The 144179-nt window shown below is 36.8% G+C and overlaps 5 protein-coding genes and 2 pseudogenes across 5 annotated transcripts; all 7 read left to right on the top strand.

Moving 5' to 3' along the window:
* Nucleotides 1-21041: 21041 nt before the first annotated feature.
* LOC149247504 (uncharacterized) lies at nucleotides 21042-26178 on the top strand. Its single transcript, XM_089444386.1, has 3 exons — nucleotides 21042-21839; nucleotides 22048-23567; nucleotides 23715-26178. The coding sequence occupies exons 1-3, from the start codon at nucleotides 21042-21044 to the stop codon at nucleotides 26176-26178; spliced, it is 4782 nt and encodes a 1593-aa protein (XP_089300512.1).
* A 43510-nt stretch (nucleotides 26179-69688) lies between these two features.
* LOC149247503 (protein NRT1/ PTR FAMILY 5.7 pseudogene) lies at nucleotides 69689-71600 on the top strand (annotated as a pseudogene).
* Nucleotides 71601-101514: 29914 nt separating this feature from the next.
* Nucleotides 101515-107243, top strand: LOC149247501 (uncharacterized). Its single transcript, XM_089458245.1, has 2 exons — nucleotides 101515-101861; nucleotides 106929-107243. The coding sequence occupies exons 1-2, from the start codon at nucleotides 101686-101688 to the stop codon at nucleotides 107191-107193; spliced, it is 441 nt and encodes a 146-aa protein (XP_089314371.1). The 5' UTR covers nucleotides 101515-101685; the 3' UTR covers nucleotides 107194-107243.
* LOC149247502 (ran-binding protein 1 homolog c-like) lies at nucleotides 102122-104065 on the top strand. Its single transcript, XM_089457543.1, has 6 exons — nucleotides 102122-102154; nucleotides 102281-102343; nucleotides 102673-102703; nucleotides 102835-102841; nucleotides 102985-103136; nucleotides 103294-104065. The coding sequence occupies exons 1-6, from the start codon at nucleotides 102122-102124 to the stop codon at nucleotides 103434-103436; spliced, it is 429 nt and encodes a 142-aa protein (XP_089313669.1). The 3' UTR covers nucleotides 103437-104065.
* Nucleotides 107244-111257: 4014 nt separating the features above from the next.
* On the top strand, nucleotides 111258-112437 carry LOC149247500 (uncharacterized). Its single transcript, XM_089458246.1, has 3 exons — nucleotides 111258-111766; nucleotides 111860-111952; nucleotides 112125-112437. The coding sequence occupies exons 1-3, from the start codon at nucleotides 111638-111640 to the stop codon at nucleotides 112320-112322; spliced, it is 420 nt and encodes a 139-aa protein (XP_089314372.1). The 5' UTR covers nucleotides 111258-111637; the 3' UTR covers nucleotides 112323-112437.
* Nucleotides 112438-129523: 17086 nt separating this feature from the next.
* Nucleotides 129524-138725, top strand: LOC149247499 (protein NRT1/ PTR FAMILY 5.6-like). The gene is made up of 4 exons (XM_089455888.1): nucleotides 129524-129720; nucleotides 129809-130026; nucleotides 130146-130702; nucleotides 137614-138725. Exons 1-4 carry the CDS (start codon nucleotides 129549-129551, stop codon nucleotides 138491-138493), a joined length of 1827 nt encoding a protein of 608 aa, XP_089312014.1. The 5' UTR covers nucleotides 129524-129548; the 3' UTR covers nucleotides 138494-138725.
* Nucleotides 138726-142580: 3855 nt separating this feature from the next.
* LOC149247498 (protein NRT1/ PTR FAMILY 5.7 pseudogene) lies at nucleotides 142581-144148 on the top strand (annotated as a pseudogene).
* Nucleotides 144149-144179: the final 31 nt, after the last annotated feature.

The following is a 144179-nucleotide window of genomic DNA, read 5'->3' as shown; positions in this document are numbered from 1 at the left end:
AATAATATTGCAAAATATGAGGTCTTGATCCAAGGTATGTACAAAACAATTATCCTTGACGTTAAATACCTTCAAGTTTTTGGAGATTCATAAATTGTAATTACATAAGTAAGAAACATGATGCATTGTATCTCTACGCACTTGAAGCATTATCCGTATTTGGTTCAGTATCTCACTTCACATTTCTTAGCATTTAACGTTTTTGCTATTCCTAGGATTCAGAATGTCATCGCTGACCTTCTTGCTAACGTTGCATCAAAACTAATCCCATCCGAAGATTGTAGTCCCAATATATTCTTTGTAGGGTTAATCTTTAGACCATCCATTCCTGATAATATCACCAATTGGCAAGTATTTAATGATGATGAATACATTTTAATTTTCTTAACTTCTAAAAAATCATACGATGACCAAATAATTGATGAAGATGAACATGACAATCAATTAAAACAGATAATCGAGGATAATCTCATACCCAAATTTGTAGTAAAACTTGAGGATCTCTATGATTTAAAAGAGTTACTAATTCAAAACGACAGATTTCAAATTTGAGATTTGAATTAATAAACATTGGGGCAGATATTAAACCTTGAAACATCAATTTATGACTTGGTCTCTCATCTGAAGAAAGATTATCCTTCATTCATTTGTTAAAAAAATATAATGATATATTTGCTTGGAGTTACAAAGATCTCAAAACATTTGACACTTCCATCATTCAACATACAATTCCGATGACATCTAATGATAAACCTGTCCAACAAAAATTAAGGAAAATTCATCCGAACTTAGAAAATCAAATCAAAACAAAATTGAATAAATTCAAGGTGGGTTTCCAACTTGGTAACTGTTAAGAAGAAAAACGGTGATATCCACATTTGTATAGATTTTAGGAACCTTAATAAGGTCAGTCAAAAGGATAATTTCCCATTACCCACTATGGAACAGATTTTACGATCAGTTGTTGGTTCCGAACTTATGTCTTTCCTTGATGGTTTCTCAGGATATAATCAAACCATCATCCACCTAGATGATAGGCTAAATACTACTTTCAGAACTAAATGGGGAACTTATGCCTACCAAAAAATGTCATTCGGTTTAGTAAACGGAGGTGCCACTTTCCAACGAGCCATGGATATATATTTCAAAGGCATGTTAAACAAAATAATTGTTTTTTATCTTGATTATAGTATTGTTTATTCAAAAAACATAGATAATCATTTTCAAAACTTAGAATAAATTTTTGAACGCTCTAGAAAATATGGGATTTCATTAAATCCGAAAAAAAAAAAAAAAAACGAAGAAGTCTTTTTTCACTCTTAGTGAAGGGAAAATTTTAGGATTCATTGTGTAAAAAAAATGGAATTTACATTGACCATGATAGAATAAAAGAAATTTCAGAAATTTCTCCACCATATAAAAAAAAGCATGCAATCTTTTTTTTGACAGATCAATTTTGTCAAAAGGTTTGTCCCTGGTTTCTCACAAATTATTTTTCCGTTACAACAAATGATTAAAAAAGATGTAGTTTCTAAATTGGGTCATCATGAAAAGAAAGCATTCAATTTAATCAAACAGGCAATTATCAATTCTCCTTCTTTAAATACTCTGAATTTCTCTGATCATTGCATCTTATATACCTTTTCTTCTTCAACATGTTATGCCACTATTTTGACACAAATTAATAATCAGAAAATTGAAGCACCCATATCTTTTTTCAGTTCAAATTTTTAGGTTGTTGAATTGAATTATTAAGAAGTAGAAAAACAAGCATTTGTTGTATATAGATCTGTAAAGCATTTAAGACCTTTTCTTTAACAACACACAAAAAAGTAATAGTCCCATTCTTAGCAGTGAGGCAATTACTAATTCAGAAAGAATTAGGAGAAAAGAGAGAAACTTGGGTAACAGCTCTGCAAGAGTACGGTATTGAAATAAAACTAGCCAAAATTGTGAGAGGGCAAGATTTTTTCAAGCTGCTTATAGGAGAATCCAACATACCAGCTGAAGGGGACATTGGTAACAATGAACACATTTCTGAGGTAAGTGTAATTGATGTTGATTCCCAATATGTTGATTTAACTTTTTATTTGAGAAATGGGTATGCTCCTCCTGAACTCAATTATAAAAGAAAAAGAGATTTATGATTAAAATCAAGTCATTATGAGATTGTTGATAATGTTATGAAACAAGCTCACAAAAAGATATAAAAGATAGATCAACGCCTTATAATTTAGCCTCTTCGAGGGGGAAACCTCCTTTACATTACACAAATGAACAATTCTTCGATGATACAAATGACAAGACCTCCTTTCTATATATAGGAGTCTAAGGGGTCATAATATAATCAGAGCCGACACAACAATAATAATGTAAGGGCACAATAATAACAATAGTGAGCTTCTATGGGGCATAATAATAACAATATGGGGACTACATGGGTACAACAATATAATAGGGGGGTTGTACTAATAACAATAAGGGGTTACACTAGTAGTATAGGGGCCTAACATGACCCTCTCCTTCAAAAAGTGTTATGCTCAATGCTTGAGTAGTTCTTGATGCTTCTGTATAGAATTCTTGTCCTCCCATGTAGAATCTTCAGTGGGTAAGTTCTTCCACTTGATGAGATACTTTGAAATTGTTCGATTTCATAGCTTTCGGGTTCTTGTTTCTATGACTGCTCCAGGTTCCAATATGATTTTTCCTTCCTCTTCAAGTTCTAGCAATATTGTTTGAATTGCTATATTCTGCAACTTTTGAATGAGTGGCGAAACTTGTTTTTTGTTCTTCCATTCATCCCTTGATTTGTTTATCCAATCTAGTTGGATAATAGAAATAACACAAAACAATGCCTCCAAATCCTCATCCTTTCTTGAGAGTGCATCTACAACAAACATTTTCTTCCCTTTTCTATAGATGATGTAAAAGTCATAACCCAACATATTTGTGACCCATTTTTTTTGTTCTTCTAAACATAATATTTTTTCTAAAACGTATTTAAGACTATCATGATCCATTTTTACCTTGAAATGTCTTCCCATTGGGTAAGGTCGCCATTTCTTAAGTGCATGTAGTATTGCCAACATTTCCTTCTCATAAATAGCTTGCTTGAGATGTAGCCGTAAAAATACCCAATCACCTACATCAAAACATTTTTCACTGCGATGTTGATCTACATGTTGTTTCATTAGATTCTACACCAAAGTGGCATTATCCTTTAAAAGTCAGAGAACTTGTTATTGATGCTCGATGTGATCTTTCACTACTTGAACCTTTTTCTTCTTGATATTTCCTTCTATCTTTAGAGTTTGAGGAGTGGTAATTTCTTCCAATGCTTTACAAGATATGATCGGATTCATTTCTTGATGCTCGATGTGATATTTCATTTCTTGAACATTTTTCTTCTTGATATGTCCTTCTATCTTGATAGTTTGAGGAGTGGTAATTCTAGCCAATGCATTACAAGATATGGTTGGATTCATTTCTTCTTTCTCGATGTGATCTTTCACTTCTTGAACCTTTTTCTTCTTGATATGTCCTTCTATCTTGAGATTTTGACGAGTGGTAATTCCTGCCAATGCTTTACATGATATGGTCAAATTCATTTCTTCTTTCTCTAGAGTTGGTCCCTAGTGTATATCCTCTTCTTTTGATGTTTCTTGATCATTTTCTTCCTCTTCTTCATAATCTATTTAAAATAATTTCTTCTCAGCACACTTATGACCTTTAGTGCATTTGCTATCACAATTGTAACAAAGCCCTTTTTCTCTTTTTTCTTCCAATTGTCGTGGTGTCACCCTTGTAGGTTTTGGAAGGCTAGGAGAAACAACACTTCCATGTTTATAGTTTTGAGGGGTAGATTTCATTGTCTCCATAATTTTTCTTTCCACTTTTCTTGCCAACCTGAATGCCTTCTCCAATTAATTAGGTTACCAAGGACGAACCTCATGTTCATTGTTATCCTTTAAAGTCCCTATGGAGACATCAATCCTCTACTTCTCTGGAATATCATTTTCCCTTATATTCAATTTTTGAAATTCCTCAATGTGATTTTCCATTGAACAATTTTGTTTGAGATTTATCAGTTGGCTAAAGAAGGTGTTTCTGTTTGTATCCTCATAATGTGCCATCATTTCCTCCGTGAAAATTGACCACGTGATAAGTGGATTACGAGAACAAAGCCCTTTATACCATAAAAATTGATTCGGTTCTAAATAATTAGATGCGATACGTACCTTTTGTAACAGTGGTACACCATGTAGATCAAAATATTTCTCCATCTGTAGTATCCAATTTACCGGATCCTTGCCATCAAACTTCCTCATCTCGCTTTTTCTTGATTTTAGGAGCTCGATATTGAAACAATTTTATCTATGTAATTTCGGATCTTCCAAAACTTAAATAACAACCTAGGGTAGCACTATGTGTCCTCTTTCCAATGCCACCAGTCTAATCCAAATTGGATTCTCCAAGGAAGTTTTATGCCAAATCTCCCACGGTGACCTGATTATAGACTAGTTCCGTAGAGTGAACTTGAATGACGTGCAATGTGTCACTTTTTCGACCTTTGGATCAGAAAAATATATACAGGAAACCACAGTCTATCCTCATTCTGTAACTTCTTACAAAATTTAAATATGATGCTCAAAACAAAAGCTATGACTATTTTCCCCAAGTCACTTGTTTGGAATGTAATTTGGGAGTCCGAAAAAAGGCCAACTTTGTTGACCTAGGTTGTCAATGATGTCAATATGGCAATATTCTGGATACTAGAGGATGGCATGAAGCCAAGGGGATGCAGAGCAGATTCATGAAGAGACAGGAGCAAAGGCCATCAAGATAGCCGAGCCATATATATATATATATATATATATATATATATATATATATATATATATATATATATATATATATATATATATATATATATATATATATATATATATGCAGAAACAGACATATATACAAGGAGGTGGTCTTTGAAAGACACTGCCAAGCCAGAGGAGCGGATGGAGATGAGAGGAGCAGACAGAGCCACCAAGCTATCGGAGAGCCATGACAAAGCAAGAGGAACGCTGCCTGTAATATATATGCCAAAACAGGCATATCGGAGCCAAAGAAGAGGAGCAAATGGAGCAAATTGACCAAGAGGAGCAGATGGAGCAAGAGGAGCCAAGATGAGCAATATATATGGAGAAAATGGAGAAAATGGACCAAGAGGAGCAGATGGAGAAAGAGGAGCCAAGAGGAGCAATATATATAGAGCCATCGGTATATGCCAAAGAGGAGGTGCACACAGAGCCATCGGAGGAGCTACAGGAGCAAGAGGAGCCATATCGGAGGAGCCACTTATATCTGAGCAAGAGGAGCCATATCGGAGGAGCCAGAGATTGTGGCGGAACTGTGTTTAAACACAGAAATCCCTTCAAGGTGGATAAACCATTAAAGGAAACATTGAGCGGACGTGAATTCTTATTTAGATTGGTCCAGACCCATTTCGGGTCCGAACCCAATATCGCGTCGGAGAGGGCCGTTTAAGCTCTTAACTGTGTGCTCCGAAATTCCGGAGCCGAAGTATTATAAAGTGCAGCGGATAAGGATTTCGGGTCTGAAACCGATATCACATCGGAGGAGTGGAGCATTTCGCAACCACCGAAATGTATGCCCCGACAGACCGGAGCCGAACCATTATAAAGGGGAGCATAAAGTAATGTCGGGTCTGTAAAGGCTTGCGATGAACGCGATATGCGATTTAGAACTGACCGTCCGATCTGAAGGAATAATGGACAGCGGAGATCTAATCGACAATCGGCATATCGGAGCGATCGCGTCGGAAGGATCGGGGGAAGCGATATGTGACATTGCCGATAATTGGAGCCGAAATATTATAAACCAGAGCCTAAAGGTGCATCGGGTCCGCAAAACCTTTGTATTACAAAACTGTCGATGCAAACCCACCGAAAAGCCGGACCCGAAATCATTAAGAAGCAGAGTATAGAGGGCCGTCGGCTCCGCAAAACTATCATATCACAAGAGGCCGTGATAACCCTGACATCCCGAACCCGAAGTCATTTTATGAAGGGATGTAATCGACATATCGGGTCCGCAAGGGCGTCGGAGGTTGGAGTTAAGCGTTTATGGAGATCGCCGAAATCCGGACCCGCCGATAATTATAAAGGCGGGCGAATAAGATTTGAAATCCGCGAATGTTCATATTGAGCGGAATTACATGGGTTCCCGTGTATTAAAATATATGTGACCGCGGGGTTTTATAGTGTTAGCCATATATTTGTATATGTGCATTTCCGCGGGGCTTTAAAGCTTAGCCCGATAGTTAACACGCGGTTGGGCGGTGGCTTCTGATGGGTGATTAAAAGCGCCGATAAAAAGGTGGCTCTGATTCTAAGTAATTCCAAGGTTTATAGAAGGCACATAGCCTAAGGAAAGCTTTCGATAGACATAAAAGCGGCGATAAAAGGGTGGCTCCGATTCTAAAATGTGGAGGCGAAAATACTGTGAGGAACAGTCCCAATAGTGCGGGAGACCAAATCATGGTGATTATGATTATGATAAGGACGTGGCTATCCGTTAAATAATGCCATCCCTGTGTATGCCCACAATCATTGGCAAAGCATCGCTGTTACAAGTTTTTGAACTTGTGTTCTCTACTAATGACTCGATCTTTGCCCATTGATTCAACGTGTCCTGTGAAAACGAATGGACAGAGGAAGCTACAGCGACAAACAAGCCAACAGTGAGGAAGCTAAAGCAGGCGAGAAGGAAGCCGAAGAGCCAGCGAGAAAGAGGAAACGAATGGACAAGACAGGAATGCATAAAACAGTAAACACAGGACTGCATGTGCGGTTGTTGCAAACAAACTAGAATATGAGGTAGCAGAAGCAGCAGAGGTGGTGGAGCATTGTTTGAATTTGCTAGTGAACACTGCTGCAGCTGTTGAACACTGTTGGAGCTGTTGTGGGAGTGAAGAACCAGAGTGTGAGGTAGTAAAAGCAGTGGAGGTTGTAGAGGCCGCAGAAGCAGTTGAGGTTATAGAGGCAACAGCAGCAGAAAAGGCTATTGGATACTATGCGTGGGCAGTGTGCAGAGCTGTGAAGACTCATCCATAAGAAGACATGGTTGTCATTGATACTGTAGTTTGGAGACTACAGTGAAGATGTAAATAGACAGAACTTAGCAGAGAAGAGTTCTGAAAGCAGAAGGATTGGAGTCCTTGGGGTTGGAGCCTTAAAAGTGAGAAGGATAGGAGTCCTTGAGGCTAGTGTCTTAGAAGCAAGAAAGATTGGGGCTGGTGCCTCAGAAGTATGGAAGGATTGAAGTCCTACGGAGTTGGTGCTCCTAAGTCCAAGATTGGTGTCTTGGCAAAATAGAGTTGGTGCTCTGGAGGTTGGAGCCTCACCAAAGTCCAAGTTGGAGCTTGGCAACTGATTGTAACCATCTATATATTGTATCTATTTTATTGCACAGTTTATATTAATAAAAGCATTTATTCCTGCTGTTCATCTTGTGTTATGAATATATATGTTTTAATTGGTAAAACAATAATGGGAAAAAGAATTACTGATTCACCCCCCCTCTCAGTATTTCCAACAATTGGTATCAGAGCTGGTTCCTTCATTCAAAGCTTAACAGCTTGAAGGTTGACTCTTAGAACACAAATGGCGAGATCAAGGAAGAAAGTCTCCAATCCTCCTAAGGATGTGTCTCCCTCTACTACTAAAATAGAAGACAATGAATTTGAGGAGGCTCCAAGGCTCAATGGGAACTTTAATATATGGGAATTAAGAATGAGGAATTTCTTACAGACTCAAGGCTTTGAAATCTGGAAATCTGTGATTGATGATAGTAGTATGGATGAAAAATCCAAGGAGTACAATGCAAAAGCAGTAAAGGCAATCTTGAATGGTCTACCTGATTCTGTAAAGAACAATCTAGGAAAATGTTCATTAGCAAAGGGTATATGGGACAAACTTCATGACCTTCCCTCAAAAGGAGCATTGACCTTGAACATCAATCAAGAAGATAATGGAAATCTAGAAGGAAATCCAGAACCCATCATAGAAGCTGAAAATAAGAATGATGACATCAAGACTGTAGCAGACCAAAAGGATGAAGAGAATGAAAAAGACTTCGTAGAAGAACTCCTTGCTCAACTTATGACTGTCATGGAAGAGAATAATAATTTGAAGAAAGAAAATGAGGCACTTAAGAAGATAGCTCCAGTTGGTGACCAAGATCAAACAAGGAAGAAAGTTGATCTCATCAAGCTTCAAGTACAAGAAAGGGATGAAGAGCTTGCCAAGCTTAAGAAGGAATATCATAAAGCAAAGAAGCAGGAATATATCTTGTCAAGTCAACTTGAACAAAGGCACAAGAGTGTGAACAAACTTGAAGAAGAGATTGGTCAGTACAAGGTAGAGGTCTCCTCCCTTAAGTCTCAATTACAAGAAGCCAGGAAACAGGCAGAAGGAGCTGAGAAGAGAATGGAGAGCAGTCAAGCAAAGAATGAAGAAATCTTCAAAATGAAGTCAGATATCATCTCCCTTAAAAAAGTAGCAGCTGAAGCTACTCGTAGCAAGGAAGAAACTGAGGAAAAACTTGGAAAGAAGAATAATGAGTGTGAAAGATTGGAAGAAGAGATTGTCCTCCTTAGGAAAAAGGTTGAAGGGATGAACAAAATCATGAAGAGCTCTCAGGCCTTGGATGACATGCTCAGCTATCATAAATGTCCATCTGATAAATCAGGTTTCGGATATTTAGGTGAATCCTCAAACAAGAATAAACATGCTTTAAACAAAAGAGATGTGAAGAAGCCAGAAAGAAATGGTGATGCTCCCAGCTCCAGCAAAGGCAAGGAGAAAAATCAAGGCTACAATAGAACAAATCCTACTCCAAGAAGAAATCCTGCTCCAACTAGAAAACCCCCTCCAAGAAGAAATATAGATGATGACAAAGATGCGAGAGGCAATGGTTATCATCAAAGGATCTCAAGGCAGCAAGGCTTCAGAAGTACATCGAAGAAACCTTCATCTCCCAGGTACAAAAGTTCATTTTTTTGTTATTGTTATTCCTGTTCAAACTTTGGTCATATGGCAAAAGACTGTAAAGTATATCATAAAGAGGAGATGATGCATACAGTTAGGGGGAGCCTATCATGTCTCAGAAGCACTCCATTGAAGCATATGATCCTGTAACCATTCTTTGGACTGTTTTTAAAGAAATAGGGCAAACAAACATGGTGCTGTTATCACAGAGGTTTATGTCTTAACTCAGGAATTTAATGTGAGAACAGATAAATTCTGGACACTAATAGAGGCAGTCTCCAAACAAACAGATACATCTGGAATGGAGTTTGAAGTAAGAGCAGCTAGCAGCATATAACAAACTGAAGCATTGTAAAAGGATGCAGATCAGCAATTGGATTTAAAAGGCAGTCACATATTGGATATTTGAATCTGCAGAGATATGTACAAGAACGCAAGGAAAAGATGGCTCATAGGAAGGAGAATGTTGTGCAGTCAAGCATAACTGAAGCTGATACAGATCACTTAAGGAATATAGCAACAACAAGGCACAACCCCTCACATTTTTTGTCCAAATGCAATGATGATTGAATACTAGATGGCAGTAACTTAAGGGGAAGCACAAAGACACAAATAAACTCAGATCTGAAGAAAGACAATCTCAGGAGCAGTTTCTATCTTGATTCGAACTCTGAAGGTCTCTCAATTCTGCCTATGGAGACATCAATATGGATTGAGCATCAAAGCCTGGACTTGGACACCTGTGTATGGCCATTTGCAATCTGAATGAAAGCATTAAAGTAGAGCATCCTGAAGCATTGTTGAAGCCATGATAAAGCAGTTATGAGACATGAAGATGATAAAGCATCAATCCTTCTATCTTGAAGAAGAAGAGCACTATGACAGGGGGAGTCAGAGACCCATGAAGATCTACCATTCATGAAGAACAGAAGCAGTTTGATAGGGGGAGTCCTAGAGCACTCCTTTGCCATTGATGTCAAAGGGGGAGAGAAGAAGAATATTGCCATCAATAACAAAGGGGGATATTGTTGACCTAGGTTGTCATTGATGTCAATATGGCAATATTCTGGATACTAGAGGATGACATGAAGCCAAGGGGATGCAGAGCAGATTCATGAAGAGACAGGAGCAAAGGCCATCAAGATAGTCGAGCCATATATATATATATATATATATATATATATATATATATATATATATATATATATATATATATATATATATATATATATATATATCATATATATATGCAGAAACAGACATATATACAAGGAGGTAGTCTTTGAAAGACACTGCCAAGCCAGAGGAGAGAATGGAGACGAGAGGAGCAGACAAAGCCACCAAGCTATTGGAGAGCCATGACAAAGCAAGAGGAACGCTGCCTGTAATATATATGCCAAAACAGGCATATCGGAGCCAAAGAAGAGGAGCAAATGGAGCAAATGGACCGAGAGGAGCAGATGGAGCAAGAGGAGCCAAGAGGAGCAATATATATGGAGCAAATGGAGAAAATGGACCGAGAGGAGCAGATGGAGCAAGAGGAGCCAAGAGGAGCAATATATATAGAGCCATCGGTATATGCCAAAGAGGAGGTGCACACAGAGCCATCGGAGGAGCTACAGGAGCAAGAGGAGCCATATCGGAGGAGTGCCAGAGCAAGAGGAGCCATATCGGAGGAGCCACTTATATCAGAGCAAGAGGAGCCATATTGGAGGAGCCACTCATATCTGAGCAAGAGGAGCCATATCGGAGGAGCCAGAGATTGTGGCGGAACTGTGTTTAGACACAGAAATCCATCCAAGGCGGATAAACCATTAAAAGAAACATTGGTCGGACGTGAATTCTTATTTAGATTGGTCCAGACCCATTTCGAGTCCGAACCCAATATCGCGTCGGAGAGGGCCGTTTAAGCTCTTAACTGTGCGCTCCGAAATTCTGGAGCCGAAGTATTATAAAGTGCAGCGGATAAGGATTTCGGGTCCGAAACCGATATCGCATCGGAGGAGTGGATCATTTCGCAACCACCGAAATGTATGCCCCGACAGACCGGAGCCGAACCATTATAAAGGGGAGCATAAAGTAATTTCGGGTCCGTAAAGGCTTGCGATGAACGCGATATGCGATTTAGTGCTGACCGTCCGATCTGAAGGAATAATGGATGACAGAGATCTAATCGGAAATCGGCATATCGGAGCGATCGTGTCGGAAGGATCGGGGGAAGCGATATGTGACATCACCGATAATTGGAGCCGAAATATTATAAACTAGAGCCTAAAGGTGCGTCGGGTCCGCATACCCTTTGTATTACAAAACTGCCGATGCGAACCTGCTGAAAAGCCGGATCCGAAATCATTAAGAAGTAGAGTATAGAGGGCCGTCGGGTCCGTAGAACTATCGTATCGCAAGAGGCCGCGATAACCCCGACATCCCGGACCCGAAGTCATTTTAGGAAGGGATGTAATCAGCATATCGGGTCCGCAAGGGCGTCAGAGGTTGGAGTTAAGCGTTTATGGAGATCGTCGAAATCCGGACCCGCCGATAATTATAAAGGCGGGCGAATAAGATTTGAAATCCACGAATGTTCATATTGAGCGGAATTACATGGGTTCTCGTGCATTAAAATATATGTGACCGCGGGGTTTTATAGTGTTAGCCATATATTTGTATATGTGCATTTCCGCGGGGCTTTAAAGCTTAGCCCGATAGTTAACACGCGGTTGGGCAGTGGCTTCCGATGGGTGATTAAAAGCGCCGATAAAAAGGTGGCTCTGATTCTAAGTAAGTCCAAGGTTTATAGAAGGCACATAGCCTAAGGAAAGCTTTCGATAGACATAAAAGCGACGATAAAAGGGTGGCTCCGATTCTAAAATGTGGAGGCGAAAATACTGTGAGGAACAGTCCCGATAGTGTGGGATACCAAATCATGGTGATTATGATTATGATAAGGACGTGGCTGTCCGTTAAATAGTTCCATCCATGTGTATGCCCAAAATCATTGGCAAAGCAGCGCTGTTACAAGTTTTTGAACTTGTGTTCTCTACTGATGACTCGATCCTTGCCCATTGATTCAACGTGTCCTGTGAAAACGAATGGACAGAGGAAGCTACAACGACAAACAAGCCAACAGTGAGGAAGCTGAAGCAGGCGAGAAGGAAGCCAAAGAGCCATCGAGAAAGAGGAAACGAATGGACAAGACAGGAATGCATAAAACAGTAAACACAGGACTGCATGTGGGGTTGTTGCAAACAAACTAGAATATGAGGTAGCAGAAGCAGCAGAGGTGGTGGAGCATTGTTTGAATTTGCTAGTGAACACTGCAGCGGCTGTTGAACACTATTGCAGCTGTTGTGGGAGTGAAGAACCAGAGTGTGAGGTAGTAAAAGCAGCGGAGGTTGTAGAGGCTGCAGAAGTAGCTGAGGTTATAGAGGCAGTAGCAGCAGAAAGGCTATTGGAGACTATGTGTGGGCAGTGTGCAGAGCTGTGAAGACTCATCCATAAGAAGACATGGTTGTCATTGATACTGTAGTTTGGAGACTACAGTGAAGCTGTAAATAGACAGAACTTAGCAGAGAAGAGTTCTGAGAGCAGAAGGATTGGAGTCCTTGGGGTTGGAGCCTTAAAAGTGAGAAGGATAGGAGTCCTTGAGGCTGGTGTCTCAGAAGCAAGAAAGATTGGGGCTGGTGCCTCAGAAGTATGGAAGGATTGAAGTCCTAGGGAGTTGGTGCTCCTAAGTCCAAGATTGGTGTCTTGGAAAAATAGAGTTGGTGCTCTGGAGGTTGGAGCCTCACCAAAGTCCAAGTTGGAGCTTGGCAACTGATTGTAACCATCTATATATTGTATCTATTTTATTGCACAGTTTATATTAATAAAAGCATTTATTCCTGCTGTTCATCTTGTGTTCTGAATATATATGTTTTAATTGGTAAAACAATAATGGGAAAAAGAAATACTGATTCACCCCCCCTCTCAGTATTTCCAACATCCTCAGAGCATATCTCCAAAAATATAGCACAAAAAGCTCTGAAATTTAGACCCGAGGTTGATAACGGTTTCGGCCCAAATGGGTTTTTTTTCGCATCTGAAACATCGCAGAAAAAAGTTATAGTGCAAATTCCACGATGACCTATTTGGAGCAGTGAAACCCTAGAATCCAAAGCTCTGATACCAAATGTTATGAAACCAGCTCACAAAAAGATAGAAAATATAGATCAACGCCTTATAAGTTAGCTTCTTCGAGGGGGAAACCTCCTTTACATTACACAAATGAACAATTCTTCGATGATACAAATGACAAGACCTTCTTTCTATATATAGGAGTGTATGGGGTCATAATATAATCAGAGCCAACATAACAATAATAATGTAAGGGCACAATAATAGCAATAGTGAGCTTCTATGGGGCATAATAATAACAATATGGGGACTACATGGGTACAACAATATAATAAGAGGGTTGTACTACTAACAATAAGCGGTTACACTAGTGGTATAGGGGCCTAACATTAAGATGCCCTGAAAAGTCTGAAACATAAACAATTTTGCAGGAACTTCACGATGGACAAGCAGGTGGAAATTTTGGAGGAGATACTACTGCACACAAAATCTTACATGTCGAATACTACTGGCCCACTCTCTTCAATGATACCCACGCATATTTAAGGAAATGCAAAACATGAAAAACTTCTTTTGGAAGACAATGGAAACCAGCCTTGCCTCTACATCTAGTTAAATTGAACAACCTTTCGAACAATGGAGATTGGATATCATAGGTGAGATCATTCCTCACTCTTCTAAACAACATAGATATACTCTGGCTGGTACCTATCACTTCACTAAGTGGGTGGAAACAATTCTGCTAAAGGTTGTCAATTATGAATATGTTATTAAATTTATTAATCAAATTATCATTACAAGATTTGGTTTGCCTTCTGCACTTATATTTGATAATGCATCTTATTTTTCGACTACTAGTATGATTGAATTTGCAATAAGGAGATATTTTAAACTCAAATATTCTACTAATTATTATCCCTAGGGAAACAGTTTGGCCGAATCCACTAATAAAAATCTCCTTAGAATAATCAAAAGAATTGTATATCAAAATCAAAGAAACTGGCACAAAGCTTTAATATTTTCTCTATGGGCTGATAGGATAACTCAGAAAGCCTCTATAGTCACTTCTCCATTCAACTTAGTATATGGGAAGGAAGCCATCATTCCATCACATTTAGCTCTTCCTTGATTATCCCTAGTTCAATTTATTGAAGAAACACCTTCTTCTTCCTTGCAATTAAGAAATTCGCAAATCCTAAAAATAGAAGAAAGGGAAAAGGCCAAACTCACACACACCAAACATCAACAGATGGTGAAATCTTCTTTTGATGCAAGTTTAGTCCCACAAATATCCTTCCAACTTGGTGATCTAGTTGTCAAGTGGGACAAAGCACAGGAAGAAAAGGGGAAACATACCAAATTTGAAAAATTATGGCTTGGTCCATTTTAGATTGTTGAACAGATAATCCCATCTACATTTGTACTTCAAGATTTATTAGGAAATAGAGATTCTCTTGATGTAAATGGGCTTATCTTAAAGAAATTCTTTTCATAGGAATTAAAAAAAAAATAACTAAAAAATAAACAATAAAATCTGTAAAAATTAACTTCCATTGTATATCCCACTACATTTTATTTTTCTCCTTTATATATTTTGTTAATAAAATTGTTAATAAAATAGTACTATATTGACTTTTCAAAGATCTCTTAAAGTTCTTTTAATTTTTTCAATTTTAAGGTAGGAAGTTTTTAAGTGGTTACCAAAATTGAAAACTAGATAAAAATTATATAACTCTGAAATTTTTTCTATTAAGTTGTAAAATCTTTAAAAACCCTCAAAAAATTATATCATTTTACTCTAGTTTCAGTAAAAAAGGTTATCCTTAAAAAATAAAGATTGTCTTATGACTAAAGCACTTTCAACTCGGATTTGTCATCCAAAACCCTTAATGAGTCAATGACCCTCCCCATCCATTAAAAGGAGATTATTTAGAGTGTAATTCTAAAATATAATAAATCTAAAAAGATAAGAGGTCTCATCACGAGCCTGCTTACCATGTTCATAGGGAACCAATTAAACTGACATTACCACATTAAACGCCAAATCAAGGTAATGGCTTATGATTTTTAATTATAAGAAAAGGGGTCTCATCACAAGCCAGCTTTTTGAGTTTTAATTATTATTGGTGAATGGAATTGTCGTTATCTAGCCATCAAACCATGACAATGGCTTTTTAGCATTAAAAAAAAAAAGTTAAAAAAAAAAAAAAAAAAAAAAAAAAAAAAACTTACCTCTAATTATTGCACTATTAAATGGATGGGATACTGGATTTTTGTTGGTTAAAATGTGACCCTGTCAAGGCTATGAATGCTTGCTCACAGTAGTGGCTCTACTTGTTACAAATGATTACTTTACAAACTAAGCCATAAATGGCCCCCTACTTTATTTTTATAAATTGATTAATGATTGATACAAGTAAATATGTGTTTTTCATTCACGAAAGGTTTTTAAAAGAAATTGCAATTTAATGAGTTTTATAGTCAGAGAGTTTTATTTATCTAAATGTTTTGAAAAGTAATTTCCACTTCCTAAAAATTATTTTTAATAAATCATTGAAGAAATTCGTCATTTATCAGAGATAACCAGTTCTTCCAATTAATCGCCAATTGTTGTACTATTCAACAAACCCCATTTTAATATATTATAGGTTTCCTATGAAATTTATTATATTAAAATTGGGACCCTTTAGTTTTAAAAATCATTTGATTTTATTTCTTTTAAAAAACCCAAAAAAAAAATAGAAAATCAACATAAAAACTGTTAATAACATCCTAATAAACAAATTTTAACTTATGCCTTTTAATTAAAAGCCAATTATTAAACCTCGATTATCGAAAAACCAAATTTTAAATAGCCCCAAGTCCAAGACTATACATAGGCTTTATAAAAACCTCAAGTATTAAAAATATGGGTTATTTAATTAAAAACAAAATAAAAACCTCAAGTATTAAAAATATGGGTTATTTAATTAAAAACAAAATAATCAGAGTTTTAAATTCTCTCTGACTCACAGCTTCCCCGCATCGCAAATAAACAAAGTTCCTATGGAAAACACCCCTCCACATCCCTAATTGTGATTGTGATTTAAGGCCAAACCCGACAGCAAAGTTAATACAATTTTATTATTCCCCGCATCTACGGTTATCGCAATAAACTGCAGAACTTAAGTATTAGCCTTAACTAATTTCAATATGCGATAAAGCCCGGACTTTACGGGATTATAAAATCCATTCCATAAATCTCCCGCATCCGCGACTATCGCAGCTACCAAAGGGTCCTACCTCATGACTTAACCAATTGTGATATGCAATATAGTTGGACCCGCCATGATTATACACTACAGTTAAATTAATATCGTGTCTGTGCAATCGAAATGTTTCAAGAGTCATGCCTCATGCTGATTGAGATTATGATATTATTTCTAATACCGATTGCGATATGACATCATCTGCGATGTCATATGCCATGTCATCTGCCACTTCACCATTCCACATGGATACGCCACGTCATAGTGACGTCACATAGCATCATCTCATCCCACATATCGCAAATCACATGTCTTTCAGCCACCTCTTATAGTTTTCCACTTCAAAATTGCGATTGCGATATTCTCGAGTATTGCAATCTACAATCAAGCCTTGGACCCAATAGAAATTACATGTCAATTCATAAATAGCCCCCCCCCCCCGCCCACGTCTACACTATCGCAAATACAAAATGGTCATATGTTTTGTTTCTCCTTTGCCCATTCCATTTCAATTACAACTTAGTCTTAATGGATATGATTTGAATTTTGACAGGGGTTCTTCCTGCTCGAAATATGACAATAACTCATCTCCTCCCGATCTCCAACCGATTACGATTATTCTCAGTTCGACCTCTGGTCTAAAAGCAATTGCAATTTACTATAAGGCTGTAAAGTCCACCTGTATTTTCACAGACCTCACTCTAAATTCCTCTTCATGATGGTTGTGCTAGAGATTTATTACACTCTACATTTTTATCCTCATCTCCTACAATATGTGATTTAATTAAAATGAAACTCCCTTATTAGTCTCACTTATTTTTAGCTTAGTGATTCATGTTTTCGTGTTTAGGTCCATGATAGAAGAGGACAGTTGTCCTGATAAGCAGTAGTTTAGTTCAACAGATGGACAAACATCTAGATAATCTGATGGAACAAACAAAGTTGATGTAGACAACAAATCACATTTAGAAAATTGCTACCAAAAAAATTGTTTTCCGTTAAGCGTTATTGAGGGGATCTATTTAAATTCCCTCAACGCTTTGTACAATAGAATCAGTTGTTTTTCTGCTATTTAAGATTACTTGTTGTATGAAATTAAGGTCCTTAATTTTATGAATAAAAGCTTACGAAAGCTCGCACTATTATGCTTTCATACTTTTTTCAATAGAACGACTCGAACATTGTTTTAAGAATTCTCATAAAGAATTTTGAGAAGTTTCATTTATGTACTCACGAGATCATCTTTATGAGAAGGACTAAATTGTTGCTATTTCTTTTATGAGATGAGAAATGTACATCTAATATTTTTTATCTTTGTCCATCCGCTTTTTTTCATAAATAAATAGTGAGCTTATCTTTTCAATTTGCTCATTACATGGTATTCAAAGAACAATGTTACATGTATTCATTTCTGATCATGCTTCCATTGATATTTTTAAATAAATGTTAAGAAATTTTCTTTGATATCTAAATGTGATATGAGTTATAGACGTTATTTTGATTAACTATTTAATAAAAATAATCATCTTGAAATATTTTCATTTCCATTGGTGTTTAAGAAATCTATATTGTCATTTACTAAGGAAAATTATTATGGATCACATCTAGATAAATGCTAAACAATCTCAGGTTATAGAGTAGATTAATGCATATTTTTTCCATTTGATTCGTTACTCCAGATCCATCTATTTCACTCCACTATAAGCATTACACATTCATTCCATCACCGTTCATTTGGAAATTGGTCGAATTATCCCTAGTTAGAGCCATTACCAAAATGGAAAAGGAGTTCTCTTAAGGTCTGGACTGGGTGGTTTTCCCTCATGTTGAAGCAACGATTTTTGAGGCCTCAACAGGTACTCAGCCTCCGATATGCTAACTCTCGATATGGCATCATGATTTTGTCACTTCACTATGTGGCGCATCCTAATTGGTGACATATATCACCTTGATTTTCCCCCATTGCGCCATCAAAAATGCCAAAACAAATTGCCACATGTCCACCATACTACCATGTCATGTTGACATCAGTTTCCTCTATAGCTTCTATGAGCCAATCACAAGCCTCCATATGTCCTACCAGAGGAGAGAGAAGTGATTCCAACAAGCCTTGGTTTTGTAACAAAAACCCTTGTTACTCCTGCTACACATCCCTCTGTGCTTCCAATAATTAACAATCTGTAAGGACTTACGAGCTTTCGATATTTCGATCCCCTCATCCTCCGATATTCAGATGGACTCTAGCTTCTGATATCCTGATGTCCGATGTGGCCCACTCTGAGGTTCCGTTATTCCTCAACCTCTGATACAGCTTGCTCTAATGCTCAGATCTGCTCTGACCTCTGACATTTCGACCTGCTTAGACCTAGACTTTGATGGACCAGAACTTTTGATCCAGGAGGACATTCTCATACTTCCACACACCATTGGAAATCTCTTTCAAATAAATTTCCAATGGAGAGGGTCCAATGTAGGATTTGAGCCCATATTCTACCTAAAAAATGGCTACAATTTTTTTGTCATTATTTACTCCTTGAATCTTCTTCTTGTGCCTGGAATCATGAACTTCCAACCTTCATAGTCATTATTATATGGCTTCTCCAGTAAGCCTGCTACTATGATGATTCTCTATAGAGCACCGCAGCAACCATGGGATTCCTCCTAGACTCCCATCCACCATAGTCATCATTTTATGGATTTTCCAATAAGTCTGCTACTGTGATGATTCTCTACCAGAAGCCTATAGCTACCATAGGGTTACTCTTGATTCTCGACTACCAATCACGATAGTCATCATTTTATGGCTTTTCAATAAGGTTACTACTATGATGATTATCTACTGTAAACCTGCAACCACCGTAGGATTCCTCCTGGATTCCTAATCACCATGCTTATCTAGATGACATCAATACCAACACACGCACAACCACTAGCCATCCAGATAATGCCAACTATCCAACAATCTCCCCCTTTGGCATTGATGGGAACACCATAAGCTCCCCCTAAAGTGAGGCATGGTCTTCTCTGATTCCCCAGTAATCTTCTCCCCTCTTGGCATCAATGGAAAAGAATAATTCTTAGATAATCACCCTAAGCCATTGAATCCAAGTCTTCCATTGATCCCATGTGCAGAGTAGATGCTAACACCTACCAAAATCAAGTCATTTGGAAGGAGGAGTCACAACTCCTATTCTTGCCTGAAATATTCAAAGGGTTCTCTTTCTAGTGGATTAGTAAAGATATTTGCAAGCTGGTATTTAGTGCCCAAATTTCCAAGTTTGATAACATTGGCTGCAACTTATTCCCTTAAGAAATGGAACTTGATAGGAATATGCTTGGTCTTTGAATGCATGACTAGATTTTTAGAGATACTTATGACACTTATATTATAACACATAATTGAAATAGGGTCAGTCAAATCTACCTAAATGTGTCTTAAAGTCTACTTCATCCATAGAATGTTCATGCAACAGGTAGCAACAAAAATATAGTTTGCTTTAGCAGTCGATAAAGAAAAGGAGGTTTGTTTCTGGCTGACCCATGACACCAATAATTTCCCCGAGCAGAAGACTGCACCTGAGGTGCTCTTCCTGTGATCAAGACTACTAGCCCAATCAACTTTAGTGTACGCCTTCAACTTAATTTTTTTTCTCTTAGCATACAACAATCCATATTCTATTGTTCCTTGAATATATTTGAAAATCATTTTGACAATAACTATAGGTTTTAACCATGAAGACTAATAAGGTAAAACGGGAGAAGCCGAGGGAGCTAGGGTTTCGGAGCGGATGTGAGATGAAGGTTTCGCAGGCGAGGGTTCAGCCAAAGGAAGAAAGAATGGTGGTTAAGGGAGGTTCCAGCGCATCAGGACAAACCTTGGGTGCGAACCTCAAAACACAGAAATCTGCAGAAGAGAAAGACGAAAAACTAAGAAGAGCGGGATAACTAAAGGGTAAGTTCTGACTGAAAAGAAATGGGAACGGAGCAGGGGAGGGGAGAGATCCCCTCCTACAAGGCAGTGATAACAGGGGAAGCGAGAAAGGAGCGGCAGAAGGAAGGAGATAGAACAAATGAAGGAGAAACTTCAGCAGCGGGAGCGCAAAGGAGAACGGGAGTAACAAGTAAATGTCTGCCGAGGGCGACGAACAAACCCAGGTTTGTAATTCCGCCTAATAGATTAGAGAAATATAGAAGCTACATGCGAGATTATGCTTTGATCTGTAAGTTCGTAGGATATTGGCCAGCAGAGAAAGATCTACTTAGATGGATCCAGCAGAGGTGGAAACCAAAAGGACATGTGGAAGTAAAGTTGGGAGCGAAAGGATTTTTTACAGTAATATTCTCCAATCTAGAAGATAGGGAAAGGATCTTTGAGGAAGGACCCTACTTCATGAACAATGCTGGACTATTTATGAGGGAGTGGGTAGACTGCTACAACCCAGAGAAGGAAAGAATGTTAGCTGCCCCAATATGGATCTGACTCTTCGGCCTACCAACAGAATTTTGGGACCCAGAGATCCTAAAGGGAATTGGAAATGCAATAGGATCGTTTGTGAAAGTGGCAGAGTCGACAAAGAGGGGAAGATATACAACATATGCTAGAATATGTGCGTATATGAACATCACAGAGCCACTTCCAGACACAATAGAACTGGAATATCATGACGAGATCTGGAACCAACCAATTGACTACGAACATATCCCATTTCGGTGCATAAGATGCCATGAATATGACCATTTATATCGAGAATGTCCCATTACGCTAGCAGAAAAGGAGAGGGAAGCGGAAAATGAGAGGAGAAATGCAACAAGGAAAACAGGAGAAGAGGAAGAGGATTTCAGAGAAGTGCAAAGGAAGAAAAAGAGAGGAAATAGCAAGACACAGACGGGCAAACAAAAACGAACCCAGAGTACAGAATCCCAAAATAAGTTTCAAATCCTGCAGGAGGAAGCAGAAACAGAGGCAAACGAGGAGGAGGAATCAGAAGGAATGGAAGTAATAAAAGAAAATGCAGACAAAGAGATAGATCAAATGAATAAAAATCAAGAAAGGGTAGAAAGCCCAAGAGAAAACCAAGAGGATCAGAGAGAAATGGAAATAGACCCACAAAAAACAAAAGGAGAAGAAGAAGAACAGGCAAATCTTCTGCAGGAATGGAAGAGGCTCGATGAAAGATTTATCCCAGAGGATCAAAAACAGATGTACAAAGAAGCTTTCCAAAGATATAAAGAGAAGAAAGGAATAATGGAAGATAATGAAGACGGGAAAATGACGAAGCAGGAAACACAAAATCTAGGAATGAGCAGCATTGGCAAGGGAGGTAAAAAAAGAGGTAGAAGAACAATGAGTGAAACAATTCAAGAAGTTGGAGAGATGCTAGTTAACTCAGGAAGAGTGATACCTCTCTCAGAGGTATTCCAATCCCCTCCAAAACTGTTACGATGATCATTACAAGCTGGAACATAAGAGGCCTCAACAACAGAGGCAAACAGAGGTATTTGAATGACAGACTGAAAAAAGAAAAACCTAGCATAATGATAGTACAAGAAACAAAAATAAGTACTGAGAAAATGAGAGAGATCCTGAATAGAAACAAGACAGATATGAAATGATGGGACAGGATGCGATCGGGAGCGCAGGAGGTCTGGTAGTAATTTGGAACCCTGAAGAAGTTCAAATGAGTAATTGGATAAGCTTCCCAAGAATACTAACAGGGACAGCAAGGATAATAGGAACTATGGAGGAGGTTATTATAACAGGGGTGTACGGGCCACATATCCAAGGAGAAAAGGAAAACTTTCTGCAAAATTTAAAAGCATTGAGAAGTCTAATCCCTGGAAAACAATGGATCGTAGGAGGGGACTTCAATCTGATTAAAACCTCAGAGGAAAAAAGAGGAGGGCTAAGGAGAATGGATAAAGCAATGGAACAGTTCGGAGACTTGATAAGGGAGCAGAGACTGATAGATATTCAAACCATAAATGGAAACCACACTTGGAATAACCGCAGAGGGGGAGCTAACCAAATTGCATCCCGACTTGACAGATTCTTAATCTCCGAACAAATAATGATGAAGGATGTATTCATAGAAGCCGCAATTCTCCCGGTAATAGAATCGGACCATTGGCCGATTAAAATGGAAATAGATCTAAAGCAAAGACCACCCAACAAACCCTTTAGATTCGAAGCCTTTTGGCTAAGAAATGAAGGACTGGTAGAGAAACTTGAAGAATGGTGGAGGATGAGTGAACAAAGAGGCAGAATTAAGATGCACACCTTTCATCTCAAACTGAAGGAGATGAAGGATAAACTAAAAAAATGGAATAAAGAAGAATTTGGTAATATTCTAGAAGAAAAAAAGCGCGTGGAGCAGAGAATGGAAGAGTTGCAGCAGATAGATATCCTAGAAGGCATACAGGAAGAAAGAACAAAGGAAGAAGGAATTATACTAAACCAGCTAGAAGAAAGAAGGAAACAAGAAGAGATTTTATGGAAACAGAAGTCAAAGGTTCAATGGCTTAGAGAAGGGGAAAAAAACACTAAGTTCTTCCATAAAGCGATGGTACAGCATAGACAAAGAAATCGAATCTTCTCAATAAAAGATCAAGAAGGTCAGAGAGTCCTCCAGCATGAAGAAATCGAAAAAGTGTTGGTCAATCATTTCAAAAACTTATTAAAGGAAACTCAGGATAATAGATCAGAAGCCATGACAAAGATAATCAGGGAGAGCCCAAAACTGGTAACCAGAGATCAGAATCTGGCCTTAATGAGGAAAGTTGCGATGGAAGAAGTGGAGGATATAGTCAAGAACATGAAAAAGAACAAAGCTCCCGGGCCGGACGGGTATACGGTAGAATTCTTCCAAGCAGGGTGGCATTTTCTTGCTGAAGAAGTTTTAGAAGTGGTGGAGGAAGCTAGAATCAATCAAAGAATATGGCCAGGAATAAACTCAACCCTGCTGACCCTTATTCCTAAAACTAATCAAGCGGATCAAGCTGAAGGCTTTCGCCCTATAGCTTTATGTAACGTTATCTATAAGATAGTGGCATCAGTGGTGGCACAAAGGCTGAAATCGATTCTACCAAGCATAATTTCCCCAGAGCAAACTGGGTTTGTAGAAGGAAGACAGATCTTGGATGGGTTAGTGGTGGCCCAGGAAGTAATCCACACTCTGAAAACGAAGAAAGAAAAAGGAATGCTGATAAAATTAGACCTGTCAAAAGCCTATGATAGGTTAAGCTGGAAGTATCTAGAAACCATCCTTAAAGCCTTTGGATTCTGTGACAGATGGGTGAAATGGGTCTTAAGCATGATCTCCACTCCGAATTTCTCTATTTTTCTAAATGGGGCGCCATCAGCGACATTCAACGCTACAAGAGGACTTCGACAAGGGGATCCCTTATCCCCCTTTCTCTTTATAATAGTAGCAGAAGGATTAGGTAGATACTTCAAAAAAGAATTAAGAGAAAGGAAAATCCAGGGCCTGAGACTTTGGGGCAATCAAACTATAGTCACCCACCAACAGTTCGTGGATGACATCATGATATATTGCAAAGCCTCCATGAAGGAGGTGAGAAGGATAAAGAAAATTTTAGAGGTATTCATGGAAGGCTCAGGTATGGAGGTTAACAATGAGAAATCAAGAACATTTTTCTTTAACACAGTGGAGCCCATTAAAAACCATTTAACCAGGATCCTGGGTTATAGGAAAGGGGATCTCCCAACTAAGTATTTAGGAACCATGCTAGATTCCTCATCTCTCAAAATAGGAAACTGGAAGAACATCCTGGAAAAGATCATGAAAAGACTGGAAAATTGGACGTTTCGCACTCTGAACTTGGCAGCACGGGTTGTCTTGCTTAAATCCACCATTCAGGCGATCCCGATATATCCCTTATCAGTGATGGCAGCACCAAAAGGAATATGCAATAAGCTGGTAGAGATTTACAGAAAATTTCTTTGGGGAGGACCCAAGCAACAAAAGAAATGGGCCCTCTGTTCATGGGACAGCCTAACCAAACCAAAAAAAAAAGGAGGTCTTGGCCTAAGAGACCCATGGACCCTAAATCAAGTGCTAGCAGCCAAGTTAAGATGGAGATGGATGCAAGGGGGGAAGGACCTGTGGAAAGAAATCTGGACAACAAAATATAATATGCCATCCACCCCGGAAGAAATACTAAGGAAACAAGAGGCTCCCCGGGGATCAGACATATGGAACCTAACCATTCAAAGCAGGGAATTAATCGATGGGCATATTTTTTGGGAAATCAGAGGAGGCCAGAATGCGAGATTTTGGGAGGAAGCTTGGCAACAAAGGGAGAAAATGTTGGACCTACAAGGAATGCAAGAAATCTACAGAACAGGTATGGACAGAGACCTTATTAGGGTTAAAGATTATTGGATAGAAGAAAGAGGAAATGAAGAATGGAGGGAATGGAAATCTATGGATGAATGGAATAGGAATGCAATAGAGGATCAAAAAACTATATTTGACAAGGAATTAGATTCCAGGAAAATAAAAAAGAGAGGAGGCAGGGACATCCGTCGATGGGGCAAAGGAACGAAAGGAGCGTTCACCATAAAGGATGCCTATAAAGTAAAGATACAACAAGAGCAGGGGGAGGAAGAGCAGAAGTGGAAGAAGATATGGAGAAATAAATGGTGGCCGAAGATCAAAATGTTCGTATGGCTGGTAGGAAGGAAACACATTTTAACTTGGGATCGAATACAAAAAAGAGGTTTCTCAGGTCCATCAAGATGTTGCCTTTGTTATCTAGACGAGGAAGACCAGGAACACCTTCTCAATGGATGCAGCACGGCCCAATTCCAATGGGAAAAGACTAGAAACTTATTTTCGACCATTGAACGAAACACACAGGATATAATTCAAACCCTATGTGATTGGGGAGAAGGAAAGTTTAAAAGCAAGGTAGTAAGAAGAGCTTGGAGCATGACAGCAGGCTTCAACGTATGGAATCTTTGGAAAGAGAGAAATGGTCGAATCTTTAAGGGGAAATCGTCAGATCCGGAAGAAGTCTGGAAAAGAACCCTAGGACAAATCAGAGAATCAATCCTAGCGGAAAATTGGGCAGAAGAAGATTGGAAGACCTCTGAGGCAGAAACAGAAATCCTAAAAAGGCTGAATTTGGAACAAGGGATGATCTACCATCAAAAAGCAAAGCAGCACCAACCTATAGCAGGCCAAAGTCATGCAATTTATCGTAAGCCACCGGAAGGGTTTATCAAGCTCAACTTCGACGGGGCAGCAAAGGGGAACCCAGGCCCAGCAGGATTTGGAGGAGTCTTCAGAAATAGACAAGGAGAGGTAGAATGGATCTATGCAGAACACGGAGGAACAATGAGTAATAACGAAGCAGAATTTATGGCAGTGTATCAGGGTCTCAAAATTGCCATAAGAAATGGATATAGGAAGATAGAAATCGAAGGAGATTCAGCCCTGGTCATTAGTACCATAAGGAAATTAATCCAAGGGAAACAGTGGGAGAAGGTAGTTAAAAGCTGGAGAACAGCGAGTATAGTCCAAGAAATCGAGGAAACCTTGAAAGGGATCGAATACAAGATCACCTCCCATGTCAGAAGAGAAGGAAATAAACCCGCGGACTGCTTAGCTAATTGGGGAAGTAAAGAATCATTGGCGAAAGTGGATGACAGCTGGACTAATCAAGCAGCGATGACAAGATGGGACGGCTTAAAGCAGCTCATAGACAACGATAACCATGAAACAGCATAATGGTAATCAAAAATTCGCGTGGAGCGGGAGAAGGAGAATAAGGCAGGTTCATGCGGCAGCGAAGACAGGACAGAAGGACGGCGGCCTTAAATCCCTGACATCAGCATTTAATGATAATTCAGAGCAGTAGGGACGCGGCCCAAAACAAAAACCAGAAATCACTGAAAGAACCATCATTCAAGGCGTAAGGGAGCTAAGAAGTGGAGAGCAAACCCATCATAAGCGAAAAGGTGGCGAGAATTCTATAAGGCGGAACAGGAGAAGAATGACAGGCAACAAGAATTTGAAGAAGGTGGCGAGAGAAGGGGAGACCTAGCAGAGGAACCATAATCGACGCCTCAATCGCACCAAAATGGTTGAGATAAGGGACAAGACAGTTCAGGCAGAGAGGGAGGCAGTAGGCGATAGGCATTTCGAATGGGGACGTGTAAAAATCGAAATAGAAAGCTCAGATGAAATGGAGCATAGCCAGGGGGAAGGTTTCAGGAGCAAACACTTCGAAATAGGGCAGAGCAGCAAAGGAACTAAGCGAGGCAGAAAGGGCGGAAGATGGAAGACACATGAACAGAGAGGTAGAGGTAGACCCCGACAACCAACCATCAATGAGGAGGGTAATCAGGCGCAGAGAAGACAGAAAAGGGGGAAGAAATCGATCAGCATGGCGGTGCATGAAGCTGAATATGATTACAATTTGGAGACAAATCCAGACATAAGGAAAATTATTGATGTCATGGAGGACAGAGTATTAGAGGAACCGTCTGACCCGGAGATGGATGAATGGACCTCGCAGCTGCCGGACCCAGGCAACACGAGAGGCAGACTAACCCTCTACTGCCGCGCTCTTCACACTTACTGGGTGCTGAAGCACCTCTTGGAAAAGGCCATGGAGCAAGTCGCGACTGAGATGGTGGAAATGGCATAGGAAACGGCGGCAGCGAAAAAGGAGGTGGAGAACGTGGAAGGGATACTTCGTTAACAGAACGAGCAACTCAAGGAAATCCAAGAGATGCTGAAGGATCTGGGGAAGACCAACAACAGAAATAAACCCGGAAGAGGAAATGCGACGAATTGTGAGGCCTGTTAACTGTCTTCTTTTTGAATTTAGAATGATACAGCTCTGGTTTTTGAAAATTAGTCTGTATGCCATAGCTGTAGTAGTAAAATTGGGTCTGTTAGTAGTACATGGAATGAACAGTTTTTTGGAAAAACCTGGCGAGATAGGGCTTAATGTCCTGAAAAGTTTTTTGACATTTAACAGCAAGGAAAACTTTATTGACTGTCTGATGAATAGGAGCCAACAGATCCGGTTTCCCAGTTGGGCGGATTGAGGTTCCTATGTTTGTACTTTTAAATTTGATGTAGATAATAGAAATGTCGTAGCTTACAAAAAAAAAACTATAGGTTTTAACCATGTACAAAAATTACTTGCATACGAATTCTAAAACATAGAAAATAAACAATGTGAGACCATAACACATAAAACACATATACACAGAGATTTTCCCCTAGATCCCAAAACTAGGACTACCAGCTTGATTTTTCATTATGTTCCTTTCAATGTTATAATACATATATATACATGCCGAAGCATCTAATACCATGGACATAAAACCATCGCACCCAAAACCATGTGTGAAAACCATTTACAAAACTATAAGTAGGTCTGCCCACCAAACATAGGGTCCAAAAAAAATTCCTCGGGGCACTACTCCACACCCCGTAGAGGGGGGCCAACCACCCTCCTCAAACCCCTTGTGACCCCCCCCCACCATGCAATCGGTGCAGCGAAGGGAGGACTCCGCCCCCCCACCCCCCCCCCCCCCTCTAACCCCTAATTCACTAGGCTGGCTATTTGTGGAAAGAATATAACACAACCCAACATTCTCCCACTTGCTGTTTTCTTTCCACTGGGGGCCACAGGAGAGCTTAGTCATTTATACAGCCCTGCAATGCCCATTGTTTTTCTACACCAAGAGAACTTCTCAAAGCTCACAGATTTTGTCAATGCATCTACAGTGTTCTTTAAAGTGTCCACCTTTACCAGCAAAACCTTTTTGTATTCTATCATAATCCATCACAAAGTGATACTAAACATCAATGTGCTTTGTCTTTGAATTATAAGCAGGGTTCCTTCCCAAGAAAATTGCACTTTGGCTATCACACTCTATCCTTGCATCTCCTTGTACTAACCCCATACTTGAACACAATATCTACAACCAAACTGCTTCCTTGCTTGCATGAGTGGCTGCCATGTATTCTGCCTCTATAGTTGATAGTGCCACTACAAATTGTTTCTTACTCATCCAACTGACTGCACCTCCAAATAGGTTAAACAAATACCCACTTGTAGATCTTCTCTGATCCAGATCTCCAACCCAGTTTGCATCAACAAAGCCATGGATATCCAACACTCTATCCAATCCTGGTCTTCCTTTGTAGCACAAACCATAATCACTAGTGCCACGTAAATACCTAAAAACCCACTTCATTGTTTTCCAGTGCCCCTTCCCTATTTTTGACATAAACCTACTCAATACTCCCACTGCATGTGCAATGTATGGTCTAGTACAAACCATCGCATACATTAGTCTATCTACTGCACTTGCATATGGAACACGGGACATGTCTTCTTCCTCTTCTTGTGTCTTGGGACACTGTTCAGCAGATAACTTCACACCTACAGGAATAGGAACCTTCACTACTTTACTATCCTACATATTAAACCTCTGCAGTATTGTATCGACATAATTCCTCTTATCTATCCAAGGCTTCCTCTTTGCCCGATCTCTTTTAATTTCCATGCCCAAAATATATTTTGCGGCACCAAGATCTTTCATGTCGAATTCGGAGGACAATTGGGTCTTCAAATCTTGGATAATTTCTTTGTCATTTCCAACCAGCAACATATCATCCACATACAATACTAGATAAATAACAAAGTCACCAACTAATTTAAAATACACACAGTGATCTTTTTTGCTTCTGGTGAAGCCAAGTTGCCATATAAATGTATCAAATTTTTGATACCACATCCTTGGTGACTATTTTAACCCATACATAGACCTTTTTAACTTGCATAACAGTTCTTTCTTACCCTTCACCGCAAAGCCTTCAAGTTGCTTCATGTAGGTCTCCTCTTCCATATCCCTGTGAAGAAATGTTGTCTTCACATCCATCTCTTCTACCTCAAAATCAAAAGAAACAGCAACAGATAAAAGGAATCTAATAGAAGCTACCTTGGCAACAGGAGAAAAAATATCACCAAAATAAATTCCCGGCACCTGGGAATAACCTTTTTCTACCAACAAAGATTTGTATTTCTCCACCTTTCCTTCTACATTTTTCTTCTTCTTGAACACCCATTTGCTACCAATGGGTTTCCTTCTAGCCGATAACTCCACCAAATCCCAAGCCTCATTTTTATGTAAATATGCCATTTCATCAACCATGGCCTCTTTCGAGAGTTTTCCATCCTCTGAATCTACTTCTTCCTTTACAGTTCTAGGATCATTATCAGTAATAGATAAAGAAAATTTTGAAGAGAAAGAAGATGGACTATACCTTTCGGGATACCTTCTTTCTCGAACTGATCTTCTCACAACCGGAGTTTGTGGATGTTCATCTTGTGATTCCTCTTTTGTTGTACAGTCTGATTCTTCCTCCTTTAGCTCAAACTCTATCTTCTCAGGTTCCTTTGGTTGGAATTCATGTTTAATAACATATTTCACCTCTCTAAACACCACATTTCCACTGTACAGAACCTTCCTTGTTACATGGGTCCCAAAGTTTATAACCCTTTAAACCATCCTTATACCCAATAAATATGCACTTTTTAGATTTACTATCCAGCTTTGTTCTTTTCTCCTTTGGAATATGGACATATGCATCACATCCAAATACCCTAAGTTGTGAAAGACAAGGTTTCTTACCAATCCATACCTCTTATGGAGTCTTATCCTCCAACGTTGATGAAGGTGATTTGTTGACCAGGTAACATGCAGTCTCCACCGCCTCTGCCCAGAATTCTGTCCTAACTAGGCACCACTAAGCATGCTTCTTGCCCTTTCAATCAACGTCTTCTTCATTATTTTTGGAACTCCATTTTTCTCAGGTGTGTATGGAGTAGTTTTCTACCGTGCTATACCAGACTTCTTACCGAATTATTCAAATTCCTTATTGTAAAACTCTCCACCATTATCTATCCTCGACACCTTTATCTTCTTCTCTATCTGGTTTTCCACTAGAGCCTTAAATTCTTTAAACCTGTCAAAGACTTCAGATTTAGTCTTAAGGAAATCTATCCATGTATTCCTTGAGAGGTCATCTATAAATGATACATAGTACATAGACTTACCCAGTGCTGGAACCTTCATAGGTCCAAACCCATCACTGTGCACAAGCTCTAATATTTGTTTCGCCCTCTTACCACCAGAGGGGAAACTCACTCGATTCTACTTCCCATACACACAATTTTCATAGAAATCAAAATCCAGGGAGCTATTAGTCATACCTTCTACCATACATTTACCATGAAGTATTCGAAGGCCCTTCTCTCCAATATGTCCAAGCCTTTGATGCCATAACATGGTCTTTTCACCAAAGACCACTATATTTTCTGCTCCACTTTCAGGAACCACAAAAATGTTGCATGCATAAACAACAGTGCTACCTTGCATCTTGTACAGAGTTCAAATCCAAACTCCCCGCATCAATACCAGTGTTCCCTGAACCATCTTGCAGGTATCCTTCTTGAACACTTTTTTTACACATGCATCATCCAGCTTGCTTACAGAAATTATATTTCTGGCCAATGCAAGAATATGAAAAACACTTGGAAGTGTTCTAATCCTTCCACCTTGCAAATTCAACTTAATTTTTCTGCGACCAATGATTTTAGCCTTCTTGTCATCCCCCAAGAAGACATCACCACCATCATATTTCTCATTCTCACAGAACCACTCTATATGGGGAGTTAAGTGAAAGGATGCACCTCAGTCATTCAACCATGCCTCATGATCTACATGTGTACTTCAAGAAGGCAAGTACACATCCCCACCTTCATTTGAGGTGGTTTTTGCCTTTGCAGAAGGAGCATCATCAGATCCCTTTCCTTTTTTAGGAGCTTTAGATTTACAATCCCTTTTGCATTGCCCTTCCTTTCCACATTTCCAGCACACCTCAACAAGTTTTCTTCAAGATTTAGATCTCCCACTCGATGACTTATTTTTGTTTCTGTTCTGAGACCTTCCTCATACAGAAAATTAATCACCATTCTGGCTCTCCGTATTTCTCTATCTCATCTCCTCTGTAAGTAATGATGTAGGAGCATTCAACCCAAGAGAAAATCATTGCATTTTAGTAGACATGGGGGGTCATCTGTTTTAAGGAAGTTAGATTCCTAGGTGTTGAACTAATGTAATATTTAGGATTTTGAGTGAGTAGGATAGGAATTAATTAGATAATGTGAGGAGATTTCTAAATGAAATAGAACATGAGTGGTTAATTAAAAGAGTGTTAGAAGTCAATTATAACTCTTAAGGCAGTTTCATGATTTGAGGAACTAGAGAGGACATTTAGGAGTCAGTTCAGTATATTCAGGGTTTGAACCAGAATTAGTTCAATAGAATCTTTCTAGTATAAATGCAAGCCAAAAAAGCATGATTAGATAGGTTAGGCAGTATAAAGTTAACTAGTTCGATAGTACTAGCTAGGGTATTGTAAGCCTACGGGCAGTTTGTAAACGAGAGGCCATTGATATTGAAGATTAGGCCTGTGAGAGACAGAAAGTCTCAATATGTAATCATTTGTTTATACTTATATATAAAAAGGTTTATTTCCTAACTGTGTAAGTGTGTGAAACGAGTATTTAATGAATGAAATACATGTAAGTTATGAATTCGTAGGTTCTGTAACAGAAGGCTGCAGGCAAAGTTCTGTAGATACACATAGGAGAGAATGATTAGGAGGAATCATAAGGGATATTTGAATCCATCTGAAGGATCAGAGGAAGCTCTGGAGAGGTAGCAAAGTGAGAATTTTCAAAGTTAAGTTCAGAGGAAGCAGAAGAGCAGAAAACAGAAACCCTAAAGAAAAACCCAAAACAACAAGGAAAAACACTGAAGGACGAAGTAAAGTCAAAGGAAAGGAATAAGCAGATAAGTGAAAGAGGTGATGCATATGAACCATTATATCTCATAGATCAACAGTCATTTCACGAGAGAAGAGCATGGGAGATAACTAACGAAAGGGTGGGTTTATAAGCAGAAGTGGTATTTTGGGCGAGGTTTAAATGGTAAGTGGTATGGAAGGGTGAGTGCCTAATTCCACTCACCATTCGACACGTAGCACAAAGGTGGTGAGTGGAAACCGCTTTATCGGGCAGTTAATCTTCGTGCTCATTGTCTATTTGAAACCAACATCAACCGTCAGATATGAAGAAGGAAGATTGATGCCGGAGAGTCGTCATTCTTTTCTGTTGATCGGGTGCAAGTCCTACCGTCAGATCGAGTCTAGATCGACGGTCATAATTTAATCGCTGATCAGAATTTGAATGGAGAGCGCAATGGAAAGGCGATGGCTAAGTGTGGACCCAATGATAATTATGAACGCGGGTTTATAATGTTTGATGTCCGGCCTATGTGTTTGGGTTGGGTTCTTCCTTTGTATTATGATATAATTGAAGTTCCGCGTTTAAAGGTAAGTTTATGTGATAAATGCTATGTAACTAATGTTTAAAGAGGGAAGGTTATATATATGTTGTTAAAGGGTTAGCAAAAGCTTAAACTAAGGTTTATGGGAGTGAATGAGTCCCAATAGAAGGGTTTAATGAAAGGCTTTAATAAAGTCACAAATGAAGGCTTGAGGATTAATTAAAACCCGATAAGTGGATATTGCCTAAGGGTTAGGCTATCTTGGGTTTTAACAAATTATTCCACAGAGACTAAGAAAGGGGTCCTTAACCATTTATGGTTGAGGTTTTGACTCATTAGAGAGTTAAAATTCCTGGGACAAGTGTACTTATGCATTTACAGATGCATATTGTGGGTGTAAGCAGGGGTAACCCTGCATCATTTGGTATTAGAGAATAATTGTAGTTGACACAATTGGTGTTAAAAGAGAACTAATAAATTCTATGTGAAAGAATTGAGACAAAGTTATGTGTCAAAGATGTTTATGCAGGCAAGGAAGGATCAAATTCTAATCTGATAGAAAGTAGACACACAGAGGTGATGTGTAACAGAACTTGCATATGCAAGAAACAGAGGACAATCCATTCAAGGTACAGGAGGAATGGTTGAACAAGATCATGCTAAGATCTTGAAGGTGAGGTGATATGTTCTGTTTTGATTTGAGAATGTGTGTTTATACATTGATATGCAGGTGACAGCATAAGAAGGTGTGAAGGTTGCAGCAATCTAGAGCAAGGAGTGCTCAATTGATTCCAAAGGAAAGAACTAGAGAGATGCTAAAAGACTGAGCTCAAAGGAGAGAAGCTTAGTGAGGCATATGTAGCAAGAAGGAGACTTGTTACTGCAGAGGGATTGTTGCAGATCATAAAGGAAATTCCATAGAGGATGTGGGTAGAATTGCTAAGGGATGAAGGAAGCTGGTAAGACTTTCTAAGTGAAAGAAGAGGTGGTCAGAACCAAGTATTTCATTGTGATTGAAATACAAGAGGATAGTTGTGTTCTTGAGAAGTGCAGATGAGTTGAAGCCTAGAAGGAGCAAAGAGAAGTGCTCAAAGGAGGTTCCAGAGATAGAGAACCAAGGGCTTGCCAAAAGACCAAGTACAAAGGAAAGCTTGGTGAGGTAAGTTGCAAAAAGGAGGACTTGTTGTTGTAGGGGCTTTAATGCAGCTCATAGTGAGTGAGTGAGGAACTCACGAAGATAGAGAAGAAGAAAATGGCTATTGATAGTCATGGTAGAGGTTCTGAGGAAGATCACAGCAGAAGAAAGATGAAGAAAGAGGATGCGAAGGCAAATGGCAAGAGGATGAGTCAAGAGGAAATTGACAAAGAGATTGCAGAGTTAAAAGAACAACTCGATGCATTAAGGAGAATACTTTAGGAAATCTAGAGATAAGGTTAGGACTTGAGGAAGAAGCTAGTGAAGTGGCATAAGTTGCAGAGAAGGCTACAACAGAGGAAAGTAAGGTGGCTGATGGAAAAATTCAGAGAAACTAAGTAGGAAGTGGAAGTGTCCATTTGTGAAGTAGAACAAGGTGAAGTTCTAAGTGAAGATGAAGGCTTGAAGACTAAAACTTCAAGTGAGGCCAAAGGGTCATATGGTTTTAAATCTGACAATTTGTGTATGTTTGCAGGTGAAACATGTAAAGGACAACAATTTGCTGATACTGACATGAAAAAGAAGGAAGAAGACAAGCAAAATCTAAATTCTATTCTGGAAGAAGATGAGATAGATAGGTCTCATATACAGTTGGGGAAAGATATCAAGCAACCAAGTGAAGGGCTTGAGGAGATTGAAGAGGAGATCATTGAAGAATTTCTGAATCATATGAAGGATTTAGAACAACAAGGAGATATAATGGATGAAACATCAAGTGGGACCATATGGTCTTATGTTTTTAAGACTGATAGTTTGTCTGTGGATGCAGAACAAATGAAGGAGAATATTAATGCAGATGGTGAGACAAGGATAGCTCTTGGAGAAGGTAAACAACAAGAGATTAAAGGCAAACTTGAAGAAGAGACTATGTTAGCTGAAAACATAGTAAAGGATCATCAGTTCACTATGATGATAGGCACAATGGAAATAGCCATGGAAATTGTTGAGACAGTCAGTAAGAAATAAGGAAATCTATTGAAAGATGTTAAGAAGGAAGAACCCTATGCAAAGGATTTAACCTTGGGAGAAGGAACACTAACAAAGGAGTGTTTTGCAGAGGATGAGCAATCTTTTGAAACTGTCAGAAGTATGGAAGAGTATCTTTCAGAAGATAAAAACTCTGAAGTAAAGGAGGATGGAGAATGTCTCTTAAATGAGAGAAGTAGTGATTTATTGTAGCAGAAAGAACTTAATAATGCATTGATATTTGAAACTGTGACAACACAGGAAGAATTTCTTGTGAAAGAAGGAGATGAAATGCAGTCTTAAGAGTTGATATGTGAAGCAACAGTTGAGACTGTTGATGCTTGTGATTTTCAAATTGATAATTTTTTTATAAATGCAATAATTATAAGTGATGATGAAGTACTTATGAAGTATCACAGAGAAATTGCATTGCTGGAATATTTGCTGGAAAATTTAGAGTATGATACTGTGATTACAGAAGGAGTTCAGTACAATGGACAAGAGCAGGAAGACATCATTAGAACAGATGATATGGGGGAGAGACTAGTTGACAGTCTCATGAATTCTTTTGAGAATTCAAAACAACATACTGATGTGCTAATAGAGGAGAAAGAAACAGAGCAACAAACTGAATTGTTGTCAAAGGAAGATAAGGCACAGAAGCCTTATGTTTTTAATTTTAACAAGTGTTTTGTGAGTGCAGGTTTAGCTGCAGATGCTGGAGAAAATTTGGCAAAGATGAGCAGCCAAATAAAGATGAAAGAAGAACATTCTGTGGAAGAATTTAATCCATGGAACGTAGATGCTCAATTACCGGAGAGAATGTTGGAGAGTCATGATTCAATGCATACATAAATAATCATGAAAGAGGGTAAGGATGAAAGGGAGGCCATTGTAATCAGGATAAACGAAGAACAAGTACGAGTAAGTGATAGCATTCGACAACTTCAAGGAGAAGAACAACAGTTTGAAGAGTTGGTGGACAACAGCAACAACCTGAAGCAAAGAGAAAAAGGAAGAAGTAAGAGGCAGAATATGGACCAGTCCAAGGATGAACTGGAATTGGAGATCAAATAATTATGGCAATTAATGATGAAACAGTCCATATGGAGGAGAATCATAGCAGCAGGAAGCATGATCAATCATAATTTAAACCTGATTGACAAGGAGAGGAAGATGAAATAGAAAATAGAAGACATACAGTAGCAATAAAGGTGTAGAGCTTTCAGACAGTTACAAACTAAATTTTGGGACCCTGGAGGTTTTCTATCAACTTATGAAGACACATGATCAGGAGATCATGAATATTTTCTACTTTGGGAGCCTGATGCGGGAGCATTCAACCCAAGAGAAAATCATTTTATTTTAGTAAACTTAGGGGGGTCATGTGTTTTAAGGAAGTTGGATTCCTAAGTGTTGAATTAATGTAATATTTAGGCTTTTGAGTGAGTAGGATAGGAATTAATTAGATAATATGAGGAGGTTTGTAAATGAAAGAGAACATGAGTGGCTAATAATGACAAGAGAGTTAGAAGTCAATTATAACTCTTAAGGTAGTTTCATGATTCAAGGAACTAGAGATGACATTTAGGAGTCAATTTAGTAGATTAAGGGTTTGAACCAGAATTAGTTCAACAAAACCTTTCTGGTATAAATGTAAGACAAAAAGGCATTATTAGATAGGTTAGGCAGTAGAAAGTTAACTAGTTCGATAGTACTAGCTAGGGTGACTGTAAGCCTACGGGCAGTCTGTAAACAAGAGGCCACTGATATTGAAGATCAGGCCTGTGAGAGACAGAAAGTCTCAATATGTAATCATTTGTTTATACTTATATATACAAAGGTTTATTTCCTAACTGTGTAAGTGTGTGAAATGAGTATTTAATGAATGAAATACATGTAAGTTATGAATTCATAGGTTCTGTAACAGAAGGCTGCAGGCAGAGTTCTGTAGATACGCAGAGGAGAGAATGATTCAGAGGAATCATAAGGGATATTTGAATCCAGCTAAAGGATCAGAGTAAGCTATGGAGAGGTAGCGAAAGGAGAATTCACGGAGTTAAGTTTAGAGGAAGCGAAAGAGTAGAAAACTGAAACCCTGAAGAAATACCCAAAACCACAAGGAAAAACATTGAAGGACAAAGTAAAGTCAAAGGAAAGGAGCAAGTGGAGAAGTGAAGAGGTGATGCATCAGAACCGTTAGATCTCATAGATCAACAATCATCGGATGAGAGAAGAGCGTGGGAGATAACTGACGAAAAGGTGGGTTTATAAGCAAAAGTGGTATTTCGGCCGAGGTTTAAATGGTAAGTGGTATGGAAGGGTGAGCACCCGATTCCACTCACCATTCGACAGGTAGCATAAAGGTGGTGGGGAGAAACCACTTTATCAGGCGGTTAATCCCCATGCTCGTTGTCTATCCGAAACCAACATCAACCATCAGATATGAAGAAGGAATATTAATGGCGAAGGGTCATCATTCTATTCTGTTGATCGGGTGAAAGTCCTACTGTCGGATCGAGTCTAGATCGATGGTCATAATTTGATCACTGATCGGAGTTTGAAAGGAGAGCGCAATGGAAAGGCGATGGATGAGTGCAAACCCGACGACAATTATGAACGCGGGTTTATAATGTTTGAAGTGCGGCCTATGTGTTTGGGTCAGGTTATTCCTTTGCATTTCGATATAATTGAATTTCCACATTTAAAGGTAATTTTATGCGATAAATGCTATGTAACCAATGTTTAAAGAGGGAAGGTTATATATATCTGGTTAAAGGGTTAGCGAAAGCTTAAACTAAGGTTTATGGGAGTGAATGAGTCCAAATAAAAGGGTTTAATGAATGGCTTTAATAAATTCACAAATGAAGGCTTGAGGATTGATTAAAATCCTGATAAGTGGATATTGCCTAAGGGTTAGGCTATGTTGGGTTTTAACAAATTATTCCACAGAGACTATGAAAGGGGTCCTTAACCATTGATGGTTGAGGTTTTGACTCATTAGAGAGTTAAAATTCCTAGGAAAAATGTACTTACGCATTACAGATGCATATTGTGGGTGTAAGCAGGGTAACCTTGCATCAAGTAAGGATGAGACTATTTCGTCAAACTGCAAGGTAGTTGCATTACTACCTGTTGCGATAACCAGACTATCCCACGAATCTGGTAGAGAACACAACAAACTGATGCACTTATCTTCATTTAAAATTTTAATATCAACAGATAATAACTCACTTACCACAGTATTAAATGTGTTCAGATTCTCTGTCACCAAGTCTCCATCTTTCATCCTCAGTTTATACAACTTTTTCTGTAGGAACAATTTATTCACCAGAGACTTAGATTGTTACAAAGTCCCTAACTTTTCCCACAAAGCCTTCATCGTAGCTCCCCCTGATACATTCAACAATACTGAATGTGAGACACACAATCGTATTGTGCTCTTTGCCTTCTGATCCAACTTCTTCCATTCTTCATCAAACACTCTTGTTGGTTTAGTACCCAGATCTACTACGATCCACTGATCTTTATCTACCAATAGATACTCCATCTTGAGTTTTCGTAACTCAAAAATATGACCATTAAATTTATCAATCTCTATCCTTCCACTGCTCGCCATCTTCTTTCACCACTAGAATCAATCCCGCAGATCTCCCACTAAACACGGTCTACCATAGGCCTGAGCAAAAGCCCTCAGCAACAAAGGTTACCCCTTGAAGCCAAAACAACTTTGATACAAAATTTAGGTTTTAACCCTGTATAGAAATTACCTACATACGAATTCTAAAACATAGAAAATAAACAATGCGATAGCATAACACATAAAACACATATACACAGAGGTTTTCCCCAAGATCCCAAAACCAGGACTACAACTTGATTTTTCATTATGTTCCTTTCAATGTTCCAATACATATATATACATTCCGAATCATTCAATACCATGGATCAAAAATAATCACTCCCAAAACCATGTGCGAAAAGCATGCACAAAACCATAGGTAGGTCCGCCCACCTAATATAGGTTCCAAAAAAAATTTCCGGGGATGCTGCCCCAGACCTCGTAGAAGGGGGCTAACCGCGCCCCCCCCCCCCCCCCCCCCCCCAAACCCCCTGTGACTACCCCGCTACGCAATCGATGCAACAAAGCGGGCTCCCCACCCCCCCTCTAACCCCCCGGATCACTAGGATGGGTAGTCATGGAAAGAATATAACAAAACCCAACAATAACAAAATGCATTTCACGAGGGAAGGCCGAAAATATGGCCAAAAGACCCACAAATTGCATGATGTTTGGCCTCAAAGCTGTCATATACAACAAGCTTCCTATCATGGATCTGTATTAAGTCTGATTTACCAGTGGTGTCTCATCTTCTTTGCACAATTTGTAGCCTATAATCATGGGTGTGCTCACTGGCTTGCAATCTTCTAGCCCAAAATTCTTTATAGTTTCTTTTAGATATTTGGATTGGGAGATAAATACTCCTTATGGAGACTAAGATATTTACAATCCCAAGAAGAAGGACAACTCACTGATCATGGAAATTTCAAATTCTAACTGCATACATTTTTCGAATTGATGCCCCAATTGTTCCATGTCACTGCCAAAGATTATGTCATCCACATATACTACTATAATTAGTAGATTGTCTCCTTCTAATTTTGTGTATAAATTGTTGTCAACAATACCTTTCTTAAATCCTTGTTGTGTAAGGTCTCTATCAAGCATTTTTTACAAAGTTCTGGGAGACTGTTTGAGTCCATATAGAGCATTTTTCAGCTTGCATACAAATCCTTCATATCTGGTGAGAATAAATCCTTTTGGCTACTTAATGCAAACTTCACATCCATCTAATATACCTTCATTTTTTTATGACTAGAAAGAGAAAGAAAAAATTTGATAGTTTCCAATCTTACTACTGGTGCAAAGGTTTTCTCGAAATCAACCACTTCTATTTGGGCATAACCTTTGCAGACCAATCGAGCCTTGTTTCTAATTACTTGACCCTACTCAATAAAATTGTTTTTGAAAACCCATTTGGTTCAACGATATTTTTCTCTCTAGGTCTCGGAACAAGCTCCAAAGTGTCATTCTTTTCAATCTAGTTAAGTTATTCATTCATAGCTTTTACCTAGAACTTGTCCTCACTTGCTTGGTCGTAATTCTTGGGCTCAATATGTGACAACAAAGCCAGATTTTCACAACTCGAATTGCCAACAAGTTTTCTGCTAGTTTGAACACCATGTGTTTGATCTCTAAGTATCTAACTCTCAGGATGCTATTTCTTTACATACCTAGAAGGTGTCTTTGGCCTTGGAGTTGTGTATGCTTCCTCGTCTTCACTATCTGAATCTGTTTCTTCTAGATCTAATGACCTCATATCTTGATTTAAAACAAGAAACTCTTGTTTTAATTTCTTGTTCTCTTCTTCTAGTTTCTCACATGTTCCTTGTTTTGCTTCTAGTAGAAGGACTAAACTATGTTTTCTCTTAATAACTTCTTAAAGTTTTTCTTTTTGATTAAAAAACTCCTCATTATCAGAGTTATACATACCTTCTTCAACATGTTGTGGCTATTCCTTCAGTTTCTTATTGTTTTTCCTTTGTTTCTTTAACTCACCAAGATCACTGATGAGTTCCCCTTCATGTTACACAACTCCTTCTTCTTCTTCTTCCTCTTCAAAGTCAATAATACTTTGTTTCTTAGAGTATGTTCCAAAATTCATAAGTAGATACTTATCTGAATATTCCTCTAAAGAGTTTTCATTATCTGACTTTGGTTCTGGGCTATCCTCTTTGGAGTAGAACCCCATTTTTCTTATAAAACTTTTTCTTCTGATGTTTTTGACACTTATTTCCAAATTTCTAATCATCTTCCTTTTCAACCATTTCTTTATAAGGTCATTTGCACAAAACATGTCCAACTCTTCAACGGTTAAAACATTTAAATGGAAAATTCGCTTTATATTTTCCTGAGCCACACTTCAGTTTCCTAGCTAATTGAGCCAACTCTTGATCAAATTCACAATTTGAACAGTCTTGATGATCTTTGTGCTCCTTGGGATTTTTTTATACTTTGAATGTTGCTTCCTTAGTTTCAAAATTCTCTCTTCCTACTCTTGTCTCATAGGTTGTGAGAGTACCATGCATTGAGACTTTGGCATTGAATCTCATGGATAGAAATCTTAATATTTTCTTAACAATAATCTCCTCCTTGACCTACTCACCAAGTCCTCTAATCATATTGGTTTCTTCATCAACTCTAACTAAGTATATGCTTTCATCTTCGCTCATTCTCAAAATCTCAAACCTCATTCTGAATGTTTAAAATTTCACCTTCTTGAATTTTTCATCTCCTTCATGGCTATGATTAAACTTTACCCACACTTCCTTAGTAGACTTAAATTGCATATCCTTTACAAGTTCTGATTGACTAAGACCAAAGAGAATGGAATTCTTGTCTTTAGCATTATTTCCATATAATTTTTTACCATCTACATTAGTGGGAGGAATATCAGGGACATTGTAGTCTACCAACACTGAAGTCCAAACATCTACTCCCAGGGACATAAGATATGCTTCCATCCTTACTTTCCAAAAGGAATAGTTTTTCCCAAAAAGGACTGGTACTTTACTTGAGTAAGCCTCTTGATTCTCTTTCCTAGACATAATTCCTTAGAAATCTACCTCCAATGGTTAGATTGTACCTGAAGGAACATGGCTCTAATAACAATTTTTGGGATAAGGAATTGCTGAGGGGGGGGACGAATTAGTAATAGTGAGATTATTACAATATTTTTCCTGATTATGATTTTAGTCATTTTTATTTTCTGTTACTTATGAGAGAATTCATTCGTAAATAAAGTGAGCAGCAAGTTTAAGCATTCATATGTTCATAGAACCAATCACATGAGTAGCACAAATATTTTGACACCCGTATTTTCACATGGAAACCCAGAGGGAAAAAACACCAATTTGTTGTTTGTTTTTGTTGCAAAGTAAGCACCTACTTAATTACGTTAGTTTGTTTGTGAGCAAATACTCACAGGAGGCAATGACCACCTTAGGTTAGCAAGCACTCACTTTCCAAGGCACCAACCTATTCTAAATGCAAGCTATGACCTACTCTTTCCAATGTTCTACTATTTCATAAAATTATCAAACTAAAAACAAGGGATATACAATTATGGAAAAATACCAATCTGGTTGGTTGCAGAAACAACTTCTTCTCTCAGTCCTCATCAAACTGAAAACAAGGGCACATACAATTATGGAAAAATACCAATCTGGTTGGTTGCAGAAACAACTTCTTCTCTCAGTCCTCTACTGTTCCACAAAATCCCTTGGTCTCATATAGAAACACTCTATCCTCTATGCAGAACAACATATACTCATCCCTCTGCCTTCTCCCACACAGGCCCTTTCTTACGCACCCTTCAACTCTGCTCTCTTTGATTGTTTCATAACGCTCTCTCTATTCACGATGCTCAGTGCATGAACAATACACTCTACACCCCCACATTTCTCGATGCCAATAGATGGTTTTGATCCTCTGATGCACACTGCACAATGTTGTCTCCGTTGCCTATGTCCACACTTCCTGAGTGTACCTCAGTATGGCTCCTACTGCTATTGTTACATCTGTTGGATGAACTCTGTCATGGAATTAAACACAAAAATGGGTTGTCTAGTTCTTAACTAACCCCTGTGTAATCCTCCATACTTTGAATTTAATCTCATTCAGCCTACACACTTTACTATGATTTCCCATGATTATTAATTGCTCCACGGAGCTTGAAAGCACTAAGGGATGGCCAATATGTTCCTTATTTCAATCTACAAGACGTGCATGTGAAGCAAGAGATGGCTTTCTTCGTCTCATTGGTTCTTCTCTGTGGACTGTTGTCCTCGTTTCCTTGTCTCAACTCTTTCTGCAATTCCCACTAACTCCTTGAACCAACTCCGTCGTTTTGCCTTTAATATCTAGTTTTCGACCCATTCGTCCATTTAACTCACTATACTATTCCATTAGAGCCCCAACATATCATAACTCATTCAAAAGATACGTTGTGATATCACAGACCTTTGATACCTTTAGCCCCTTCGAACTTATCTCCCTAAGTGTTTTCTTGTCATAAGACCAGGCCTGTGAGCAATGAATTATCTTACTATTGCACCATTATATCATAGCCCCTTCATTTCATAACTTTTACAAAATAGAAATTTGGTTTTAGCTCCCTCTGTTTAGCCCTTAGCTCCTTTGGTCTCCACAAGACCATGCGCTAGAGAATATCATAGCCCCTTTTAACATAATTTCTTCAAATTACATTTTCACAGGAGTTACGAGTTCCTCAACCTCTGATATGCTGACCTCTGATATTATGCCAAGATGTTTTCATTTCATCGCGTGGTGCCTCGTGAGTGGTGACATGTGTCACCCTGGTTTGTCCACATTGGACAACCAAAAATGCCAAAACAAACTTCCACATGTCCACCATACGGTAACGTCATGCTGATGCCAGTTGCAACTGCTACGTCTCAAAGCCAATCACACACTGCCATGTGTCCTACTAGAGAGAAAGGGTCCTGACAAGCCTTGGTTTTGCAATGAAAACCTTCTTTAATCTTGTTATGCATCCCTCAACGCTTGTAACAATTAACAATCTATAAGGACTTATGAGGTTCGGATATTCCGATGGCCTCCAAATTTCTGTATCTCAATCTCCGATATGAACTGCTCTGAGGTTCCAATATTCTCCAACCTCCGATATGGCCTACTTCAACCTTCGATATTTCATCCTGCTTAGGACTTCAAGACCTAGAATTCAACGAACCATAACTTTTGATATAGCATGCCATTCTCAGACTTCCACACACCGTTGGAAAGATATTTTAGAACAATTTGCAATGGAGTGGGTTCGATGTAAGCTTTGTGCCCATCTGGTACCTAAAAAATGGTTGCTAAATCTCTGTCATTCTTTTCTCCTTGACTCTTTTTCTTGTGCGTGGAATCCTAAACTCCCAACCATCATAGTAATCATTTTATGGCTTCTCCAATAATCCTGCTACTATGATGATTTTCTACATAGCACTGCAAAAACCATGGGATTCCTCCTGGACTCTCAATCACCATAGTCATCATTTTATGACTTTTCCAATAAGCCTGCTACTGTGATGATTCTCTACCAAAATCCTGCAACTACCATAGGATTTCTCCTGAACCTGAACTACCAATCACCATAGTCATCATTTCATGGCTTTTCAATAAGCCTTCTACAATGATGATTCTCTACCATAAACCTGCAGCCATTGTAGGATTCCTCCTAGACTCTTAATCACCATGCTTATCTGGTTGACATCAATGCCAACACACTCACAACCACTAGCCATCCAGACAATGGCAATTGTCCAACAATGAGTATGATTTTGATATGTCATACAGTAAGAGAACAATAAATAGAGTGGTAGATTATTTAAGTCACAAGCCACATATTTTCTCAATCTTTCCACTGAAGATAAATTTATGAGAAGAGGTTTTGGGTTACAACTAGAAGACAAATGGTATAAAGAAGTTATGTTGGAATTAGAAAATGAAGTAATGAAAATTCAAAAATATAAAAGATATACCTTGGAATATAACAACCTATTAAAAAGTTTCATAAGAATTTACTTACTACTCAATGACTAAACTCAAAATTAAATCTTATGAAAATTTCATAGAGTTGTTTATATCGCTCATCTAGGAGCAAGGAAGATGAATTCCATTCTAAAACCATTGTTTGTTTGGAATGGAATTGAAAGAGGAATAAATAATTATGTAGCTAGATGCCTTGAATGTTAGGAAGGGAAGATTGAGCATTCAAATCCAACATCATTATTGCAACTAAATATGGTATCTAAGTGAAAGTGGAAAGCGATTTCAATGGATTTTATAATATAAGCATTTATAACATTGAGAAACATGTTTCTATATTTGTAGTGGTAGACAATTTAACTTGAAATGGACATTTTATTCCAGTCAAGAATACTTATCAAGCATTGAAGATTGCAATATAAGTTTATATCAATGAGATAGTAAGATGAAATGAAATTCTAAAGGAGATAATTTTAGATAAAGGATTAATACTTATAGGGAAACATTTTACCAGTTTTTAATAGGCATTGGCAGCACAACTTAATTTTAGTTTAGCATACGATTTGAAAGACAATAGACATACTAAAATAATAAATTATATATTAGAAGACATGTTCCACATGTTTGTAATAAGAAATGGGTCAGTCCTGTACTCGCGTGACACGGGGTTAATTCTAGTTGCTTCCATTATAACTATGGTGGTCTAGTACTTGTCCTCTTCTCTGTCCTGTGGGTCATGACCAAGGGATTGAACCTTGAATCTCTTAGTTTGCACAATTTCAAATCACTTCCATCACTAATTGAACTACCGTTTAGACATGAAATAACTAAAATTAATATGAAATAATATTTATGATCAATTTTCAATAGTTTATTATTAACAAGGAAAAAATCAATATTTATTTTTGAGTTTATATATTTTAATTGATATAATGGAAACTTTGAATGAACTTTATTTAAATATTTATGTAAAAAATAAATTGTTGAATTGAGGCTTCTATGATCCGTAATAGTTGTAAGAATAACTTGGGCGTAAATCACATGTAGACAGACTTTTGTCGACGCGTTTCGAACCAACTGGCACATGAACCAGTGTGGTTCATTGTCAGGACCACACTGGTTCGTGTGGTTTCGAACCAATTGGTTGGTTCAAAACGCGTCGACAAAAGTCTGTCTACATGTGGTTGGTTCAAAACGCGTCGACAAAAGTCTGTCTACATGTGATTTACGCCGAAATTATTCTTACAACTAAAAAATAAATATATTGTACATCAATACAATAAAATAAATAAAAAATATATATTAATAAAATATAATATAATTACTATAATTTATATTATATAATTATAACTATAATATATTAAAATGAATTATTGGTATAAACTAGTTTAATAAAAACAAAAGAAAATGTAACCCCTTAATACAACGAGATAGAGGAATCAAGAATCAACCAATACGACATTTAGAAAAGAAAAACAAGGTGCGTGACTTCCTATGAAGTCCTAATTACTATGCCTATTGGAATTTGAGTTAGCGTTTGATGAATAGTTCTAAAAGTTTGGGCCCTTTAACAATTTAAATTGTATTAGTCTTTGAAAATATACTAAAATTTGTAATTGTATGGGTTGGGTTAAATTTTAATCTCAATGACCATTGGGATTAGGGTTGGTCTTTCATTACAAACCACATATATTGAATGTTTTAATGAAATGGGTACCGTCCTCGCTTTGTCTTAATAACCATGGGCAGTTGAGCAGATTTCTGGTTTTATTATCAATGTTAAAAACGGTCATCATTTGCTATGTAACATCGTTTGCTCCGTGCAAGGTAATGGCACAACACGTTTTAGGTGAGCACATTATTTAGCTACCAAAACGTGACATCGATAGGCCCTACACCTATAATATGCTTGGAAATGGGGTTTCTATCAGTTTCAAAGATGGTCATTAATCACTATTTAAATGAGTATGTATATTTATTTGGCCTAAATGGTTGTATATATTTATTAGAAATAATTATTATAGATGGCCATAAATCACTATTTAAATGATTATGTATATATGTTTGGTTAATACGTGTATATATTTATTTTGTTAAACAATATTAAATATTATGATCTAAAATAAATAAATTTTTGAATATTATGTTTTTTTTAATGGGATATTATTTTCACCTAACACCTAATGTACTCACTCAATATCTACTTTTCTATCTAACTGTGTTTAGATAAGAATCAAGATCATTATTTATTTATCCCAACATTCAATACTAATTACTCAAATCTTATAAATAACATATAAATTATTAAATTTAAATAATCAATATTAAATAATATGACTCGTATATCACCCAAAACATAATATTTTCAAAACAGATAACCTATATCTCACTCACCTATTCAACACTAAATAACCACCCACCCATTCAACGCTAAATAACCAACCGGATAGACGTGACCGTATCTAAACATCGATTGCACTAGGAAAACCGAGATTGGGTGAGAACAATATCCGGTTATCAGCCTTAATCTACAACGTCGTGTGAATTGCACTTATAAATAGGCGAACATCAGCAACCTACTAGGGTGTGGGGTTTTTAGTTTTTTTCCCAACATCAGTGTGAAAAAGTAACTATATTGCAGGTTAAAAATGGATTGCTGGGTAGCACTATGTAACGGCCTTTTAAATTTAAATTAGTTAATTTTTGTCGGTTAAAAAGTAGTTTTAATATATTGCTGGCTAGCACTATGTAACGGCCTTTTAAATTTAAATTAGTTAATTTTTGTCGGTTAAAAAGTAGTTTTAATATATAAATAGATTTAACATTTTTTAAGGATATTTAGATCCAATAGATTGTAAAGTTTAAATTTATTATTTAAAAAATGGTTGAAAGATTAAATTGACAAATAAAATAGCTAAAAATGTGATTGGGTTAAATTAGGTTTACAGTAATAGCATAGTCCAGCAAGTAATAGTTTGAGTGGGATTTATGAGAAAGGTAGTATATGTAAGTTTTTTAAAATTTTAATAATTATATAGTTGAATGGAGATAAATCCTTTTGTTTTACAAACAAGAAGTATCATACAACAATTTTAGTGTCTTTCATAAAACAATTTGAGTGTCTAGCAAGGCTATGGTAGCTTCGTTGTGAACTTAAAGAAAAACAAGAAAAAATAAACTATGGCAAGATAATGTCTAGTTAAAATACAATGTGCATAAATGCAACACCCGCTTGTTAACCATGAATAAACATATAAGACATCCAACGATTCATGAAGATGGCAAAAACAACACAGTTCAAGCATCCATTACCACGACATATATGTAAGATATCCTATCAACTTTGAATATACAATGATTCCAAACATGCAATGATTTCAGACATTCTTTCATGAATGATACAAGACCATACATAAATCAATAACATAACAAACATTGTAATAATCCATAGTAAGATATGCATACACCATTATACTTATCTTAATGTATTAGAATAGTTGGCAACTGAAGAAGGCACTTCCACTCTCTACCCAACAATAATCCAGCTACTACAATCTCTCTTGTAGCTGACCACCTTTGTGCTAGATCAAGATTCTAAGGGGATGCTTGCATAGGGGAAATTCACACCAATTTCTTAGTCAAAAAATTAGGAGGCAAAGTCCACTATCCAGGTGGATCATCAACTACTCTTTAGTAGTAAGCACCACATTGACTTACTTATTCTATGAGTTTTAAAAAATCGAGAATCACCCAAATCCCAAAGTGGTATGTTGCTCAATTATAAGGGATTTGTTCCACTATGAAGTCGGTTCATCAGCCAACAACAAGCACTAAGTGGTTAGTTAGCCAAACATCAAGCATCTAGTGGCCCACTAAACCACTCATCAAGTTCTTAGTAGTTCATTAGCTAACAACAAGCACTGAGTAGTTCATTAGCTAAACAATGAGCACTTAGTGGTTCATCAACAAAAGAGCAAGCAATGAGTGTCCAGTTATTCATTAAGCATCACAAAGGCCATATAGGCTTGAACAAGGAGTTCATTGGTCTTAAATGAAATCACAGATATTAACACCCAGGTTCACAGAGTATAGGCTCGAGCTCATAGAGTACAATCTCCAGGTCATATTTAGCGCTACCACATTATGCTCCACAACTCTACAATGTGTAGAATCATTCATGAAACCTATTTTTCTCCAGGAGGATAATGGTTCCACAAACCAAAATTGGAAGAAAGAGGGAGAATCAATCTCCACACAAGATCAACAATCAAATCCCAAGGTATGATATTAGAATAAAGAGCTTGAGCACGCCAAAAATAGTGAATTTCTAATTAGATGTAGTTTAAACAAGACAAATATGAATCCTTGTGTGATCCAATAAAAACAAACTAGTGTGAGTGAGAGAAATAGAGAGCTCAAGTTCACTTTGGTATGTGTGAACATATATTTTTATTTCATGTCCTAGTGTGTTTTGAGAGATCACCAACTTGGATCTTTAGTGTTGTCTTCTAAAGTTTTTCCACTTTTATTTGTGATGGGAGAAGGAGAATTGACACCACCCTACCCTTCCACTTCCCAAGTCTAATCACATAATGATTTTTAGTAAACTCCTCCAACTCCAGTTCACCCCGATTGCATCACAACAAAATCTATCAGGTAATGGCTTCGTGTGCTTTCAAGTAACTTCAACAATTAATATGGCTGAGTAAAGGATTTTCAAAACAAGTGAAAAAGCAAGTGATTCCCCTCAGGACAAGGAGTTGTAAGGTTTTCCTTTGTTCAATTTTTTTAATTAATTTTAATCAATAATTAGTAGATGTTTAATTAAAGGTTCATCTAGTCATGGTTCTCCACATTAGTTTTGTAGTCACCTTTAACATTAAAAATGCTAGGGGCCAAAACATGGGATGCTACATTAAGAATAAATATCATTAAAAAAAATTGACATTGAATAGAAGATGAAAAAGGTACCATCTTTCAGATCCCAAATTACACAAAACTAGTTTATTTCATGAGTGTATGATTTCTGGAATATTTTCAAAATCTTGCTAATAGTTTCCAATCTGTCAAAGATTTGGCCATATGGAAAATTAGTTTTTTGATCTCCGTCGTTATCTTCATTATGAAAAAACAAATAACTTATCTAAAAAATGTTGAATGAAAAATCAAGTTCAAAATAATAATAATAATAATAATTTATGCATAATGGATGGATAAATTATTGGAGATGGAATCAAGAGGAAAGGAAGTTTCATAAGTCTTACCACCTAGTTAAGATAGAGGTAAGGAAACATAAGAAATAATAAATGGAAAAATCAAAAATATACCAAGAAATTATTCAAAATGAATTTGGGAATGACCTAGATTCAACTATATATGTTCTCTACAGTAAAATTTGGTACTCTCCACACTTAAAGGGTGGAAGCACATTGATGAAAACAAACCCTCTTACACCTTAAGGAAGTGAGGATGGTTAGTGGTAAACCAAAAATACCACATTATTCAAATCAAATTAGTTAGTGGTAATCCAAAACCATCATATTTTTCAAAACAAATGGGTTAGTGGTCTTCCAAAACCACCACATTATTCAAAATGAAAATGGTTAATGGTAAACCATAAATCACTAGTACCAGTGGAACATGGTTAGTTTTCAACCTAAAAAATCACTGAATGAAGTGTAGATGGTTAGTGAGAAACCAAAAAACTACCACATAAATAATCCAAAGCTCAATATGAGATCCTTTAACCACGAATCATTGAACCATAAGAATCCAAAGCTCAATGTTAGATCCTTTTAGCTGTAAATTATTGGAGAATAGAATCCAGATTTCAGGCTTCGATCCGTTCAACAAACTTCTCACCTTGCCCTTGACAAGGGAGAATGCCAAATATCCAGGCTTCAATATTTGAAGTCCCATAACAATCAAACTTCAATAAGTGTTTAGGAATTCCAACACAACAACTAGTCTCCTAAAAAATAATGAAATCAACTATTGGGATTATAATAATAAATAATGGGAATGATCAAACATGGTAGTTGTTCACTTTCATATATTCATGATTTTTTTACCGTGTCTTCATTAGAGCTCTATTCAATAATTTGAAATTGAAGATGATACACTTTTTTGGTATAGTTATTCCAACTTGTGATTAGCAAGTGCTAGGGGATGGAGGGAATGTTAGAGTGTCAATCTCTAGACAATCATAAAGTTTGAGACCACAATTATCATAAGTTGTTAATCCTTATCTTCGATGAGGTGATTTCATGATCTCTTGGTGATTTTTCAGTGGGATATAGATCTTGAAAGTTCAAATGTGTGCATTATAAATTCATATCATAAAATCATTACATTATGTTGAAGAAGGTATAAAGTCTCTTTTTCCATATTTTTTCTTATTTGCATTAGCTCAAATCATGTCACTTTTGATTATGAACACTATTTCATTCTAAATTTATGTTTTATATATTCATTTTTTATGGATTACTACTATTAATTAAAAAATTGTCTCTCTCAACTATAAATCAACCTAATCAATGTGTTGGAATATGTAGGGGAGCAATACCTACCACGATTAATGCTTATTTATTGTCTGTGTATTTGATACCCTTCAAGAAAAATGGTAACAACATCAACCTTTTCATGTATACCAATTCAATGAGGAACATAAATTAGAAATGATTTAAAACAATTCCTTCTTTAATTGATGGTATTTATAGGTTTTGAGTGGCATTATGTTAGCTATTATGTTGATTATGTATATAGATAGTTTATCACAATATTTGCATTTGTGGACGGTAATGTAAGTTGGTGTTTTGGAATTCGTATTTTCATAGTTTTCATGGTTACAAACACTATTGTATATATTGTATGAAACATCATTCTATAGGCACAAGTTTCCTAGAGGAAACCTTGTCAATGGTATCACTCAAGTTGTATATATTGCTATAAGAAAACAAAATATTAGCATGCCTTCACGGATGGGCTTGATTTATGAGGATTAGCCTGTGGAATTCATAAAATCACATAAGTAAATGTCAATCATTTAAAGAATTAAACAATATGATTGGTTATCCACGACAGTTTACAAATCAATTACAGATTAGAAACTTTCAATATGTGTTCATTTACATCTTACAACATTAATGGTTAAATTATTTAAATTTTTCTAGAATTCTAATGTTTGTTATGTCTATGTTTTTCTTCTTGAGAATGGTATTGATGTATCTTTTTTTTACCTATTTTTCTTGTTGAATCATTTATTGTTATACTAAGGAAACAAATTTCAGTGATAATCTATTCTTTCCTTGCATTTTGTGATCACAAATTACCTAGTTCTTTCACATGCAAATTTGTGCTTGTAAAGAATATCTAAGTTAATAAAAGAACCTATTTCTAATATGATGTTGGATCACAGAGACTTTATAATTAAATAAAGTTGCAATAAGAATTTCATATACATTTCTTGTTTGCAAATTTCTATGGTGTTTAAATTTAAGGAATAGGTTTCCATAGATTTACCAATATTATTCATTTTTACTCGATGTTTTGAGATCAAACCAAGACCCGTCAGCAAGAGAAATCTTAATGGGTCTTGGTATACATTTATTAAAATAAATCATTTGTTCAATTAAATGAATGAAGTTAAAGTGTTCTCTCAACTAGATTTACTGTTGCGATATCATTTATTTAGAATAAGAGAACAAGAAATCCTAAGACAACATTTAAGATGTGTTTTGGTCATCATGAATTTGTAGTGGTGTCCTTAGGATTTAAAAATCACCTTGTGTATTTACAAGCCTAATTAATGGAATGTCTTGAAATATCACAACATTTTGCACAAGTATTTTGGATGATATTCTAATATACAATGAAATATTAGAGGAACACAAAGAACATTTAGGGAAAGTATTACAATGCCATAGAGATAATAACCTATATGGTAAACTCTTGAAGTGCTCATTTTATGAATCAAAGAGTCATTAGTTGGGGAATATAATTTTAAGATAATGATATAAAGAATCTAGCAAAGATAGAAGCAATTAGGGAATGACTGGCTCCTACTAGTGTTCACAAAGTATGCAACTTTATAGGTTTGGTTAAATATTATAGAAGGTTTGTACATGGTTTTTAAAGATTGTCAATCCTATTAATAAATACAAATAAGAAATGTGTGTGTATAAATAAATGCAAGGAAGTGTCACAAAGAGTTGAATAATTATTGATGATGACTCCTATTCTAAAAGTACTAGATATGGATCTACATGTTTTGGTATGTATGGATGGTTCCAAAGAAGTATTAGATGGAGTATTAATCCAAGAAGGTAGGGTGATTTCCTATGCTTTGAGAAAGCTTAGAGCAAATGAATAGAATTATATAAATCATAGTGGTAGTACAAGCACTAGTAATTTGGATACATTAGTTATTTGGAAGAAAATTTGAGATGAAGATAGACCATCATGGACTTCAACTTACATTTATGTAAAGTAATTTAAATGCTAGACAAATTAGGTCTTGAAAATTAATTGGTGAGTATGCTTTTGATATATCATACATTAAGAGAACAATAAAGAGAGTGGTAGACTATTTAAGTCACAAGCCACATATTTTTTCAATCTTTCCACTAAAGATAAATGTATGAGAAAAGGTATTGAGTTGCAACTAGAAGACAAAGGATATAAATAAGTTGTCTTGGAATTAGAAAATGTGCTGATGAAAATTAAGAAATATGAGATATATATCTTGGACTATGATGGCTTATTACAAATTTTTAGAAGAATTTACTTACTATTGAATGATGAAATTTAAAATTTAACCTTAAGAAAAGCTCAAAGGATTGTTTGTATGGGTCATCTACGGGTAAGGTAGATGAATTTCAATCTAAAACCTTTATTCCCTTTGAATGGAATGGAAAGAGGAATAAATATTTATGGAGCTAGATGCCTTGAATGTTATGAAGGGAAGATTGAGCCTTCACGTCCAACATGATTATTGCAACTACATATGATAGCTAAGTGAAAGTGCGAGGTGGTTTACATGGATTTTATAATAAGAGCATCTATAGCATTGAGAAACATGTTTCTATATTTGTAGTGGTTGACACTTTAACTTGAAATGGACATTTTATTCCAATAAAGAATAGTTATCAAGCATTGAAGATTGCAATCTAAGTTCCTATCAATGAGATAGTAGGATTACATGAAATTCTAAAGAAGGCAATTTTAGATAGAGGATCAATATTTATAGGGATTTGGAGCACAACTTAATTTTAGTGTAGCATACCATCTAAAATACAATATACAAAATAAAATAATAAATTAGATATTAGAAGACATGTTACACATGTTTGAAATCAATAACTATGTTAGTCTCGTACTTGCATGGCACATGGTCAATTCTAGCCGCTATACCTTTAGGGTCTACAACCTATTTTTCTCTTTATTCCGCTATACTTTTGTGGTCTACAACCTATTGCTCTCTTTATCCTCCTCTAAATAGATCACGTCCATGAACAAGGGATTGAACCTTGAATCTCTTAATTTGCACAATTTCAAATCACTTCAATCACCAATTTAACTGCTTGGCACACAAACTTAATAAAATTGGTAAAAAATAATATTGATGATTAATTTTCAATCTTTTATTATTAATAAATAAAAATTCAATATTTTTCTTATAAATTTAATTATATTAATTGATATAATGGCAATTTTGAATGAATTTTATTTAAATATTTTTCTAAAATATATAAATATAACTATATATTAATACAATATAATTAATAAAATATTAATATAATATTTCTATCTATATCATATAATTATAATATATTAAAATGAATTATTTTACTATAATTATTTTTGTAAATTAGCTTACTGAAAAAATATAACCCCTTAATACAAAGAGATAGACGAGTAAGTATCAACAAACACGACATTTAGAAAAGAGAAAACAAGGGGCGTGACTTCCTATAAAGTCCTAATTACTATGATTATTGGAGTGCGTTGAGTGTGTTAAGGTTTGATGAATAGTTCCTAAATTTTAGTCCCTTTAACCATTTTAATTGTAGTAGTCTTTGGAAATATATTAAAATTTAAATTGTATGAATTGGGTTAGATTTTAATCCGAGTGACAATTGCGATTACAGTTGGTCTTTCATTAATTACATACCACATATATTGAATGTATTAATTAAATGGGTTCTGTCCTCTCTTTGTCTTAATTACCATCGTTTGCTACGTACAAGGTAATGGGACAACACGTTTTACGTGAGAACGTTATTTTGACGGTCATCGGTTCCTATGTAAACATCGTTTGCTACGTACAAGGTAATGGGATAATACGTTTTAGGTGAGAACAGTATCTAGTTACTAAAACTTAGCAGCGATAGGCACTACACCTATAACATGCTTGGAAATGGCGTTTCACCCCTAATATGCTTGGAAGTGGGGTTTCTATCTCAAAGATATCATTAATCACTATTTAAATGATTCTCTATTTGTTTGGTTAATACTTATATATATATATATATATATATTTTGTTAAGCAATATTAAATATTATGGTTGATTATATACAAATTTATGATATTATGTTTTTTTATATAGATTGAATATTACTTTCTTTTTCTAAAACATTCCAGAATTTTATGTATTAACTATTTTCAAAAGTTTTTTATATCCATATTCTCTGGGTAGTCACCTGCCCGAAGGAAACCAAGTGATCACCCGTCAGCGTTAAAACCATTCCAAAATTTGAATAAGTTCATGATAATCCATTTACTTTTCCTGTGTTGACTGTCTTTACTAATATTGCAAAAGTTCAAAACAGACATGCTTATTTCCTTCATCAAATTCAAAAGTCAGAAAACAAAACTATATGGATCTCTAGATTAATCATCATCAGAGGATGCTATCGGAACTGAGGCATGGAAGCTCACATTTCTGTTCCAGTTTCCACTTGATTGTTGTCAGGGTATGTTCAATCCTTCCCAGGGTGAGATTGTTCCAATAAGTGTGTATATATATGGTCGCTATTTCCTTGAGAAGTTCTGCACGGACTGGGTCCTTCTCTTGCTGCTTTCCTGTTTGTCCAATACTTCTCCTTCCATGTGTTCATGGTGGAGAGTCATGGCTCGAGCCACGACGTGTTTCATGATCCAATACTGTTGTAGGGTCTTTTTGAACAACGATTGTCTTCCATTCGTTGTCCCATGGTCCTGCAGCATTCCTTCCCATTCGTCCATAGGTATGTCTCTACATCTAAGGTTGTCTCTTAGATCTTGCTCCCAGCTCCAAATCTGGTCCCTAACTTCCTTCAGATTTCCTTCCATGTATGAGTCAATAATCGGCTTCATGTGATCTCCGTCGAGCTTCCTGCCCCTTTTCTTTCCCTGGCTGTTGGTGCCTTCTTCTTTCTTGACTGTCCTCTTGCTTCTCCTGGGAGCCATTCTTCTTTCAGCTTGGCCTTTATCACCTTTTCCCTGTTGCTCTTTGTCCTGTTTCATGGTCTTGCCCTGTTCTGTTGCGAGACCTATCACAAAATCCACACATATGTCAACCGTATCATTTAAGTTTACTTTATTTTTCGTGGGTTTTCTCCCCCCCCACCTCTGATTTCCCACCCTCTAGGTTTCTGGCCTCTGGCTTCCCACCCTACTGAATTTGGCTTTGGCTTTGATAATTCTTTGGGTCATGGGGTAATAGTGGTTACTGTGCTTTTCCCATCCCATGCAGGGATCCCACTTCTGCTTGTTTTGCCTCTTCTCACCCGAGGGCTCGCCCATGGTGCGAATTGGGCTACTGAGGCCTCCCCTTAGCTTGGTTTTCTCAGGTTTGCTGGTCGGGTTTCTTCTGGCTGAGTTTTCTACCCTCCCCCTAGGGTGCAACTCCATCCCCCAGGGGTTCTGGTTTTTCCTTTCCCCGCTACCCTCCTCCAGGGCTACATGACTACTTTCTACAGTATTTCCTTTCCCTAGTATGTAGTATGCTAGGACCTCTATTCTAAGGTGGGGGTCGGTAGAGTTTGGTTCAGAAAGGCCCTTGTGCTCATTCTGCTCACCATCTCTCCTAACTGTCGCTACGTCCCGAGAAACCGGGAACTCTTCGGAATGATTTCCTTTCAAACCTCTGAGATTGCTATTACAATTGAAGTGATAATACCGGGTATGCTTACATATTGCATTCCTAACCTACTTCTCAAACAATTTACACTATCAAAGTTTAAGGCTAGAGATATCACATACCCTCTTACTGTGCTTCGCCTTGCTTCTGCCTTCTTCTTCTTCTCGTTGCCTGCTCTTTCTCTCTCGTCTCCTTTCTTCGTTCTCGTCTACATGCATATTATCTCTTTCGCCTTTTCTTTAGACTTTATTCCTTTTTCATTCCTTCCTCTTGTCTTTACCACCAGCTGTTCTATTTTTTCCTTGGCACACCTCCCTTCCCTCCTGCCTTGGGATGCTTCCCTCTTGTCCTGACCACCGTCCTGCATTAACTTATTTCCTCTCCCAACTGCTCTTGTTGTTGGATCACTAACTCTGCCCTGCCACTTGTCATTATTACGCTACCCATCCTTGATTTTGCTATCCTGCCTTCTCCTCTTGCATTCCTTTCCATCTCTGCCCCCGTACTCTCAAGGATTGTCCTTCCTTTGCCCTCCTCTGTCATCCTACCAAACTCTGATCTCACCCTGTCCTGCTCCACCTCTATCCTGTATTGTTCCTCCTACGTTTGTCCTTTTCCCTCTCCGCTCTAGTCTTTTCCAGCCTAATTCTCTAGATACTCGCTCTTAATCCTGTCTTATTCTATCATTTGGATCAGTTGCTCCATATCCTCAGTCTTTTCCAGCCTAATTCTCTAGATACTCGCTCTTAATCCTGTCTTATTCTATCATTTGGATCAGTTGCTCCATATCCTCTTTTTAGTGGAGCTCTTCCATGCTAGCATCCAGTTGTTGATCTCCTTTCCGACATCCCCAGTTCACTAGGCAGTCTGCAGGAGCATTTCCTTTTCGTCTCACATGGGAAGGTAATATGTAAGCTATCCTTCTCAATTGTTCGCTTATTTCTTTAATTATCCATGCGGTCCGCTAGCTTTGACTCAACTTTTCTGCTGGTGCTCTGTGTTGTAATTGTTTGAGTGTGTCTATCACGAGCTTCGAATCTCCTTCTATCTGGAGTTTTTGATACCCTTATCAGATAACTATTTCTATCCCCCTGTTCAGTGCATCGAATTCTACCTTGTTATTTGATGCGTTTCCACAATCCATCGCATAGACCCATCAAGTTCTACCTCTGTCATCCCTAAAAATTCCTCCTATACCCACCTCCCTTGGATTCCCTTTTGTCGCTCCGTCAAAGTTTAATTTTGTGAATCCCTATGGCAGGTTCCTGTAGTGGTCGTCTTCTCCAGCTTTTCCAATCTAATGTTTTCTTCACGCCATGTTTGTGGTACTTATTTTGATTTGCAAGTAGTTTAGAATATGTGTCTTCGTTTGGTGTGCCTTCCAGTCTTCGTCGTTCCACTTCTCGAGGATTATGGTTTCTCTTATGTTCTATACACTTTGGCTCCATATTTCCTTCTTAACCTTTCTGGCTTCCTTGAATATCAACCGATTTTTCGCTTTCCCTATGTTCCAGAGGAGGAACCCTATGGATAGATTCCAAGCTCTATTCAAGATTGCATTACGGTACGATTTACTCCTCCATTTCTCTACAGTTGTAGTTATGCTATTTGTATCTCTGTCGCTAATCTCGAAGAGCTGTTGGTGGTTTTGCCACAGGGTATTGCTGACTCTACAGGTGTTGGTCAGCTATTCCATTGTTTCTTCATGTTCCTGGCATAGGACGCAGTGTGATGGACCTTGCGTCCCCTTCCTTCTCAACTGGTCTCAGGTTAAGCCTCGCCCATGGGACATTATTCAGGTAAATAGCGCTATCTTTCGCCAAGTTTTCATTTCCTAGATTCTATCCCATTTTTTGATTCTGGGTTGCTGGTGCTACCAGCCTTTATGTAATATCCTTCTATTGTCATAAACATTCCTTTGATGCATTTTGCCCATATTATAATATTCATTCCTTCTTTGACTACATTTTTCCTTGTCTCCATCTCCTTTCTGCAATTTGCCCACTATTCTGTTTCTAGTGCTTCTTGCTAGTCATTTTTTATTTTCCATTTTCTCCAGTATCCATCCCTTTCAGGTAACTAGTAGTTCCTAGCTATGTCTTCCTCTGTTTGGGTGTTGAACTGATGAATGTCTTGGAGTTGAGGTTGCTGGTGGAGGGTTTCTCTATGTTGCCATGCGTCACTCCAGAAGTTTGCTTTGTCGTCTTCCCTGATTTCCCAGAAACTATGTTCTCTTATTAGATCTCTATTTGACCTTGCTAGGTTCCAAATTCTGGAGCCTTTATTTTTTATTAGCTTCTCAGTTTTCCTTCAGGGGATCTTGCCATCTCATATTTATTTTCCCACAATGTCGTCCATAGATCTTCTCCTCCTTGTATCCATCTCCACCACAGTTTTGCACCCATTACTTGGTTTAGAGTATATGGATGTCGCAACCCTAATCCTCCTTTTGTTAGAGATTTGCTCAACCATTTCCATGAAAGCAACGCCTACTTTTTAGTTTTGTTTGTTCCTTGCCAGAGATTTTTTTTTGAAAATTTCCACCATTTTTTGGCATATTGTTTTTAGAATAGCTTGGCTGGCCATTTGGTATATTGGCATTGATTGGAGGACCGACTTAAAGAGAATGAGGCAACTTGGGGTATTCAGAGTTCTAAACGTCCAATTGTCCATTCTTTGTTCTAAGATTGGATATTACTTTCACTTATAATTACATAATATCTATTTTTCTATCTAACCCTATTTAGATAAGATCATATTGGTTTAACCTAACATTCAATACTATTTCCTCAAATCCTATGAATAAAATACAAATCATTCAATACAAATAATAGGTAAATTATTAAATTTAAACCCAAAATATTGAATAATAAATATTACTAGTATATCACCCCAGACATTCATTATTCAAATCAGATAACTTGTATATCACCCACCCATTCAACACTTAATAGCCAGGTGGATAGACATGGCCCTAGCTAAACATCGATTGTGCTTAGGAAAACAGAGATTAGGTGAGACGAGTGTTCGGTTATCAACCTTAATATACAACTTCGGGTGCATTGCGCTTATAAATAGGTGGTGAACATCAACCTAACGGGATGTGGGGTTTTGAAAATTTTCCCAACACCATTGGGAAAAAATAACTATATGGCAGGTTAAAAATGGATTTCTGCGTAGTGCTATGTAATGGCATTTTAAATTTTTGTTTTTCAAAGTTGAATAATTAATTTTTGTTATTTAAAAAGTTTTATGGATTTAATATTTAAAATATTTTAGAGACATTTAGATTATATAGTTTAAATATATTATTTTAAAACATGGTGGACTATATATATAAATAAATGTGATTTAGTTAAACAATTATTTATTGTAATAGAATAGTCCAAATAAGTAATAGTTTAAACAAAGTAAATAATGAAAAAAAAGTAATAGTATACTCTAATAAGTAATTGTTTAAATAAGGCTAATAAAGAAATAAAAAATTGTAGGTACCTTTTTTAAATTTGAAAAATAATATATATATATGTTTTTATAATTTTAGTAATTTTATAGTTGAATGATGTAAGTCTTTTATTTCTAGGCACCAGAAGTCTCATATGTAAAAATAATTATTTCAGGACCGCCATCGCCCTCTTCATTCTTCAAGAGGTCAGCATTGCCTCATCGCCTGCAGAATGAAAGGGCGGCACCGCCTCGGAAATGAATATTTTAGTTGTTGTAACCGATATTAATTTTGGTATAAATACATATGTTGGGCCGAGGAAGACAATGCACTCTCTCGGAAATGAATATTTTAGTTGTTGTAACTGACATTAATTTTGGTATAAATGCATATGCTAAGCCAAGGAAGACAATGCACTCTCTGTTTTTTTGGTTGTGTAATTTCTTTGGTTCTGTAATCAAGCAGTTGTAGCTGTTGTTATCTGAATTTCTGTATTTCTATTTCTTTCATCTGGTATCAAAGCTAGTTTGGACTCATTTGAGAAGCCATTGTTATGTACCTAAAATTTGTTGTTGTGTGAGGTTGAACAAAATTGTTCTGTAGAGCGCTTGTAACAAATGGAGAGCGCTTGTGACTGAAATTGCTGGAGTTGTTTAATGCTGCACTTAATCCGTAATTGCTGTGCAATGCTCTGAGAGTGAATCAGAATCTATTTTGTGAGGATCCATTGATGAGTGTGGTTGAATAGAGCTGCAATATTCTGTTGAAGGTTTGTGAGGCGAGTGTGCAGTGCAACGTGGAGTTTGAAGGAGTGGGAAGAAGAGATAAATCTTCCATAAGTCGCAACTACCAATGTTGTAAGATACTCTCTCATGATATTGCTAGTTTTTGTTTGGCCTTAGAATTATTTTTCAAATTCCATGTTTGAAGGCCTTCTAAGAATGTTTTTTAAATTCGGAGAAGTTTCAATTCAGTAGATGGGGACGTTTTTTATTTCCAACAATTTTATCTAAACAATTGAAGGAAGAAATTTATATTAAAGCTCTACATGCTTTGGCATTGGATATATTTATCTTTCCATTTGAGTATTTTTGTCTCACTGTGTGTGGATCTACTTAGCTTATTAACTTTAAGTGGTTAATGAGTTAAAGTTTTTTTTACCATTGTGGATTCAGTCAAGAAGAGTTTTTTTTGGAGAAATTAAAGTACTTGATAAACCAAATTAAAATGGCTTCAAATACCAACACTACTCAATCAATTCCTATTTTAACTGAGGAAAGTTATGATTTCTGGTCTATTCGAATGGGAACATTGTTGCATTCTCATGATATTTGGGGATTTTTTACTAATGGATTTCCCAGCCTGCTAATGAGGCAGTAGTGTTGTCTCTTACAAATGTTGAACAAACATTGTTGAAAGAAAATAGAAGGAAAGACAATAAAGCTCTTGGCCTTATTCAACAAGGCTTAGATGGCGTGATACTTTAAAAAGTATCAAATGCAAAATCTTCGAAGGAGGCATGGGACATCCTTGAATCATGTTATCAAGGTGTAGCGAAATTAAAGAATGTCAAACTGTAGTGAAAATGTGGATGTGTTTATTATTCAATTCATGAGTGTTGTTAATCAATTGAGACAATATGGAGAAGACCTCTCAAACAGAGGGTGATCGAGAAAGTAATTTGAAGTTTGCCAAAGAAATTTGAAGTGATTGTTGTATCCATAGAAGAGTTCAAGGACACAAGTCAAATACAAATTGAAGAGTTGACTAGTTCGTTGATTGCACATGAATCCAGGATGTCAAGATATGATGATATACCATCGGAGAATGCCTTCAAAACTCAGTTTCAATTTCATAGAGGAAGAGGCAGAGGAAGATCGAGTAATAGAGGACGAGGCAGCAGAGTAGTTGATCAAAGACGTTTGCGAGATAATTATAATCATGAAGAGAAATATCAACAACGTCCTCCTAATTTAAGGGGGAGTTACAATAGAACTTGGCATCGAGGAAGTCAAAGGTATGATATTTCTAAAGTTCAATGTTATTATTGTAAAAGATATGGCCATTTTGCTACTAAGTGTTTGAAGAGGCAGGCAGATGTTGGTAAGCAATCTGCACACATCTCAGAGGAATTTGAAGACAGTTAGAAGCCAGTGTTTATGACTTGTAACGTGACTCAAGAATGTTCGAATGATATTTGGTTTTTAGATAGCAGCTACAACAATCACATGACTGGAAACAAAGATTTGTTTTCCAATCTAGACACCAGTATTTAGTCTGAAGTCAAGTTGGGTAATGATATTAAGGTATGTGTTAAAGGCAAAGGAATGATTGTTGTTTATACTAGAGATGGTGATAGAAGAACAATTGATGATGTTTACTATGTACCTAGCTTGAAATGCAATTTATTGAGCATTGGACAATTGATAGAGAAAAAGTAGAGTGTTCTTCAAGAATAATGAGTGTACTATCATTGAAAAATATCCAAGTAAGCAGCTGATAGCAAGAGTAGAAATGCCAAAGGAGCAAGAGTAGAAATGACAAAGAATAGGATGTTTTCGCTTATAATGAGAAATGAATTGACTCCATCCTTGAATGTTTACAAAACTAAGAATTTTGATGAGTCGTGGTTATGGCATTTAAGATATGGTTATTTATATTTTGGTGGTCTAGATTTGCTGCAGAAGAAACAAATGGTGAAAGGGTTACCCAGTATTCAACAACCGACGAGCTCATGTGAAATTTGTATACTTGCAAAACATCATAGACATAAATTTGTTTCTGGAATTTCATACAGGGCGAGAGGTCCATTGGAGATTGTTCACACAGATTTATGTGGACCAATGCAAACACCTTCTTTGGTTGGTAATGTTTACTTTTTGACTTTTATTGATGACTACAGTCGAAAAACATGGGTTTATCTTTTGAAACAAAAATCTGAAGCATTTTTTGTATTTAAAATATTTAAAGCTATGGTTGAAAAGGAAAGTGGAAATCATATTAAAATTTTGAGATCAGAGAGAGGTGGTGAATATATGCTAACATATTTCATTGAGTACTATACATCGCATGGAATCAAGAGGCAGTTTACTGCATGCTATACTCCACAGCAAAATGGAATAGCTGAAAGGAAGAATCAAACTATTATGAATATGGTTCGAAGTATGTTGAAGGAGAAGCATCTACCAAATGAATATTGGGGAGAAGCAGTAGCTTGTTCTGTTTATATTCTTAATAGAAGTCCAACTAAGAGTGTGAGGGATGGAGTTCCTGAAGAAGCATGGAATGGTAAGAGTTGTCATATATGTCATTTAAGAATTTTTTGTTGCATTTCTTATTCACATGTTCCTAAAGAATTGAGAAAGAATTTATATGATAGAATTGAGAAATGTATCTTTATTGGATATAGTGATGAGTCTAAATCATATATACTTTATAATCCCATCACCAAAAAATATATTATCACTAGAGATGTTGATTTCAAGGAAGAAGAAGCTTGGGATGGAAGCATAGATAAATCTGTTGCAGAGACAATTGTATTATCTCATGAAGATGATAATGAAGATGAGAAAGAAGCATAAGGTGGACAACCAATTCCATATACACATGCTCCAAGCACACGAGTAAGGCAATCACCAAGAGTTAGTCCATTACAATTTAGAACACCGAGAAATCATGAACATGGCAAACCATCAGGTTATGGTGGACAACAAACAACCGGATCAAAGGTGAGTAATGATTCTAGCCCTACAATAGCTACATTGAAGGGCAAAATTAAAGGTCAGAAGACTAGAAGCTTAAAGGAATTGTATGAGCAGAATGATGCAATAGATCAAGTTTCAAATTTTGCATTACTAGCATATGATCCAATAAATTTTGATCAAGCTGTGAAAGAAAAAGTTTGGATAAAAGCCATGGAGATGAAGAAACTGATGCTATAGAAAGAAATAATACTTTGGAACTTGTAAATTTGCCTGAAGGTAAAAATACTATAGGTGTTAAATGGATTTACAAAACTAAAGTGAATGCTGAAGGTGAAACTGAAAAGCATAAAGCAAGATTTGTAGCTCATGGGTTTAGTCAACAACCTAGTATTGATTATAATGAAACTTTTGTACCTATAGCTAGACTTGACACAGTGAGAATGGTATTAGCTATAGATGCACAAAATAAATGGAAAATATATCAGATGGATGTTAAGTCTACATTTTTAAATGGTTTTCTAGAAGAAGAGGTTTATGTAAAACAACCTTGTGGATATGAAATTGATGGTCAAGAAGATAAAGTTTACAAATTAAAGAAAGCATTATATGGATTGAAACAAGCACCCTGAGTATGGTATAGTAGAATTGATGAATATCTTAACACTAATGGATTCATCAGGATTCCAAGTGAGCCAACTTTGTATACAAAAGTAAATGAGGATGGTGTAATTTTGGTTGTGTGCTTGTATGTTGATGATTTGATATTCACTAGAGATCTCTCAATAGATGATTTTAAGATGAACATGAAAAGAGAATTTGATATGACTAATTTAGGCCTAATGAAATATTTTCTTAGTATTGAAGTAACTCGATCTGAAGATGGTATTTTCATTTGTAAATCTAAGTATGCAAAGGATATATTGAAAAAGTTCAGGATGCAAAATTGTAAGCCAGTTGTAACCCCAATTGCAATTGGTACAAAACTCAATAAGGACGATCATGCTTCAGATATTGATCCAACTTTGTTTGAACAATTGGTTTGAAGTCTTATGTATTTGACTGCAACAAGGCCCGATACAATTTTTGGTGTAAGTTTAATTTCCAGATTCACAAAGTCTCCGAAGAGTACCCATTGGCTAGTTGGAAAAAGGATTTTAAGATATGTTGTTGGAACAAGAAATTATAGTATCTTATATGCATCTGATTTAGATTTTAAACTAATTGGATATACAAATAGTGATTTTGCAAGCAATATTGATGACAAGAGGAGCACATTTGGGTATGTGTTCAGTTTTGGTTTAGGTGCAGTTTCATGGGCATCAGTGAAGCAATCCATTGTGACTCTATCATTAGCTTAAGCAGAGTATCTTGCAGCCACAACAACAGCATGCCAAACTGTTTGGACGAGAAGAATTTTGAAAGAGCTGTTGCATGAACAGAGAGAACCCACTCATATTTTTGTGACAACAAATCTGCTATTGCATTATCAAGAAATCATGTTTTCCATAAGAAGAGTAGACATATTGATATGAGGTATCATTTCATTCGAGAATTAGTAAGCAATAATGAAATATGTATGGATTTCTACAGATCAGAAGACCAGTTTGCAAACATATTTACAAAAGCCTTGGGAAAAGAACTCTTTGAAACTCACTGGGAAAGCATAGGGGTATGCATGACGTAACGACATTTTGATGTAATAGCAAAGATTTTTTTTTTTTGTGAAATAATTAAGGGGGAGAATGTAAAAATATGTATTTCACAGCCACCACCGCCTTGGCTCTTCATTCTTTCGAAGGTCAGGATCGCCTCAATGCCTGCAGAACAAAAGGGCAGCATTGCCTCGGAAATGAATATTTTAATTTTTGTAACCGATGTTAATTTTGGTATAAATGTTGGAAAATGTAACTCCTACTTGTCTTAGTTGTGATTCTTACTAAGTAAAGGAGTCTATTCCTAGTAGTTAGGATCTATTTCCTAGATTGGTGTGTGGTTGAGATAATCTCTCAACCAACAGATTGTGTTTCCAAGATAGCGTACCTATCTTGAGACAACACTTCTTGTATATATGTAATTGCATTTGATTAATAAATTAATATGGATTCTCATATTTATCATGGTATTGGAGCTCTAAGGGGCAAGCCCACAAAGCTCTGAGGGCGCCCCTCGTGGGCATGAACCCTCGTGGGCCTAGGAAATAAAGAGGTTGGTTTTCCAATTCATTTTTTTGTGTTTGTGCATCATTTTATTTATTTATTTGAATGCGTCTCAACGCTGCATCATGACTGAAGTGGCAGATTGGCTAAAGATTCTCGTTTTTAAATCTGTGATAGGAGGCTGGATCCTTGAACAGATCTCGATAGCATGGATCAAACCTGTCTAAATTGGTCGAGGATAGTGGAGCTGAAATCTACTGGAGGCGATTGGTGAATGGTCGCGGGCCTATTTGATTGATAGTGGAGGTCGAGCCTGCGGTTTGTAGGTGCAGATGGCTGCTCTGTGGAGGTCGGATTGGTGTTGTTGAAGAAAATAGGTGCATGTTGAGTTCAACGTTTTTGTGTGTCGAGCATTGCCAATTGGGGTTCAGATCATTGGATCCAGGTGAAAAACCTGGAGCAGGAGTCTGGTTCCTCAGCGCCGACGTGGTTATCATCGTGGAGATCCGTGGAGGTTGTGCGAGGTAATTATTACAAGGGCCGAAAGCAAGGGACCTGCCACTGGTCCACTTAGTTACAGGCTAGATCTCATGCGCAGAGACTCCCCTGCAAATCCATATTTTAATGCTCAGAACATTGAATACGCTGACCACCTCCGCCAAGCCATTCAACGAAGCCACAACAGGCTGCGCAGTTTTTTCCAAGATGCCGGTGTTCGCCATTCGCCGAGTTACTTCAGTCCAGTTAACTATGACAACTATGAATTTCTTATGCAGATAGGGATAGGTTCGCCGGATCCATTAAATTTGCATCTCATTCTCGACACTGGCAGTGATTTGATCTGAACCCAATGCATGCCATGTGCCAGCAACAACTCCTGCATTCCACAGGAGGATCCCTTCTACAACCCCTCACTCTCCACGTCCTTCATGAACAAATCTTGTTCCAATTCTTTCTGCAAAGCTGTGCAGGAACAATGTGATGACCTCAGGCACTACAAGTATTTCTATATGTATGGAGATTTTTCACTCACTTCTAGAAACATGGGCCTTCAGAGTTAGTTGTCAAGGAAGCTGCGTGGGGACTTGCACGTTATGTTGCTATCTCTCAGGACAATGGTCTTGTGCTCATTATGGAGCTAGAGGTTCTTCTAGATGGAGACCATTCCATTTACAGAACCCTTGAAGTGGTAGAGAAAGTCTGGGCGGAGGTTTTCTTTTACTTGGAAAAGTGCTATGGAGGCCATCAATTTGAAATGGGGCTGGTCAGCGTGGTGATGGGCGAGCCATAACACTCGGATCGCAGTTGGGTTCAAGTCTCTTCAATAATATTCTGCCATAGTGAAATGTGTCATTTATAAATGTTTTGGAATCAGAAGCATTAAGCCTAGCTAACTCAATGGAATGGTTTTGTTATAGTTAGCTACTCTAACAAATCATGCAGGTGAATCCAAGACAATTAAATCAGAAAAACAAAGAAAAGGCTAAAAGCACTCATGGTCAAAGTTGAAGTGAAATAAATATTGTTTTTGTGCAATAGCGACACTCGAAATTAAATGATGATGGACAACTAGGTGAAAGTTTGTGTGAGTTAGTGTGAGTTTGTAGAATAGACTCACTAGCATGTTATTTTATGAGTCATATTTTATTAGTAAGCAAGTCTAGGGTGTTTTATACTAGTCTTGTAAACTGTGTACCTGGTAACTCCAGAGTTGGAGTGTGAAATGTAAACCTTGTAAGGCATGTGTATCCCCATACAGTTCGTGGTAATCTAAAAACCACTTTGTATTTGCAGTGTCGGTTTGTGGTAAGCTAGAAACCATGTGTAAGAGTGAAGTGGGACAGAGATTCCTGTAAACATGGTTTAGGGTTCGCCGACAAAACCCTTGGCCCATGGTGGTTGGAGTGCCCTAGTGGTATCTCATTTTAACATGAAGAGCCTTCATGGCTGAATTGAGTGCCTTGGTGTCATTGTTGAGCTTTCGTGGTTGTGGTTAGCCTTGGTGGCTGAGAGCCCTTGGTGGCAAGGTTGAGGGTGATCCGATAAAATCCATAGCATGGTTACGGGTAATCAGATAAAACCCATGATGATATTGGAGGGGGATTTACAATTACATGTACAAGTGTACAGTTATAATGGTTGGAAGAACCATGTATGCAAAGGACATCCTACAAGACTCGCGGTTGCAGCGGTTAGTACCCATGCATTCTGGTGGATGCTTGCTCCTTTATATGGACATCAACATATTGTTTTTGGTATATTTGACCACAACTAGATTTTGCAAATTGTTATTCAAACAAGTAGTCATTAAGGGGGAGTGTTGGAAAATGTAACTCCTACTTGTCTTAGTTGTGATTCTTACTAGGTAAAGGAGTCTGTTTGTAGTAGTTAGGATCTATTTCCTAGATTGGTGTGTGGTTGAGATAATCTCTCAACCAACAGATTGTGTGTCCAAGAAGTGTTGTCTCAAGATAGGTACACTATCTTGGACATACAATCTCTTGGTTGAGAGATTATCTGAACCACACACCAATCTAGAAAATAGATCCTAACTACTAGGAACAGACTCCTTTACTTAGTAAGAATTACAAGTAAGAGAAGTAAGAGTTACATTTTCCAACACTCCCCCTTAATAACTACTTGTCTGAAGTTACCAGGTACATTTTCCAACATTCCCCCTTAATGACTACTTGTCTGAAGTTAATGTGGATTCTCACATTTTATCAATAAATACATATGTTGAGCCGAGGAAGACAATGCACTCTAGGTTTTTTTTGGTCGTGTAATTTGTTTGGTTATGTAATCAAGCAGTTGTAGTTGTTGTTATCTGAATTTCTTTATTTCTGTTTCTTTCATCATAAAACAATACAATAATTTTAGTGTCTAGCCTAACCATGCTATCTTGGCTGTGACCTTAAAGAGAAATATATATCTATATATATATGAAGACAGTGTCCAGTTACAATACAGTGTACGTTAAGGCAGCATTCGCTTGCATTGCACCCATAAATAGAAGTGCAGTACCGCTTACATTGTAGCAACATTCTTGAAGTTTGACCTGTGGGATTGAGTATAATCATGAAATTCAAACATTTTGAGGAATGGATGGGGTTTTGGAAGGCATTAGGGCAACCATACAGAAGCCAGGATGATAAGGAAGACTGGGTCAAGGATATACCTCGATATCAAAGGAAGGCCTGTTCTGAGATCAAAAATTGGTGGATGGAAAGCTGCGTTTTTAACCCTAGGTATCTCTTTATTTTATAAACTGCTTCCATATTTCTGGTCAGAACGCAGTTTAACTTAGTTACATTGTGCCTTTGGGTGAGAGGCTCACCTACTTTTTGATTTCAACAAACTTGATCACCTATCTAACGACTGTCTTGCACCAAGGGCTTGCAACTTCTGCTAAAAATGTTAGCTACTGGACTAGTGTCACACACGTTACGTCTCTTGTGGGGGGCTTTGTCGCAGATGTTTACTGTGGACGCTACTGGATGGTCCTCATCTCCTTGATAATATATCTGTTGGTGAGACTACAAGTTTTTAAAATTTAGGTGCATAATGTTTGTTGCCAGCTATCTTATAGTTCTTCTGATTATGCACTCTATTTCTTTTGAATAATCTTGTATAAATGCATGTTTTACGGATTGATCTTGTTGACGCTGTCAGTATCACTGTCAGCTCTGAAACCACCTGAACATTGTGATGGGATATGCAGCAAAGCAACGCCTACTCAGATTGGTGTATTCTTTCCGTCCTTGTATTTGATATCCTTGGGGACCGGTGGTAACAAGCCCTCTTTGGAAGCATTTTGTGCGGACCAGTTCAATGAGGAAGATAAAACAGAAATCTCCAAGAAGAGTTCCTTCTTTATTTTCTACTATTTTGCGCTTTTAAGTGGCCTTCTCTTAGCTGTCACAGTAATTTCGTACGTTGAGGATAACGTAAGCTGGGGATTTGGGTTCGGGATTGTAACAGTTACCATGGTTATAGCCACTGTTGTATTTCTGTATGGAATGCCATTCTACAGACACAAGCTTCCAGGAGATAACCCTATCACTTGTATAGCTCAAGTTGTAGTAGCTGCTATCAGGAAAAGAAATATGAGCATGCCTTCAGATGTGAGCCTGCTTTATGAGAATCATGATGTGAAATTCATAAAATCAGACCAGAGGCAGCTATCGCACGCAGATAATTTTCCGTATGTTAAAGATTTAAATGATATGCTTACTTTCTTTTAAAATATTAGAGGAATTGGTAATTGGTTGTGTTTTGTATTTACACTGGTTTGCTAGCGATAGCTGTAACCCCTGGGTGCATACTATCATTATAACATCTGGGTGCATACTTTCATACTTAGACATCAGACACAATCAAGATTTGTTACATAATATAAGAGGATCATCAATTTAACTACCCAAAATCTCTTCTTACATAACATAATAGAATCGTCAATTTAACTACCCAAATGCTAAATGATATGATTTCTTATAATCATCTAGAATTATTTTTGACATAATTTTTTCTTGCGGTTAAGCTCTTGAGAAATTCACAATTAAAAACAACAAATTCTTCGGTCTTTGAGCTATTATTTCTGTTGCCTGTCACTTATACAGTACATAAAAAGCTTAAGACATATCGATTTATTAATTTGTGTGGTTTGGCCATCAACGTATTAGGTTTCTGGACAAGGTGGCCATATTGGTGAAAAACACTTCAAAATTGAATACTAACACACAGATAAGTCTAAAGCCAAATCCATGGAAGGTCTGCACAATAACTCAAGTAGAGGAAACGAAGCTTATATTGAGGATGGTGTCTTGCTTAATTTTTGGAATAGCTGCAGTATCACAGAACACAACGTTCTTCATAAAGCAAGGCAGCAGTATGGATAGAAGCATGGGGTCCCACTTCCAAATCCCGCCGATGTCTCTTGTTGTCTTTTCTGCCATCTCTGGACTTGCTTTTGTTACTATATAGCACCAGTATATGGTACCACTTGCCAGAAGAATAATAGGCAATGAACGAGCACTAACTGTGCTACAAAGAACTGGAATTGGCCTCTTCTTTTCTGTCCTATGCATGGTGATGTCAGCTTTAGTAGAAGAAAAGAGAATCCATGTAGCAGAAACTCATGGCTTACTTGACAGCCTTCAGACTACAATCCCTCTTAATGTTTTCTGGTTAGCTCGACAATTTGCTTTGTCAGGAATAGCAGATGTGTTTACTCTAGTAGGATTGCAGGAATATTTCTATAATGAAGCGCCTGATAGTATGAGGATTTTGAGTATTGCCTTTTATGTAAGTATCATCGACGTCTCCTGTTTTCTCAATGGTCTCGTCATAACCTTAGTTGAAGGAATAACCAAAAGAGGAGGGCATCAAGGCTGGCTGGTCAATAATATAAATAGGTGTATGTTGGACTATTTTTACTGGCTCTTGGCCATACTGAGCGCTGTCAATTTATGCTGTTATGTTTATATTGCTCACATATACACGTACAAGAAAGTTAGGAAAATTGTAACTATTGCAAGGGATTTTGCATAAGCTAGTTATGCAAGGATCATGAACGACGGAGAGTTATGCGAATTAATATGTTTCCTCCCAGCTTGAATTGGACTGTGAATACAAAACATACCATGGAAAAACAGTTATGGCATGGCTATTTTTCCATAAAAGCAAGTATTGCGTGGTTATTTTTGCATAAGCGTGTTACGGGTTGTGATGTCTTCTACCTACTCTCCTAATCACTGTTAAATCAGAATAAGATTACTCTAATAACTTTGTTTTTCATTACTCAGAGAGCCTGAATTATAATCTGACATCGTTCACTTTGCATATTCAATTAATATTATATGTTATTTCATCATAAAATGTGGAATTTGATTTGAATTTTCCAAATTTTATGGAAATGGATTGATGATGAAAGCTATTTTTTTTGTATAAATAAAACCATTTCACTTATGAAGTGTGGAAAGTGGTTTGAGTGGAATTTAATGTCCACCGCAATTTAGACTCAAACTTCTGTAAATGTGTTAGAAAACCTGCACAGATGAATCTAGCTAGTAAAGGTTGAACACACAGCTTCGCAAAAGAAAAAACACTAAAAGAAAATCGAAAGAACAAAAGAATGATTCGTTAGAAAATAAGTTGCAATGCTCATGATATAGCATTACTGGGTGAAGATCCCAAGGTAATGCACTATAGTGGTGATCAATGAGAAGACTCAACACCTACAACAAGTTCCGGAGAGAACTAGCCAATTGCGGAGTGAAAGAAGGAGCAAATCAGGGAGTAAATCATGCAGAAGAACTAACTAGTTGCGGAGTTAAAGAAGGAGCAAATCAGGGAGTAAATCATGCAAAAGAACTAACCAGTTGTGGAGTTAAAGAAGGAGCAAATCAAGGAGTAAATCATGCAAAAGGAATCTTGCATGTGGTCCCATGCTCTAACTCATAGTTCGCATGTAGGTGTGTAGTACTTCCAACACCCCCCTGAACACCACTATGGGGAAAAATAGAAAATGGGCCCTGGCAACTAAGGCCAAAGGTCACCCAAAATACAGTGCAACTTGTATTGAAATTGAGGAAAGAGGGAAAACCTCATGGGAACCCCACCCCCCCCGTCAAAATACAATGTAATCAAAAGAAAAGAGGAAGAAAAGACAGTTGTTAAGCAACTGTGTCCTTCACTCTAAGACGATCGGTAGAGAGTGAAACTTCTACTCAGTGAATGTCTTGGTGAAGATGTCTGCAGTCTGTTCTGGTGAAGGACAGAACTGCAAATCAATGACCCGATCATGTACTAAGTCTCTGATGTAATGCATATGGATCTCTATGTGCTTAGTCTGCTGCCGCTGTACTGGATCCCTGCAAAATTTGAGAGTGCTCTGGTTGTCACACCAGATGACAATGGGCTGGTGGAACTGGACAGCCAACTCAGTGAGAAAGTGTTGTAGCCACAAAGCCTGAATGGTGATGTTGACTTCTCCTCTGTACTCGGCCTCAGCTGAAGAGAGAGCAACAGAAGCCTCCTTCTTGCTCGACCAACAGATAGGGCCAGATCCTAGACTGAGTGAATATCCGGAGGTGGACTTGCGATCAATGTTGTCTCCCACCCAATCAGAATCTGTGAAGCCAAGGAGATTCAATGCAGTGCCTGCTGCATAATGAATCCTGAACGTGATGGTGCCCTACACATATCGGAGGATGTGCTTGGCAGCATTCTAGTGTAGCTCATGCGGCTCCTGCATGTATCTGGAAACTGCCCCTACTGCATATGAGAGATCTGGTCTGGAGTGGGTGAGGTACAATAAGCTCCCCACTAGCTATCAGTAGAGAGTGTTGTCAACTAATGGAGTGTCACCTCCATCCTCAAGGCGGACCCCAAACAGAAAAGGAGTCGGTGCTAGCTTGCAGTCAGTCATGCAAAATCTCTCGAGGAGATCCCATGCATACTTAGGCTGAGAGAGTTTGATGCCTGTGGCATCCTGGCTGATCTCAAGACCAAGAAAGAAGTGTAATGGACCCATGTCCGTCATCAAGAACCTATCATGCAGGGCCCTCTTGACTATAGTAATGGCTGAAGCCGAGCTGCCAGTGATTAGGAGATCATCCACATACAAAACTAGGATAAGAAGAGAATCATGTGTCCTAAGCATGTAAACATTTGGATCAGATTTACATCTTTCAAAGTTTTGTGATAAGAGAAAAGAATCCATCTTTGCATACCAAGCTCTCGGGGCCTGCTTAAGGCCATAGAGAGATTTCTTCAGTCTGCAGACCAAAGATGAATCCTGAATGAAACCATGTGGTTGCTCCATGTAGATCTCCTCAGATAGGTCTCCGTGAAGAAAGGCATTCTTCACATCCATCTGATGTACTTCCCATTCCTGGGCAGCCACAATGGCAAGTGTAAGGTGTATGGAATCCATCTTTGCTACTGGAGCAAAGGTCTTGTCATAATCAATTCCATGCACTTGTTGGAAGCCTTTAGCTACTAGCCCCGTTTTCCGTCTCGTGATTTGCCCATCTGCAACACTCTTGGTCCTGTAGACCCATTTGCATCAGACAAGTTTCTTTCCTGAAGGAAGGGGGACAAGATCCCAGGTCTGGTTCTCAAGGAGGGAGTTATACTCCTCCTCCATGGCGGACTCCCAAGATGGATGCCCAACAGCCTCAGCATAAGACTGTGGATCAGAACACTGAACCAGATGACAATGCCAGGATGGCAATGGTTCAGTGGCAGTGAGGACAAGAGGAGGCTCAATAAACTCTGAGCTAGTCCTCTGTAGATCAGCATTATCCCCCATAAGACCATTTCTAGTAGCTGGGTGGTCTTGTGCATATATCTCACGTAAGCTCCTTGTTCTCTGATTTATGACAGGGGAATATGATTCACTGTTGGAAGCCCGATCTGGACTTGGATGTGGATCATCATTTGCATGCACTAGATTTGTATCTGAAGACTCTGTCTCTGCATCTGCATGCTCTACCTCGGCATCTGCATGCTCTGTATCTGCATCTGAGTGTACTGAGTCATCATCTCAGACATGAGGTAGATAAAAGGTGTCTGCATGTGGCGATTGAGGTGCATGCGAGAGACTTTCCTCAAATTTGACACTTCGCTCAATGATGAGCTTGTCCGTAGAGGGAATCAGGAGTCGGTATCCCTTCACACCATCAGGGTATCCAACAAAGATGCACTCAATGCTCTGTGGATCAAGAGCTTTCCTCTTTTCAGAGGGGATCCTGGCCCATGCTCGGGAGCCAAAAACACAGAAGTGGGTGACCTCTGGTTTAGTGCTGCTCCAAGCCTCAAAGGGGGTCTAATCCTTGACAGACCTATGAGGAGATCTGTTCTGGATGTAGTTAGCACAATTAAGTGCTTCAACCCATAGCTTATGAGGCAATGACTTAGCATGCAACATGCAAGAATCCATCTCTTTGAGAGATCGGTTCTTTCTCTCAGCAACTTCGTTCTACTGCGGAGTGTATGGAACTGTGTACTGCAACTGTATGCTGGACTGAAGGCAAAGGTTCTGAAGTGCTGTGTTAACATATTCCCCCCCATTGTCTGTACGGAGGGCTTTGATCTTTCTCTCTAACTGTGTCTCAACTAGTGCTTTGAAATCTTCAAAGTGCGCAAAAACTTCAGATTTGGCCCTGAGAAGATACACCCAAGTATACCGTGAGAAATCCTCAATAAATGTTAGCAAATACCTTGCTTTGTTGATGGAAGGATGAGGAAAAGGCCCCATGAGATCACTATGGATCAGATCTAGAAGAGAGGATGCTCTATGAGTTTTTCTGGTGTCAAACTTTTCTCTGGGATGTTTACCAAGGACACACCCTTCACAAACTCCTTTGGAGAAACTGATATTTGGCAAGCCTTCCACTATCTCATTCTTGCTTAGCTGCTACATATACCTGTAATTTAAGTGACCAAACCTCTCGTGCCAAAACCTACTACTATCATCAGCATGTGTAAGCAATAAGGAGGATTCAGATTTAATAAATTCAGAAAATTTATAGAGTCTGGCTCCATTGTTTACCTCACGAGTTGCAATTTTGGAGCTGTTATGTAGATCATATATGTTCACTGCATCTGGAGTGAATTCCACTCTCTTTTAGGTGCCGAAATGAGTGATCTGATAAACTGAAAGCAGGTTTACTGAAAGTTTTGGAACATAAAGCACATCTTCAAAGCTTCTGTGTAAAAGTTCCACTCTACCTTTTCTGGTGACCTTAATAGGTGAGTCATCTCCCATGAGGATGGGAGGTCCTTTGCATGCATCCAAAGAGGAATAGACTTCCTTTGCAGTAGCCATATGATGTGATGCACCAGAATCTATAATCCATGCATCCGGAGAAGAATTAATTGCAACTAAAGCATGAAAATTGTTACCTTTCCCGTGTGGCGGATCCTCAATTTTCTTCTTGGTGCCCTGAGGGATGTGGTCCCCAAGGTTGTGCTTCTGAAGGATTTCTGCCATTTGGTCAATTTGTTTCTTCATGCAAGAGGATTCTAGATGGAATCCTCTTTTACAGTAGGTGCATCTGTTTCCTTTCTTCCCTTTCTCATTTCTCGAGTTGGAGGAGTCATTGAAGGGCTTGGTGTACCCTTCCTTCTTTGGATGGGAATGCACTTTTCCCTTGTTTTTTTACTGCTGATTTTTCTGATTTGAATCATATCTGTGATTTTTATTGTAGCTGCCACCATGCATAGCAAGTGCATGCACTTTTGGAGGTTTGATTTTCCCCATGCCAATGAGTTTATCTTGCTCAAAAATAAGGGACTCCATAAATTCTTTGAGAGAAGGCATAGTGTAGGATTTACCTGTTGCGAGCCTTACTGAATGAAATGTAGACACAAAGACGGAGTATTTCGGTCCGAGCTTTGACATAATAGAGAGAACTTGGCGACTCTCCTCCTTGGATTTCTCAATTCCACAACCCTTGAGTTGCAGCAATAGATCATTATATTTCGTGAAGAAGTCTTGAATTCTATCATAGTTCTGTGGATCCAATTACAGAAGCTCCACTTCCAGCAGATGTCCTTTCATTTCATCCTGTTTCCCGTAGAGATCTTCAACCTTTTTCCAAATCTCATTGGGAGTATTGCAGGCAGAGAGATGAAATTGCAACTCTGGAGAGATGCACATACATATGGATCCGTGGGCCTCATCCACACGGTTGAGGTACTTGGATTTCTCTATGGCTGAAGTGGGTTGCACTTCTGTAGCCATGGTAATCATGTACAACCCTTTATGATGAAGGTATCGAGCCATTTGGTCTTTCCATTCATGATAGTTGTACGGTGTTAGGATCGATGCTTTGGGAAACTCCATTTTTCTGTCGATCTTTGATCTCCAAGCTGTAATACCTGAAAAATAAAGTGTTGGTGCGCCTTTTATCTAGCAACCTGTGGGCTCTGATACGATGTAAATGTGTTAGAAACCTGCACAGATGAATCTAGCTAGTAAAGGTTGAACACACAACTTTGCAGAGCAAAAACACTAAAAGAAATTCGAAAGAACAAAAGAATGATTCGTTAGAAAATAGGTTACAATGCTCATGATATAGCATTACTGGGTGAAGATCCCAAGGTAATGCACTATAATGGTGATCAATGAGAAGACTCAACACCTACAACAAGTTCCGGAGAGAACTAGCCAGTTGCGGAGTGAAAGGAGTAAATCATGTAGAAGAACTAACCAGTTGTGGAGTTAAAAAAGGAGCAAATCAGGGAGTAAATCATGCAAAAGAACTAACCGGTTGCGGAGTTAAAGAAGGAGCAAATCAAGGAGTAAATCATGCAAAAGAAATCTTGCATGTGGTCCCATGCTCTAACTCATAGTTCGCATGTAGGTGTGTAGTACTTCCAACAACTTCATGGAAAGAAGGTGAAGCTGAAAGCTATTTTAGACGAATTAAACTATCATAAGGCTTCCAAATTTCAAACTCGAAATAATTTTAATGATAACTAATTTATTAGTAAATTATTATTCAATCTAATAAATAAACAAACCATATCTTATACACAAACTAAAATATATATATCTATATATATATATATATATATAATCACCCATAGTATAATGCTTCTTACATGATCATTTTTACTGAGAATTTTAATTAGCCCAAAATAAATTTTATCCTCAATTACTTCTTCTCATGAAATTTAAACCTATGACGAGGTGCATCCTCAACTTCTTCCCCAACTAAACCTATTGAAAGTAATTGATTTAACCCATATATATAGATATATAATTGAGTAGGCACAATTCACTTGGCATATTCATATTCGATAAAGACTTCTTTGACGCGTATGATCTCCATATTTTCATAGGCACGGTCGATTAGTCAGGCCTCTTTTGTTTATTAAATGTGTGGTCTGGGTCACAGCACTTCCGGTCATGTCGTTCACTTTGTACGTTACGCTCTCTTTTGTTTATTAAATGTGTGGTCTAGGTCAAAGCCCTTCTGGCGAGAATTTTATAATATGATGTCGCTCACTTTGGTACGTTACTCTTTAAAATTGAAAATTTGTAAATGACTAGACGGAGTCTCCACAATTACTAATATGCTCCTCAAAAAACGACTCTGCTGAAGTATTTGTTGCGCTAATTGACGATACTTCTACTGCGCTTTAACAATTTGATTTGACGAATGAATGGTGTTTTATGTTTTTCAATTACAATTGTAAATGTATAAAGCAAATTGTTAAAATGTAAGAAATACATATTTATTGTGTCTATGTGCAGTCCAGTAGAGAGTAGATGTGTAAGTATAATTTAAGTATGTTGCACGCGACGTGCATGACATGACAGCTGGGACGGATGGCTTTCGCACCCCCCAGCCGTGTTCGATCCCTGCAGAGGCCCCCTCGCATCAGCGAAATTTGTGACGACTATGCCGTATAAATCTGCTGGCTTCGGTCGTATTCTGCTGGCTTCGGCCATATCGATTGTAATCTGTGGGCTTCGGCCATATGATAAGGATTTCTCTCTGAAAAAAATAATTTAAGTATGTAAACTATCTGAAAAATTGTCTTAATTAAATTTAAGCATTTAAATATTGAGTAAAAAAGTAAAGTAATGAAAATAAAAAAATTTAATTTGTTATATTTTGATTTTGTTATTTACTTGTGAATAAGCTTTGTTACAATACCATGGCTTACCAACACCTCATGCTCAAACACCATAATGTATTTCATAACAAAAATATTTTATAACAATATGAAAAGATTCTTAATTACGACATTCACCCCCACTTTACTGTGGATATTATTAACTTGTAAAAATTAGGCTTTAGTACAATATCATGGGCCAATACCATAGCTTATCAAAACCACATGCTCGAAAAACATAAATTATTTAACAATCAAAATATTTTATAACAATACAAAAAAAAATTCTTAACCATGGATATTCATCCCCACTTTACCATGAATATTACTAACTTGTAAATAGGCTTTGTCACAATACCATGGGCCAATACCATGACTTATCAATACCACATGCCAAAAAAATTTATGAACTTATGAATAGGATTTGTTACAAAAACATGAGTTAATACCATCGATATTATTTCACAATCAAAATATTTTATAACAATATGATTCTTAACCATGGATATTCACCCCACTTTACCATGGATATTATTAATTTGTAAATGACTTTTGTTACAATACCATGGGCCAATACACTTATTAATACCACATGCAAAACTCATAACTTATTTCATAATAAAAATATTTTAATTTAATTTAATTTTATAATATTTTTTAATTGAAGCTAAAAGTAAAAAAGTTGTAATTAGTTTTGAGATATATCTAAACCCTCTATCCAAATATTCCCATAGAAATTAAATTAAGGTTATAATAAAATAAAAAATGAGAATACTTTTATATTTAAAGATGTGAAATTTATATAATACAAATAGTATTAGTAAGAACCAACAAAGGTCCATTATAAAATTTTTTTAATTTAATTTATTTTAATTTTTATAATATTTTTTAATTGAAGCTAAAAGTAAAAATGTTGTAATTACTTTTGAGATATATCTAAACCCTCTATGGAAATATTACCATAGAAATTAAATTAAGGTTTTAATAAAATAAAAAATGAGAATACTTTTATATTTAAAGATGTGAAATTTATATAATACAAATAGTATTAGTAAGAACCAAAATAGGTCCATTTTAACTAAGGTTCCAAGTGATCAAAACAAACAAAGTGAAGGGAAGAGAGGGGGAAGAAGGAGGGAGATAGTGACAAAGATGGAGAGTGGAGAGAGAGGGAGAGAGAGTGATGGGGGAAGATGGGGGAGGTGGGAGAGAGAGGAAGGAAGAGACAAAAGAGGGGAGAGAGATATATGGAGTTGGATGGGGAGAGTGAGGGAGGAAAGAACAAAGACATAGAGAGATAGTGGTGGAGAGAGAGAGAGAGGGAGAGACAAGGGAGAGATAGAGAGAGAGTGAGGGAGAGAGGAGACGAGAGAAGAGAGAGAAGAGAGGAGAGAGATAGGGAGAGAAGGAAAAGGTAGAGAGAGGGAGGCATAGAGATGGAGGGGAGAGAGAGAAGGGGAGAGGAAGGGATATAGTGATAGATTTGGAGAGAGAGAGAGAGAGAGAGAGAGAGATGGGGGCAAGCATATACAAAGGGAGGTGGGAGAGAAATGAAGAGAGACGACTCAAGAGAGAGAAGAAGAGAAAGATGGAGTTGGAGGGAGAGAGAGGGAGTGATAAGGGAGCGATTGAGAAAGAACGAAGGAGAGAGGAGAGTGTTGGCATTATAATACAAGCGTTTTCCTTGATGGCAACTCACTCACAGTTATGTTCAGTTTTGATGAAAGTCAACCCACAGTGTAACAGGTCCATTCAAATGTAACACGGCATTGGTACAAAAGAACAGGAAGATGGAACTAATTTCTACTAATCAGAATGAAGAAGTTGAAGGTAGAGGATGGTGAAAAGCAGTTTAAGATGTATACGTAGGTCCACTTAGTCAAAACAACGTATACATGCTGGTTCACAGAATAGAAAGAGCCTATACGTATACACACACTCTCACAAGAGAAAAACCACGTATAGGTTGGAAAAACAAGGAAATTCAAGAGAAGACAATACCAGGGGTCAATACCATGGTATTAGCCCACAATATTGAGCGAAGTAGTGACTATTTGAACCCATCCAAGAATACCACGGGACCTAAGTGGTTTTGGTCTGAGGTATTGAGAAATGCCTAAAACTATATGAGGAGAAGATCATTAGGCCAGGTGTGTAAGTGAAATGGTTTCGGAGGAATATTTCTATCTGAAGTATATGTTATGTTGCAGGGGCTATGATTATGAGATGACCTGAAATATTTTGTGCACCTTGGATACAATGTTAGATAAAGATAATAAGAATTAAAATGACTTATCATTGCATGATCTGATGTTGATTGGGCTAGATCTTATTGCTTAAGCATGTTTTATTCTGTAAATGTTATGATCCAGGTATGACTGAAGTCTGGAATAGCTGTGAAGTTTTATGTTAGTAATTGTAGATCTATATGCTGATTCACTTTGGTAAAAATGCGTATACACGCTGGTTCGACACATCGAAGTAGCGTATACACTATGAAATATGATGTTTGAAGTTACATTTGGTACTCGTTGTTGATGTAGAATTCTCGGTTCTTCTTTGTGTTCTAGAGACAATGTTCTGATTGTTCAAATTGATTGATTGTGATTTTCTTTAGTAATGATGGGTTTTCAATGATTGGTTGTATTGCAGTAGTGATTGATTTTGAGCTTCAATTTTGTTGACGGGTCTAGTATGAAAATTGGATGAAATGAGGGCTTCAAATTATGGTGTTTTGTTCTAGGAGTATCCAATCTGAAAATTTATGAAACGTGGTCCCTGGAGGAAGAGAGAAGGTCATATCCTTCTGTAGGCCAGTGCCTACGTACTGGTAAACATATCGGCTAGTACAAGAGCCAGGGGGTTGAAGCTCCCTTCTAGTAGCAGCTGGAAAACGAGTGAAGGTTGGAGCCTTTTGTAGGTTGGTGCCTATGTACTAGTAAACAAATTAGCTAGTACAAGAGTTAGGGGGTTGTAGCTCCATTCAAGTAGAAGTTGTAGAAGGAGAGAAGGTTGTAGCCTTCTGTAGGCCGGTGTCTGCATACTGGTATGAGTCTGCACCAGTAGAAGATTGTAGAAAGTTTTTTCTTATATTAGAAGAAGGCATCAGCAAGTGGTTTTTGTCCCGCATTAGGTTTCCACCTTAAATCTTGGTGTTCATGTCTATTACTTATGTGTGGTGGTTTATTTTGTTATTACTGCACATGTTTACTGTTTATTTGGTTAATGAAGTACTAACGCATTGACTAAAGATCAACATATGATGAATTAACTTAATCATAAGTTTGTTGTATATATGTTGGTTTCTTTAAAGACAGTTGTGTGTACACGCGAGTTACCTTCATTGAAGTAGTGTATATAAATTTGAGTATGATAAAAAACATTATTGATTTGATCAATACTAATCACCCACCCCTCTTAGTATTATTTCCAACAATTGGTATCCAAGGAGGTCCTTTGGCAGAAGCTTGATCACTTGAAGATCCGTAGAAATAAGGGGAAAGAAGCTAAAGAAGAAATCGCCTCAGAAGAAGAAGACATCTCAAAAGAACAATGACAATAGGAGAGACAATAGGCCATTAGGTGGAAGAAAGTATTCAGATTCAAAATCACCTCTGATTGAAGATGAACAAGCAAAAGAAGTATCAGGTACAAATTTTTGGTCCACTTGTAATACTTTTCTCTCTTCACGCAATGTTGAAGATATTGAAAGTGACAGTGAAAGAAATATAGAGGCAGAAGTTAAAAGTCTCACAGATAAAATTATAGATCAACAAGATCTATTTAACAAAAGGGAGTGTGCCTTCAAAGAAAATGTTACCAAATTAAAAGCTTAGTTGGAAGAAGGAAACAAGGTAGGGAAGAAGTACAAGGAAAAGGGATATCAATGTCAAAAGCTGCAGCATGACGTAACATCATTAAGAAATGAAGTAAATGAAAAGAGCACAACAATCAAGAGACTTAAAGATAGATCCAGTTACTATGAAAGTCTTGAAGCTAAGATCCTCTCTCTAAAAGAAGATCTTGCAAAATCAAATAAGCAGAATGAAGAACTACGTCAAGCAAATGAAGAACAAGAAAATAAGATTATAAAATTAAGGTAATAAGTGGAAGAAGGAAGAAAGGTTGAAGAAATCATGAAGAAGTAATATCTTGAAAAGGAAGAATAATATCAGGTTGAGGTAAATATCTTAAAAGGTAATTAGAAGAAAAGGATAAATTGTTACGATTTCAAGATAGTACTAAGATTTGGATAATATTCTTAGTAGTCAAAGGTCTCCTACCATCAAAATGGGTCTTAGTTTTAATGAATTTGTTGAAGGTGAATCTAGCTCTCAAGATGAGGCAAGGAACTCTAATGCAAAATCTAAAATGCTCAACAAGGAGATGAGAAGTCAACCCCATCAACAACCAAGGAAAGAAAGTCTTCAAAGAAAATCCTTTACTCCTAACTATGGAAGTGATAGTGGGTTATTTCCTCCAATGAATAATGTTGAACGTTTTATATGTCATAATTTTGGACATGTTGCAGTGAGATGCACAAGTAGAATGGTTCAAGACCGTCACACAGAAAGATCATCAACTTCTAGGTAATTTAAGGGATATTTTTTTCTTGTAATATGTTTGGTCACATTGCCATTGACTGCTATAGAAGGAATATGAAGCATGTAAGATGTTATGCATTTAACGTGTGTGGACATATAGCAAAGGAATGCGGGAGCAAATTTCGGCCACCATACCGAAAGGAAAAAACATCATCACACTCGAAGATATGGAAGAAGAAGGAAGTACATCGAGAAAGATGTGGCATAGCACAATATACAGACATAAAAGACTCAGGGGGAGCTAAAAGTGTAAAACTTCAGTATTCCAACTCTCATACACATTTATTATGAAGAGAAGTCACTATATACGCTAGTTAGAAGTTGCACAGTCGCATATATGTTGTTTTGAAGAAAAAGAAGTGGGATAGACACAGGAAAAAGGGGTCTGATATGGTTCAATCAATTATCAATTATGTATTGTGTTATGATTGATAATGGTTACATAAATGTTGATGATAGGTGGAAGTGTTTTTGGCCCACATACACTGTTAATAAGTTGATGATGATGCCTTGATGATTCTTACTGATATTTGCAATGATCAGATCTGATAGTGAACAATTGGCATAGGTTCAAGGGGAGCATATGTTTCTAATAATGAATTGTTGGCATTATATTAGAAGACCTTGGTACATGATGATACTTATTTTGCTTGATCCACATAGTTGTTTGATTCAGGTGACTCTCTTGATGATGGACATATAAAGGCTATTGATCTTGATGTTGCTAATAGATAGTTATGGTGCAGATCATATATGGTGTATGACAGTTACTAATGACTATCATGGTCTTGTTTAGATTGTTAATCATAGTTATAAATGTCATGTAAATAATTTGATGTAAATTTCATGTAAAGACCTATGATGTAATCCCACTATGCATGGGAAGGATGATGTAATAAATACTGTATTTCTATGATGTATAAACAATTGGTATATCCCCACTTGGTTGGGTGGATGAGTCAAATATGGTATATCCCCACATGGTTGGGTGATTGATGTATGTATGAGTCATTGGTCATAGGGAGGTCATAGTCACCTAGTTGAGTTATAGAGTCATGTTATTCTTTTGAAACATATCTCTGTAGACTTGGCATGTACTCAGGGGGAGCATGGACAACATAATGTATATCAAAGGGGGATAATAGCTCGGTCCACCCTTTTCCCTTGATGTCAAAGGGGGAGAGTATTTTGGTGTTGCTTGTTATCTCTAACAGTTTCTACAACTTGCAGTAATCAACACCAACATGGTTGCCATCAAGTTGAAAGCGGGAGATTGTTGGCATTATGATACAAGTGTTGTCCTTCATGGCAACTCACTCACAGGTCAGTTCATTTTTTATGAAAGGAAACCCACAATGTAACAGGTCCATTTAGATGTAATAGGGCATTGGTACAGAAGAACAGGAAGATGGAACTAAAGTCTACTAATATGAATTAATAAGTTGAAGGTAAAGGATGGTGAAAAGTAGTTTAAGATGTATACGCAGGTCCACTTAGTCAAAATAGTGTATACACGTTGGTTCACAAAACAAAAGTAACGTATATGTATACCATACACTCTCACAAGAGCAAAAGCGCGTATAGGTTGGAAGAACAAGGAAATTTAAGAGGAGACAATACCATGGGTCAATACCATCATATTAGCCCATAATATTGAGTGGAGTAATGACTATTTGATCCCATCAAAGAATACCACGGGTCCTAAGTGGTTTTGGTCCGAGGTATTGAGAAAGGCCTAAAACTATATAAGGGGGAGAAAATCATAAGGTCAGGTGTGCAAGTGAAAGGGTTTCTGAGGAATTCTTCTACCTAAAGTATATGTTATGTTGTAGGGGTTATGATTATGAGATGTCCTGAAATATTTTGTGCACCTTGGATACAATGTTAGATAGGATCATAAGAACTGAAATGACTTATCATTGCATGATCTGATGTTGATTAGGGTAGCTCTGATTGCTTAAGAATGTTTTATTCTGTAAATGTTATGATCTAGGTATGACTAAAGTCTGGAATAGCTATGAAGTTTTAAGTTAGTAATTGCAAATCCGTACGCTGGTTCGCTTTGGTAAAAGAGCATATATATGATAGTTCGACACATAGAAGTAGCTTATGCACTATGAAATATGATGTTTGAAGTTGCAGTTGGTATTGGTTGTTGATGTAGAATTCTGGGTTCTGCTTTGTGTTCTTGTGACAACGTTTTGATTGTTCAGATTGATTGATTGTGATTTTCTAAGTGATGATGGGTTTTTCAGTGATTGGTTGTACTGCAGTAGTGATTTATTTTGAGCTTCAATGTTTCTAATGCATCCTGTATGAAAATTGGATGAAACGAGGCCTTCAGATTGTGGTATTGTGTTCCAGGAGTATCGAGTCTAAAAATTTATGAAACGTGGTCCCTGGAGGAAGATAGAAGGTCATAGCCTTCTGTAGGTCGGCGCCTCCATACTGGTAAACATATCTGAAAATAAAAGAGTGAGGGGGTTGGAGCTCCCTTCCAGTGGCAGCTTGAAAATGAGTGAAGGTTGGAGCCTTCTGTAGACCAGCGCTTACGTACTAGTAAAAAGATTGGCTAGTACAATAGTTAGGGGGTTGTAGATCCCTTCCAGTAGAAGCTGGAGAATGAGAGAAGGTTGTAGCCTTCTGTAGGTGGGTGTATGCATACTGTTATGAGCCTGCACCAGTACAAGATTGTAAACAGATTTTTCTTATATTAAAAGAAGACAACAGTAGGTGGTTTTTGTCCTGCATTGGGTTTCCACCTTAAATCTTGGTGTTCATGTGTGTTGCTTTTGTGTGATGGTTTATTTTGTTATTATTGCACATGGTTACTGTTTATATGGTTAATTAAGTACTGATGAGCTAATTAAAGATCAACATATGATGAATTAACTGAATCATAAGTTTGTTGGATACACGCTGCCTGCTTTAAAGACAATTGCATGTACACGCGAGTTACCTTCATTGAAGTAGCGTATATAAATTTGAGTATGAAAAAAAAAAGTTATTGATTTGATAAATACTGATTCACCCCCCCCTCTTAGTATTGTTTTCAATCGGTAGGGAAGAGAGAGAGAATGAGAGAGGGAGGAGAGAAGGGGAAGAGAGAGAGGTGGAGAGAGAGAGAGAGTATGTTTGCGGGGGTGCGATAGAAAGAGGGAATAAGAAAGATACACATAGATACAAATATAGATATTATATAGTATTATATAACCAACCTAGATCCATCTTAACTCAGATCTATCAAGCACTAAGAAGGATCAACTATCTCGAGGTGCAAACCATTCCTCGGGTTTTGCACTCAAAAAATAGGTTTGCACCTTGAGAGATTGGATCCCTCTCAGCACTTGATACATCCGGGTTAAGATGGATCTAGGTTGGTTTATTCAAATGCATATTTTTAGATAATTGTTGTGTCTAAAGGTGATATGCAACTTTAATATGGAAGATATTTGTTCTCTCCTCTCATGTCTTAGCTCTTTATGTTAAGTAAACTATTTTTCTTAGTCAACTTACAAAAAATAAAATAAAATCATAACTATTAATAATAATATTTTGAATTGGTGTTCAAATCTCCCGTGGATACTTAGGTTAGTCTTAACTAGAAAAAAAAAAAAAAAATATTTTGAATTGGTAAATTTTGATATATATATATATATATATATATAACATTTTTTTAAATAATTATAATTATTAATTAATAATTAATCTAGTCTAGTTCTATCTTATCTTTGAACCTAACCAATTTTAATATGGGAGAGATGTTGTAATGTTATATTATATTATGTGATGTAAACATTTTAACCACAGCAAATTATATAAAATTAAAAATAAAATAAAATAATAAAATAAAATTAATAATTACAATTATTAGTTAAAACATTTTCACTCACACAAATTACATAAAATAAATAAATAAATAAACTTTGAAAAGTAAAGTAAAATTAAAATAATAAAATAAAACTATTAATAATTAATCCAGCCTAAATCCATTTTAATTCAGAATCTATAAGTGACGAGAGGGATCAAACCTCTCGAAGTGCAAACCTTTTCTCAATTTTTGCACTTAATAGATTTGAAGCGGTGTATAAATTTAATTGGCACCTCTACTCATAAAGTAATTTTTTTATGACGAGTTATTATTTTCAAATTTCCCTTCATATGAATTTTTATATATATTTAAGCTTGTTGTTTTTTTTTTGTAAATTGAAGAACATGTATAAAACTAATATAGACCATAAATCCATGTACAACAAAGTGCGAGAGAAGAATTCCCAATCTAGACCATTAAGGCATAATAATATTGGTCCTTTCCACAACATATACATATACACTACAACAAAACCAGCGATTAGCGTCCCTTTTTACTTCTTTTTTTGCATCTAGAGCCCATTTTTGGTGCTATTTGCATCCATTTATCAAATATGGTGCAAAACTTGACACAAAATTTGCATCAAGTTTTGCACCAAATCTTACACCAAGTTTAGCACCAGGTATTGCAATAGGTTTTGCACCACGTTTTGCACCAAATTTTATGCCAAGTTTTGTGTCATCCTTTACACCAGGTTTTGTTCCAGGTTTTGCATCAAGTTTGGCACCTAATTTTGTTTGACATACTTTTGCATCCTCATTTGCATCCACTTTTTGCACCTACACTTGCATCAACTTTTGCATCGACTTTCGCATCCTTTTTTGCATCCTTTTTTAAATCATTTTTTGCATCCATTTGTGCATCCCTTTTGCGCCAAGTTTTACATCGTGTTTTGTGTCTAGTTTTGCATAAAATTTTGCATCTACTTTTGTTGCATCCACTTTGCCCTCTTGTTTGGCATCCATATTTACATCCTCTTTTGCATCTATTATTGTACCCACTATTGCATCTAATATTTTTGTGCCACAATTAGCGCCTAGTTTGGCACCTCCTTTTGCACCCACTTTTGATTATAATTTTGCATCCACGTTTGCATCCTCATTTGCATCTAGGTTTTCATCAACTACTACATCTATTTTTGCATCCCTTTTTGTATCCAAATTTGGACCGGGATTTGCATCGGGTTTTGTGTCTCGTTTTGCATCTACTTTTGCATCGACTTCTATTGCATCCACTTTTGCACACAATTTTGCATCCACTGTTGCACCCATTTTAAATTTGACTTTTTGCATCCCTTTTTACATCTTCATTTGCATCAGACTTTGATTCTTTTTTTGCATCTATCATTACATCCACTTTTGTTATGCCACAATTTGCACCATGTTTTGCGCTCACTGTTGTATCCACGTTTGCTTCCAATTTTGCATCCATGTTCACATCCTCTTTTGCATCAAATATTGCATCTATTTTTGCATCCACTTTTATGTCAAGTTTATGCATTGGGTTTTGCATCTCGTTTTGTATCTACTTTTGCATCTACTTACATTATATCCATTTTTTGCATCCAATTTTGTTTTTCCTGTTGCATCAATGTTTGCTTCCACTTTTACATCCATTTTTGCATCTTATTTTGCATATTTTTTTGTCTATTGTTACATCCACTTTTGTTGCACCATATCTTGCGCCTACCATTGCAACCACATTTGCTTCCACGTTTGCATCCCCTATTGCATCCACTTTTGTTTCATGCATTTTTGCATATACTTTTGTTTCCGTTGTTGCATCCACATTTGTTTCACCACAATTTGTGCCAAGTTTTACACCTACCATTGGACCCATGTTTGCTTCCAATTTTGCCTTCATGTTTGCATCCAAGTTTGCATTGACAACTGCATCTACTTTTGCATCCACTTTTGTGTCAGGTTTTTCTTGTTGTTGTGCATCTACTTATGTTGTATCCACTTTTCATCCAATTTTATTTCTATTGTTGCCCCCATTTCTATGTTCGCTTTTGCATCCCTTTTCCAACACTCATCATATTTTCTGCATTGATGATATTCCTTATGGCATTGACAATTATGAACAATTGATGACAATGTCAATAATATTGACAATGATGAAAATGAAGATGATGGCGATGACATGAATTGTGATTATGATGATAAAGACGATAGTGGTTACAATGACAATGATGATGATGGCAATGATTATGATGATGACGATGCTAATGACATTGGCGAATCTTCCCAATTTTAGATGTTGTCATTGTCATAATCATAAGCATTATCTTTGGTGTCATGATCATCATTTTCATCTAGGTCATCATCAAAAACAATAATGGCATGAATGATGATGATGCATGATTACAACAATGTCGATAGAAATTACATTAATGATGATGATGGGGATGATAAAAATGACAATGACGATGATAATGGTGGTGATGATGATCATCATCGATCATCTGTCAAAAATAGAGTTGTTATTTCTCTTACGTATATCAATGTGTCATAAACAACCCTTTTCTAGCACTGATCACATTTTTTGGGTTGATGATATTTCTTACAACATCTACAATTATGAACAATTGCAAACAATGTCCATAATGATGATGATGATGGCATGAATGGTGATTATGATGATAATGTAATGATGGCAATAACAATGACAAGGATGATGGTGATGATGATGACAATGATTATGATAATGAGAATGACCTTACAATCTTATGGATTCGTGAACAATTACTAGTTTCAATACCATCTTCTGGATACGTATTACTATCATACTTTTTAAATTTTCTGTCTCTCTTGAGGTATCTTACTATAATGGTGTTGTCAACACTAGAAAGATATCTTGTTGTAATGGTGGTTCTAATGTTAGCACTAGCAAAGTTTAGTAGGGAGGATGCTACTACAAGAGGAATTCCTTCTAAGTGACTATGGCATTCAAAATGAGGCTTTATGGGCTGCTTGTTAACACATGTTCTCATGCTCATATAAAATTAATGTGAAAAGTTTCTTTAATTGGTTCCCATGCATAATTGATATTGATAATGGGGTGGTATAAAATTGTAATGGGCATATCCGTTAGTTAGTTATGATGGGTCAACAACATTGAAACCATCCAAGTGACATTTCACCTTGGAACAATCGTCGCTCGTGCGAAAACACGAAGTTTATGTAAATGAAAGTTGTGATTGTAGTGGAATTAAAACCATCGAGAAATATCAAAGAAGACGCTGCCTACCAATTTTGAAAGACAACCAAGGCATTGAACAACTATTTGCGTTAGGATGTAGTGAGGGAATCGAAGGAAATTTGGCAGCCCTAAGTTGCCATTACTATTGCCAATCACACATTCAATAGTAACCATAAAAGGTAGCCACATATAAACATAACCTCGAGGTGTTGACAGTCAGAATCTATTGTAATAGCTTTGACATATATATAGTTTTGTGTTTAGATGAGAATGAAGTGGGATTCATCCAGGGTTCGGCTCAATCCTCGTCCATTCCATGCAGTGGTGTTTAATTCGCCAAGCAAGAGAATATTACATGAGTGTTCAGAGTTAAATCAACAGAAATCAAGGACGTGTGATTGTCAAATTATTGCTCCTCCCTTATGATTGAGCGCTTGATGCGATGGTCATTATCCTTGGGTGATACTTTTATTCCCCATTTTCTATTGAAAAAGTAGCGTTTTTCTGTTCGATTATGATAGGATTGGATGAACGCCGGTTTGGGTGGATGTAGACCCATGTTTTTTTGTGGTGATCTTCAAATGTCTTGAGGATAAGAAAAAAATCCTTGACCAAGGTCCATGGTTTTGGGGATGAGTTGGTCTTCTAGTGAAGCCATGGTTTCCCAACTTCAATCCTCTCACTATGTTGCCGATGACTACTCTAGTATGGGTAAGATTCCCAGTTTTCCCATTCACTTTACCCATCTAGATCTCTTAGAAAAAGTGGGCAATTTTATTGGAAGATTCGTCAAAGTAGACAGGGAAAGACTTTTGAAAGGCATTTTCACCTATGTTTGCATATGTGTTTAGGTAGATCCCAATGAAGTTTTGCGAGATAAAATTGAGCTCAAGTGGATGGGAATTGTGTATTCCCAACCCATGGACTATGAAAATACAACTTTTCGATATAGGAATTACCAACAAGATAGACACCTTCAAACTGTCTGTCCCTTTCCAATAGGAGCTTCCTCCTTACAGTCATCTAAGAACTCTAGCTGCAGTTGGAGGGATCTTAAGGAAAGAGAGGGATCCAAAATGTAACACCCCTCCCTTGTGTGTCAAACTTTGCAAACCTAAGCTGAGAAAAGTTATGTTGGGTCCCTATAATACTAGTGATTACCCCATTACTATTGTAGTTATACCCCTTATTTATATTGTTGTGCCCCTATTACCCCCATATTGTTATTTATGTGCCCCATAGAATCCCTCTATTGTTATTTTTGTGGCTTTATATTATTATTGTTAGGTCGGCTGGATTATATTGTGACTCCTTAGACTCCTATATATAGAAAGGAGGTTTTGTCATTTGTATCATCCAAGAATTGTTCATTTATGTAATGTAAAGGAGGTTGCCCCCTCGAAGAGGCTGAATTCTAAGGCGTGGATTTATCTTTTCTATTTTTTCTGGAGCTGGTTTCATAACATTTGGTATCAGAGCTTTGGATTCTAGGGTTTCGCTGCTCCAAACAGGTCATCGTGGCATTTTCGCTATAACTTTTTTCTGTGACGTTTCAGAAGTCGCAAAAAAAACCCATTTGAGAAGAATTGGCGCTGAACCTTGGGTCCGAATTTCAGAGCTTTTCGCACGATATTTTCGGAGATATGATCTGAGGAAGTTGGCCTTTTTGCAGACTCCTGAATTACATTCAAAACAGGTGACCTGGGGAAAATCGTCATAACTCTCTCTGAGGATCGGATTGAAATTTCGTAAAAGGTACAGAAAGAGGACGGACTGTAGTTTCTTGTATGTGTGTTTCAGATTCAAAGGTTGAAACAGTGACTCGTGGCACGTCGTACAAGTTCGCTCTACTGAACCAGTCTAAAAGCAAGTCACTGTGGGAGATTTCACATAACTCTTCCTTGGAGAATCCAATTTGGCTCAGACTTGTGGCATTGGAAAGAGGACGCAGAAGGCTACTACAGGTAGCAATTTCAGAATTGGATGATCCGAAATTACAGAGATACATCAGATTCAATATCAGGCTTCTATAAAGTGAAAAAAGGTGTGTAGTTTTTTTTAAATTTTTGTGTAAGCTTGGTTTAACGAAATTCAAAGGGCATAGTAAAGCATTATTATCGGTAACTGATGCCCCGAGGAAAGAAAATGCAAACACCTAGTAAGGAACCTGAAAGCTCTAGCATGACTCATGAAGAAGAGGAAGAAATGCTACATGATATATCAAAATTACAAGAACAAGTGCAACAAATGTCACGCTCACAAAAGCTAACAGAATCTAAGATAAGTGGCGTGGAATCTAAGGTAAATGGCGTGGAATCTAAGATAAAGGGCATGGAAGCTAAGATGGATGGCATGGAAGCTAAGGTGAATGGAATGGACGCTAAAATTGATGGCATGGATGATAAGATGGATGAATTGAAGAAGTTGCTACAAGAAAGGGTCACTAATGGTGAAAAGGTAGTAAAGGAAACTCATGATGAGAACAAAAGAAATGTTAATCATGATTCCATAGACTCTAATGTTGGATCGAAGACTCACCATGTTCCAAAAATCGATATGAGGAAGTTTGATGGCAAGGATCCCGCCACATGGATATTACAGATGGAGCAATTCTTCGATCTCAATAATGTGCAAAACACACAAAAGGTACGTATGGCAACTTTATATTTGGAACCAAATCAGTTTGTATGGTATCAATGGCTTTGTTCTCGTAAACAATTTATCACTTGGGCAATTTTTACGGAAGAATTGATAGCACATTATGAGGATACAAAAAGCAACACTTTTTTTAGCCAATTGATAAGTCTCAAACAAAAGGGTTCAATAATGGAGCACATTGAGGAGTTCCAAAAATTGAACATAAGGGTAAAAGATATTCCAGAGGAGCATAGGATTGATGTGTTCATAGGGTCTTTAAAGGATAATATCCAACATGATGTTCGCCTTTGGGAACCTGATTCATTAGAGAAGGCATTCAGGTTAGCAAGAAAAATGGAAAGCAAAATTATGGCAACTAGGAAGCATACCACTCACAACTATAAAGACGGAAGTGTTGTTGCCCATAGTCTTCCACAACCTACAAGGTTGACACCACAACAATTGGAAGAAAAAAGAGCAAAAGGGCTTTGTTACAATTGTGATAGCAAATACACAAAAGGTCATAAGTGTGCTGAGAAGAAATTATTCTACATAGATTGTGAAGAGGAAGAAGAAAAGGAGCAAGAAAGGTCAAAAGAAGAGGATATATTCCAGGAACAAAGCCTAGATGAAGAACAAATAAATCCGACCATATCTTGTAATGCATTGGCGGGAATTACCACTCCTCAAACCATCAAGATAGAAGGACAAATCAAGAAGAAAAAGGTAATAGTGTTGATTGATTCAGGAAGCACCCACAATTTTATTCATTGTAGGGTAGCAAAAGAATTGAATTGCTTCCTATATCCAGCACCAGAGTGTCAAGTGATGATTGCAAATGGAGGAACAATAAATTGTTCTGGAAAGTGCCATAATATCAAGCTATCCATGGGAGAATATGTATTGACTAGCCCAATGCTTTCCATTCCAATGGGAGGTGCTGATGTTGTACTAGGAGTCCAATGGCTACAATCCTTGGGTACAATAGCTTTTAATTTTCAAGAACTTTTCATGAAATTTTCTGTGGAAGGAAAGGAAGTTGAATTAAGGGGTATTGCAGGGAAACCAGGAAAGATAATCAGCTCTAATGGCATGACAAAGCTTCTAAAAAAGGAGCAAAGAGGTGTAATTGCACAATTATGTTCGCTAGATGTTTCCACATTGGAATCATCTATTTCTCCAGATCTCCAAAAAGTCCTGGACAATCATTCCAAGGTATTTGAGACTCCCAAAGGTCTCCCACCTATGCGTGATCATGATCATGCTATTCATCTGATTCCAGGAAGTGTTCCTCCAAACATCAGGCCGTACAGATATCCCTATGTCCAAAAAAGTGAAATTGAACGTATGGTTGCAGAAATGCTAGAGGCTGGTATAATTCAACCGAGTCAAAGTTCTTTCTCAGCTCCAGTAGTATTGGTGCACAAGAAGGATGGATCATGGCGCATGTGTCCAGATTATAGGGAGCTCAACAAGCTCACTATTAAAGATAAGTTCCCCATTCCTGTCATTGATGAATTACTGGATGAATTGCATGGATCAATTTACTTCACCAAGTTGGATCTTCGTTCGGGATATCATCAAATCAGAATGAAGATTGAAGACATTCCGAAAACAACATTTAGAACTCATGAGGGTCATTATGAATTTTTGGTCATGCCTTTTGGCCTTACCAATGCACCTTCAACATTTCAAGGTTTGATGAATTCAATTTTCAAACCATTCCTTAGAAAATTTGTGTTAGTATTTTTTGATGATATACTAATCTACAGCAAGTCTTGGAAGGATCATGTTGAACATGTTGACAGGGTGCTACAACTATTGGAGGAGAAACAATTATATGCAAAAAGATCCAAATGTTTCTTTGGAGTCCAGGAGGTGGAATATTTGGGTCATATTGTATCTCATGAAGGAGTTAAGGTAGACCCTAGCAAAATTAAAGCCATTAAGGAATGGAAAATCCCCACATCCATAAAGCATCTGCGAGGATTTCTTGGGTTGACAGGGTATTATCGCAAGTTTGTTAAGAATTATGGGAGAATAGCAGCACCTCTAACAACATTATTGAAGAAAGATTCATTTTCATGGACTCCGGAAGCAACAAAGGCCTTTGAACATCTTAAAGAGGCAATGTGCCAAGCACCGGTCTTAGCTACACCGGACTTCACAAAAACCTTTATTGTGGAATGTGATGCTTCAGGAAATGGAATTGGTGCTGTTCTAATGCAAGATGAAAGACCCATTGCTTTTGAAAGTCGTCCAATCAAGGGAAAGTTTTTAAGCAAAGCTATTTATGAGAAGGAAATGTTGGCAATACTCCATGCACTTAAGAAATGGCGACCCTACCTAATGGGAAGACACTTCAAGGTAAAAACGGATCATGATAGCCTTAAATACTTTTTAGAACAAAGATTATCCTCTGAAGAGCAACAAAAGTGGGTCACAAAGATGTTGGGTTATGACTTTGAAATCATCTACAAAAAAGGGAAGCAAAATGTGGTGGCAGATGCACTCTCAAGAAAGGATGAGGATGTGGAAGCATTGTTGTGTGCCATTTCTATTATCCAACCAGATTGGATAAACGAAGCAAGGGAGGAATGGAAGAATGACGAAGAAGTGTGGGCACTTATTCGAAAGCTACAACAAGATTCCAGTACTTCTGATACATTTAGCTGGAAAAATGATTCGTTATGGTACAAAGATCGCTTATACCTCTGTAAGAATTCCCAGCTAAAACAAAAGATTCTTATGGAATTGCACACTTCTCCCTTAGGAGGGCACTCAGGATTTTTAAAAACTTACCACAGGGTTAAGAAGGAATTTTTTTGGGATGGCCTTAAATCAGATATTCAAAAGTTTGTGGCGGAATGTTTGGTTTGCCAAAAAATAAAGTTGAAACAATTAAGACACCGGGTCTATTACAACCTTTATCCATTCCAAGCCAACGTTGGGAGGAGGTTTCAATGGATTTTATCACAGGTTTACCCAAGTCTGAGGGAAAGAGTGTCATCATGGTGGTAGTTGACAGACTTACCAAGTATGCACACTTTTGTGCATTATCACATCCATTTAAAGCCAGTACAGTTTCTACTGCATTTATGGAAACAGTTCAAAAGCTACATGGAAACCCAAAGATTATTGTAAGTGACAGAGATCCCATTTTCACTGGAAATTTTTGGACAGAATTATTTTCTTGTCTTGGTACTCAGTTAGCTCATAGCTCATCTTATCATCCTCAATCTGATGGGCAAACTGAGATAGTAAACAAATGTTTGGAAGGATATCTTCGTTGCTTTGTATCTGATAAACAGACACAATGGGTCAAATGGTTGCCTCTGGCTGAATGGTGGTATAACACTTCCTTCCATACAGCAACAAAAATGACCCCATTTATGGCACTTTATGGGTATCAACCACCATCCATCACATCATATTTAAGAGAAAATTCTAAGGTTCAGGCAGTGGAACATCACATCGAACATCAACAACAAGTCCTCCAACTCTTAAAGGATAACCTCGTGTTGGCACAAAATAGAATGAAACAACAGGCAGATCAACATCGCAGTGAAAGAAGTTTTGATGTAGGTGATTGGGTATTCCTACGGCTACAACCATATAAGCAAATGTCCCTAAAGCAAGCTAAGAAGGATAATAAATTATCACCAAAGTATTATGGTCCGTACAAGGTGTTGCAAAAGATTGGTACTATGGCATACAAATTGGAGCTTCCTGCAGCTTCTCGATTGCACCCAGTTTTCCATGTTTCATGTTTAAAGAAGGTTATAGGTGACAAGCTCCCAATTCAAACAATATTGCCAGAACTTGACGAGGAAGGAAAAATTATATTGGAACCGGAAGCAGTCACAGAAACAAGAACTCGACAGCTACGAAATCGATCAATTTCAGAGTATCTTATCAAGTGGAAGAACTTATCCGCTGAAGATTCCACATGGGAGGATGAGAATTTTATGCAGAAGTATCCAGAACTACTCAAGCGTTGAGGACAACACTTTTTTGAAGGAGAGGGGCATGTTGGGTCCCTATAATACTAGTGATTACCCCATTACTATTGTAGTTATACCCCTTATTTATATTGTTGTGCCCCTATTACCCCCATATTGTTATTTATGTGCCCCATAGAATCCCTCTATTGTTATTTTTGTGGCTTTATATTATTATTGTTAGGTCGGCTGGATTATATTGTGACTCCTTAGACTCCTATATATAGAAAGGAGGTTTTGTCATTTGTATCATCCAAGAATTGTTCATTTATGTAATGTAAAGGAGGTTGCACCCTCGAAGAGGCTGAATTCTAAGGCGTGGATTTATCTTTTTTATCTTTTCTGGAGCTGGTTTCATAACAAGTTAGGTATGATGTGTAATATAAAAAGTAAATACATTATTAATAAATTAATCACTTGGAAAAGCGAGACACCAAGAGATGAGATTCTTGCCAAATCACATTGGTGAATGGGAAAGGATAATTCTTTCATGGTAAAGCTTCTCGATTTAATTCTAGATAAGTTGGATGGATTGGAGATAAATATCCATTGAGAAAAACATAAAAGTTGTGCGGGAGAGAAAGGCAATCTTCTATGGGGAAAATCCTCATGGGAGAGAAAGGTGAGCTTTTATGAGATAAGCCTACGCAAATGGATAAAAAGATCCATAAAAGCGAGACACCGCTAATGGAAACCATATCCTTCCATATGCTAAGGTCAATGGTGAAGTGGGTCTAATCTCTTGCTATGGAACTTCATGCATGGGCAAGGAATCAATATCTACCTACTATGCCAAGGGGACTATTAGAAGGGTACTAAATAGGACTAAAGACTATTGGCTATTGGAATGGCTAAGTTATACTAGATCTAGATCTTTATCTCGGTAGAGAAGAGAGTAAAGAAGTGAAACGTAGAGATGCGAGTATCATATGTCTAGACGAGTATAATATGTATAGAGCTCGAAGAGAATGAAATTCTCTGAGAGCTAGCCATGGCTCAAAGAGCCTCTTTTTAGTTGTTGAATTTAATGTCGATTGCTTTCTCCTTTCCCTTATTTCCTCTCTCTTATTCTTTTTTCTTTTCTCCTTTCTCTTATTCCCCTATCCTTTCCCCCCTCTCCCTACCCGTACCCCACCCTCGCCCGGACGGCCCTCAAGCGTGCCTTCCCCTATCCTCGCCCTATGATCGCTTACCGCTTATCTTTTTTCTTGAACTCGTACCTTTGATGGCTCCTCTGGAGAGCGTTCCGTTCTCCTGCGGTGCCGCCCCTTACCTCTTTCAGAGTAAGATAGACTTCTTTCTTCAAACAAGTAACAATTGTTCGAAAAAAAAGAACAACCAACAACACCCAAAGTACTCATACCGACTTTCTCTCCTACCGAACCGAAGCAAAGCATAGGTAACCGACTTTCTTTCTCTCGATACGGCAACCGAAGCGAAGCGTAGGTAACCGACTTTCTTTCTCTCCTACCAAAGGTAACTACCAAAGGTAGGCATTCATCTACCGAAGGGAGGACGACAGGTAACTGACTTTCTTTCTCTCGATATGAAAACACAACTACCAAAGGTAGGCATTCTTTCTGGCATCTTTCCAACTCTTGCTCTTACCTCTCTTTCCAAAGGAAGGAAGGGGGGTGTGGGGGGAAGGAAGGATCAGCTTCCTTCCCACCGCCAATGAAGGAAGGGGGTTGTAAGGAAAATATTATTAGTGCCAAATGAAAATTTATGTTAGGGATGCTTTCACATAGTTAGTTTTGTAATTATTATAAACATCACATACATAACAACCACAAATAAAAAAAGTATGTAATATATAAGAACAAAACTAATGAAGTTGTTAGTACTAAAATGAGGCATATACTATCACATGTAATCTTAGATATACTTAGTGTGAAACACCATGACATCAATGTCTGAGCAATTTGTAAATGTGCAACAAGGGCTCAATAGGGGGCTAATATTTATTTGATAGTCACGTTCTTGGCTTTGTTGCTTCATTTGAAGGAAGGAGGACACTATTGAATTATTTCAATTACATGGTTCACACCTTCCAAGTATTAGTTAACTTGCCTAAAAAGGTTCCTAACACAAGTGATCAATGCAAATATCACCCATAGGCTACTTTTGTTCACAAAACTTAACTCTCCCACTTTATTTTTGTAAAGACCCACTAATTCAAGTGTAGCCATGGTAGTTGATGCACAACCTCATGTGCACCAAAAAACATCCCATAACCAACCTCCTCGAACCAAGCTTACCCTTCCACTCCTAACACCAAAATGTGCAACACTTATCATAGGGTCCAAGGGGTATTGTCCTTGGTGGCCTCTCATCACTATTGATAACTAGGGTTGAAATGTCACACCCCATGCTTGTGAAACATCTACATCATTTGGCACATTGAATTCCATCCATCCGCACCAAGTTCTAATATGCATGCATGCTTATCCTATATCTGCTTATATTTAGGAATGCCAACCATGACATAACCATTACAATATCTTTCTTCTTATTCTTCTTCTTCTTATTACTATAGAAAAAAAGGACCCTTTTGTTATTCACGAGGAAGAAAAAAAGCACAAACATTGACAAAAAGATTGTAACTTCTGTCATTACAATGGGTTGCCAGAAGACAAGGCATCACGACCCAGAAGAAGAGAAAAAGAAGTTGTTGTAAAACCAGGGTTTTACACTTTTTTTTTCTTCTGCAAATTATAAGACTGACTAGAAATGACAATAGCATGCAACCAAAAATTGTAGAAAGTGTATTATACAACCACGAAGAGGGCCCTACTATGAGAAAAATGAAGACAGTGACTAGAAATGACATTAGCCTGTAACAAAAAATTCTCGAAAGTGTATTATACAACCATGAAGAGGCCCCTGTCAAGAGAAAAAGAAAGACATTGTATTTGAGGCTAATTGAAAGCTGAATGTAGACTCACTTGAAATTTATAGTAAGCTAGTTGATAACTAATTGAAAATTTGACTTAAAGCTGATCCATATTAGTATATGGGCATCGAATGAGAACTTTGAACTGGGTTGCCAACTAATTCATCATAATATATGTAACCTGTCTCCAGACAAATAATTCCTTTTTAGAGAGAATCTACAGTTGTATTTAGCTCCCTATGGATGTGATGGAAATTGATTTCCTAGAAGTGGTTCTTTAACGCAACAATTTTGCTTTTCCAGGAGGATAAACTTATAACTTCCAACTATGCTTTACTGTCATTTTCTTTTGGCTCCATTACAATATTTGTATGTCAACAACATGGCACACTACAACCAAGAAGATGAACAATTACATCATTAAGAGTTACAAAACCATCTTGCCATCGAATAACCAACATTAATTAAACAACCATTTAACAACATAATAGCAATTACACTATATATATATATATATATATATATATATATATATATATATATATATATATATATATATATATCACATTACACGTATAAATACCGCATTTCAATAGAAGTTAGATGAATTGCGCTAGTCCCAAAGTTTTGCTTTGACTTGATTTAAATTCTTCTTCACTTTGTGATTTTTGTGTTATCCACTAGCATAGACCCATCTTAAATATAGATATAATATGAGCGGAGAGGGATCCAATTTCTTCATTGGCAATTATTTTTTATGAGCAAACATTATTTAAATGTTTTGTATTTTTTTTTTTTTTTTTTTTTTTTTTTAATTTATTTTGGCCGACACTAGCAAAATTTCAACTTTGATGATGGACAAACATCGCTGTAACCATACTAGGCTGTAGAGTGAGCTTGGCATATTCATATTATTTTCATCCTCAACATTGAGGATTGTGTAAAGCTCAGTGGAAGATGCCCCTTGGAATGATGGACAAACATGGCTGTAACCATACTAGGCTGTAGAGTGAGCTTGGCATATTCATATTATTTTCATCCTCAACATCGAGGATTGTGTAAAGCTCAGTGGAAGATGCCCCTTAGAATAGTTTTGATGCCCCCAAAATGACTTCCATTCTCAACCCCTCCCCATGACATTTGAACTTAAGACCTCGTAACAACTAAACCCCATACAAACCAACTACCCTACAACTTATCATGGATCAACCACAACAATACTTATTATAATAATTTAAAACCAATATTTCTAATTACTTTTCCATATTTATCTCATTTACAAACCCCTCAACCCCATCCCATTATTATTACAATAAACACAATAATATATCACTGAGGAAAGAGTTCAAAATTGCGAAAACAAAAAACGCACAACAACCTCTGGTCCCAACATGACAACATGAATGAAGTAGGCCTCTCATGTTGGAGATGATTTAGGGGTTATTCCATGGCCTTCTCTCCCTTTGAAACCCCCCAACCATCCCTGTAATAATTTATTATATTATCTTTAACGATGCTACTTTTACTCTCAATCTTTAACAGCTACCGGCCTTCCCTCTTCAAAACCCTTATATAGAATGTTTTCTCTCCATCGACCTCAAAAACCCGTATATAGAGTGTTTTCTCTCCGTCGACCTCTTTGCCCTTTGCCTTCGAAGCATTTTTGCACAGTTAAATCCTTTGTCCAAAATCCTCAGGGTTTCGCATTCGTGTCTGATATTGGGCGAGTTTCTGGCATATTTTGGATCCATCGATTTCATTCGAGCCCTCCCTCTGTGCACTATATGGTATTGGGATGGCTGGAACTCAGGAGGATCCTGTTCTTACACAGGAAGTAGATGACGATTCGAGAGAGAACGAGGATGATGCCGGAAAGGAAGAGGACACTGGATCTCAGGTTGCACCCATTGTTAAGCTTGAGGAGGTTACTGTCACCACGGGCGAAGAAGAGGAGGATGTCCTTCTTGACATGTAAATTTCTTAATCCATGGCTATTTCATGATTTTGTTTTCTCAGTTGAAAGTTGTTTTCATGGCCTCTTCGGTGGCCCTTTTCCTGTGCACATAAATGGGACCTTGACTATAAGGAAGATGCATTTGGGCAGTTATTTACTTCTAATTTTTCTCCTTTTTAGTAAGATCTGTTTTTATCGGGTTCTCGATGTTTTGTTCGCCTGTTGATGATGATCGGATTTGTCATTTCAATGGGGTGCTGAAGAAACTCTATGGTAGATGCATTTAGCGGGCTATGGTTTGTTTTATCGGGTAATTAGGGTTTTGCTTTTCTGTGTATTTTGTGAGTTTCTTGTTGTTTTGATGTTCCATTGATATTTTGATCAGCATTTTTTGATCTCATTATGGTCTGTAATAATTGTTTTCCTATGTTGATAGGCTGCCGATGAAGATTTTTTCGGGGATGCATTTGATGGTTTATTTGTTATCATTGGGGGTTTTGTATTTTGACGAGTCTTTTTATATTTTGTTGAACTATAGGCCATCCTTTTTTCAATGTCTTTGAAGAATCTATGATGGTTTCTCTGTTATTCTGGTTTAGTGGGGGGTGTGATGGTCATTTGTTATTGTTAAGCATACGGGGTTTCGTATTTTTTGGTTTTTGGATTAGCCATTGAATACTGAATTGGGCCTATTTGATAATCTGTCTTTTGGTTATTGGCATTAGGGTGATTTGTCTTTTTATGTTGTGAGGTGGTATGATTCAGGCGTATGTCTGTTTTGGTCTTCTATCAACTGTTTTCGTTGACTTTCTATGATGTTTTGAACAGGCTGTTGATCATTTCTGTACTTTATGGGGATGTATGGGATGAGCATTCTTTTGTTATTAAATAGTTGATGATTTGTATTCTTACATGTTTGATGTTATTATTGAGCTTTTTTGTGGGATCCTTTTCGGTAATGTTAAGGAATATCTCTTGTGTTTTTAATAGGTCGTTGGTAATTTATCTTTGAATGCATTTGATATGGTGGGATATTGCAGACGTTACTTCTAATGGATGCCATGGGCTCTTAAAATGATCCTAATGCAGTTTCATTGTTTATTAATATTCCCATTCTTTTTTATATGTTTGACCCTGCAGGAAGGCGAATCTATACAGGTTTGACAAGGATGGGAATCAATGGAAGGAGCGTGGTGTAGGAACAGTAAAGTTTCTTAAGCACAAGGATACTACAAAGGTTCGGCTGGTCATGAGGCAATCCAAGACATTGAAAATATGTGCAAACCATTTAAGTATGTAAATTTGTTTGTTTGTTTTTTTTTTGTGTAATTCCCCCCTGAGATTGTAATAGCTTATCTTACGTCCAAGTTTTAAGAGGCTTTCTGTGCCGAGAATTTGTGTTGATCCTTATTATCTGGATTATATTGTTTTTTTTTTTTTGCCTTGCAGTTCATTCCCCAATGTCACTTCAGGAGCACGCAGGTAGTGATAAAACTTGGGTCTGGCATGCAACTGATTTCTCAGATGGGGAACTGAAGGAAGAACTCTTCTGCATTCGTCTTGGCTCTGTAGACAGTGAGCACTGTTCTTAGACTCTTCTAATCCTTGTTATGATCTTTTCTTTCTGTCTTGTATTTTTCTTTGATAAAATCAATGTTTGAGTACCTATATTCTTGGATCATTTCATTGAAGGGTTGATTTTGCATATGTTCTTAGGATGCTTTTGTGCAGATTATAGTGGGTTGGTAAGGGATCCCCCTCCCCAAACACCCTATCAGCATAGTTAAGACTTGAGTTTAGGGTGGCTTTAATTATCTCTGGTAATAGCAAATGATACGGAGGATTGTGCATAACCCACCCCCTTTTTGATTCCAATAAGCAGAGGTGGTCACTATGGTAATCCGATTTCAATTTGTAGTTAGAAAATGGGGTCACAACTTTCCATATTTTTTGTTTTGTTTTGTCTTTTTACATCAAACAATAGTATATTTATTAGAACCATAGTCAACTAAACAAACAGGAAACAATTTATTTGACAGGTGGAAGAAGTGATAGGCTTAGAGCAATTGAATTGTAGGCCATGCTTCTTGACAAATTGATGAACAAATGTCTCCTTACTTGAGATTTAGGTTGGCACCATGGCACCATCCTGTCCATCATTATACACTAATCTTGTCATTATCTTCTTCACTGTGAATGACTGGCCTGTTCCCTGCAAATAGATCTGGGCATAGAGGAGCCAATCCAAGAACAGTAATCTCTAGCACAAGACAATATTAATGATCTAAATACCTAATCCTGAAGCTTGAGTTTGATTTTTCTCTACTGGTTCTGAATCTCTGATTGAGAATCTCCCACTCGTCATTACCAAACCTTCTCCTTCATCATTGGCATCAGCTGCACTGCTGAGGTACTTTGGTTGGTTGTCATTGGACTTGAGAGCTTGAAGTTTCAAATGATTATAGTAACAGACAGCCAGAAAAGCCAGTCCACACCCACTCAAGTTTATGACTGTAACCTTTTCATTTATTACAGACAAAGATTATGTTATGAGCAGCCATTCCTTGACAAGACCAGCAACATTCATAGTCAAGGCTGAAGTCTTTCCTATCAGAAGAAACACTGCAAGATTAAGAGCCAAGGCACAAGCAGAAATGTCATGTAATCCAAATCAAAGGAAGAGGCCCTGATTATCAGAAATGGGTATTCTACTAAGGCCCAGGGGGTGCTGAGAAAAACAAGGCAACAAGGAGCAACAAAGATGTGACGGGATTCAACTTAATCCCTTTTGATGTTCGTGGAATTTGTATGAGAACCAATTGGGTAGTCTCACATGCAACTGCACTTAACTAGAGAATCACCTCCCATGCATTCATCTTGGCCTCCCCATAAGCTGAAATAGTAACTCCAATGGATATGGCCAACATATTGGCCTCGGGCTCACCTTTATAAGCTTCTTTCTTCAGGGAAACCACAATCAAATACACAGCAATGGGAATTAGAGCTTTCAGCATTTGAAATAATGATACTGAGAGGAAAACATAGGCAGAATTTGAAAACCAAAGACCCAAAGAATACACTTATCAATACTATGGGTTCAACGAGCTTGAAGACTCTTACAATAGCAACAACCAGTGTTGAGTAGAAGCCCATGTGAATCATGGTGGGACTGATCACACTAAAGTTGTCAAGCAATGGCAACTCCAATGGATATGGCTAACATATTGGCCATGGCCTCACCTTTATAAGATTCTTTCTTCAGGGGAACTGCAATCAAATGCATATCAAATGGGCACAAGAGCTTTCAACATTTGAAATATCGATACTTTGAGAGACATGCACCAAGGGCTGCATCATTTAGGATTTGTACTCATTTTAGGTGTCATATTCAAGGGGAAGTTGTTATGCTTTCCACCACTTCATAGATTGTTAGAGTGATGAAACAAAAGAGGCTCCCTCTTGAGGCTAGATTATGTCATTCATATCAGCTGTGTTGTTGATGTCCTAGCTCAGCCAGGTCTTGCCAAAACTCTGTTGAGGTTCAAAATTTATTATAAACTGAAATGTCTTCACAAGAATTGACCTCATAGAATGCCATAATCACAAGATATGCCATACATGGCTGTGATTATGGCTCGCAAGACCCTTAGACATTGAGCAATGAGGCTTGCAACATCACTTATGATTATGCACTCTACAATTCTGTGACCAGCTGAATGTCAAGCAATTGAACCGCGATTTAAATCCTATTTTGTCAGCAATAAGTACTATACTTTGTCTTTATTTAGTGTAGAGAACCAAGCACTTATTCTGCTCATCTATAGAAGGGACAATGGTTGTTTGCCTGTGAGGTATAAGGAAATCCTATCAGATGTTTTGTATTTTCGTATGGAATTGAATCATACTCCTGCACACTGTAACATTCATATATATCAACCTGTAGAGGCTTTAATAACACCTGGTATTTTGGTTAGTGATTTTATTGGACCTCATGTGCATATCCTACATGCACAGGATGGACTATTCATATGTTACAGGGTATTATTCTTATTATTTAGGGTGCACATCTTCAGGTGCTCAAGAATGATTACTAGAACAGTCAGTTAATTCTGCAATTTAAAGGATGAAAAAGGAGGTTATAGGAGTCTAGTTTTGGTTCTCATCCACAATGTCACACTAGTCTGCCTGGGCATGGTTCTCATGGTTTAATAATGACTTGAGGAGTCATAATACCACAGATCACTAAACACGAACAGCTAAGGTAGCCCAAGGACAATAGCCATCTTTACACATTAATTAACAGGTCTTACATTAATTATCCTAGGGGGTTTTAATACTTCCAAATGCTTAAAAAACAATTAGCAGAGCATTCACATTACACATTCCAGCAATCTTTTCTATAAACCAACCAAATGCAGTCAGGAGAGCCCTCCTTTTAAACTATACAACCTTATTGTTAGTATGATCAACCTTATTTTAATATATAGTGTGACAAACCGTATGTGACAGGCAGGTGGAAAAATTTTCTCGCAATTGACTAAGCGACGTCCTGCGAGCCAGACTTGAGACGGAAACCCTCGTCAGAAGTATATGCTTGGCTCTTTTCCAAACAAATGAAGAGTCAATGAGGTTTTGTGTAATCACTTCTGGTATCTTATTGGGTTAACCCACCCCCTTTTTGATTCCAATAAGCAGAGGTGGTCACTATGGTAATCCGATTTCAATTTGTAGTTAGAAAATGGGGTCACAACTTTCCATATTTTTTGTTTTGTTTTGTCTTTTTACATCAAACAATAGTATATTTATTAGAACCATAGTCAACTAAACAAACAGGAAACAATTTATTTGACAGGTGGAAGAAGTGATAGGCTTAGAGCAATTGAATTGTAGGCCATGCTTCTTGACAAATTGATGAACAGATGTAGTTCCTCGTGTAAAGTATCAACTTAAATCATACAATTAAAAAATAATAAATCTATGGTTAGTGTGTCATTTTTAAAACTATTTCCAGATCCCATGGAAGTTTGTAAAGTTTCACCTTCAATCATAGAACGTAATAAAACTATGCTTACTGTGGGTCACAGTGAACCATGCCCAAGTCCCAATGGAAGCTTGTGGGTCAGTTTCATTCAGATGGGGATATCATACCTGATATTCACAGCAATGTGGGTCTCTCCAAACATCTTACGCTATAGCATATACCCTGTCTTCCTCACAGACAGCATGAAATGCAGTTTGCACATTGACATTGTGGCATACAGAGCATATGAAGATGTTTTATTACAATGCAAGAACACTGGTATCATTCACATGGATAATCTGGGCATCCAGCTTTGGTGTGTTGGGTGACATTGGTGTGAACTGGGTAATTCTGTCATCACAAAGACTGGCTCCCTCTATTTTTGTGAAGCTGCTACAGGCCAATCACATTATGAAAGTGAAGCTCTTTGATGCAGATCCCAAGGTCTTGGAGGCTCTGATCGGCTCTGATATTCAAGTCATGGTCGGCATTACTAATGACTTGCTGGAAACTCTCAGTTCGTCTTTTGAAGCTGCTGACATGTGGGTTCGTGACAATGTCGTACGCTATGATTTCAATGGAGGAGTCAATATCAGGTACATCCTTATATTTTGGCTTTCCATTTGTCTGTACCAGCTCTATTTTATTAGTAGTTTTGGAAATCTGATAGTCCACTACACTATAACTAAGAACAGCTCTCTCCAACAGGTACTTACATCTGAGAAGCTCAACGAGTTACTGAAGCTAATAAAATAGTTCATAGAATCTCAAGACCTCAATACAAAGGTCAAAGTTTAAACTAGGTTATTTTCATGCTGTATAAGTTCTTGATTTGAGTGGAAATTTGGGAAACAGAAGTTATTTGGTGATCTGGCTTCTCTGTCATTATATTCCTTAGTTCTTTGAGGTAAATTGTATATATATCCAGCATTCAGATCATGTTGGTCTATTGGCATACAGTACAATGTTTTAACTTTTCACTGAGTTGCAAAACTCTTTGATTTATCCTGGGTTTTCCGAGTTTATGATTTCCCAGTTTTTGCTAATTTTCTCCTGAGCTTTCCGAGTTGATGACCCCTACCGATTTTTGCACCAAACTAATAACTTTCTCTATGATGTAGTTAGAATCCATAGTTTAAGGAGATTATATATCTGCGTCACCCATTGAGACCATGTTGGGCTGTTGGGTGGTGTTACAATTTCAATGATGCTGCTCTATGGCCTAATATCTTCCTTATTTGATGAAATTAATTTGTTACAAGTAGTTGCTGCAGTATATGGCTTTTAACATTTATAGACACAATTTTATTCGGTGCATCTACTGCTACTGGATCATTTTTCCAACCAACAATTAGAAGGTCATCCTTCGCTTATCCCTGTGTTTAGGGGGAGATGTCATGCTAATCTTGAGCTTGCCAAGGCCATGCAGCCCTAGGTTCTCTGATTGTCAGGAACACCCATATTTGTTACATGAGTCCAATCGAAACTTGAATAACGTCATGGGATATGAAATTGGTATCATTGGTTTTTCATCGGTACCATCCGAGCCGCAGTTTGCCAATTTTTGCCAATTTTTTTTGCCGATGTTTCCGAGAAGATATTTTCTGTACCCTCTGCCGATTTTTTGCCGATGCCAATTTTTTCAACACTGTGCTCGATATAGAAGGCATCCTAATTGGTTGATCAAAATATAGGGTGAATGTCATAATCAGACAGATGCTATGGTCAGCCATTTTGAGGTGTTTGTTTTATAGACTTCATTGGTTGAGCACATTGGGTACAATGACTGACAACATATAACGTGTTGATCCAACATTCTGGATCATGTGACTATGAAGGGTTACGACCCAACAGTCTGGACTGACGTACACCAACTAAAGTCTTAGTCACTAGTTGTCGCTTTCTTCTATAACGTATTGAGCTCTCACACTCATACACATACAACTTTCTAATGATTCTCACATAGACAAACTCTAATGCACTCTCGAAACCAGATCACAATGGGCTCATGAAAACTTCGCTTTCATAACAGAACCAAATTCACTTAACTAGGTCTGGCAGCCCAATTGGCACACAGACCTAAATCTTAGCTCTCATAAGCAGCTTTGGTGCCAAGTTCCAACTTAATAATTGCGTGAACAGTAATGCAATTCTAGACTAGTAACCGTGAAAGAATATAAGAAGCGTAAATCAAATATTACATTCCAGTTATAACATCTCAAATGATTAAGCACATTGATATAGTTCATCTCTAACCATAATATAAATTACATAGCAGCATGCAAAATGGGCTCCGGACTGCAATACCTATCATTTAAAAGACAAGGGCTGTCAAACAAGTTGCCAAAGGATGGATTCACCTCCCAGCCGTAGACATTCCTACATGACTGTTACACCCAAGCAGGGCTAATGATATGATAAGGGAGCACAGTTACGGGAGCATACCTCTCTCAGTGTCACAAATTACAAACAGTTTTACAACAGAAATCACCTAGCTGTACCTAACCAGGTTTAGGTATTCTTGTTGGCCTCAACTAACTCATGTGAAAATCAGTATGCTAGCCCAAAACTACCTTTTTGATCCCAACTAAATAAAGGTAAGAGATATGCTAGATCAGGCTTTTGTAAGAGAGCACTTCTACTGGCTCGCAACATCACTTATGATTATGCACTCTACAATTCTGTGACCAGCTGAATGTCAAGCAATTGAACCGCGATTTAAATCCTATTTTGTCAGCAATAAGTACTATACTTTGTCTTTATTTAGTGTAGAGAACCAAGCACTTATTCTGCTCATCTATAGAAGGGACAATGGTTGTTTGCCTATGAGGTATAAGGAAATCCTATCAGATGTTTTGTATTTTCGTATGGAATTGAATCATACTCCTGCACACTGTAACATTCATATATATCAACCTATAGAGGCTTTAATAACACCTGGTATTCTGGTTAGTGATTTTATTGGACCTCATGTGCATATCCTACATGCACAGGATTGACTATTCATATGTTACAGGGTATTATTCTTATTATTTAGGTTGCACATCTTCAGGTGCTCAAGAATGATTACTAGAACAGTCAGTTAATTCTGCAATTTAAAGGATGAAAAAGGAGGTTATAGGAGTCTAGTTTTGGTTCTCATCCACAATGTCACACTAGTCTACCTGGGCATGGTTCTCATGGTTTAATAGTGACTTGAGGAGTCATAATACCACAGATCACTAAACACGAACAGCTAAGGTAGCCCAAGGACAATAGCCATCTTTACACATTAATTAACAGGTCTTACATTAATTATCCTAGGGGGTTTTAATACTTCCAAATGCTTAAAAAACAGTTAGCAGAGCATTCACATTACACATTCCAGCAATCTTTTCTATAAACCAACCAAATGCAGTCAGGAGAGCCCTCCTTTTAAACTATACAACCTTATTGTTAGTATGATCAACCTTATTTTAATATATAGTGTGACAAACCATATGTGACAGGCAGGTGGAAAAATTTTCTCGCAATTGACTAAGCGACGTCCTGCGAACCAGACTTGAGACAGAAACCCTCGTCAGAAGTATATGCTTGGCTCTTTTCCAAACAAATGAAGAGTCAATCAGGTTTTGTGTAATCACTTCTGGTATCGTATTGGGTTATTGTTAGAAGCGATAATTGGATTCGGATTCTCATCGAGTGAGTTGTTCTGCTTTCTCAATTTGAGAGGGTTTGTTTGGAGGGAAAAACGAAAGAGGACATACAAGAATAGGGAGGGGAAAGATGCAAAGGAAGAGGATTGAGAACATTGTCAGCAGGCAGGCTACATTTTCGAAACATAGGTGGATTGCTGAAGAAAGCTTACGAGCTCTCGGTGCTCTGCACTGCAGAAGTTGAACTTGTGATTTTCTCCCCAGCAGGAAAGCTCTATGAACTGTTTTTTAGTGCAAATCCTACTATTTTGATTCTAATAATCATGGCTATGCAAACCTTATGAGATTCTTACTAATAACCCCGGTGGTGCAAGCCCTAGTAAGCTCGATGTTGAAAAACTTAGTGTAAAACCTCCAAATCGCTGGTTTTGTTGTAGTGCTTATTGGAGAGTATATAAAAAATTTCACACCTTTTTATGAGATATGGGAGGAAAACATGTTAAAGATTTTTAATAAATATAAAATTTCCAAAATGATGCTAGTTACGTGTGATTCTTTTTTCATTGTTTGTGATTATGAAAAATGAAACTCAATGTTTTTTCATTAGTGCACACATATTTCATTCCAGAGCCGATAACAATAAAAGTGAAGAATTTATGGTCCAACGTTATAATTAAGGGAGATGTTTAAGGATGACGTTTGAATTTTTTTTTTCATTTTAAGACATTTGGAGCAAATATTAGGAAGGACTTTGAGAAAGGATTTTCCTTGATTTTCGAAAATGGAGTTGTTCCTTTCCAGCCATATGCCCCAAGTGACCATCAAAGGGAGAGCTCATATGTTTTTTGGATGTTTTCTTTATAGCCATTTTTTTACACATATCCATAGAGTCCCCATGCCATTGATGTGAATTACTTGTTCGGTTTTTTTTAACCAAACAAGAAAAATTTAAAAAATGCCTCAAGATAAAAGACTGAAACAAAGACCTATTGACATACCTTTTAAAGTATGGAAAGAACTTGTAAAATCATATGAGAAGTTGGATGCACAAAGAAAAGCCGACAATGAGAGCATTCAGGTATTGAATTTTTCATTAAACATTATTTAGAATGTATTAATACTTATAAGTATCTTAGACATGTATTTGTGTGAAAATAAATTGAATTGGTTTATGTTTAAGGACAAGGCATCCAAGGCGAGGTTAACCAAGACAAAAGTCACTCATCGTAGTGGCCAGAAAGGTTTAAAAGCACCGATAACAACCTTTGTAAGTATATTAAACATGTGATATTTTTTTAATAAATTTTGTACTAGAAGAAAATCATTGTTATCTAATTTCTCCCTATTTACTTATTGATAGGAACTAAAATATGGAAGACCTCCAAATCATTTGGAAAAGGAGGTGCTGCAGCAAAAGAGATGGGTTGAATTTGTTGTTTGGATGGACTCTATGGTATGTAATCTTAGTTGGATTTCCAATATACTTTTAAACCATATTTTCATTTTATTTTTTATTACTATTAGATATTATATCTTACCTCATTTTATGGTTAACATTGTATAACAAAAACATGCGTTGTGTTATGTAATTAATACTAACATGTAATATTGATTTTTTTTGTCAGAATGCTATAGGTAATGATTGCCAAGACAATGATCCAAATTATGTTCAACATATATCAGGAGATGATGAGGATGAGGATGGGGATGATGGTGGTGAAGGAGGAGATGATGATGATAGTTGCGGTGTTGGTGATGATGTGGATCAGAGTAATGAGGATGGTCAAGATGATCATGAGGATGATCTTGGTGGTGGTAGCTAGGCATGCACATGCATTGTTTTTTATGAAGAAATTATTGTGTAGAATGACATTGCTATGTTTAGATGGGTGTTGTGAATTTACCCTATATCAATGAGACATTTTGATTTTGTAATCATACGATGAGTTTGATTTATGTATGTTGTTAATTTATCGTAAAATAACGATATTCATGAAATATTTTGATTTGTTAATCATATTTGAATTTTACTTGTTTTGATTAAAAATAATACTGATTTTATTAGTATTATGTTGCTATTTTATACATGTTTTGAAAATTGTTAATGACACATTGTTATTTTTTTGGATGGATGTTGTCAATTTCTCTTAAATTTCTTTACAAATGATTTTGAATTGTGATATCTGCTTTAATGATATTTAGAAACTATCATATATTTCACTATGAATCTATAAAGGGGGTCATATATGTAAAGAAAAATATACTCTATATAAGAAGTCAAATGCGGATGTAACCATGGATGCAAAATTGAAAGTAAAATTGGATGTTAAACTAGGAATTAATACAAAATGCAAACAATTGACATACAAAGTGTTTTAAATTAGAAGTGAAAAATTGTGCAATAGTTGACACAAAGAAGGGAACAAAACATGGCATACAAAAGGATATCAAATTGGGCAAAAACAAGGACACATAAATGGGCACCAAATTAGATGCAAAAAAAGACAACAACTAGATGTAAAATAAGATGCAAAGTTGAGCGTTAAAAAGAAGCAAAAAACGTTACAAATTAATATGCCAAATGATGATGCAAATAATGGTGTAAATTTGGGATGCAAACTTGGGTGCAAAAAAGGAAAAAAAAAGATGTAAGAAAAGACATAAAACAAGATGCAAAATGGGGCTGAAAAAGGTGAAACCAAGGATGTCATATTGGATGTAAAAAATGATTCCTAATCACATGCAAATTTAGGCTCGAACTTAGACACAAAATTATATGCAAATGTAGACACAAAATGAGGCAAAAAAAGATGCAAATTTGGATGGTGAAAATGATGTAAAACTAGACACCAAAAAAATGCAAAATTGGATGAAAAAGTCGGTGTAAATAATGGTGCAACATTCGACACAAGTAGACACAAAAAAATGGTGCAAAAAGGGGCATAAAATAGCTTAAAATTGGATGCAAAACTTGGTGCAAAAACAAATACAAAAGTAGACGTAAAAAATGGCTCTAAATTGAATGTACCATTAGACACAAAATAAGATGCAAAGGTGGACACAACACATGACTCAACATAAGATGCAAATATAAATGCAAATTTGGATGCTCAAAATGATGTAACATTAGATGCAAGAGATGGTGTTAAAAATGATGCAAAATTGGATGAAACAAATGACGCAAAATATGGTGCAAAATGAGATGGGAAAAATGGAGACAAATCAAACGTAAATGTGGATGTAAAAAATGGTCCAAAAAAAGATGCAAAAATGGGAACAAAAATGGATGCAAAATTTGGTGCTAAATCAAATTCAACACATGGTGCAAAGATAGGCACCAAAGCTGGTGCAAAAATAGAAGCAAAAACTAGTGTAAGACTAGATACAAAACCTGGCGTAAGACTAGATGCAAAAACTGACACAAAATAGATGCATAAAAAGACGTTAAATTGGATTCAAAATATAGTGTAAACTTGATGCAAATGATGGTGCAAAAATGGAAGCAAAGAATGACACCAAATAGGAAGCAAAAGAGAATGAAAAATAGATGCAAAAAATGACACAAAACTAGAAGCAAAACCTGTCATAAAATAAGATGCAAATCTTGGTTCAAAATTTGACGCAAAAAATGATGCATAGTTTGGTGTAAAAAATGATGCAAAATCTAGCGTGAAAAAGGATGCAAAATCAGGTGCAAAAAAGGATGCTTTAAAAATTGTACAATAGAGCCAGATTTAGCGCCAGGTTGCTCATCACAATTACAAAAAAAATGCACTAAAATCTGGCGCAAATCGTTGGTTTTGTTGTAGTGATAGGACAATATGAAACTACGCCTACAAATACAACTCGACATTGATTGAAAAGATTTAACCCATAGAGATAAGAGACCTCTAACCTCTTTTAAAAAAGAAAAATTCCATACTAAAGCCAACGTAATCAAACAAGAGCAAAGCACACCTCCACAAGAATATAACATCACCATCCAAAACTCTCCAGAAACTAATTGGATAAAAAAACGATAATCCAAAACAAGAACCAATGTCATTGAATCAAGCAAAACACATCTCTAGGAGGATATAACATTACATTCCAGGTACAAAACCTAGAGGGCAACAAGAACAGTGGTCTCATAATGGATAAAACAATTAGGAAGTTGTCGTTATATGCATATACCAATCACCGAGCATGTCCCGACCTTCTAAATTCAGAACCGATAGACAACAAAAGGAATAGAGATCCATCCATAAAATCACGGAGTCACCCATAACACACTGATCCATATATAATACTATCTCATCCATTGTTGTGTCAACAATGCATAAAAAAGAGCCATCCATATAAGCAGAGAGACACCAAGAATAGAGTGACACCAAGAACAAATATTCATACATATAACACATAACCATCCATAAAAACACAGTGTTATACTAATACCAACTAATCTATAGTCGAATAAAAAGAATCAAATAGGAGAGACTCTCCACCTTACAAACTAGCATGCCAAACAAAAGAAGTTCATTAACAAATTACACCTATTCCAAAACATAATGAGGAACCGAGCCAAGAAGCCATAACTTACTAGTCTCATTGGAGACCAACCAAAATTGACTGCAAAAAAACATTATAGCTCACCATGTCTAGTCATGGTCTGAAGAGGATATTATAGCCAGTGCCTGACCACTAAATCCCAAAGGATTCATGAGGTCACCAGAGGCTGAGTCACTCACAAGAAATCCCTCTACATTGGCCCAACTAGAATACAAATTGTCCAAACAAAAACTTTGATTTTGGAGAATGTGTTTAATGTCCTCCAATGAAGAGAAAAAATTGTAATTTTCCACATGTTTGGCTTTGAAGACCAGGTGCAACAGGGTTGATATTTTTTTGATGTAAAGTGTGAGAATTCATAAAATTGAGCTTCTGACTCCTTGATTTTCTAGGATAAAAAAATCATTTCCTCTTTTCATCTTCACCAATCAATTCAGAAGCTAAATGATATGGGTGATATCCTCCATCTTTACTTTCCAATACTTGAATTTCTTTCATTGCCTTTATAGGAGTTGTATTAAAGAGAGTAGTCACTAACTCATAAGAAAAAGGACTAACCCTCTTCTACCCCAAAGTAGAATTATCTCCTCCACCTCGCATGCTACTCATTCTCTACCTAGGAGGCATGAATACTTCAAAGAGAAATCACTTGGGATAAATGCTGAAATACATGTGTGCTAATTTGAAAATAAGAAGAAGGACTAGACATGAAATCTTGAACACTATAGATAAAATTCACAATGCCATGACCTAATTTCCAAAATAATGGCTCAAAATCCAAAGTTATCAAAATCCCCATAGCCTAAAACCATGTCCCACAAAACTCTACATAAACCTAGAAGAAGGAAATACTTACCTATGCATTGAATCAACACATAATTGTAAATACAAGGCATTGTTAACATAGTGCCATTAGCTAGAGAAAGACCAAGAAAAATTTGACAAAAACTAAATAGGAAATACTTTCTCCTACTTTGGACAAAAAACACTTTATAATTCAAGATTTGATAATAACTAGGACTAAAAGACACTAAACAACCAGTAAACGCCCATAGGCACTAGAGAATTAACCCTGAAAAAACAAGCAAATATAAATGATGAGTTTCCCAACTAAACCAATGAATCGAGACAAGAAATTGAAATACTATATAAGAAACAAGAAATATATTTATCACCAACACAATGATAAGTTTAATACCACACTCTTGAAAGAAGATACCAACACCAATATGATTGTTCAACAACATAACTTAAAACTAGGAAAAACTACATACCATCAACTGGACGGGTAGGGCCTGCCATCACCTCCACTCACACTTTCCTCTACATGCACAAAAGCCAATAGAGAAAAAACCATTTAAATTAGAAAAGTCCTACTGTAACGTTGAGTGCAACAACAAGTTGGCACATGCGACAACTTGTGCTTCTTAAATGAACTAGTACACTTGGGAAGAGGAGGGCACAACCTCCAACAAGTCCATCACATCATTAGTAACACCCCCATTGGGTACTTCCCTATCCTTCTCTAACAAGCATTGAAGAGACTCTATTCCTTCCTCCTCAGAAAAGAGAGACAAACTTGCATTCAACTCAATATCTAGAGATTGACATCCCAAATTCTCCATGAAATCAACAACCATGTTGCCCGATGTTATGGAGTGAAGGAATATTACATACTATAGATAGCTAAGTAACCCATGAATTCTTTCAAATAAACACTCCAACCTCCAAATTTTCACAATTTTCCCTGGGGGCTGACCATTTATAAGTTGTTAGACACACTAAATATCAATATGAGAATCCTTGTCAACCTGTAATATGTGATTACCCTCACAAATGATGATTTGAAGACCCTTTTTGAGCACCATAAAATCTTCCATGTTATTACTAGTCAATCCCTAGCTCTATGCGAACACTCTCAAAGGTGAAGAATTACAATCCATGAATACACCTCCAAAGCTAGTAATATTAGGGTTGTGCTTTGATGCCCCATCAAAATTAATCTTGATGAAACCTCTTGGAGGAGGAGAGAATGAGAGTTGTGATTTTGTATTTGGATACATGAAAAATTTCTCTTGGGAGAAGCTCATCTTTTGTTTCAACTCCATCTTCATCAGAATCTCCACCTCAAGATTATCTACCTTCCAATTGTCCACTGTCCAGAACACTGTTAAAAGTGTTTCTCTAATCTTCTATGTGACCACCTCTTTAATTACAACTATAATCCTTTTTTCCTTAAATATCATGCCATTTCTCTCCTTCCAAAAATTCCATAGAATAAAACCTCCTGCTAGGATCAAATCCCTATTAACTATGGGATTTAAAAACAAAGAAGAGTTCCACTGAGCTAAAAATGAGACTAAATCCACATTATTCCGACTTTCTTTTCCAAAAATAAATAAAAGAGGAGACCATACATCCTCAGAAATGACCAAGAGTTAATTAAATGCTCCATTATCTCTTTTGGCTTATTACAAAGAAATGGAACGGAAGGGCCTTCAATATCTTTCTTCTCGATCTAATTGCAGTTGAATACTTTGCACGTCCCTAACAACCTTAAAAAAAGTGATAACATGGACTAATATATCCTAGACCTGATATTTCACAATATTATTTCTTTCTCTAGGTGTGAATGAGTTGCAAGAAGGGGATATGCCTATTTTAGAGTAAACATTCCAAGAGGATTCAAGCCCCATCACAATTTATCTTTGTGTTGCAACATTCTTATCTTTATTTTCATTATTTCCTATTTTAGACTTTCCCATGGCAACTCCTGGGACGCTGAAGGCCAATCATCTTTGAATTTCCACCATCACTATGGCATTGAATCCTTCCCAAGCTTCCAATAATCCTTAATTGTTGTAGCTATCAAACCAGATGTAAAGATATTTAGAGTTCTAAGGTATTCCCTTTAGGAAAAACACAAGAGTTGATGCAAATCACCATCTTAAAACATTGTGAATTCTCCCTTTTCTACCTCCCAAAAGACATATTTTTTTACAACATCATGATTATCATGATCCCACATCCATAGAATCAAACTTTTAATATTCAAGTTATATCTAAGCCTCTCCTCCTAAAACATGATAGGGGAATATTTCATCATCCATATTTTCTTCCCTAATTCATCTCCCCTACCACCCATATCAACCATAAATTATCCCCTAAGGTGCCACTTAAAGTTTATGGATTATGCAGGCCCAACCCCCTAGCCAGTTTTGTCAAGCATAAGGTCTCCCACGCCACCAGTGACCACCTCTTCACTTTGTTTGACCCCCACCATAAAATATCCACCTAGAGATAATAACCTTCCAAATAGCATAGTATTTGATATAGAGTATTGGCCTGAAGCACTAACTTAGCGAGCATTAATCTCCTTTCCAAATTTGAAGCTTGAAAATTCCAATTATTAATTCTATTGGTGAGCTTCTTGAGAAGGTCTCTCCATCAATAATTTTTTTTTGGTTTTGGAACCAAGGGCACTCCAAAGAACTTCGAAGGGAGGAAATCAATTTGAAACTCCAATACTTGATCCAAATGACACTAAACTGATGCTTTATAGTTGAAACAGAAAATACCTTTTTTATCATTATTAATGAGCATACTTGAAGCTTCCATAAAAGTTGACAGTAGAGAATGAACTTATTTCACTTCTCTAATACTTGGATGTCCAAATAAGAAAACATCATAAAAAAATTGTTGTTGAGTCACTCAGAGGTATTCACCAAATAAACACAACACTCTGATGGACCCTCTAGAACAAGAATCCTTGAATAATCATCCCAACCACTCCATTACCAAAATAAATAAGAAAGGGGATAATGGGTCACCCTGTCTGAGCCCACGAGACAAATTGAAAGTTCCAGAAGGGGATCCATTAAGAAAAATACAAAAGAAAGTTGTGGAGATAGATGATCTTACCCATGAAATTCATTTCCAAGAAAATTCAAATGCATCAAGGAATTGTAATAAATAGTCCCAACTAATCCCATCGTAGGCCTTGGATATAACAAGATTCACCATCATACCTGGCTTCTTTTGACTTCTTAGAAAGTGGATAATCTCATGGGTTGTGATAATGCCATTAGATATCCAACGACCCTCCAGAAAGCTTGTCTGTTCAAGTGAAATAATAACCTTCAATAATGGTTTTAGCCGATTAACAATAATTGTAGCAATTACCTTGTAAATTACATTGCATAATGAAATGGGTCTAAATGCACCAGGTCTTTGGATTTTCTGACTTAGGGATTATTCAATCCTCCCAACATCAACTGAATATTTGTAGATTCCTCCATGACTTCATCAATCTCAATGCTTAGAAAACTCCAACATGCCTTGAAGAAATTTGTGGTGTAAATGTTTGGTCCAAGTGCTTTGTTTCAAGCCATGGCCATTATCACTCCCTCCACTTCTTGGAATGAGATCACCCACATCAAAGTGTCATGTTTATCTTCATTTCCAAGCCTTGGAATACAAGTCGTAGCCCTGATAATAGTTGGTTTCCTATTTAGAGAGGGTTCAGAAACTACATCCTTGTTATAACCAATCAATTCCTCTTCAATTTCATTATGTTGAAGTTTCCTAGAGCCATATCTATCTGTGAGTGAAAAAAATTGATTAAAGTGTCTATGTTGAACCATGGATTTTTTAAAAAACTTAGAGTTCTTCTCACCCTCTTTCAACCATTAAACTCTCCATTTTTTCTACCAGAATGTCTCTTCCTGATTTATTCTTTGTTCTAAATTGTTTAACATGACATATTTGTTCAAGACTTGTCAACAATGTGACCTTCTAAGATCATTTTTTGTTGAATCTCTTACATCTACAATTCCAATAGTTGTTTCTACTTCAAAATATTTCTTATTCCAAAGCTTGATCTTAGCACGGGGGCTTCACTCAATGAACCTTTGACATATCACGTGCATTCATGGAATACTAAACAATACCCCTAATTGGACTACATATTGGAAAATACCTCTAAAAATCACATTATTTAACCCCCTACCAATATGAACCCAATACACCTCCCAATTTAAAGAACCCCTACTTTCATTAGATATTGTAGGTATTCATTTTTTCATTAACATTTTTTTATACCCCTTTATATTTTTCATTAACTTTGAGCTCCATTTTTTATACTTTCTAATATAAAAAACCTTTACCCCATATATATCCCCCAATATATTAAGTCAATTTTTCCTTATTATATATCCCCCAATATAAGCCCACGTGGTATGGTATTGCTCCACCAGTGAAGCCCCTGTGGATCTTAGTTTTCAATTATTTTAATTTTCACTCACAGGTATGCATCTTTATCCTTCCTTTCACTTTAATTTCAGCCCACTATTTTCTAGAATTATCCACAAAGTTTGGGGCTTGGAGACACAAACTTTCCCAGTGGAAGGGTCTATTTCAAGGGGGTCCTTTCAGGTCAATCTTTAGTCACACAGGCTACTGGTCCAAGCTAAGGCATGGAAACATGGTTGGTTCTATAAAAATATCCTTATCCATAATTTCTTTGAAAACCAAAAATCGATCAAGCTGGCTCACCACCTAATGTCTCCCCCCGTATATTGTTTTAGGTAAAAATATCATTAAGATTTTGAATGTCCACCAGATTTAACCTCTCGATAAATGCCATAAATGAGGAATATTTCGAGTCTAATATTTGAACCACACCCTTTTTCTCATCCAAGTGTTTAATAAGGTTGAAATCCGCCATAAAAATCCAAAGAGAATCTTGAATAAGGATTCTATGAGCCTTAAGGTTTTCCAAGATTGTCAACTTTTCCCCCACCACATGGAGACCATAAACCACTCTAAAACTCATTTTTTCCTTTGAGCCAAGATAACAAAACCTTCCTGTCAAAAGTAGAGAGCTATCCATCCAGCCTTGGAAAATTACCTCTTATGCATTCCACAAAATCGTCGAAGGCCAATCATTTTTATTGAGACAATTTTTGGGAAGTTGAAAAGAACTCTAAGATTTTTGTTGCTTGCCGAAAGTTGATTAGTTGTTCATTGACACTATGAAGGACTTCACATGTCGTTTTCCTGCCTTTAATTTGAGCTTTCTTAACTAGAAAAAATTTACCTTTATGCTTTGAAACTAGGAAGGATTGAGCATCACTACTCCCCACCATGTGTAGACCCCTTTTATTCTTCTAGCATAAAAAATATTACACGCAATGCTCCCATTTATCCTTTCACAAGTTTGACGGATCTTGCATTTCCTAGCGATTAATAAGGTTAACCAAATTTCGCTCCTCATCTTCCAAAGTATCCATGCTTTCTTTCATTAATGTAAGAACTTCACCTATCCCCAAAAGACCTAAGAAATCCTCGGTCTATGTCTCTTCATCTCGAAATTTCTTATTTTGAGTGTGTTTATGGCAAAGGATCTTCAACATTATCTCAATCATCATAATATCATCAAAAAGAGATAATCCATCCTCCATACATTCAAGAACTACAAATGTATTCTTGTCCTTTGCTTTCTTCTGAGTTTGAGCAAAATGTTTCCCTCTAGTGATCAGACACCTCAATGTGACTTTGGTGAAGCTGTCATTTATGGTTTCCAACCCTAACTCTTGTTTTTCTTTCTAATAAAAAAAATCTCTAAGCAAATGACCATGCTTATGATAATGATCACATCGAAGTGGTACATGCTTGTAGTCCAAAGGTTGGAACCAAACCTCCCCTTAATACTCTAAGTCTATTGACTTCGATAAAGGTTGGAAAATATTCATATAAACATAGAGCCTTGCATAAGACATCTTTCAACCCCTTTCAATAAGCTCAAAAATTTTCAAAAAATTGCCAATAGCATTCCCAATACCCTCCAAAATTTATGAAATCCAAATGTCCACAGGAAGGGAATAAAGTCTAACCCAAACTAGTGCTGCCATAAACTCTTCGTTGTGCATATTAAATCATTCTTCCCAATGTCGTATATACAACCAAAAAATATTTAAAAAATAGGTACCTCCCTAAAAAACCCTATTCTTATCCTCCATAAAAAAAGCCTTTGGGCCCTAATTGCAAATCCACATCTCCTTTGGGTGAAATTTATGTTGTATCTACCTTTCTAATTCTCTTTTATTTCGTCATCCTCCTATAAATTTGAAGATGAAAGCATGTCTTTTTATGCTCTTGTGGTGTTCCTCCATATTGTTTGGAAGGATGACAAATTTAGGGTTTTTAGTTGCCTTTGGCAAACATTTTCCTCAAGGACTAGCTTGCCACTATGCCCCCAAAATTGAGATATCTTTAGAACTCCCACTCGATCCCTGTTTGTCCAAACTTCCAAAACTTCACCTCAAATTGCCTGACACCACATTCTTAAAGGAGGGGTGCCCAACCCCTTCCTCTGAGGATTCATTTATTTTTCTCAAGCCCAGAAAGAAATTCAACCTGGCCTAAAAATGCTACCAAAAGTTGAAAGAAAATTTATAAACTCTAAGCCTAACCCCACAAACCTATGCATTCGAGAAATTCTATAGTTACCTAATCGATAATTCTAATGAGAGAACTTCTTATGTTTGTCATTTAAAATTATTATTATATCTATTTTATTAAATTTTTGCTTGAGTAATTTTATGTTGATATAAATTTTATGTCTTATGTTATCTATTCTAACTTTACCATACAACAAAATGAAAATGAAATCGTAAATATACACATTAAAGAACAAACATTAAAAAAAATATATATATATATTCACATCATACTATTATACAAAAAGTATGTATCTTTATGGTTTTTTATAGGGGAAAGCTTCCTCCTTTCAAGGAGAATGCTTCCCCATCAATTTGTATAAGTACCAATTCGAATTTTCCTCTATAGGCGTGTATTTATTAGTCTTCTTGTGGAGAAAACTTATATTTTTGCAGCTCCACTTTTGTTTGTAGCAGAGATGTACTTCGATTAATTCAAATAATGAAGTTTGGTGCCATTGTTAGCTTCTAAAGCTTGGTATCTGTCACATAACTCTAAGTATACTTGGGCTTGGCCATCCTAGGAGTTTCAGATCCCTTTCGTATAGTTTATTTTTCTTCTTTTCACTTCTTGTTCACATGCATCTCTTCTTTTTGTTTTTCCTATTTCTGTATTTAGTATTGATGCTTCTTTTGATGTAGGATTGGGTTAAATGATTGAAGTAAGTTATTTTTAAAGTTATTTATAGATTCACAAGCATGATTCATCCTTAGAAAAAATTTGAAAATTCATCTTCATCATTGAGCTACTTGGATTGGTTCACTTGTTCACAAGTCTAGAATTTCTGGAAGTCCCTTGTAGCAAAATAGTAGTAATTTTCTGCTATTTTTTAAGAATGTGTTAATGAGCTTCATTTGAGTTGATTCCACTTGGATTAGGTCATAAAAATATTCAAGTTAATAATACAATTTACCCATTTCATTTGCACTTGATTATTTTAGGCATTTGATAGGTTAACCACCTCACTGGCTCTTGAAATTACATTTTTTAGAGTCGTAATATTCTATTATCTTTTTGCATGTGTTAATAGGGGTATTTTTGAGTGATTTTACTTGGAACGGAGAACTAAGACATCCTACTTAATAACAAAATTTTTTCCATCCCATTTGAATTTTATTTACTTGGGCATTGAGCAATATTCTCACTCCTATAGCATTACAATCCTCCTATACCAATCGCTTGTAGAAAATCTGTAGCATCACTTTCCTTCACTAGCTTTGATCCCCACTGCAACTTTCAATTAGTCTAGATGAATAATTACCCATAGGCTCTAAATGCATGATTAGGGAGACCTAAGGACCACTCTATATCCTTCCTTCCTCCACTACAAGCACAAAACAACAAGTAGAGTTAGGAAACAATTTTCACATTTGAAACTCTTCAATGCAAGTGAAGTAGACTTAGTTTATGAATTTCATAGTTATGTGTTGTAGATTAGAATTTCTTATTTCAAAGAAATTTGCAACTAGATTAATGGTTTCCATTTTGAAAATAGAATAATTAATTTGATTTTTCTGCAATTAGAGAAGCATGGTTTATTTCTACAACTAGTTTAGGTTATATTTGATGACATTCATTTCATTAGATCAATGAACTAAGGACACATTGCATGTTGCACATACATTGTCGACACCTCTTAAGCTTGTACGAACCCTGGGTTGATAATTTAAGTTCATAGCCTTAGGAGTTGCAACATTATTGTTTCAATATTGGTGCTCATCACATTTCTGTATGAATTTTGAAATGTCCTATCACGATGGGTCTATACACCCACTGCATTAGGATGGGCCTGTTATAGCTCTATACATTGATTATCAACGGTTGTACGATAGATTATGACCCCCCATGGCCTTAGAATATCCACTACAATTGACTTCTCAATCTCCCTAGTGGATGTGATGGATGTGTGTATGGACTTACGAACTATTACTTCAAAAATCAAGGATGTGCCCTAGACAATACCATCCACCAATATTCTTTCACACACTGCATCATAGGAATATGAGCTAAGATGTGATCAAACTCTATTCAGGAGAGTTTTGACATTCAACAAATAGGTTCAGATTGTGTAACCATCGAAATTTATGGCTTTCTCAATTAATTCTAAAACTTGGATTTTTCATAAGAAAATAAAAAGAGAAGATCACACTTGGTCTTCTGTTGAATTTATCCTTCAAAAATTTGCGAGAGATTGGCAATAACATGCATGGATGAATCATTGTTGGTGAGGAATCAGATCTCCGCGACTTGTTCATTGGAATAAGGAAAATATGAAGATTTGATCTGTCGAATTAAGCTCAATGATAGATAGAACAATTTCCTATAATGGTCAACTATGGTGGCTATGAAAAACCATTGAAATTGATGAAATCTTTAGCTAGGGTGACCATGGAGAATCACTAAAACTAATTTTCTTCAACTATAATTAAGAAACCCTCAAGCTGGCAGGAAAACGAGCTCTGATACCACTCTAAGATCCCAAACAATGAAATAATTAATAGATCTAGCACATTTAGGTGTTCTAATAAAAATACTTTCAACAAAACACTAAACACAAGAGGGATCTAGAAAATTGCAACCCTTATTTCAATTAATACTTAAAAAAAACACATGCTAAATAAAAGAAAAATAATCGAGCCCTTGCCTCAACATGCATGGCTGCAAAAGCATAATAAATTAAAGACACTAAAGCACAACTATGGATCCTAGATGGGTCCTCCATACAAATGTCAGTGTGGAGTTTTTGTCATGGGATCAAGTTAGAATTGGCCATGACAAGTTCTCAATAAACATACAATAAGATAGACAAACTTAGGACGATCCAAATGCCTATCTCCTATCCCCTTTTATAGGTTTGATGGACTCTCTAGAAACCTTATTTTATTGCTTTCCCTTAAAAAATGAAGGCAAATATCATGGAATATACCATGGGAAAATACTATGGTAAATACCATGTGAAGATTTTGTCCATTTTGACCATATCAAGAAAAGGGAATATTATAGAAATATCACAACCATTTCGCACAAGTTTTTTGGATGATATTATAATATAAGAATGGAACAATAGAGGAACACAAATAACATTTAGGAAAAGTATTACAATGTCATAGAGAGAATAACCTATACTTAAACTCTTGAAGTGTTTGTTTTATGAATCAAAGATTCATTACTCGGGGAATATAATTTTAAGATAATGATATAATGAATCTGGAAAAGATAGAAGCAATTATGGAATGGATAGCTCCTACTAGTGTACACAAAGTATTCAAGTTTATGGGTTTGGTCAAATATTATAAAAGCCTTCTACGTGGTTTTTTAAATATTGTTAATCCTATAAATAAATTACAAATAAGAAATGTGTGTCAACAAAGAAATGCAAAGGACGTGTTACAAAGAGTTAAATAATTATTGATGGTGAATCCTATTTTAAAAGTACTATATAAGGATTTGCATGTTTTGGTATGTATGTATGGTTCAAAAGAATATTAGATGTAGTACCAATCCAATAAGGTAGGGTGATTTCCTATGCTTTGAGAAAGCTTAGACCAAATGAATAGAATTATATAAATCATAGTGGTAGTACAAGCACTAGTAATTTGGATACATTAGTTATTTGGAAGAAAATTTGAGATGAAGATAGACCATCATGGACATCAACTTATATTTATGCAAAGTAATTTAAATGCTAGACAAATTAGGTGTTGAAAATTAATTAGTGAGTATGATTTCGATATATCATACATTAAGAGAAAAATAAATAGAGTGGTAGATTATTTAAGTCACAAGCCACTTTTTTTCAATCTTTCCACTGAAGATAAATTTATGAGAAGAGGTATTGAGTTACAACTAGAAGATAAAGGGTATAAAGAAGTTATGTTGGACTTAGAAAACTAAGTGATGAAAATTAATATGAAAGATATAGCTTGGACTATGATGGCTTATTACAATTTTTCAGAAGAATTTACATATTACTGAATGATTAAATTCAAATTTAAGAAAAGCTCAAAGAGTTATTTGTATGGCTCATCTAGGAGTAAGGTAGATGAATTCAAATCTAAAACCATTATTCCTTTGGAATGGAATGGAAAGAGGAATAAATATTTATGTAGCTATATGCCTTGAATGTTAGGAAGGGAAGATTGAGCATTCACATCCAACATGATTATTGCAACTACATATGATAGCTAAATGAGAGTGAAACATGATTTCAATGTATTTTATAATAGGAGCATTTATAGCATTGAGAAATATGTTTCTATATTTGTAGTGATTGATATTTTAACTTGAAATGAACATTTTATTCCAATAAAGAATAGTTATCAAGCATTGAAGATTGCAATCTAAGTTTCTATGAACGAGATAGTAAGATTACATGAAATTCTAAAGAAGATAATTTTAGATAGAGGATCAAAAAATTAGATATTAGAAGACATGTTTCACATTTTTTACAACTGGGTTAGTCTTGTACTCGCATGGCACATTCTCAATTCTAGCACCTATACCTTTGGAGTCTACAACCTATTGTCATCTCTATACTCCTCTCTATAGACCATGTCATGATCGAAAAATTAAAGCTTGTACCTCTTAGTTTGCACGATTTCAAATCACTTAAATCACCAATTAAATTGCCCCACACATAAACTTATCAAAATCAATAAGAAATAATATTGATGATTAATTTTCAATATTTTATTATTAATAAATAAAAATTTAATATTTTTCTTTTAAATTTAATTATTTTAATGACAATTTTGCATAAATTTTATTTAAATACTTTTATAAAATATATATAAAACTATATATTAATACCATATACCTAATAAAATATATATTAATATAATATAAAATATAATTAATATAAATATATATTTATATTTTATATTAGATAATGATAATACATTAAAATAAATTATTTTTCCATAATTATTTTGTAAATTAGTTTAATAAAAAACATAAGAAAATGTAACCCCTCATACAAAGAGATAGAAGAGAACCAGCTCGAAGAGAATGAAATTCTCTGAGCTCTAGCCGAGCCCCCGGAGGGTATTCATCCAACACGAAGAGCATGAAATGCTCTTCGAGCAAGGTTTGGTTAAATCGAGAATAAACCAATACGACATTTAGAAAAGACAAAACAAGGTGCGTGACTTCCTATAAAGTCCTAATTACTATGCCTATTGGAATGTGTGTTAGGATTTAATGAATAGTTCTTAAAGGTTAGTCCCTTTAACCATTTAAATTGTAGTAGTCTTTGGAAATATATTATAATTTTTAAATGTTTGAGTTGGGTTAAATTTTAATCCCAATTACCATTCGGATTAGAGTGGTCTTTCATCAATTACATATCACATATATTGAATGTTTTAATTAAATAGAGTAGTGAGGGGGGAATTGTTCGAATAAGTTAAAAGCGGTGGGAATTTTAGCATAAATGTTTGAGTTGGGTTAAATTTATTTTACTTATCATTAGGATTAGAGTGGGTTTTTTTATTAATTATATATTATATATTATATATATGGAATGTTTTAATTAAATGGAATAGTGAAAGGAGGAATTGTTTGAATAAGTTAAAGGTCGTGGTAATTTTGGCAAAAAAATTTCCAGAAATCTTACAATAGCAGTGTTTGAATTATGTTTTTGATGGTAAAAATAGATTTATGTTTTTGATGGTAAAAATAGATTAAGCACCATCAAAAAAAAGTCTGAAGCACTAAAATCTTAAATTGTGACAACTATAATAAAAATCCCAACAATATTTTATCAAAATATTACCCAAATTTCTATAATTTTACGGACAGAAAAACGAACTGGTTAGAATACTACTTAATTAAATGAGTTCCGTCCTCTCTTTGTCTTAATAAACATCGGTAGTTGATCAGATTTCTTGTTTGATTATCAATGTTAAAAACGGTCATCGGTAGCTATGTAAGCATCGTTTGCTATGTACACGGTACGTAATGGGACAACACGTTTTGGGTGAGAACATTATTTAGACGTTCATCAGTTCCCATGTAAACATCGTAGAGCATTATTTATTTACTAAAACGTGGAAGCGATGGGCACTACACCTATAAAATGCTTGGAAATGGCGTTTCACCCATAATATGCTTGGAAGTGGGGTTTCTCTCAGTGTCAAAGATGATCATTAATCACTATTTAAATGATTGTGTATAATTATTTGGCCAGTGGTTGTATACATTTATTAAACATCATTATTAAAGATGGTCATCAATCACTATTTAAATGATTATGTCTATTTGCTTCGTTAGTATTTATTTATTTAATTATATATATATATTTAAACAATATTGAATATTATAGTTGATGATATACACATCTTAGAGCATTGACGGAATATCTCCTGCGATCTTCACCCGGAACTGAAGCACGCACTCCTTAGCTGGAATTACAATATTGAATATTATAGTTGATGATATACAAATTTATAAATACTATGCTTTTGTATATAGATTGAATATTATTTAGATAAGATTATATTGGTTTATGCTGAATTCAACACTATTTACTCAAATCCCATGAATAACATATAAATTATTATGTTTAAATACAAATAACATTTAAATTATTAAATTATTGACATAAATCCATCAATAACATATAAATTATTAAATTTAAATATCAGCTGACTTTTATATCACCCACCCATTCAACGCTAAAAACCAGGTGGATAGAAATGGCCGTATTTAAACATCGATTGCGCTATCGATTGCGCAAGGAAAAACGAGCATAAAAAAAGAGACTATGGAAGCATTCACTTGCATTGCAGTTACAATACAGTGCACAAAGAAATTTATAAAAAACGAGATTATGGAAGCATTGACTTGCATTGCAGTTACAATGCAGTGTACATAAAGGCAGCATTCACTTGCATTGCACCAGATAATTTACATCGTAGCAATATTCTTGAAGTGGAGTTTCGAACTTTAGTTGAACCATCGTCAAGCGACAGAGAAGTTGGCTTGTGGAATTGAGAATAATCATGAAATTCCAACATTGTGAGGAATGGATGGGGTTTTGGAAGGCATCAGGGCAACCAGACAGAAGGCAGGATGATAAGGAAGACTGGGTCAAGGATGGATCCCTCGATATCAAAGGAAGGCCTGTTCTCAGATCAAAAACTGCTGGATGGAAAGCTGCGTTTTTAACCCTAGGTATCTCTTTATTTTATAAACTGCTTTCATATTTCTGGTCAGAATGCAGTTTAACTTAGTTATACTGTGTCTTTGGGTGATTGTGCAGTAGTTGATTTCAGCGAGAGGCTCGCCTACTTTTCGATTTCAACAAACTTGATCACCTATCTAACGAGTGTCTTGCACCAAGGGCTTGCAACTTCTGCTAAAAGTGTTAGCTACTGGACTGGTGTCACATGCGTTACGCCTCTTGTGGGGGGCTTTATAGCAGATGTTTACTGTGGACGCTACTGGATGGTCCTCATTTCCTTGATAATATATCTGTTGGTGAGACTGCAAGAATTTTAAAATCTATGTGCATAACGGTTTTTACCAGCTATCTTATAGTTCTCCTGATTATGCAACATATTTCATTTTGAGTAATCTTGTATAAATTCATGTTTTAGGGATTTCTCTTGTTGACGCTGTCAGTATCACTGTCAGCTCTGAAACCACCTGAACATTGTGATGGGATATGCAGCAAAGCAACGCCTACTCAGATTGGTGTATTTTTTTCGTCCTTATATTTGATATCCTTGGGGACCGGTGGTAACAAGCCCTCTTTGGAAGCATTTGGTGCAGACCAGTTCGATGAGGAAGATAAGACAGAAATGACCAAGAAGAGTTCCTTCTTTAATTTCTGGTATTTTGCGCTTTTAAGTGGCCTTCTCTTAGCTGTCACAGTAATTGCGTACGTTGAGGATAACGTAAGCTGGGGATTTGGGTTCGGGATTGTAACAGTGACCATGGCTATAGCCACTGTTGTATTTCTGTATGGAACGCCATTCTACAGACACAAGCTTCCAGGAGACAGCCCTATCACTCGTATCGCTCAAGTTGTAGTCGCTGCTATAAGGAAAAGAAATATGAGCATGCCTTCAGATGTGAGCCTGCTTTATGAGAATCAGGATGTGGAATTCATAAAATCAGGCCACACGCATCTATCGCACACAGATAATTTTCGGTATGTTAAAGATTTAAATGCTAGGCTTACTTTCTTTTTAAATGATTAGAGGAATTGGTAATTGGGTGAGTTTTGTCTTTACACTGGTTTGGTAGTGCTAGCTATAACCCCTCTGTGCACACTGTCATTATTATTATAACACCTGGATGAATACTTACATACTTATCATTATCATTATAACATCTGGGTACAAACTTAACCACCCAAATGCTAAATGATATGATTTCTTATAATCATCTAGAATTATTTTTCACATAATTTTTGTTGGGTATTTTTCCATGGAGAAAATACCAAAAACCAAATGAACAAACACACAGAGTCAATGCTCTGTTTTACTTTACTCCAGGATCTTTTGTGCACACAGAAGACTTTTAAAAATTCACTGAGAAACAGAGTATTTCACCACCATAAAAACATTCTATTCATTAAAACCTGATGCAAAGATTTACCACTGTAAAATCCCTTTTATATTCACTGATGTGAAAAACAACAACTTACTGCTGTAATAAAAGTTTACATAAGTTTACTGTTGTAAACAAAATTCACACAGACTTACCAAAAAAACTTCAGCATTTTCTTTATGCACTGCTTGTGCAAAAACCACACATGGTTTTCTTACCACTCAAAAAAAAATCACCTGGTTCTTATCTTATCTTTTTACACACTGAAAATCACCTGGTTCTTATCTTATCTTTTTACACACTGCTGTGTGTTCAATACATACCACACATGGTTTTCGCTGCACCACAGTTTTTTTTGATGGCCAACATATATCTTAAAACATTACAGCCTATTAGTTTTTTTTACTGCAGCACGTTTCTCAAAATGGTCAACACTTAAAAAAATTACATGCCCATATCCCATACAAAATTTATGTAATAAGCATATACGCCCATACCCCCGATATATAAAAAACATTAAAATTTAAACCCTTACCAATACTTCTACGGTAACAATTAATTCCATAATTATTTTACTGCGTTCAGCCATGCTTTTAATTTACTCCACGCAATAGCATTAATGTATGTTCGTATGCAGGTTTGGGCAGTCAACGGTTGAAAGGAGTGAAGCCGATCGAATGGCGAAAATGATGTCGGAAGCCCTGAGCGCGGACTTAAAAAAATTATTTATAATGATGTCGGGTCCGCTCCATCGCATCGCAACTTTACTCATGTTAAAGACCCCGACCCTATGATATTGCCGATAGCGATGTGCCGATAGCGATATCGGCGATCGCTCGTCGGAAACACAAAAGCTTCTTTATAATTCCTTCACTTCGACTTTGCCGATGAGATATCGGCGATCGCAGTTGAAATTATATTTTCAACACTCCCCTTTAATTTCAACTGTCGGGCATTCAGTCATACCCAAACACTTCCTCAAAAATTCAAAGCTCTTCTGATCCAATGGCTTTGTCAAAATGTCTGCTACCTGTTCCTGAGTACTGCAATGTTGTAAACTGATTTCTCCATTGCTTACCAATTCTCTGATGTAGTGAAACCTTGTATCAATGTGTTTCGTTCTCTTATGAAACACTGAATTCTTTGACAATGCAATAGCTGAGCTATTATCACAAAAGATGACTGTCGCTTTTGCCTGCTCTTGGCCTAAGCTTCTCAACATTCTTCTCATCCATACTGCCTGACAAGCTGCTGCTGTCGCTGCCACATATTCAGCCTCTGCTGTAGACAATGCTACAATGGACTGTTTCTTAGAAGCCCATGAAATGGCTCCTGAACCCATATGAAAAACATAACCGGAAGTGCTCTTCCGATCATCTACACTTCCAGCCCAATCGCTATCTGTGTACCCAACCAAATCTGAATGTTCTGAGGCATGATATAGAATTCCAAACATTTTAGTGCCTTTGACATACCTCAAAATTCTCTTTGCTGCCTGCCAATGTGACTCCTTTGGCCTCTCCATAAATCTGGAAATTAAGCTAACAGCATACATTAAATCAGGCCTAGTTGCTGTTAAATACATAAGGCTGCCTACAATACTTTTATACAAGCTAGGATCAAAATCCTTGCTGCTGTCCTCTCTGCTGAGCTTTAATCCCATCACTGTGGGAGTGATTGCTGCCTTGCATTCTTCCATCTTAAATCTGCTCAAAATTTGATTTACATATCTTGCTTGAGATATAAAAATTCCTTTTTCATTTTGCTCTACTTCTATGCCTAAGAAGTATCTCAACAAACCCATGTCAGTCATTTCAAATTCATCCTTCATGACTGATTTAAAATTCTCAATAAGATAAATATCATTTCCAGTGAAAATAACATCATCTACATACAAGACAACAATTAAAATTTTACCATCCTTTTCCTTGATGTAGACTGTGGGTTCTCCTTCACATTTGTCAAATTCATTATCCAATAGATATGAGTCTATCCTGCTGTACCATGCTCTTGGCGCTTGTTTCAGCCCATAAAGAGCTTTCTTCAATTTGCACACTTTGTGCTCTTCACCTTTCTTCTCATATCCGAGAGGCTGTTCCACATAGACCTCTTCCATTAACACTCCATTTAGGAATGCTGATTTCACATCCATTTGGTAGACTTTCCATTTGTTTTGTGCTGCTATGGACAGCACTGCTCTCACGGTTTCCATTCTTGCAACTGGGGCGAAAGTCTCCTCATAATCTCTTCCATACTGCTGCTTGTACCCCTTGACAACCAGCCTTGCCTTGTGCCTTTCTATCTTGCCTTCAGGATTGCTCTTGGTCTTATAGACCCATTTCACACCAATGACTTCTTTGCCTTTTGGTAGCTCAACCAAATCCCATGTTTTGTTTCTCTCTATGGCATTCATCTCCTCATCCATAGCTTCTATCCATTTCCTATCTTTGATTGCATCTTCGAAATGAATAGGATCATCAACATGACAAAACAAGGCAAATAAGGAATTCATTCCTTCATCATAAATGTCACTTAGATTTCTAAATTTCTTACCTCTTTCACTTGGTGTGCAAGTGCTTGAAGATGCACTTGAATTTCCTCCTTGTGGTGTGCTTGGAGAAGCACCCTCATTTATCCTCAATGGTGTACCTTGCTGTCCTTGTGTTGTCCTCAATGGTGTCCCTTGCTGTCCTTGTGTTGGCGCTGCTGTTTGGGGATTCATTTCAGCCACTTCCTCTTCATCTTCATCATGAGACAAACAGTTCTTGACATTCACTGTTTTCTCTATGCTTCCATCCCAAGCTTCCTCTTCAATGAATTGAACATCCCTGCTTACAAAGAACTTCTTGGTAGATGGAATGTACAGCCTGTAGGCTTTGGATTCATCACTGTATCCAATGAAGATGCATTTCTCCCCTTTGCTGTCCAACTTCCTCCTTAGCTGATCTGGTATGTGTGCATAGGCCACACACCCAAAAACTCTCATGTGGGTGACTCCTTGCTTTCTCCCACTCCATGCCTCTTCTGGCACCTTGTTCATGACTGCTTTTGTAGGACACCTGTTCAATATATAAACTGCACAATGTACAGCTTCAGCCCAATACTCATTTGGCAAATGCTTTGCTTTTAGCATGCTCCTCGCCATGTCCATGATGGTCCTGTTTTTCCTTTCAGCAACTCCATTTTGCTGCGGAGTGTACCTTGCTGTAAACTGTTTATGAATTCCATTTTCTCTACAAAATCTTAGGAATTCCTTGGAGATATACTCACCTCCTCTATCAGTTCTCAATACTTTTATGTGCAGCCCGCTTTGGTTCTCCACAAGTGCTTTGAAGTTTTGGAATTTCTCAAACACTTCACTTTTGTTTTTAAGGAAATATATCCAAGTCTTTCTTGTACAGTCATCAATGAATGTCAAGAAATATAGGCTGCCGGCTAATGATGGAGCTTGCATTGGTCCACACAAATCTGAGTGGATGATCTCTAAGGGTGTCTTTGCCCTTATGCTCTTCCCTGATGGAAAACTTTCTCTATGTTGTTTTCCCAAAATGCAGCCTTCACATAAGCTGTCCGGTTTCTCTATCAATGGTAATCCCTTTACCATTCCTTTTCTGCTCAACAAGTTTAGACCTCCAAAATTTAGATGCCCGAATCTCAAGTGCCATAACCAGTTCTCATCCTTTGGCACGCTTTGGAAGGCCTCTTGGGTGACTGTTGCCATTTCCCTTTTGTTCTTCAAGTCTGCCCTGATCCTAAGAGGGAACATCCTGTTCCTTGTCATCTTCACTTCAGCAATGCATCTTTTGCTGGGTGGTATATCCATGATGGTGCACACATCATTTACAAAATAAACATTGTAACCCTTTTGGATAAGCTGTCCAACACTCAATAGGTTACATCTCATTCCGGGGACATAGTAGACATCTGCTATGGTTTTCCTTTCTCCTTGTTTTGTAAATATTTTTACCTCCCCTTTTCCCATAACAGACACTTTACTATCAGTTCCTAGTGTGACCTCTGACTTCATATTCTGATCTAAAGCAGAAAAGAGGGCTATATTCCCTGTCATATGGTTGCTGCAACCTGAGTCTAAAAACCAAATTTCCTCACTGTTTGTTTCAGCCATGTTACAGGCTAACAACACATTACTTTGACTGTTGTTTTCTCTAGTAACATTTGCATTCTTTCTGCTGTTCATATCATGATGTTTCTTTCTACAATCACTAGCATAATGTCCATACTTTTTGCAATAATAGCATTGAACATTAGATTTATCATACCTTTGTCCTTGAACATGATGTTGATCTCTTTGTTGGCTGCTGCTTTGGCCTTGGTTCTGATTTGGATTGCTGCCTCTTCCTTGTGCATTTGATGAGCTGTTCCTTCCTCCTCTGTTCTGGCTTCTGCCTCTTCCTCTTCGGTTTCCTCTTCCTTGACCTCTTCCTCTTCCAAAGGACATCTGGGTCTTGAAGGCTTGCTCAAGAGATGAGTTTTCATTCCTACTCAACCTCTGCTCATGTGTTATCAGTGATGCATGTAGCTCATCAACTGAATAGCTTGAGAGATCCTTTGTCTCTTCAATGGTGGTGACTATGGCATCAAACCTTGAGGGTAAGACCCTCAATATTTTCTCCACAATTCTTCTGTCTTCAATGGTTTCTCCATGAGTTCTCATTTGTGTGATTACACCAATCACATGAGTGAAGAATGAGTCAATGTTATCTGACTCCTTCATGTTCAAGTTCTCAAAATCCTTTCTCAGCAATTGTAGTTTAGCTGTCTTCACTCTCTCCATGCCTTGATAGGCTGTCTTAAGGGTTTGCCATGCTTCATTGGCTGTCTTAGCTGCTGCTAACCTTGGAAACATACTCTGGTCTACTGCTAGATACAACAACACACGGGCTTTTGAGTCCTTCTTCCTATTGTTCTTAAGCAGATCCTTCTCTCCCTGAGTTAATGCATTGAACTCAGTTTCATCTGCTGGTTCTTCAAAACCTTCTTCAACTATTTCCCATAAGTCTTGGGAGGCAAGCAGGGCTGTCATAGTTATTGACCAATAATCATAGTTCTTCCCATTAAACTGTGGGAGTTGGGTGTTAAACAAACCCATACCAGTGCTTGTGCTGGCCATTCCTTGACTGTGTATTTAAAAAAAAACGACTGTTTCTTTCAGCAGCAACACAAAGAAAAATCTTTGAGAAATACCTGAACCCTTTGTTGTCTGAGTCTTCTGTCTGCCTGAGAAGTTTTGCTGCAACAACAACCTTCTCCCTTCAGCTTCTTTAACCTCTTTAAAGAGCCTGAGCCCGCTCTGATACCACTGTTGGGTATTTTTCCATGGAGAAAATACCAAAAACCAAATGAACAAACACACAGAGGCAATGCTCTGTTTTACTTTACTCCAGGATCTTTTGTGCACACAGAAGACTTTTAAAAATTCACTGAGAAACAGAGTATTTCACCACCATAAAAACATTCTATTCATTAAAACCTGATGCAAAGATTTACCACTGTAAAATCCCTTTTATATTCACTGCTGTGAAAAAACAACAACTTACTGCTGTAATAAAAGTTTACATAAGTTTACTGCTGTAAACAAAATTCACACAGACTTACAAAAAAAACTTCACCATTTTCTTTATGCACTGCTTGTGCAAAAACCACACATGGTTTTCTTACCACTCAAAAAAAAATCACCTGGTTCTTATCTTTTTACACACTGCTGTGTTCTCAATACATACCACACATGGTTTTCGCTGCACCACAGTTTTTTTTGATGGCCAACATATATCTTAAAACATTACAGCCTATTAGTTTTTTTTTACTGCAACACGTTTCTCAAAATGGTCAACACTTAAAAAAATTACATGCCCATATCCCATACAAAATTTATGTAATAAGCATATACGCCCATACCCCCGATATATAAAAAACATTAAAATTTAAACTCTTACCAATACTTCTACGGTAACAATTAATTCCATAATTATTTTACTGCGGTCAGCCATGCTTTTAATTTACTCCACGCAATAGCATTAATGTATGTTCGTATGCAGGTTTGGGCAGTCAACGGTTGAAAGGAGTGAAGCAGATCGAACGGCGAAAATGATGTCGGAAGCCCTGAGCGCGGACTTAAAAAAATTATTTATAATGATGTCGGGTCCGCTCCATCGCATCGCAACTTTACTCATGTTAAAGACCCCGACCCTATGATATTGCCGATAGCGATGTGCCGATAGCGATATCGGCGATCGCTCGTCGGAAACACAAAAGCTTCTTTATAATTCCTTCACTTCGACTTTGCCGATGCGATATCGGCGATCGCAGTTGAAATTATATTTTCAACAATTTTATCTTGCGGTTAAGCTCATGAAAATTCACAATTAAAAACAACAAATTAAATTCTTCTCGCTTTGAGCTATTATTTCTGTCGCCTGTCACTTTCACAGTACATAAAAAGCTTAAGACATATCGATCTATTAATGTGTGGTTTGGCTATCAACGTATTAGGTTTCCGGACAAGGCGGCCATAATGGTGCAAAACACTTCAGAATTGAATACTAACACACAGATAAGTCTAAAACCAAATCCATGGAAGGTCTGCACAATAACTCAAGTAGAGGAAACGAAGCTTATATTGAGGATACTGCCCATCTGGTTGTCTTGCTTAATTTTTGGAATAGCTGCGGTATCACAGAACGCAACGTTCTTCATAAAGCAGGGCAGCAGTATGGATAGAAGCATGGGTTCCCAATTCCAAATCCCGCCGGTTTCTCTTGGCGTCTTTTCCGCCATCTCTGGACTTGCTTTTGTTACTATATACGACCGGTATATGGTACCAATGGCCAGAAGAATAAGAGGCGATGAACGAGGATTAACTGTGCTACAAAGAATTGGAATTGGCCTCTTCTTTTCTGTCCTGTGCATGGTGACGTCAGCTTTAGTAGAAAAAAAGAGAATCCATGTAGCAGAAACTCATGGCTTACTTGACAGCCCTCAGACTACAATCCCTCTCAGTGTTTTCTGGTTAGCTCCACAATTTGCTTTGTCGGGAATAGCAGATGTGTTTACTCTAGTAGGATTGCAGGAATATTTCTATAATGAAGCGCCTGATAGTATGAGAAGTTTGGGTATTGCCTTCTATATAAGTATCATTGGCGTCTCCAGTTTTCTCAACGGTCTCGTCATTACCTTAGTTGAAGGAATAACCGAAAGAGGAGGGCATCAAGGTTGGCTGGTCAATAATATAAATAGGTGTAAGTTGGACTATTTTTACTGGCTCTTGGCGATACTGAGTGCTGTCAATTTATGCTGTTATGTTTATATTGCTCACATATACACGTACAAGAAAGTTAAGAAAATTGTGACTATTGCAAGGGATTTTGCATAAGTTAGTTATGCAAGGATCATGAATGACGGAGAGTTAAGCGAATTAATATGTTTCCTCCCAGCTTGAACTGGACTGTGAATACAAAACATACCATGGCAAAACAGTTATGGCATGGCTATTTTTCCATAAAAGCAGGTATTGCGTGGTTATTTTTGCATAAGCTTGTAAGAGTTGTGATGTCTTCGTCCTGCTTTCCCAATCACTGTTAAAACAGTATAAACTTTGTTTTTCATTGCTCAGAGAGCCTGAATTATAATCTGACATCGTTCACTTTGCATATTAGATTAATATTATATCTTATTTCATCATAAGATGTGGAATTTGGTTTGATTTTTCCCAATTTTATGGAAATCGATTGAGGATGGAAGTTATTTTTGTATAAATTAAACTATTTCACTTCAGTAGCGTGGAAACTGGTTTGAGTAGTGTGGAAAGTGGTTTGAGTGGGATTTAATGCTCACTGCAGTTTGTACTCAAATTTCATGGGAAGAAAGTGAAGATGAAAGCTATTTTAGATTAATTAAATGATAGAAAAAGGCCTCCAATCTTCAAATTTCAAACAATTCTGATGATAACTAATTTATTAGTAAATCATTATTCTATCCCATAAATAAACTAATAGTGACTTACATATATTTATATATATATAATCACCCATAGTATAATGCTTATTAGATAATCATTTTCATTGGGAATTTTAATTACCACAAAGTAATATTTTTCCTCAACCATTTCTTCCCATTAGATTTAAACCTAGATTTAAAGCTATGAGCCGGTGGATACTCAACTTCTTCCCATTAAAAAAAATCTAAACCTATGCAACCAATTTTTCAACAACTACTTCTTCGCATTAGATTTAAACCTATGAGCCGGTGGATACTCAACTTCTTCCCATAAAAAACGAAACCTATGCAACCTAATTGATTTGGGCCATATATATAAATATATAATTGAGTAGGATTACAATGTAACTTTGACAAAATTCACTTGGCATATTCATATTCGATAAAGACTTCTTTGACGCGTACGATCTCCACATTTTGAGAGGCGCGGTCGGTTGGTTAGGTCTCTTTTGTTTATTAAATGTGTCGTCTAGGTCAAGGCACTTCCGGTCAGAATTTTTTAATATGATGTCGTTCACTTTGTACGTTACGCTATCTTTTGTTTATTAAAGGTGTGGTCTAGGTCAAAGCCTTGTACGTTACGCTCTCTTTTGTTTATTAAATGTGTGGTCTAGGTGGCTCTCTTTTGTTTATTAAATGTGTGGTCAGGGTCAAAGCCTTGTACGTTACGCTCTCTTTTGTTTATTAAATGTGTGGCCTAGGTCAAAGCCCTTCTGGCCAAATTTTTTAACATGATGTCGTTCACTTTGGTACGGTACGCTTTAAAATTTGTAAATGACGACAATTACTGATATACTCCTTAAAAAACGACTCTGGTAAAGTATTTGATGGGCTAATTGAGAATAATTCTACTGCGTTTTAACACTTTGATTTGACGAATGAATGATATTTCACGCTATTCTATTACAGTTAAAAATTTGTAAAGCAAATGATTAAATCGTAAGAATATATATTCATTGTGTGTAGGTACAATGTAAATATGTAAATAATTTTAAATGTTGATTTAAACATTTAAATGTTGGATCAATTAATAATAAAAAGTTAAAATAAAAATAATAAAATTTAATTGGTTATATTTTGATTTTGTTAATAATTTGTGAATAGGTTTTGTTATAATATCATGGCTTACCAACACCTCATGTCCAAAGACGATAATGTATTTTATAACCAAAATATTTTATAACAATATGAAAGGATTCTTAACTATGGATATTCACTCCCACTTTAGGGTACATATTATTAACTTGAAAAATTAGGCTTTATTACAATACCATGGTTTATCAAAACCACATGCTCAAAAAACATAAATTATTTCACAATCAAAATATTTTATAACAATACAAAAAAATCTTAACCATGGATATTCATCCCCACTTTACCATGAATAATATTAACTTGTAAATAGGTTTTCTCACAATACCATGGGCCAATACAATGGCTTATCAACACCACATGCCCAAAAAACATAACATATTTCACAATCAAGATATTTTATAACAATATAACAAAATTCTCAATCATATATATTCACCGTCACTTTGCCATTGATATTATGAACTATGAATAGGATTTGTTACAATAACATGGGCTAATACCATGGCTTATCAATACCACATCCCAAAAAATAATAACTTATTTCACAATCAAAATATTTTATAACAATATGATTCTTAACCATCGATATTCACCCCCACTTTACCATGGATATTGTTAACTTGTAAATAAGTTTTGTTACAATACCATGGGCCAATACCACGACTTATTAATACCACATGTCCAAAACCCACAACTTATTTCATAATAAAAATATTTTAATTTAATTTAATTTATTTTTATAATATTTTTTTAATTGAAGCTAAAAGTAAAAAAGTTGTAATTAGTTTTGAGATACATCTAAACCCTCTATCCAAATATTCCCATAGAAATTAAATTGAGGTTTCAATAAAATAAAAAATGAGAATATTTTTATATTTAAAGATGTGAAATTTATATAATACAAATAGTATTAGTAAGAACCAACATAGGTCCATTTTAACTAAGTTCCAATAGATGACAACAAACAAAATGAAGGGAAGAGAGGGGGAAAGAGGAGGGAGATAGTGACAAAACAGGAGAGTAGAGAGAGAGAGAGAGATGGGGGGAGACAGGGGAGGTGGGAGAGAGAGGAAGGAAGAGATAGAGGAGGGGGAGAGAGAGAGAAAGAGATAGAGATATGGAGTTGGAGGGGGAGAGAGAGGGAGGAAAGAACAAAGACATCAAGAGATAGTGGTGGAGAGAGAGAGAGGGAGAGGCAAGGGAGAGATAGAGAGAGAGTGAGGGAGAGAGGAGAGGAGGGAAGAGAGAGAAGAGGGGAGAGCGATAGGGAGAGAAGGGAAAGATAGAGAGAGGTAGGCATAGAGATGGAGGGGAGAGAGAGAGAAGGGGAGGGGAAAGGATAGAGTGATAGAGTTGGAGAGAGAGAGAGGGAGGGGAGAGGGAGGAGGCGGATAAGGGGGATGAGAGACAAAGGGAGGTGGGAGATAAATGAAGAGAGACAAGTCAACAGAGAGAAGGAGAGAAAGATGGAGTTGGAGGGAGAGGGAGGGAGTGATAAGGGAGCAATTGAGAGAGAGTGAAGGAGAGAGGAGAGAGGGAGGGAAGCTAGAGAGAAGGAGAGAGGGAGGAGAGAAGAGGAAGAGAGAGAGGCAGAGAGAGAGAGAGAGAGAGAGAGTAGGTTTGGGGGGTGTGATAGAAAGAGGGAATAAGAAAGAGACACTTAGATACAAATATAGATATTATATGGTGTTAGATAACCATCCTAGATCCATCTTATGTCTGATCTATCAAGCACTAAGAAGGATCAAATCTTTTAAGGTGCAAACGGTTCTTCAAGTTTTGCACTCAAAAAAGAGGTTTTCACCTTGAGAGATTGGATCCCTCTAAGCCCTTGATAGATCTGGGTTAAGATGGATCTAGGTTGGTTTATTCAACATGCATATTTTTAGATAATTATTGTGTCTAAATGTGCTACTAAACTTTAATATGGAATTTGTTCTCTCCGCTCATACCTTATCTCTTCATGTTAAGTAAACTATTTTACTTAGTCAACTTACATAAAAATAAAATTAATAATCATAACTATTAATAATATATCTATATATATATATATATATATATATATAATAAATAAAATTAATAATTAATCTAGCCTAGCTCTATTTTATCTTTGAACCTAGCAAATTTTAATATGGGAGAGATGTTATAATGTTATATTATATTATCTGATGTAAACATAAAATTAATAATTATAATTATTAGTTAAAACATTTTCACTCACACAAATTACATAATTAGAGGAAAAAAAAAGACAAACTTTGAAAAGTGAGGTAAAATTAAAATTTTTGTGATTCATAATAAATTAAGCAAAATCTTTTAATAAAAATCATATAAGAGAAATTTTTGACCTGCCCTTTTCAAACTATTAATTAACTGTCACAATCATTACTTAAATTGAAAATGAAGTCAACTAAGGATTTGGGTTCGGGATTGTCACAGTGACCATGGCTATAGCCACTGTTGTATTTCTGTATGGAACGCCTTTGTACAGACACAAGCTTCAAGGAGACAGCCCCATCACTCGTATCGCTCAAGTTGTAGTCGCTGCTATAAGGAAAAGAAATATGAGCATGCCTTCAGATGTGAGCCCGCTTTATGAGAATCAGGATGTGGAATTCATAAAATCAGGCCAGAGGCATCTATCGCACACAGATAATTTTCGGTATGTTAAAGATTTAAATGATTAGAGGAATTGGTAATTGGGTGTGTTCTGTATTTACACTGGTTTTGGTTTGGTAGTGCTAGCTATAACCCCTTGGTGCATACTGTCATTATAATTATAAGACCTGGTTGCATACTTACATACTTATCATTATCATTATAACATCTGGGTACAAACTTAACTACCCATTTAACTACCCAAATGCTAAATGACATGATTTCTTATAATCATCCAGAATTATTTTTCACATAATTTTATATTGCGGTTAAGCTCCTGAAAATTCACAATTAAAAACAACAAATTGAACTTTTCTCTCTTTGAGCTATTATTTCTGTTGCCAGTCACTTATACAGTACATAAAAAGCTTAAGACATATCGATCTATTAATATGTGTGGTTTTGCTATCAACGTATTAGGTTTCTGGACAAGGCGGCCATAATGGTGCAAAACACTTCAGAATTGAATACTAACTCACAGATAAGCCTAAAACCAAATCCATGCACGTTCTGCAAAATAACTCAAATAGAGGAAACGAAGTTTATATTGAGGATACTGCCCATCTGGTTGTCTTCCTTAATTTTTGGAATAGCGGCAGTATCACAGAACACAACGTTCTTCATAAAGCAGGGCAGCAGTATGGATAGAAGCATGGGTTCCCACTTCCAAATCTCGCCGGTTTCTCTTGGCGTCTTTTCTGCAAACTCTGGACTTGCTTTTGTTACTATATACGACCGGTATATGGTGCCACTGGCCAGAAGAATAAGAGGCGAGGCGATGAACGAGGATTAACTGTGCTACTAATAACTGGAATTGGCCTCTTCTTTTCTGTCCTGTGCATGGTGACGTCAGCTTTAGTAGAAAAATGGAGAATCCATGTAGCAGAAACTCATGGCTTACTTGACAGCCCTCAAACTACAATTCCCCTTAGTGTTTTCTGGTTAGCTCCACAATTTGCTTTGTCGCGAATGGCAGATGTGTTTACTCTAGTAGGATTGCAGGAATAATTCTATAACGAAGCGCCTGATAGTATGAGGAGTTTGGGTATTGCCTTTTATGTAAGTATCATCGGCGTCTCGAGTTTTCTCAACGGTCTTCATAACCTTAGTTGAAGGAATAACCGAATAATATAAATAGGTGTAAGTTGGACTATTTTTACTGGCTCTCGGCGATATTGAGTGCTGTGCTGTCAATTTATGCTGTTCTGTTTATATTGCTCACATACACACGTACAAGAACGTTAAGAAAATTGTATCTAATGCAACAGATTTTGCATAAGCTAGTTATGCAAGGATCATGAACGACGGAG

This window comes from Pinus tabuliformis, chromosome 7 (genome assembly GCF_031772625.1).
Source record: "Pinus tabuliformis cultivar Carrire ecotype Pingquan chromosome 7, CPIR1, whole genome shotgun sequence".
Lineage (NCBI taxonomy): Eukaryota > Viridiplantae > Streptophyta > Pinopsida > Pinales > Pinaceae > Pinus > Pinus tabuliformis.
Note: the sequence above shows the minus strand (reverse complement) of the source record. Positions and strands in the feature narration are given on the sequence as shown.

Coding starts and splice junctions, on each gene's coding strand:
- LOC149247502 (XM_089457543.1), top strand. CDS start 102,122: ATGCATTTAGCGGGCTATGGTTTGTTTTATCGG. Junction 102,155..102,280: donor GCTATGGTTTGTTTTATCGG/GTAATTAGGGTT, acceptor CTATGTTGATAG/GCTGCCGATGAAGATTTTTT. Junction 103,137..103,293: donor AATATGTGCAAACCATTTAA/GTATGTAAATTT, acceptor TTTGCCTTGCAG/TTCATTCCCCAATGTCACTT.
- LOC149247499 (XM_089455888.1), top strand. CDS start 129,549: ATGAAATTCCAACATTGTGAGGAATGGATGGGGTTTTGGAAGGCATCA. Junction 129,721..129,808: donor AGCTGCGTTTTTAACCCTAG/GTATCTCTTTAT, acceptor GTGATTGTGCAG/TAGTTGATTTCAGCGAGAGG. Junction 130,027..130,145: donor CCTTGATAATATATCTGTTG/GTGAGACTGCAA, acceptor TTCATGTTTTAG/GGATTTCTCTTGTTGACGCT.
- LOC149247504 (XM_089444386.1), top strand. CDS start 21,042: ATGAACATCACAGAGCCACTTCCAGACACAATAGAACTGGAATATCAT. Junction 21,840..22,047: donor GAGTGATACCTCTCTCAGAG/GTATTCCAATCC, acceptor ATGATGGGACAG/GATGCGATCGGGAGCGCAGG. Junction 23,568..23,714: donor GGAAGACAGATCTTGGATGG/GTTAGTGGTGGC, acceptor ATTCTGTGACAG/ATGGGTGAAATGGGTCTTAA.
- LOC149247501 (XM_089458245.1), top strand. CDS start 101,686: ATGGCTGGAACTCAGGAGGATCCTGTTCTTACACAGGAAGTAGATGAC. Junction 101,862..106,928: donor GAGGATGTCCTTCTTGACAT/GTAAATTTCTTA, acceptor TGTGGGTCACAG/TGAACCATGCCCAAGTCCCA.
- LOC149247500 (XM_089458246.1), top strand. CDS start 111,638: ATGTATTTGTGTGAAAATAAATTGAATTGGTTTATGTTTAAGGACAAG. Junction 111,767..111,859: donor AAGCACCGATAACAACCTTT/GTAAGTATATTA, acceptor ACTTATTGATAG/GAACTAAAATATGGAAGACC. Junction 111,953..112,124: donor TTGTTTGGATGGACTCTATG/GTATGTAATCTT, acceptor TTTTTTTGTCAG/AATGCTATAGGTAATGATTG.